Genomic DNA, 120,750 nt, shown 5'->3' on the forward strand with positions numbered 1-120,750 from the left:
TACCTTGCTTATTTTTTAAATCTCCTCTGCTGGCCTATGAGCAATGGTTGGCTGCTTTGGCCCAAATTGGCTGGAAGATGCATATATAGGCAGTCATTGAGGGAGACTTGGCTAGAATTGCCCAAAAGTTTGCATCTGGTATCGGGTTATGTCTCTCTGCCCTGGTGAACAATGGTACAAGACAAGCAAGGCTGCATGTGCAGAACAGTGTTGTAGATCAAAGAGCATGCATGGTATAGATGGGTCTGGGACGCAGTCGGTGCTACAAGTTTCATCTGTGGTGATTTTAAGAGATTTGGGGATATATATGTCTGGCTGAGAGCGCCACAAAATGGGGCTGCAAAGGGGCCTATGATGTGTATAATAATGTTTAAGCTTAGGCTGCCCTTACTGGGGGGGGGGGAATCTTATGTAGTGGTGTATGTAACTAGTGAATTAGAATACAGGCATACATTCAAAATGACTGCAGTTTTATGCCTTAGTTATCAGTAATTTTGAAGGAACATCCTTAATTCCTTCCACAGCAATCCAAACTATGGGTGTTTAGTTCCCATTTGTCACCAGCATTTCTCTGATCTCTGCCTAGCTACGCTCATAAAGTGCCTCCAAGTATGTTTACAAAGATGTTTACTCTCCAAACAGTTCAGGCTGGTCATTCTGAAACTACTTAAGGAATGTACCTGACAACTTGGGTGGAAAAATATTTGCTTGATGCAAAAGACTTGAAGAACTGCTATATAACACTGGTCACAGTGTTTGCCAAAATTCTGAGTCTGGACTGAAATATTTCTTTCAACTCATATTTTTATTTGTGTAATACTTTGTATATTATATAGAAACATTAAGTTAAAGCCATGACACTAAATATTAAAAACTCAGACTTAAAGACTTTAAACCTGGAATATCACGTCAAATTCTAAACGACTTGTCTACAGAGGTAAAATATTTTTACTTTGCAAGCCAGTAAAGAATGGCAGAATGATGTCTATAGTTGTTTTGGACATCAAAGAGAAAAAGAAAAGCTATAAGAACATAGCAACATCTTCATCTGGAACTGTAGTTAATCTGATTATTTAAATATAGCAACAAGTAAAAAAGCTGCATCTTAGGAATCTTTCCAAAAAGATAGAGATTGAGATGTTCTTCATTCAGTTATAAATTGTATAAATATGACGAGTGTCAGTTCTGTATAATTCGGAATACCAAGTGTGTAAATACAACTGTTTTAACGTTCTGGTTTCTAGACTGTTCAGAGCAAAACATCTTGCTTACACGGTATTGAGCAGTTTGTCTTCCTTATCTCTGTAAGCACCTTTGTCTCCTGTGCTGCTGTTTGCTAGTCCTAATGTCATTGTTAACAGAGCACCAAGAACAGCCATAAAGGATATACTAGGAAAAATAGCCTGATAGCCCAGCTGCATAACAATTCAACTGTTATTGTAGCTGTTGAGATGCATCTGTTCAATAAATGTAAGTAATTTGGAGAACATGCAGTTCTAAAAATGGTATGGGTATTGCATTCAGGAGAAACCATCCAGAATCTACTAGATCCAGGCTACTAACACTTAAAACTAGTTTATGTTTCTGAACTGAAACAACTGTATAGCTTTAGAACTTGCATGGTGAACCAAACCCTTTTGGCCTGTATAATTTTTTCATCTGGAGTTACATCAATTATAAAATCAAGCCCTTTTTTTTAATGAAATGGGAAGGGGATGTTTACGTATTTTGGCTTTTCAGGACCATTTGATGTGTTGCATTAGAGCTGCACAGCTGAGTACCCACAAGTTCTATATTTCTTTGCGTAGTATGTTTTGTTCATATAAATGATAAAAGTTCAGAAATGTAAAGCATTGTGCCTTGCCTTCCTTCTAGGGAAAGCCTAAAATGTCTTGCCAAGCTCTAGCTTTTCCATCCCACCTCTTCTGTTTTCCAGAAATTATTTTTTTTCCTTTGTAATTAACTACAAGAGTTGTACGGAGGAGGAAAGTATTACTGGCACTAAGGCTTGCTCAATATGTAAACACAGCAGGCAAACACCTTGTAGCCCTTTGGCTGAGTATCAACACATCATTAATAAGCAGACAGCTTGAAAACTCGGCCATAGCAGAGCATTTGTGACAAAAAAGAGAGACAGCTTTGATCTGGCCATTGCCTTTCTTAGAATCGCCCCGTTATTATGCATAGCAGAGTGCTCACGTTTAATTGGTCATCATACCTAATCTTTATACAGGGATGGTACAAAAGAGGAATTCCTGGAGTATGTGTTAGTTATAGATAACCCACAGCATGTTTGTTTTGGAGGAAGAGCAAAGGAAGGAAACTGACAATTTTTTTTAAGACTTTTTTTTTTTTCTCTCATCTAGAGCAAATGAAAATAGTACAAAATGATGGGAGACCAACCAACCTAACTGCTCCACCCTGTATATGGTCTATTTTTGTTGTTCCTGCTGTGGTCACTTGAGACAGGTTTTAATATAACTATGTCTTGGAATGCTTGTTACTGCATCTGGAGATGAGAAAACTCTGTCTCCCCTCAGCAGCCTCTGTGGATAACAACAAACAGGTACAACGTGCCCAGGCAGCGCTGGTGGGAGGAAGGGAGGGAGAGGGAGAAGTCAGAAGAACCTGCATGCCAGTATCATTCAGATGGCTCTGGATGAAAGTATTTCTGTGACTCCTTACACAAGTTATTGAGTACAAGCATTACTTAAAAAGTAACTATAGTTACTATAAGAGTATTATGAGCATGCAAGTTTAAATGGTCCCAAAGGGCAAACTGCTAAGACTTTGGTACAGACCTCAACGCTATTTTAAAAGACTTGTTTTCAAATCTTTACTAATTACTGTGAAATACGTGGATTGTAGTAAGCCTGCTTTCTTGTAATTAGTCTGGGACCCTTCCCTTTTATGGTCCTTTAGTGAAACCGTAGGGCAGCGTTTATGCCAGTATAGTTTTCTGCCATGGCAGTGACTGTGAAGTGATTGAACACTGGATTAAGACTTTGAATGAGTTGGGCATGAAGAGCAAGCAGGGAAGGACTCTGCTAGCAATAAATGTCTGGGAGCCTAATTTAACAAAATGTTTTGTTTCCACATTAGATGCACATTTCTGGTGTGCTTTCTCTTCTCTTTTGATCGAGGGATTTTTGGACTTGAGCCAAAGACATGTCTATACATGGAGTTATCCTAGAATAATTACTCTGGAAAAAGTAGCCTGGATTAACTCCATAGGAGCAGAGTATTGTTCCAGAATAAGTTATCTGGAGTATCAACACATTTGAGTGCTCTGTCTCCATTGCTCTTTTCTCACTTTTTCTGGAATCTCTTGTGCGAGAAGAGAAGCTTCTCTCTTTGTGTATTGGATATTGGTAGAAAAGAAGAACAGAGTATTGTCACACTGCTTGGCACTCATGAGCTTTTAAAACCTTGCATCCACTTCCCTAAACCGGAGCACTGAACCAAGACTCTGTTACGAACAGACTGAAACCTCTCTCTCTCGGGTGGATGAAGTGCGTTAAGGTATGCTTGCAAATACCCTTTTGGAGTTACGGGTGAAAGTATGAGATACAATGATCTGGGATCCAAACCCACATATTGTTTTCAAACAATTAACAGGTAGGGGTAAGAAATTCTCAGATCTGTTCAGAGATACGAGGTGCTGGAGGAAAGAGGTTTAAAGATGACTTGCATATAGTCTTGAGTCTCTGTCCTCATGTGCTGTCTGAAGAGTCTGGAAAACAGATACATATGCACTGATTTTTTTTTCCCTTCCTTTTTCTCCTGGCTGTGTTGTTTGGGGAATACGGACGGAATACGAGAAGCACCTGTGTACTGGGGTCCTGCGGTCCGTAGCTCTGTTGCAACCTTAGAGCATTTCAGAAAGGTGTTATGTACCTTGGTGTGCCGCCGAGCACCACCCCGAGCTCTTACCGTGCCCCGCGGGGGGGTCTCTGCCCTTCCTACCGCCGGTGCCCGCGGCCCGGCCCTCCCCTACGGCCGTGACCCGCCCGCCGGCGCGGCTTTCTTTTCGCTTGTGAAGAGCAGACAGCCGGGGCTGGGGGCGCGGGAGGCGGGGTCCCGCTGCGGGCCCCGGGGGGCGGCCGGCCGGCTCCCCGCGGGCTGGCGGCGCCCTGGGCTGCCCTTCCCGGGGAAGGGGGCCAGGCCCCGAGGGACATTTCGTGCCGCGCCGTGCCCGCCGCCCCTGCGGCGGGGGCGCGGGGCTCCTCGGCGGGGAGCGGCCGCTCGGGGGCCGGGCAGCCCGCGGCGGCGGAGGGCGGGGCGGGGCGGGCTCCGTCACGGCGCGCGGAGCCGGCGGGGCACAACGGGCGCCCTCAGCGCGGGGAGCGGCGGCGGCGGCGCTCGGCAGCAGGTTCCCGTGGCCGGCAGGAGCAGATGGCGGCCGCGCTCCTCTTCTACCTGCCCCTCCTGCCGGGGCTGGCCGGCGCCTTCAACCTGGACGCGGACAACGTGATCAGCCGGCGCGGGGAGCCGGGCAGCCTCTTCGGCTTCTCCCTGGCCATGCACTGGCAGCTGCAGCCGCAGGAGAAACGGCTGTAAGTGCTCCCGCGCCCCGCCCGGCCCCTTCCCGGGCCGCCCGCGGGGACTCTCCTCCCTTCCAGCGCCGGGAAACTTCCTCTGGCGGCGGGCCGGGCCCGCCAGCCCCCACCTGGTGGCCGGCCGCCCGCTGGCGACGGGGAGCGGAGCGGGGCCGGGCGACGGGGCGCCCCGCGGGGAGGGGGCCGAGGGGAGCCCCCGCCAAGGGACGGGGCGGCACCTGCCGCGGCCCGTGGGGTGCTGCGGCGCCGCAGGCCGCCCGGCGGCAGCGTGCGCCCGGGCGGAGCGGCGGGGACGTGCCGGGGAGCGAGGTGCCGCCCCGCCCTTCCCGGTGGCCTGCGGGGAGCTGGGGCGAGAAGGGGGGAAGCGAGCAACAGCCCCCGCTGGGAAACCTTCCCGCCTCAGCCGCGACAGCGGTCTCCTGCGGGGGCCCCCCCGGCGGTGTCCCGCGGCGGCTGTGGCTGTGTCCGCGGGGCCCGGCCGGAGCGGGGCGCCGGGAGGCTGGAGCCCGCGGCGGGCTCCCGGGCCAGCGCCGACCTGCTCCGCCGGTGCCCGGGGCTGCGGGTGCCTGTCCGGGCTCTCGAGTTTGTTCTTACGGGTGCCCGGCCTCGGGTAACGGAGGGGCTGCTGTTCAAGACGGAACCTGCCCGGGAGTGCAGGTGGGAGGTGGTACGAGGAAGTCAGGAAGAATAAATCAATGTTGGTGGCGTATGGGTGAAAGCTAGGAACTTCTTTTGGGCAATTCAGAAAGCAAAGTAAGGCTCCTTTGCCTCTTCGTGACCTTATCTGAGCAGTGCCTGACCCCACCCTATCCAGTAGCGCTGGATGGAGTGTGTCTTGTATAAGGTATTGTTATTAAATAAATGTCCCTTCCCCAAATACTTAGCTTTAATTCAAGGGAAGACAAGCCCATGATCCATATAGAGTTAATGGGAGAAGGAAGCTGGAAAGAAATCGTATCCTTCATAAATAAGTTAAGATAGTTACTTAAAAGTTCTGTGGGCCCATTTTGCTCACGCTTGCGTTCTGTGTGATTTCATAAAAATTACAGTGTGTAAAGGAATATAAATCACAAATACCCACATTCCGTCTTCCATCTAGTAGACAAAATGACTCATGGTATCCTGAAGAATGAAATAGAAATCTGTGAGCTCCTTTTCAGAGTCCTTTATCTTAATTCTTGGCAGGATTACTCTTGCATTGATCTCGGTTCTACTAAGAAAGCAGTGCCTGAAGCTTGTTAGTTTCCTGTTCTATTGTCAGTACTGGTAGAATGAGTGTGTCACAATATGCAGAGACAGAAAGCCAATTACTGAGAAGTCAGTAGAAACACAAGAGCGGTCACAGTATTCAAGCTAGCCTGTAATATTTGGCTGAAATTCTTCAGAGATTATTAGCATGAAAGTTCTGTATTGTATGTATAGTAAGTGCTTCCTCAGGCAATCCAAATCTGGGGACAGAGCAGAGCCAGATGCTATCTGCCTTGACATGGCTTTCTGAATCCGGGCTTTCATGAGAAGCAAGGGTTTCTAATAGAGACAAAACCAGACTAGAGAAACGGCAGTTTATGGCGATGGGCAGTTCTGAGTATGAGATGTCTTGGCTATCTCTAAAATCTGTTCATGAGTTTTAGCATAAAGAATTTGAGTGCTACTCTGGGTAGCTGCTGGGTAGTACTCTTGATGAAATGAAACCTGTTACATCACACAGGCATGTTATAGTCGCTTTGAGCATCATTTTTATGTCTGTAAGAATAGCGGTATGTGGCTGTAAGAGAACAAGACATTAAATATGCTAAACTGTAACTGTCTTTCGTAGGGACAGAGGTGTGTTTAGCTTGCTTTGTGTAAGTTCTGTCTCATGAAACAGATGGGCGTTTTGGTGGGGAAACCGGAATTGAAGCCTCCCTGTTAGGCTGTGTATTTATATCAGATAAAAATGAGCAACACTGAACTAATACCGAACGATTCGTGTGGCCTCTTCCACGGAAACCACATGCAGTTTCTAAATAGCTTGACTCTTTATAGGTGGAACAAATGGTGTCTGCTGTCCAGATACTCGTTGAAGGTGGAAAGTTATGGGAATGGAGGTCAGACTGAGGTCTCCTACTGAGAAGCAAGTATGTCCAAGGCCTGTATGCTGCCCATTATCTGTAACAGCACGAATTTTAGTAGTTTGTTCTCAGGGGTGCAATGCCTCTGCATTCCCAACTGCATTTTGGTCTGTGTCTTACCTCTACTTGTGCTGGTTTTGGCTGGGATAGAGTTAATTTTCTTTATAGTAGCTAGTATGGGGCTATGTTTTGGATTTGTGCTGAAAACAATGTTGATAACACAGGGATGTTTTAGTTGTTGCTAAGTAGAGCTTATACTAAGTCAAGGACTTTTCAGCTTCCCATGCTCTGCCAGGTGCACAAGAAGCTGGGAGGGGACACAGCCAAGACAGCTGACCCAAACTGGCCAAAGGGCTATTCCATGCCATATGGCCTCATGCTCAGCACGTAAAGCTGGGGAAGAAGAAGGAAGGGGGGACGTTCGGAGTGATGGCGTTTGTCTTCCCAAGTAACCGTTACACGTGATGGAGCCCTGCTTTCCTGGAGATGGCTGAACACCTGCCTGCCCATGGGAAGCAGTGAATGAATTCCTTGTTTTGCTTTGCTTGCATGTGCGGCTTTTGCTTTACCTATTGAACTGTCTGTATCTCAACCCACAAGTTTTCTCACTTTTGATTCTCTCCCCCATCCCACCAGGGGGGAGGGTGAGCGAGTGGCTCTGTGGTACTTAACTGCCGAGTGGGGCTAAACCACAACACTACTGCAAAAGTGGTTTTACGTGCAGCTATGTCTTATTTTACCTCTTCTTCTCGAATGGATGCTAACTTCAAAGCTCAGTTACAGTTTGAGTGTGAACACTGTTAAGTAGTTGCCAAAAATACACAAAATCCATTTCATCATTGAAACTTCATTAAAAGTGACACTTGGGTTCTCATCTGGCAGGGACCCCCATTCCAAAAAAACCTGCCAACCCGAGCACCTCCCTGCCCCTCCAATTTTACAAAATTAGAAACGCGTCGCAACAGACTTGCAAGATCAGTCAATCTTTGGAAAAACAAGCAAATGAGAGAAGGTGAAATACATGAATTCTATTCAAGCACTGTTTTAGTCTGTGGCTTGGAGCAAGGCTTGGTAAAACAAACTAAAGGATGTGCAATTTTTCTCTTGCCTCACTTAAGTGAAATGGTTCCTTCTTCCTCAATGCCAGATAATTCAGTATTAAATGTTATGAAAATCCTCTGTAAAGATGAGGGTGGAGAATGTCTAGGAAGTGTGACAAATGAAAGGTACGGCTGAAATAGCCTTTAATGAGACATGGTATTTGCTTTTGTTCACCTTTTTTCTTAGTCACAGGTTACTATGGATTATATATTAGCTTTGAATGGCAATCTTTTCATTTATTAGTGTTAGCTACTAGTGCCGTGTTTGCTAATGAGGACTTACTTAACTCCCAACAGTATGGGTGGATGACCGGTCAAGAGCTGCTTTGACTTTAGCTGTAAATGGTACTGAGTATAAGGCTACGGACTAGCAACAGGATTTTGGTTTTTGTGAATATGTTCGGATGAGAAAAGTCGGAAAGTTTGTCAGTTTGAGAGGAGAAAAACTTTATTAATTCACAGTGACTGAAAGTGGACTGCTAATAGCATGTGGGTGTGAAAGACAGCCAAATGCAATCTTAATGTGCATCAGGGGAGCATTAACATTGGAGGTACTAAGGGCAGCCTGCCTGGATTTCTGTGTACAGTTCTGATTCGTTATCAAGCACAGTGAACCAGGTAGCAGGAAAGGGCTAATGGAGCTCTAAGAGAGCTGGGCTTGTTGCCCTGTATAAGATTGTTCTGTTTTTAATCTGTCAATATGACGAAAATAAGGGAGTTCTGGTTCTGCGAGGGGGGTGGTGGCATAACAGCAGCGTGTTTTGTCTGCAAACTGGAGGAAGATTTGTAACTTGGAGGGGCCTGAGGCTCAGGGACAGCATAGCTATAGGAGTAATGTGGTTAAAGTGTAAGTAGTCTTGTGATGGAGAACGTGAGCGTATCTAGCATCTGTAAATGGGGACTACACTTGCTATGTATGTATTAGCTACTATATATTACAAATACGTTACTGTTATAATAAATATATTATTACTAGCGACTCAGTATATATATAGTGAGTGTAGTCACATATGTGTAATTTTATGATATAGAATATATATATATGTAAATGATATGTATGTATACGTACTCCATGTAAGATGTCCAGCAGGTCTGTTCCAGTCCTTTTTGGTTATAATTCACAATGATTTAAGCAAATATCTTGAATTAGAACACAAGCCCCAAGAATACCTAAATTTGTGTCTAACTTTACTTGCAAGTAATTGTTATATTTTCTGTAGAGGTATGGAGCTGAATTTATGTAGGCTTCTTATTACTGTTTAAGGCAAAAAAGGATGAGATTATAGTAATCAACATTCAAGATCTCATCAGCTGAAAAGCTGTGTGGTTGAAAGCTGTGGATAGGCACTTTATGTCAAGACTGTACTGACCATTAGCAGCTGTAAAATCCTAAAAATTGCAGTATCTTATTGAAATTTTTACTTGTGACAGGTTTTGCTGATACTGCGTATCTCTACTGTGAGCTGTTATACTGATACATAACAAAGTTGCTTGTGGTCAGCAGGGCTGCTGACATTGCTGTGCTGCTGCAGTGCATCCTCAGTGGCATTTAGCCAGTACTTCTGTGTTGACTGAGGGCTTGTGCTCATAGACACTTCGCTCCAGCAACAAAAGAGCTGGATTATGCTGGTCTGCAGTGGCAAATGACAATTTCTGCTTGCAGAGGTGGTATAGTGTAATTCAAGCTTCAGGTGGACTGAGTTAATAGCAGTGCATGTTTACATCTTCAGGATTTAAATGCTTTAATAATGCTGGTCTTTGGTGCTTCTGTCAATTAAAAAAAAAAGGATTTATTATTAATTTTCCTTGGTGTGTTTTTTTTTTTTAAAGACTGTGTCCGTACTGTCTCATTGCACTTAGTACTTTTTTTTTCTTGAGTGTGTCTCTGTTTTTGTCTATGCAACCTATTCTTGGATAACCTGCTTAGCATGCTTGATTACTGTCTTAATTAGCGGTAGTAGAGGAGTTTGTCTGTGTTGGAGATAGATGTCCTGTGGCAAAGGGCAGGATCAAATGAAGTTGGGAAGGAGGAGGGAGGAGTAGTTTTAGGAGTTTCCCTGTGGTGGTAAGGGAAAGATTTTTAAAAAGAAGATCCATCATACTAATATCATGGGTGAAATAAGTGAGAAGATAAATTTACATTGCATAAGGGCGAAGAAATGTGGAATTGCTATAGGTGGAGTCAAACTGCAGAAGGCAAGTTTTTTCCTGGTGCTAAGTTTGAGTTTTGCTGTGGGTTGTCTGTGGCAGAGACACAGCTGACGGGTTTACAGGTCAGGTATACAAAAGATTGGAAACTCTATCATGTAATTGTCATTATCTGACTCCTGTTCTTGCAGGTGGAAAAGAAGAAGTCAACGTCTTTTGTTGTTGTTGTTTTCCTCAAAGGAACAGGAAAGAATTATGCACTCAGTCCTGTAGAACTCTACTAAGGCAAGAAGGATGAAACGGAGCATTGAGCTGATATACACTAGGAAGTTGCACTAGTGTAACCACTTCTGTCAATGTAGAAAAAGAGTAGACCCTGCAAAGTACTAGTGAAGTCACAGGTCATACAGCAAAACTGTGCTTCTACCAGGACAGTTTATTCCAGGTGGCTCTAAAAAGGCTATGTCAGGAAAGATATGGTACAGTACAGTTCTTTGTTGTTAGCTTCAACCTCACTGCAGTGTTAACTGCTGTGACAGACGTTCATAGTGTAAAGCCAGCCTTCCCACATGGTAAGTGGCAAACCTCTTACCCCTGTCCTCCATCCCCTAGAGAAACTTGTTTTTCAAGAGGTCATATACTTTTCAGACAACATTTTTTTCTATGGTCACCTGTAAGCGTGTAAGAATCTTAAGTAACCCTGTGGTAGAGGTGTTATTTTTGTTACATTGGTGTTAGTAAGAATTAACAAAATTCATTGCTGTGCTAGTGGGAGCCTTCCACAAGTAAAGACTGTAGCATATGCCTTTTGTCAGCAGTGATGATGAATGGCCTCGTGTGCAGACTCCAGCTTTGAGAAACAGCCTACGCTATCAGCTTCAATTACAGCTCACAAAATTGTTATGCTCTTACTGGAGGATGCTTGTACCTGATGCAACTCCTTGGTTTCATAGCTTTTTATTTTTATCTGTGCTGAGCCTGATAGATGAATCAGTTTCCAATGTAAGAGGTACCATGTCTTTGGTGGGGTTGCTAGAGCATAACATTACAGGGTAGAGGTGATGACAGGTTTAGAAGCATTTTGGCTTATGCTTTCTTATTTTTAAATGTCTCAGTAGATATGAATGGAAATTTGCGGAGGCACAAATTCCTCTCTCTTCAGGCTGTATGTTTGGAAAGGGAAGGGTGTTCTGTAAGCTGTTACTCTGTAAAGTACGGACCTGCCAAGCCATTCCAAGAGCATTAAAATATAAGTGATGGCTCAATTAACAAAAATTGCTTTAAGTTCCTCTGGTCCAAGTCTGTTGTACACTCTAAAAGGATGGAATTTATACCAGGTAGTTCTTACTAAATAATATTAGGATATAAATCAACCCTGATGAACACAGCATATGCTTGCTCAGCGAGCTCTATTGCAGCCAATATTAGACACGTCTCGGAAAACAGATCAAAAACTTAATCTTTCATCCTCTAAAACTAGCAAGGTTAAAATAGTGTAATGGAACAAAATTAACACAATGCAGGCAAGGACAGACCTTGATCTCAGGAAGGAGGAGAAAGGCTTTCCTCTTTACTAAAGTGAATGAAAACTAATGAACTGCACAACATATGAGTTAAGGACAAAGGAAAACATCCTCCTTGACAAGTTGTTGTATTCTTGAGCAGGGGCTGTGGGTCCGCTCTGCTTGATGGTGCTGGAAGGCTGGGCAGAACAGTGTTGGGGGGAGGGCTCACAGTTGGAAAGACCAGCAGCTGTTCTCTTGCTTTTCAAACTCAGCCGATGTAGACACATACAGATGGGCAAAGTAGACATGTCTCTGTGCATGTCTGACATAAAGCTTTCAGTGAAGCTGTCCATGAGGTATTCCACTGTGAAAAGGAGTTGTAGTCCTTAACAGTGTTTGCTCTAAATATTAGGGGGGGAGAAGTCATCCTATACCCTCTTAGTCTGATGTATAGGTTGGTTTGAGAACTGTAGTTGTAAGTTGGATGGGCTAAAATGTGTTTAAAGAGCATAACCGCTTACCATCTAAAACCTGAGGTGGGAGTGAGCTGCAGTTCCCTTCATGCAATGAGAGGTGAGGTGCTGGGGTGCTGACTGGGGTGTGCGTGCTGCGTGCATGCTCTGCCCCGGTTTTCAGCTGTGTGGGCTGGAGCTGAGCAAAGAATCAAGGCTCTCTGTGGCACTGGCATCCTGGAAGCTTCGGCTGGCAGACAGCTGCTTGATGCTCATTGCTGACCCGATCTTACGGACTGACTGGCACAAGAAGCTTTATGGTGCTCTTTGCACTTAAAATGTGACCCTGTCAGCTACGGAAAGGTAGAAAGTGAGGGAGACGGAGAGAATATTGATCAAGATGCAGGGGTGTGGAGTGAACCATTTAAGTATCTGAAGAATGTAGCATGCACAACATGAGGCCTGCTTTCTGTGTGCTGCTCTGTTCCAAAGCAACAGGATTTGGGACAGATGTTCCAGGAGTCCTTCTGCAACAGGGACATTAAAGGGAGCACTTATATCATTAAATTATCTATGAGCTGGAATCTTAAAATTTAGCATTTTTAGTTTAGGACATATTTTTCCTTTGGTTTCTGTTTTCATATCTGGAGAGCAGCAAAGAACTTTCAAACAGATGTACAGAGAGATGAGATGTACTGGTAGTGTTGGGCACAGAGGCACAGCTGTAGCATGTCTTCCAGTAATAGTTCTGACACAATTTCTGTATCAGTTTCACTCTTGTGCTGGCTACCTCGGTCGTGAATAAGACTCTTTAAGCTGGCGTATACTTTTAAGAATAAACCATAAGGCAGCCCTGCCATCAGGTATGGATCTGTCTTCATCCAGGTGTGGAGTTGTATGTACTGCATTGTCTTCTCTTAAGAAATACCATTCACCTGTGTAGTGAGTCCTAATTCATCCCTTTTTTTGTTACAATCTAGTAGAAAAATGTCTTGTACCATGGCAGGAAATAATAAATAGTCTGTGTATCTTCTTCAGAAATACTGGCTGACCCCATCGCTCTGCACCTAGACTATTTGATGGACCCAATCTGTAACTGTACGAGACAAATGTAAATCTTTGTGGTATGACTGTCAAATTAAGTATTTTTATTTAATTAAACAATTTTTATTTAAGTTTCAGAGAAGTCTCTTTACCATTGACTGCCTGTTAATAAATATTCTGCAGTTGTATAGGCTCTTTTGTCCAAAAATCTCTATGTAATTTATAGTGATATTATTTCTTTAACTGTAAAATAGGAATGCAGAGGAGCACAAAATCACTGTTGTGGTGCTAGCTGAGTGCAATTTTTTGTGTAGTATATGTTACTAATGCTGATAATATTTGTAAATAACAAAGAAAAATGCAGAAGCAGGGTAGGTAGGTTGGATTCTCATAAACGCTTTTTCTTGAAGGATAACAAGCAGAGAAGAATGGTTTACTGATCTAATTTGTTGCTGTCTGGATTCTCCACAAAATAAAACAGAACATTTCCCAAATTAGTATATGGGGTTGCCTGGCATGTTACTGCAGTAAATTATTCACCAGTCAGTGTGGGCCATTCTTTTCTCCTCTGTGAAACTCTACGCAAAACCCTTTCCACGTGTGACAGAGCAACTGTCAGTTTTGTAAGGAATGCAATCTGGTAAGTTTTCATAGGAGATACCTCATTCATTTCAGAAGAACTGCTGTTTAAAATCAGCTGTTGTTTAAATGTTTCAGAACCAGCCTGGGGCCGGATGAATCATTCTAGCCATAACTGTAAAAATGCCGTGTTTTGGGGATATATTCTGCAGAAAGAACAAGGCTGAGATTAGGGTATTGGGCAAATGGGTATTTAAAAACAAGTAAGCAAAAATCCATATTATTGAATGAGCAGATGGTGGTCTGTACTGTGAAATGTTAGCTAGAAAATTAATACCTCATAGTGGTATTTAGCAAGGGTAGGTACAGTAAGAGGCACAGGAATATTTGAAGAAAGAAGTATACAAAATGATCTGGAAAACACTGAATAATTCATTTATTAGTATTGGATATTGTTGATTGTGATATATAAGCAAGTTGCTGCTTTGAAATAAAGGCATTTATTTATATTTGAAAATAAAGGCAAAGAATATAGCCTAGGAAAGCAAATGTGAATGTGGAAAAAAAAGTCTTATTTCCATTTTTAAGGGAATTATTCAGTATATTAAAAATAAATGAACTGAACCATAGGTTTATAAAGCTCCCTTCACAACTTTAGCATCAGATGTACTATATTCATGGTAAGATGCACTTCCCTTGGGTTTAAGGTATCGAAAGTATCACATGTTCTAAGACTATTTTGAGAATTCCCTAACTAATGCTTTGAAAAAGAGAATTGCAGTTATGTTGTTTTAGTTTAAAGAACAGGCCAGATGTATTCTGCTGTGAAGTACCTGAGATTAGATTTAGTATCAAAATGATAGTAAAAGGTAAAAAGTACTGGTTCTTGCATTGTGGTTTTTGGAGCATTTGCTGGTATGGGCTGACTGTTTTTGGCTCTGTTGGAGTTTTGGCTGTTTTTCTCGTTTCCTCTTACAGAACTGCATCTAAAAATACGTAATTTCCTAATATTGATTTCCGAAGCAGTTGTACTAATGTGAGGATGTTTTGACTGGAAGTGAGAAGTTCTGCAGGATCAAGAACAGAAGTGAGAGGGGTTTGTGGGATGCTCACTGTCTACATGCTGTCTACAGCATGGGTCCCTCCAGGGTAACACATGTGGATCCTGCACTGGATTTCACTGTCGAGCTTCTAGGTTAGAAGCTGTCGAGCTCGACAGCTGTCGAGCTTCTAGGTTACTTTTCAGCTGTCAGAAGGAGTTTGTCAGAAGCAAGGAACAGCAAATAGGAATGATCAGCACTGTTGTTAATAGAGTCTGCTGATAGCGTCCATAGGAATGGCAGACTTTCTTACAGAGACTGAGCGTCGTTTCCTTTTTAGTGAAGATGACAAAGGCCATTTTTCAAATGGAGCTAAATGTGCTTAGCTTCTGCCTGCTTCAGCTGGCATTGATACCCTCCTCAAAAGTAGGTCTATAAAATATATCTTTAAAAAACAAAGCAAAACAAGGTTGCAGATATGCTGAGAATAACTCACTCCTGTAGTGCCTGAGGTTGTTTGCTCAGCAGCACATGCGTGGGTCAAAGGTCTGAGGGAAATGCATGTTTATCCGGGAAGTGCTCAAAAGTGGCAACCAGCAGTTGCTGATAGCAAGCACATTATCATCGTTTCTAGTTGCATTTTCTGCGTCCCTCTTTTCTCACAGCTCTTTTCGCATTGCCCTTGTATGGGAATTGTAAAGATTGGTTAGCCTTGCACTTTGTCATTGGTGCTGCTGAAGCTGCATAGTGGTTAGATCTGCTGGCTTTTAGCCTTTAGCCGTGTCTAGCAGAGTGTGTGAAAAGACGTCACGGCTCATACTTAATTATCCATGTTTCTTTAGCGTGAAACAAACCTTAAGTGAAAATGACGTTATTTTCTTGGCCAAAGATGCTAAAATAAATTTAGTATATTTTTTTCTTATATAGCCAACTCTTGTAGCTGCTACTAAAAATATGGCATAATTGTGCAAATCCCTGTAAACTTTTCATCCACTTAACTTATTTTTTTGCTAGAGAAATATTTGATCATTACGTAGCGTGGTGCCAGAATATTGCTTGAAGAGGTAGGTTTCTTCTCTCTTCTAAGTCAAGCTATATTCTTGCATATAGTGGAAGAATACTCTGTTGCTGTTGTGTTAGATCCAGTCATAGTAATAGCTGCAATAGTTTGCACAACTTTGAGCCTGCAGGAACACAAGGTGTTAAAAATACTTGAAAACAAATAATTAATTCCAGGTTCTGCTCAAGTGAGAATGTGGGGAGTGGTGAAAGATGGAAAAAAAGTATGTGTGAGGGGAGGCATATAAAAATTAAGTGTGTGTGCATGTGGAGGGGGAGAGAATGCAGTGGGTTTCTTGGCGTAGTCTCAAATAGAAGTTATTTTGCAAACAGAAAAATCTTGTTCTTAGGTTTTGCAAGCTTGTTGAAATTCTCAGAGTTTGTACATTCCAACTCATAGTAAAACATAATTGCTGCTTCTTCCACAGATATGTATATGGAGAAGTTCCATATGAATATATGATTTATTTCTGTTGATCTATTTGGTCAGTGTTTCAGTATCTGCATGGAAGATAAAAAAAGGCTCCTTAAGTGTCCCGACTGCATGGACATTTGTACGACTTGGTTCTCTTACAAAAATACCTTATTGGAGTGATGTTCTTCCAAGTGATTTGAATGCCTGTGTTTTCAGTTAATTTGAAGGAGTGGGGGGGACTATGTGTCAGTACGTGCACCCAGTGACACATCTGCTTTTGTGATTAAGTTCATGACTTGAAGAAAAGCCTTACTCAAACTGTGGATCTTGTTATAGACATTTAACCCAGGGCTTTGACGGTTTTAAGACTGAAGGCATAAATTGAAATCTGTGCTTTCGCGTTGCTGTTGAAACGTGTGTTTGCTGGCTATTTGTGTACTCGTTCTCTGAAACGTTTGTTAGGGATTATGTATTGGGAAGGTACGTGCCTTTTCTACACACGCAGAGCTCTTTAGCCCGCTCCCGCAGAGTGCCTCTCTATGGTCCATGGGCTTATGTTGGCAGCTGGGAGGGCACAGCTTAGCTCAGAGTACCAGCGTTGGTCTGGTGCGGGTGGGTGAGCTTCCCACTGGGGCTCTGGTTGGTATGTTTTAGCTGAATGTGGTGAACTTCTTTTGTTCCGAGGGTGAATCTGCCAAGTTGCATATTACCGTTTCTGTGGTTGTGTATCTAGTGCAAGAGGTTTCTACCTGTCTTCTTTTTCCTCCCTACAGTCCAGAGGGGGAAGGTGGTAAGTCTGGAAGAGGAGGAGCAGCAGGGGTCTCGTAAATTGTATGTACAGGTGAAGGAACCACAGCTTGGGTTAGCCTGGGGAGCAGTTGCTCTTCAAATACTGCAGGGCTGTGGGATTAGTAGCTGTAGCATGTTATATTGCCTGTTGATTCTCGTGTGAAATGTCCGTCCCTCTTACTGTACTTCTTTCATGCCTTTTAATAGTTTAATCATGGTCATAAATGAAACTGATGTACTTCCTTCCGTGAAGGAAATAGAGGAATGCCATTTCAACCCAAATACTTGTTCTGTGCTGTATTAAAACTCCTGTTTTTTTTTAAACTGCAGGTTTTTAAAAAAATGTCTTTTGGCATGTCGATGAACAGTATTTGCCTGTTATGGTTGTTACCTCTCTAACAAGTAGTGCTTCAAATAGTGACTGGAGCACTGCGCTTTCAGATTGCTTTTGGGGGTGGGGGGGAAATCTGAGCAACTGTTTCCATATTTTGATTACTTCCATGTTCGTTTTCTAAAACGTGTACCTAGTAGATGATGTGATACTCCTTTCATTTTTCATGAAGTTCAAATGGAGGTGGCATGTGTAGGGCAGGTACAAAGACAAGCTCTGCAAACACAGAGAAGTTTAAATCGGAATTCAGAGGTTTTCTGTGGCATGAATGGCCAGCAGCCCAAGTGCAGAAGACGGTAATTCCCGATTTCTGTCATGCACTTGCTTGCTTGAGCCTGTAGAGCGAGCACGGCCACAAAACACTGGTGGCAGCGCTAACTCAGCGCTTTACATAGCAGCGGCAGCAGCCGCTTCCTTGCCAGCCTGTTTTCCCGCAGGAGCTGGGGCAGCGCTGGGTGAGGAGGCGGGCCAGGGCCCTGGTGCGGGGGGGCTGTTGGCATGAGAGCAGGACTGCGGTGTGGGGGCGGCGGGGACGGACCATTCGCTCTTTCTGTGCTTGCAGGTAGCTGGGGACTGCTGGGTCGCCCCTGCTCGCTCGCCCTGCTGCCGTCGGGGCCTGCGCCTCAGCGCACCGTCGCTGCCGGCAGCGCGGAGTAGCTGCGGCTACAGCGCGGAATAGCTGCGCCCAGGTGGCTGCGGTGGGACCCGCGTGGATTCAGTGGGCCTGATGCAGGCGAGGCGGCCGTGGGCAGGGGCTGGGCTAGGCGCGCTAGGGCCTCGGCTCCCAGGTTTTGTTTCTGGAAATGGTGCGCTTGTCACTTCTTCAGTTAAACCCCATGTTGTTATAAGAGGATTTCATGCGGTAATAGGCACTGCCGTGTTAGAAAATCTGAGTGAAAATCCCTTTAACGTTATTTCTTCCATAAGTTTGTCATGCCTTAGGCGGTTTTGTAATTAATCTATGTTTTACGGTATCACTTCGTGCTCAGGTCTGTTCCTGGCACAGGTGGTGTTGTTTCTTTTAAATCTGAAGAAATGCATAGCTTGTAAGGGAGAAATTAAAGCTGTAAGTATTATACATGTTTCACTTGCTATTTGACAGTATGAAGGACGTGAGGTATCTCCTGGTTAAAGCCAGAGAGCGATGTCTGAAATGGAGAACTGTATTTTGAAACGGGATTTTGGAGCAGGCTGGACTGTTTCTTGTAGGAAAAATGCTTTCTACCAATGAAAATGAGACCTGCAAAATCTATTTCAAATCCATACAGCCTGGGCTCTGGACTGTGAGGGGAAAGGGTTTATTATTCCATGTGACTTTCAGAAAGTCAATAATAAGTGGCCTTTCTAGAACAACAGGTATCTTTGTAGTTCCATTTTTGCTTTGTAGTAGCTTGCCCTCATCCTTATGCTGCTTTTGGCTTCTTTTCCCAGCCTCTATCATAATCTGCTTCCTAAAAAAGGCTGAATGAATAAAATGAAAATTGCAGTCCTTCAAGTGCCAAGCCTCCGGGCAACAGAGATTAATGCTGTACTTGGCCATGGCTTTGCATTGGTAGTTGGAAAAATGTAACTGTGGAGTAGCAGATTAGGAGAATCGTCAGTCACTTAAAATAGCTATTAGTAACACACTGCCAGTGATGGGTATCTCTGTAAAAAGCATCACAAACAAGTTCCCCGCTGACATAGTTACTGGCTGTATTTTGCCAGGAGAGGGGTTTTTTTGAAGAAGCCCAGTCCCATGGTTCAGCTCCGGTTCCCATTAGCAGCCCGCGTGTATGGAGGGACAATCTCTGTGCTAATTAGTCCGTGATGCTCCTGTCCTGTGACTTGTTTCTGTTGCTAGAAGCCAGATCCAGGCACAAAGCAGAGAAGGTGCCACCGGTATTCAAACACAGTGTCTGTCCCATTGACCGACTTTAGTTATGTTGAAATATTGTGGGGGTTAAGATGTTCCCATCCTCCCCTTTCATCAAGTCAAAAAAACTGTTGAGACCAAAGCAGTGCAGAGGACTGCAAGTACATCTTCAGTGGAGGGCTCTAGATGTCCACATTGAGATCAGGGGTCTCTGCCTGGAGGTTTTAAACATTTCATACACAACTAGTGACTGACTGGTGACTTGGTAGTAAAATTTAATCTAAATATGAGTTGGCAGTAGTTACTGTAATTTCTTCATTTTGTTCAAGCCAGTGAAACTCTTTGCAAGCAAGTGCTGGGAGCGTGAGAGGAAAAGGATGCAGGAGTCTATCTGTCTAGTCAGGGATGGAAGAAGTTTCACAGCGTTTAGCTTCATCACTTTCCAAATTTGCCCCCCTTGTGTGTATGGAGTCTTTCTGAAAACACAATGAAGTGCAAAGTCTGCAGCAGCAGCATTGTTATCTGAGAACAGCAACCTTAAATTGGACGTTTGTGCTCAATGAAGGTTGCAAAATTGGAAATTACTTACACCACTGACTATTTTATTCCGCCTATATGTGGAAATGGCTAATGGTTTGTTACCCAGGAAACACTTTCAGTGATTTCTACTCCAGTCTGTTAAAGCTCAGAGCTGGCACTATTGATGAGTTGCTGTTACTTTTAAAGAAAGGGTGGCAAAGATGTTTGGGGCAGAAGATACCACAGAAAAGGAAAGAATTTAAGGAATGAAGAAAGCTTTGGGAGATAGCAGAGTATCTGAGCTTAGTGCAGACTGTGGTATTTTTTTTATTTGTTTAAATCAAAATGTAATTTACTCAATGGAAGCCTCTTACTTTGACAAACAGGATTTGCTTTCAAAAAATGTTGAAGATGTTCTCCCTCCTGTGACTTGGTTTCTTTTGAGTATGTTTATTCCAAGATAGAACTGTAATGAATCGCTGACAATTTTTCTTCTCTGAATTACGTTGAGGAAGTCGAACATTGGGGAAGTCATACGTTGTCCTTAAACAGTTCCAGGCTGTAAGTGAGGAAAAGAATTTCACTGCAGAGTGAGGGAACACTTCCAGGAGCTTGGAGGTTTTCTGGATTTCCTTTGTTATGGTTTTCTCATCTTAACTGCAGCTTTCCTTTTGGAAGGGACCAGGGTAGTTTCATGAGCAATATTGGAGGGAGTTCAGATAGCTGTGAGCAGAAACTACTCCCAGTTCCCACTGTTGTTTTCATTAGTCGAGAAGGAGCACCAGCCACCTACTAAACTTCTCAAGAATTACCAATGAAAGCAGGGAGGGTTTTAAAATCTTCACCCCGCTGCTTAGTGCTCTGTAACATCTGTTAAAATGGGAAGTTACTTCTGGTGTATTTTGCTTTGGATTTTAATAACTCTGATGGGCTACTTCTGATTAAATTAAGTTACAGCCTTTCATCTTGATGTTCACCCGACTGTTCTTGCTGAATACTGGTCAACAGCAGTTGACAAACTGAGGCCTGGTGCCTGCCTGGCTGTGGCAGTGAGTTCACACCTCCTTTCACTTCTTTGAAATGTGTGGGTTTATAAAGTATGTTTTCGTTATACAGTTATCCGAAGGGGTTTGGCTCTAGATCAAATCAGTAAGGTGTCTTGATGCCTTTTCTGAGGCTTGAGCAGTGCTCAGCATAACTGATGAAATGGAGGTTTTCTTGCCTCAGCTGTTTTGTTCAGGTGTAATGTAATACTGCAGTGAGGTAGCTGTGCCCTAGGGTTACGCAGGGGGACGTGGTGCTACGCTGGTCCCTCTCTTGTGAGGGGGCTCGTGCCCGTCCTTGTTGCACATTGTGGCTGCACCTCGCACGTGCAGGTACAGCTGGGGTCACCAGCGTCTGCGCAATGCAGGCACCATCCACCTGAGCCAAAATTGCGTCTCAGTGAGGTCAGTTAGTTAAACTGGCATTACATGCCAATCCTGGAGCTCTAATCCTATAGGATTATCTCAAGTTTGGCCATGAGTCCGGGATTGTAAGGGAGTAAATCTGGCCCTGGAAGCCAGCAGATGCTCATAATTGGCAGTGGGACTTCAGTCATTATCACATATCTCCAAGAAGTAATTAAGAGAAAGCAATAATTAATTTAATTCTAACCAATAGAGCAACAGGACTGATTTATTTGGTTTGAAATTAAAATTTTAGTTTGAAATTGGAAGGCACATGTTTTAATTATGGGGTATAACTGGAGCTAAAGAGCATTGTAGCTTTGTGCCAGAGTATGAGAGAATTCTGATTTTTTTCCAACATTGTCACTTGATAGACACTTCTTTTAATCTATAGAAATGTAATGTAACAAACTATTAATAGGAGTTCATTTAACACCTGTGCAGTGTGATTGGCTCAGGGAAAGCCTAATAAGTTTATAGTATATATTTAAGCAAGATGAATGGGGAAAATCAGGATTCAAGTAGTACGAAGCATCTGATTCTGTAATTTACATGAGGAATAGTAGTTTTTTTTGTGTCTGACTTTTAGCTCATATGGTAAGCATTTGATACTAAGTAATCATAAATCATAAAAAGCTAAGGCTCCAAAAGGAACTGATGCTCTAGACATGTTTATGTTCAGTGTATTGTATGGCTGAGCTTCTGTTCTCTGCATAGTAATGTCAAATTTGCCATGGGATAGAAAATCTGTAAAATGTCCACATGTTGGAGTCTCTGGGGTTTTCATCTTTGAGTCTGCAGTCTTGACAGTTGGGACATTATTTTGGTTATCTAAATATGGATTCTGGAGCCTGACTTTGGGCATTCAGACCTGAATTGAAAGTAGTGACTGTAGCCTTCGTATACCTTCTGGGAGAAGTCCTAGTGAATAAAATGAATCCTACTGTGATCATGGGGGGAGAGAAATTAATAACTTATTTTTGTCAGTCTTCGTTTGCAGAGGAAGTTCTTTGGTTTTAATCTCAGTGTTTCATGTGCCAATGTAAGGAGATAGCAGCTAGGAGAGCACCTCCTCACCCTCCCTTACCTCTTTCCTTTTGCAGAAAGAGGTTTTGCTTGCCACTGGGAAAGCTAAAATGGAACATGCATAGCTGCAGAAAAACCTAACCCGTTTTCGGCATAATGAGCTCAAACTTGATTAAAATTCTTTTATTAAAACACAGCTGAATAAGTAGCCATACAGTAATGACTGGAATGTGTCTGCAGTCTGGAAGGACTCTGCTGAGCACGTAGCACAGCTCAGTGTACAAGCTGATTCATTTGAACTGCTGCAGTCACGCTGAAATTCACACTGGTGCATGGTCCATGTCATATTTCCTTAGTTTCATGCACACTTTTGTTTTTAAATGAAGTGATCTGGTTTCTGTAGTAGAATTCTGATTTTTCCAACATACCTCTTGAACAGTAGGCAAGGTGAATAGCAGCTCTGTTGATCACAAGACACAATGTGCTTGACAAGGGATTTTTATGTTTTGCTTGATTTATTCAGCCAAAGATTAGACGCACGTGACTTTCGTACTTACATTCCTAATAATGTTGATAATCCTCATAACGTTTATAATCCTCATCATCTTTAGTAACCTGTCTTGCAGAACCTGTAAGCATGGGTTTAGTTTTCTCTGCTGTGGTCTTTGGGGAAGATAAATAGTGAAGAAGCGCAAAGGAGTTACACCACTTTTTAATACGTCTTTGGCTGCTACTTGAAAATACATTTCAGTATTTACCATAGTATCTACCTGAACTGATCTAATCCTTTGCAAGTGCCTGTTCATAGTGTGTGCTACTGTTGAACTGTGTTGTGAATAAGGACTTGCAGTGATATACCTAACAGGATTCAAGATTTTTATGTTTGATGAGCCTTGAAGACTAGTGACAGGATTCCTGACAAAAGGTCTTTGAAGTCTGGAGGGTTTTAAATAAGTCTGCTTTGAAATACTTCGTTTACAGTGGAAAGTAACTTGGGCAAAATTAGGGGAAAATAAATTATGCAAGATTTGGACAAGGGGGTATGGGCGCTGGGAAAAATCTAAGGTCGCCTGTTTCCTTTGAGATCATGTTGGACTGACACTTTTTTTTAAGAAGGCTGAACAGGTGCATTTTTCATCTACTGATCTTAACAGGTGTCTGTTTGAGATGCCATTGAATGTTTGGGGCATTTTATGTCAGGTGGCACATCTTTCCACTTTATCTTCCGTTGGCTACGCTCTTTATTCCCTGATGCCTCAGTAGGTCTTCCCTCCGGCTGAATTGCAATCAAGATTATGGTCACATCATGGTATGTTGTAAAAAGGTATCATTTAGCTAGGGAGAGGATATAGTCTAGCTATAGAAAAGAACAGGGTCGTAATTTTCTTGGTCTAGCACCAGTGCTGTCAGTAGTATGCAGATGGGTGAATTAAACCAAATAAAGTATTTCAATTCCAGAGGCTTTTAGTTGTGTTCACAATGTTGAAACAAAAGGTTTCTGATCAAATTTCTGTGTGAGATTCCATACACTATTTTTACCCCCCCAAGCTTTGAATGAAAAAGTAGAAATAATAAAAATTCCTGTAATTTAGGAAATCTGTGTCTCTACTTTCTTAAATTTATGGCTGTTAATGTAAAAAACAAACAAACAACCAAACAAACAACCAAACTCATCTGTCTTTCCCTGGGGGATAACAGAACCGAGGAGAAAATGTATCTATTCCCATGTTAGGAATAGCTCAGAAGCAGATGCTTTGCAAAAGAATTACTCTGAGAGATTAGAGTTAAATGCACTGTTGCCAAGATTAGAAAATGAAGTTATTAATGGCCTTTGTAAAAGCGTGGTTGTTTAGATTACGAACTCTTGTGATGACTGCTACGTTTCTGAAAAAATCTTTGAAAAAGATGCCAGACATATCTAGGGGGAAAAGAAGGAAACACTTTAAACCAAACCCCACCCACACCGTGTGTCCTGATTTTGTATGTGTATCAGTCAAAAGCAAATATTTTACCTGAAGGTTTCACCATTCAGGGGGTTACCTTCATGAGGGCAAATTATGGATTGTGGGAGAATTTATTTCTATAAAAGTGGTGAAAACTTGGCTGTTTCGCTATAGAGATGTAATTTTCTGTTTTTAAAAAAAGTGTGTTTTCTTATAATACGTCAATTTCGTTTTGTCTCATTACTTTAGTGACGTCAAATAAATGTTTTCTTAATAACAAAAATTATGTATTGATCTTAACTGATGCAGTCTTAACTGTTAGAGATGAATAAAAGTGAGTCTTGTTTTTATTAAGAAAAGCATTCTGAGGGACAGCAGTGTGCTTTGTCCCACTGCCACTATAAAGCATGCAGAAAAGCTTTTCTCTCAAGAGCAAAACTCTATAGCTGAAGCCTTAAAGATGGTCTGAGTTCCTCTTTGAGCCTTGTGGATCCAGCTATAGTCCCAGCTTTGCCCTCCTTGACACTGTAATGTCAGGGGTCTCTTCTTTCAGATGTTTTGTACCAGGGTGAGGAAGCACATGGAGTCTGGTTCAGCATCCATCCATCGTACCGGCTGTGTTGCACCTATCAATACACTGTTCTCTTGGTCTCGGTTTTTCAGCTGAGCCTGATGTTTCTTGTTTCTTCCACAAAGTATTGCACACTGGTTGTTACTAGTTTCAGTTAGCAGCTTGAGAGGTGGATGTGCTTTGTGTGTGTGACACTTCAAAGAAAACTAGACAATGTAAGAATTTTTTTGGCTGAAACCCCTTATTTTGCAAGTAAATATGTCTGCTGGTGATTTTGTGATAATACTTGTGGGGGACAGTTGATACAGGAAAAAAATTTGCTTTATTCAGTTTTTAAAATAAGAACCTTCATTCACATTTGGGTACCAGAACAGTGTCAAAGGAGGGCTTGTTAGAGTGGCCTTTTTATAGGAGAAGTAAGTCCTTTGTGAAGATGGCCAGTTCTTGATGGGAGATTTATGGGAGAAAAACATTTTCAGCTTCAAAAGTATCTGGCCACAGGAGTGGAGAGGGGGAGTGCATATTTGCACAGAGCCTGGAGTAGTTCAGTGAACACTTGCTTGGGCCAGGAGGGATCTTGCCTTGCTTCACAGGTTGGAGATACTAAGGTGCCTGTAAATTCAGCCAAACAGTGGTACGGGACTGCCATAAAACTAGACATCCTGAAAGCACTTGCATTCACTATTTTGGGGGTTTGTGGTCATTTTAGTAATGATACTTTTCCCACCCTTATCAACAATTTCTAGTAAGGTAAAAAATACCCCACTTGTCTCCCTGATAGAAGGACGTTTTTTGCAAAACTGCCAGACACCTACTTTTTTTTTTTTAATCAACCACTCTCAGTGAACTTTGCAACAATAATAGCAGTAATAACAATACATTTACTGGTTTGCAGGTCTGATAACTGCAGAACTATTACTGCTTTACAGGCCTCCCCCCCCCTTTTTTTTTAAGGAACAGTGGTGTGATGTAGCTTTTCATCCGTCTTCAAATGTTTGCATGTCAAACCTCTAGCAACATGGTGACAACACTTTCTGATTCTGTTGCCTTCCTCTTTTCTAATATTACCTCTGCAGATCCCTTGAAATTATTTCTCTTTCCTTGCAGATTGCTGGTTGGAGCTCCTCGGGAAAAGGCCTTTCCATCCCAACAAGCCAACAGAACAGGAGGGTTGTACAGCTGTGACATCACATCTCCAAATACACGCTGCACACGTGTCATATTTGATGAGGACAGTAAGTTCTTTAGCACTTTTGTTTTGAATTGAAACAGCTGTCTGATTTTTCTTATTTGATGTGGTCCTTTCCAAAGGCAGCATATCAGACAGTTGCTTCTATGGATTTATACATAACTTTTTTTTTGCATCAGAATAAGCTGTATCTGAATTGCTAAGGTAGCATGAGATGCTTAAATCTTGGTAGATTTGGATGTTCTTATTCTCTCGGATATTGATGTGACATGAAGTAATATGCTACAAGTGTTTAATAAAATGGATGTTGTCAGTGATAAAATGTACAGACACTGCCACCTGCAGACTGTCTCGTGTACTGTATGAAGTGCCTGTCCTGACAGGGACTTTTTTTTTTTTTTTTTTTTTGGGGGGGGGGGGAGGGAGGGGAAGTAGTTAACTCTTAATATTTGAAGTTGTATTATGATACTCTGCAGCTGACCCGAAGATGGAAAGTAAAGAAGACCAATGGATGGGTGTAACTGTCCAAAGTCAGGGGCCAGGAGGAAATGTGGTGGTAAGTCTAAAGGACTAACTTATAAAAACATTTTGGGTCTACGGTAGATGTTCTGAATGGTCTGCGTTTCTGTGTAGCTTTCTGAAAGGTAACTTTCCTATGTTTACTCCTGTGGTTTCTTGCAAGTAAGGACTTACATGTCTCCCTAGCAAAGTAAGACACTTGAGATCGTAAAATTATTTTTCTAACTGTGAGTTAGCTTTTCTTTATAACTTTTGTAACAATCTAGGATGGACAGTTCATTTTCAGGGTGTCCCCTTATTTTTTTTGTGATATACACGTTGCTTCTTTTAAATACCACTGGCTACAGAAACAGGGAAAAATAGTGTGATAAGGTTGTAAAAGTAGTAGGCTATCATCAGCCTTGTTTTCCAAGATGATCAGCCTCACTTTAACTTTCATCAGGGACTTTGGCTGAGTTGCTCCTATGAATTAATGTGGCCATTGCACTGCAGTAAGACTACTAGCTATTCTTTATTTTATATAATAGAGATACTCTTTATTTTATACAATACAGAGAGAAAAAGCTTTCAAGAGTTACCAGAGAATGTTACTTTTTTAGCTCTTTCTCTGTTAAATAAACCTCTCATGGTGCTGCAGGATACCAGCTACATCATAAAATGGGTGTGCAGTGAAGCTTCCCCATCTAATTATATTCTTGCAGGTTAATGTCACTGCTTCCAAAACTGGAGGCAGGCAACATCAGGGTGACTCTGGAGCTACTTACGGATATAGAGGCAGTAATAGCTTGCTTCAGTCTGCCTCAGAACCCAAAGGGGGGAAGAGCAGACGGAAACAGTCCTGCTCATTTAATAATTAATCATCAACTAATGTTGTCTTGTCTTTTCTGATAAGGAACTCTTTGTAAGTGCTAAGTGGGAAATGCACTTATTAGATCAGCTGTGGGCAGCCTGAAGGTCACTGTGCAGCAGGGCAGCACTGCAGTGCTCTAAGTGTGGAGCAGCTGGGTGTTTGCTTAATATTTAAGCCTTGACAGGAACCATAGAAAAGGTATTAGGTCAGCTGAGAAACCTGGCTTGCTTGTGCTCTTCACACACCTACTACCTCTGGTTCTGCAAAAAACACTGCTGGCAAAGGGGTTTGATTGTTCCACCTCTTTTTACAATGGTTTGGTGGTTACACCACTTAACCCAGTGGCTATTCATCCTTTGTGTTAAATATTTGATTAGAATTCTGTTCCCAGGTGAACAGTCTAAAAGGTTAAGGAACAGGCTGTCCTCAATGCTGCTGCTCTGTCCCAATGACAGTTATCACATAAGTGGAACATCCAACGTAGGAAGTAGGAACAACTTCCCTCCCCTTCACTGAAAAAACTTTCAGCCTCTGCTTTGTGACAGTCTTCTGGAAGAGGTGAGTTCTGAATAGTCTCAGGTAGATGGTAGGTGAACCAGCTTCTCATGTCCTGCACAAGTGTGTAAGTTGTTTACCTCTGAGAGCTGTGGGGAAACACAGCCACTTCTTTCTTTATGAGAGAGAGGGTGATTCTCTCCTCACCTCTTGAAAGAGAGGGATTAGGTATCAGGGAAGGCTTTAGGGCTAAAAACCCTAAATCCCACCGAGAAGAGGGATTTAACCACGTGGCCTTCCTTGACCATGAAACTGGTTGCTCTGACTTGCATGCATTGATACCCAACTTGTCCCATACGTTGCCCATAGGGAACAGTGGACTCTCTCTGCATTGCAACATGGATGTGTCTACAAGGTGAGGTACAGCGTTGCTAGCATGAAGTATTGCTAAAGGAGACCAGCCTTCTTTGATGACTTGCATACCAACATACAGAAAGCATCACTTACTATTTCTTCTATCTTGCAGACATGTGCACATCGCTATGAGAAAAGGCAGTATGTAAACACAGTGCAGGAAACCCGGGATATCATTGGAAGGTGCTACGTGCTGAGCCAGGATCTCACTATTAAGGATGATATGGATAATGGAGTATGGAGTTTTTGTGATGGTCGTTTAAGAGGCCATGAGAAGTTTGGTTCCTGTCAGCAAGGTGTTGCTGCTACTTTCACTAGAGACTATCATTATATTGTGTTTGGTGCCCCAGGCACTTACAATTGGAAAGGTACGACCTGGCTTCCTTCCTGCCTACCCTTCCCATTTCCTCTGAGATTGCTCACAAGGGTTGCATCCTAAGTTTTGATTTTTTTTTTTTTTAGAGGGGGGAGGGGATAATAGGGATCTAATGATTTTACCCTGTTTTCACAAAATGCTATGCTCCTGTATCAAAAGTATTTACTGAAGTTCCTTTAAATATCTTTGAGGGAGTACTTATGAATGGATAATGGAACTTTGCATATATGTACAGCAAATTTTTCCCTTGTTAGTCTTAATCTTATGGTGGGATTGAGTGCTTGCTTTGAGACTTCCATACTGGAACAAATTACTAAATTATTTTAAAGTTATTTGACCAACCTTTTTTCCTGCATTTGAGCAAATGTTAGATAGCTGCACTGAGATATTTGTTTATTCTGCAGTATTCTCCACTTTATTCTTTGTGAAGTCTGTGGAAAGTAGTACTTCCCAAATTAAATACTGGAGGATTGCAGGAAGATAACTGAACAGAGCAATACTACATGTATTCATAGCTAAATCGATGGATATCCATGTAAAATTCCACGGATAACCTGTCTGTCTAAGAGCCAAGTACTCTATATCATCTAGGAGATACTCCAAAACTTAACGGAAAAAACCCATACGTTTTCTCTGTTATTTTATATTGAGAAGCATTTAAATGGCCAGCTCTGTCTCTTTTTCTTAAAGTGATTTTTCCCTCGCACTTCATCACACCAACAGCTGTAAATACTTCCCTCTTTAGAACATCTGATCCTTGAGCCATTACATTTTTTTTCCTCGTACACCTGTGCCTGCTATATGAACCATGCAAAATCTTTGAGTTAAGCTCTGGCACAAGGTGTACTTTAGTGAAAACTTAATCTTCCACGTATCTGTCAACAAAATCTGACCAAGCTGAAACAGCATATTGAGTTCAGACACTGGCTTACTTTAATTGCAGAGAATGCTATGACAGTGTATCAGTCATAAGAGTACTCTTTTGTATCATGGAAAAACATGTTTGTGCCTGCCAAAATGTTAAATATGCCTGTTGATAAAAGGGAAGCACACGTTTTATCGAACAATAGCTCTTTTCCCCTTAAATAATGTTTTCTAAATATATCACCAGTGTTTGTCATAGCTGAACGGTAATTTTTTTTTTTTTTGGTATTCCTGTGTGCTTACCTCCCTTCTAAGAGAGGCTTTATGAGGTTAAGAACTGTGGGATGAGGGTGGTTCCTGACCAAGTTGGTCCCATGTTTTTGTTGAGAATTTCCTTCATACCCCACGTTTTCCAGATCATTGCATGGCCTCTCTGGAGAGCAGCGTAAGATTCTGGCACACAGATAGAACTTAGAAATTCATTGCCTTTTGAAAACGCTTGCACCCAGTGCACTATTCTGTGTTTGTCCCATTTAAACAGCAGTCACTATCTCATTCATCGTAATTAATGTTAGTTGGGAACCATTTATCTGTTATTTTTCTCCTTTACCATTCATTTGCTTTTATTTTATCATTTCATTTCTTCAGGGGTGGTTCGTGCAGAGCAAAAGAATCAGACATTTTATGATCTGGGTATCTTTGATGATGGGCCTTACGAAGTTGGTGATGAGAGCCGCCAAGATAAGAATCTAGTTCCTGTTCCAGCTAACAGTTACTTAGGTAGGATGAAGTACATCTGGTAAATCTCTTTAGGCTTCTTAAACATTTGTGATCCCAGCCTGGTGCAATGATACAAAATGGGAGCAGAAAATCCTTCATTTGTGGACCCTGTAACATGTTAACCAGTTTGGGTAATTCACATCTCCTTCCACATTTATGGGCCAGTTTTAAGTGTAAGGTGATACTCTGCTGAGGTACCTAGAAGAGCTGCTAAAGTAATGAGACATTTAAGAGCTGTGATGAGGACCTACCGATTCTCAGGAAGTAATGATAATCGCTCTAATGGTTAAGTACAGTGCATGGATCTGTAGTCCTTAGTCACAAGGTCTCTGCCATGTGGTGTTAGAAGGTTTATCAAAATTTGAGTTTCTGGATGTAACTGCTAAGACTGCAGTTTCTCTCTCCTGGCAGGTGAGTGCAGTATTTTTATTCTTCCACGTTTTTAAAACTCCAGTGGCCTTTTTACAGGCCTTTAAAATATCATAATATGAGTAGTGTTTATATTTTAAGCGTGTGTGTGTGTGTTGCAGGAGGTGAGTCTCTTGTACTTTGTGCACACACGAAAGCAGAAATATGTCCTTAGGCCAGTGGATGTTACTGTACACCAGTGAGGTACGTTGGTGCAGAGAAAAGGCTGCGCTGCATTTTTGGAAAGGCCTCAAGTGCAAAGAACCTTTCTGCTCTAGTGCAGGTTTCTGTGGTGTATTGATCCACTGCTGTTGGCATATGCAACAAATACAATTTTGGTAACTTGAAACTGGAATGTCTGTGTGAGTGGTGGAAAGCTGAACACGTGGGAAGGGCATTGCTAATATAAAAAGTAAAAGCAAGTGAAGAAAAGAGCCAACTTAAAGCTACATATCTGTTAGAAGAAATAGAACATAAACTTCCCTTAAATATCAGCAGTGATTGCTGGGGGGTGGTGGTGGTGGGGGCATCGTAAGAGGTTACATTAGAAAGACAAGCTGATAGCTTCTTCTGGTGAAATAAGAATTGGTAAGGTGAGGAGTGCTGTGGAGGTTCACACTTCTGCTGTGAGCAGAGTAACACTGACTTCTTGCAGCTTCATAACAAATGCATTTATCTCCTAAATGTAAGTGCTGCCTTTGGTTTGTCACAATCAAAACCACTTCCAGGCAAGCCTGCTGTTTGCTGGCATTGCTGTTCCCTCTGTTTAGCCAGTAAACAAACGTGGTTATAGCTGCTTTGCCTAACTGCTATTTTTTTCTCTTCAATCTTTCACTCGTGTTTACAGGTCTTCTGTTTTTGACAGCTGTATCTGATACTCATCCAGATCAGTTTGTATACAAAACATTGCCTCCTGGCATACAGCTGGACAAATCGGTGGATGTAATGATGAATAGCTACTTAGGTTTGTGGTGGCAGCATCTGGTCGGATGTAATCTCCAGACCTTTGATGTGATCCTCTCCCCTCCATCCCCCCTCATCTCAAATACATTGCAAGTAAAAGCATGTAAAAACAGGGATTCAGATGAAGAGTAGCTTGCAAAATAATGTGGCTTCAGAGAAACACTGATTTGTCATGCATTTCTCCAAACCCTCTCATCCCTCCCCCAGATGGGACTCCCTGAATTTTTCTGAAACTGTCTCATTGTGAATTGCTGTAATTGAGAATTTTCATAGTGGTGGTGAAGTGTTTCAGAAGGGAGATTTCTATCTGCTGGCTAGTATCTTTCTTCCTTGCAATGTGCGTAATTTTCTACTTTGGCCTACTGGATATGTTGGTATATGCAGTATATTCTTTTAACTCAGGTTCTCATGTTTTCTAAAATGCATTGACTTTTATAAAGCATACGTAAGACTAAATTCATTCGAACGTGTCCTTCAGGGTTGCATTAAATCAAAATTGCCAATTTCGCCATTACTGTGTAAGGTGATTCTCAAATACCGTATACATCATTCACGTGCAACACTGTGCTTGTGCAGTACATTTTGCATGTTTGCAACAGAATGGTATTGACTTGTACTTAGGAGGTTTTAGAATGATTTTGCCAGAGGTGAAATACTCGAGCTATATTCAAGTGGTAAGCTGTAGTCAGTTCTAAGCTGGTATGTTTAAAAATGATCTTGCATTTGGTGTCTGTGAAAAGCAGATCTGAGTGAGCAATGAAATAATACGTTTTGTGGGGGAAATACTTAAATGTAATGTATGGAGAAACGTAGACTTGTAAACGTGCATTCACCAGTTCAAAGAGAAATGGAGAATTCCCAGTATATCATACTCTGCTTTAGACAAAACTTGTATTCAATATACCACTTTAATATAGTAGGGGGATTTATTTTTCCTATTAACAATACAAGCTGTTAGTTTGTTTGTTTATATTTTCTTTCTTTCTCTGTTAAAGGTTTCTCTTTGGACTCTGGTAAAGGAATTGTCTCCCAAGATGAGATGACTTTTGTGTCTGGTGCCCCAAGAGCCAACCACAGCGGAGCAGTTGTTTTACTGAAAAAAGAGAAGAATCAGAGAGCCCTTTCACTCGAGCACATGTTTGAAGGAGAAGGGCTGGCCTCTTCCTTTGGCTATGATGTTGCTGTTGTGGATCTCAACAGCGATGGGTATGGCCTTGGTTAACTCCTGCTGCCTGTATAATGAAGGATGGCAATCTGCTTTAATTCTGCTTTGGTTTTTCACATTAGAAATGCAAGGAACGCCAAATCCCATCTTCCATATTTTGCTGCAGGAAATGGCAACCATCTCAGTCAGGACACTGTCTACATTTCTAATTATAGAAAAGAGTTTATTTAAATTTAAACAATTAGTGTAAACAAAGAAGAAACAAATCTCGTAGGGAAGTGGTTGAGTCACCATGCCTGAAGGTATTTAAAAGACGTGTAGATGTGGTGCTTAGGGACATGGTTTAGTGGTGGACTTGGCAGTGCTAGGTTAGTGGTTGCACTCGATGACCTTAAGGGTCTTTTCCAACCTAAACGATTCTATGGTTCTGCACCCAAAGCAGGCCCTAGAAGATCCTTGTACGTCACAAAGGAAATACAGTCAGCTTGTAGTATCAGTGGAGCTGTTGTTGCTCAACCAGTTTAATGGACTTTTCAGTCTTTGTTCAGCAGCTCTTTGGCTAGCTGCCCTTGAGACCGCAGTCTGATCAGTTATTTTTCACCGTTCTTCTGTAAAAGCACTGCTTTTTTTTTCTTTAAGATGGCAAGACATTGTTGTTGGAGCCCCGCAGTATTTTGACAGAAGTGGAGATATCGGTGGTGCTGTGTACATCTACATTAACCGGCAAGGCAAATGGGAAGGAGTAAAACCTATTCGCTTAAATGGAAGTGCTGACTCCATGTTTGGTCTTGCAGTTGAAAATGTTGGGGACATTAATTGGGATGGATATCCAGGTGAGCGAAAAGCAATTACAATAAAAATGTATGTGACTTTTTTGCTAATGCCAGAGTTGGAACATCTTACCCTTACCATGATTGCAAGCTGCAGAAAGAGTAAGAATGATTTTAGATGTTGCAACTTATTTTCAACAGATATTGCAGTAGGGGCTCCATATGATGGTTTTGGCAAAGTATACATTTATCATGGATCCAAGAATGGAATAAATACAAAACCAGCACAGGTAATGAAATAACCTTTACTATATATAATTAGTCTTGCACAAAATTAAAGGAATGACAGGGCTATCCATCTTCTCCCTTTCTGTTACTGTTAGTGGGGTGGTGGGTATGCAGAAAAGTCACAGGACCCTTCAAGATTGCACTGCTGACCAGAAGGATTAGGAAATTCTTGATTTTAATACACATTTTTCTTTCCGGGGCAGTACTTTCGCACCAATAATATGTAGAGAAGGAAAAAGGCATGTAGATGTGTAAGTTTTGGGTTTTTGAAAGAAATTTGGGGATTTGAAAATAATTAGTTTCTTCATTTTCTCTTTCACTACTATTACTACACTTTCTTTTTTAATAAAAAATGTTTATGCCTTTTTCTTTTTTTCTTGAAGACCACTGTGTTCAGTCTGCAAGGTGAGAACGGAACTTGATTACACTTCCTAAAATACTGTTAGAATACTTTTTCAGTTTCAAGTGCCTATACTGCATAAATACTGTAATTATTATTTAACATTTCTATGCAAAACAGTTATTCCTGGTACTCACTGCTATTGCAAAGTAACTTCTTGGAAGAAAAGCAAATCATCTTGGCACTTCAGTGTCATTTACCTGAACACAGAGGTCCTATTTCCTTGTATCTCTTCTCTCCCCTTTTTTTTTTCCCTGGCCATAAGACACTGATGTTCACTTGTTACTTACTTCACTTTTACAGCTTTTAAATGTCTGAATTCCCTCAATCGGTTTGCTTTTTAGATTCTCGATGGTGAAAAAACAGGCACCAATTTCTTTGGTTACTCTATTGCTGGAAACATGGACCTGGACAAAAATTCCTACCCTGATATTGCTGTCGGTTCCCTTTCAGATTCTGTATCTGTGTTCAGGTATTATATACAGAACTGTAACTAATTACACCAAGGTTTTGGTTTTAGTTTTTTTTAAAAACAAACTCCTTAGAAGTAACAAAAAGCAGTTTGGCCTGGAGGCTATTTTTCCTTCTAGAAGTTGGAAATTTGGGGGCGGGGTGTCCATAAATTGGTTTGTTACTTTATCCCCCTCTTCTCAGTGAGAAGCTGCCTTACTACCACTATAGGGTAAGAAGGTGAATGTTGGCAGTTACTGTGGAGTGCTGATGGGTGTAGTGTATCTGTACCCTAGCTTTGCCCTGTGGTAACTTACTTGGATGCTCGTGTCCTTTGATGGCATTAAGGGTGATAAGTAATTCTTTGGCCTTAAGAAAGGAGAAGTTAACTGGTAGACTTGCTAGAGCTTTTGTTTGCTGCTGTTACATAAATCTAATCCTGCTTTACTGAAGATAGAGCAAACCAGACCAAACCCCCTCTTTTGTAGCTGAGGATCACAAAAGCAGTGAGGCATACGGCCTTGCCGAGGTCGTAGTGGGGTCCATGGAACAGCTGTGAGGAAGCCCCGCAGATAGGATCCTTTTGGATTTCTGTAGCACATGCCTTAATTAGGGATGGGGTCACGGTCTTTTACAGACCTCTGCTTTTTTTCCAGTTTAATGTACTGTTAAGTTGAATCACTGGTAATAAGCAGGAAGAGGACTGTCTCCTCATCAGAGCGGTGAATGCTGCATCAAGTTCAGGTCTTTGGTGGTTGCTGTCAGGTCCCAAAGGAGGAGGAGGAGCAGAAACTCCAAAACTGGTTATCTCAATTTTGGGGATGAAAACAACTCTACTTTTCAGACAGAACGACCTTTCCTACAATTTTTTGATGATCCCATCTCTAAGGTGTATAGTATCTGTGTACATAATTGGGATGTTCTTAAATACACTGAACAGCACCCAACAGAAGCAACTCCTATTGCTTGTGGAATGGAAGTTGCTTAGATTATTAAGTGTTCTGCTTACTCGAAAGGAGCTTTAATCATTTGCTGATAAGGGCAGTACAAAAACTTTTACAAAGATGAGAACAAAAACCTTTATGGTGACGAACAGTGAAAGGGGTGGCCCAGTTAAAAGAAATTTGCTAGAAAAGGAGGAAGTGGCTTACTGGCCATTTTAAACAACCCTTAGATGCTTCCATGAGAGCGGGATCAGTTCACTCATTTGTTTGTGTGAACTGTCTTTTCTTGTCTCTTCCAAAAAGGAAGAGAAAGGAAAAGTTGTCAGGCTGAATTACGGTTACAGCCTACATGCAGAGGAGTCAGGAAATGAAAACATCGTTTCCCACAGCCACCCAGGCTCCGCATTAAAGCTGTTGTGAACATTAATCTGAATGAACTTTAGTACCTACAGTTGGTCACAAGGGCTGAATTACCATTCGGGTGGGAACCATGACTTTGAATTTTGTGGTTTTTATATATATATAAGATGACAACCATAACATCACATTAATGTACCCTGCTCCCCTGTCAGGCATTTAATACAACTGTAGTCATTTCTTGTGACTTGCTTTGCTTAGCTTTAAATAGTTTTATTTTGTTTCTAACCATTATCAAAGCCAAACTCTGTGTTTCTTGGGGTGTCTTTATTGCAAATCAGTGCAGGCATGGAGGGCATCTGGGATTCACATGAATGGATTAATTAATCTTAACAGAAACTTTTCCTTCTTTTTTTACTCCTCCTTTTCATTCCCCATTTTTCCCCCAAATGAAGATCTCGGCCTGTGATAAGCATTAGAAGAAGCATTACAGTACAGCCTGACAGAATTGATCTAAAGAAAAAGAACCCTGAGGATCCTAGTGAAATATGGTAAATTAAAAAAAAATTACGTCGGAAGCCTTGGTGTATTGAGTTTTCTGTTGTCAAAATTCGTTCAGTCAGTGATGATGTTAAAGTGAAGGGATATGGCAGTCATGCAGGTTAAGCAAATGTACCTACATGAGATCATTTTGACTTCCTGAATTTGCTGTGACTGCTGTGCTAAAGACAAGGGGTGGAGTGTGTTCTGTTCATAATGCCCATTTCTGAAAATGAATGTCGCTTTGCCACTTAAGACTTTTACCACTTAACAAGTATCTTAACTTCAACAGTTTTCTCACGAGTAGGGATGTAAGAGCAAATACCAGAAAATATTTGTTTCTAATTGCTTACTAACCACATTTTCTTGCTTTGTAATTCAGTTTAGTAAGCAGCAAATTACTGTTTGAGCATGAAAACCACAGTCATAAGACTGATAATATCAGTCAATGGACTATTAAAACTTTTCAGTCTGTCGGACCATGCCTTATTAAAGTTAATATTAATTTCTTGGCACTTTTTACAGGATGGACGTGAAAGCATGTTTTCAATATACTGCAAACCCCAGTGATTTAAATCCAAGAATAAGTAAGTTTTGAAGATAAATATTTTTTGATCTGTTTGTCACATGGTTTGTTCTTTGTTTTTTCTTTATAGCGTATCATGGAAGAATAGTACTCAAATTATAGTGACTCATCTCAGACTGTGACTGTCAAATTTAAAATGTGACTCAATACTAAGGTCAATCAGCTATTGCACTATCTGTGTTTGGAGTGACATGTATTTAGAGTCATGCTGGTATGTTAGGCAGTTCTGTGGATGACAGACTGAACCGAAGCTTTCTAGGTAATATAACTGCCAGTGAGCACATGGCTGCCGTCCAGACCAAAACCAGTTTGCCCCTCTAGCTTACTGCTGCTTTAGAAAATAGTTTTAAAAGCCCATTTTATACATCATTAGTAAGCATTATTTCTTATTGGAGACTTGCCCTATAAAACAGTGTTCTCTATTCATGAAAGTGGTTTTGTGGAAATCAGTAACAGAAGCGAAAAACCTTTGTATTAATAGGAGCCTGGAAGACTGTGCCATATGTACAGTTAACAATGTAAAGCATTAGTTTCTCACGTCTCCCGTTTTTTCTCTTGTTACAATGCTGCTGTTACTACACCTCAAAAAACTGCACAGGATTTTGAGAGGAAATGAGAAGAATTTTAAGCTCAAACCTCCTTCTCCGCCTGTGTTGTCTTGAGTTTCTCAGTTACCTGTAAAATCCATAGGATGTGCTTGAATAAGGTCCTGGTCCTTCAACAGGTCAAGTGCTTCCAGCTCTCCGAGGCGGCTCACATGTGCCCCATCTGCATGCTCCCGAGGCTTGGCACGCTGGGTCTTGTTCCCAGCCTCGCAACATGGAATTAGCTCCGTGAATACAGAGATGATTAAAAGATGCAGAGAGTTCAGATCTATCAAAACTTGCCTCAGCATACAACTAGGAAGCTCTAGTCACACTTTTGCTTTCAGTGTTACAATTAACAGTGTACCTTGACCTCAAAATCCTGCTGGCTGTTTAGGTGCTATTTGGGACAAAACAGATCAAGGACAGCAGAGTCCAGAGCATTTACAAAGTTTTGTGTCTCAGCCCTCTACTGGCTCCACAGCAGCAATGACAGCTCCTCCAGCCAGCTCTGCACGCTGGTACAGTCATGAGGTACTTTTGGAATAAAAGGATTTGGTTTAGAAGTTTCCTTTAGATACACACACAGGGTACCTGGCCCTCAACTGGAGAGGGACAAAACTGACAGATGGAGAAAGTTTTGTAAATAACTGAAAACAGTTTGTGAAGCCCAGCACTGGCTGAAACAGTCTTCTAGAATAATGTTGTAAGATCATACCTGGAGAAATTAAAGTTCTTTTTAGTAAGGCAAGGGTTCTTTTTTATAGTGACCTATTTTATTTCTTCATATAGAGATCAACTACACATTTGAAGCAGAAAACGAGAGGAGGCAGTTAGGCCTGCCGTCTAGGGTACGGTTTAAAGACCACCTCTCTGATCAGTTTACTGCAAGTACAACCCTACGGGGGCAGAATTCAAAAGAGTGTGTGACAACCAAGCTTGTACTGCAGGTAAGGCAGAGTATTTTGTTTTTATTTCATTTAGATCCATTTAAAACAAAAGTATGCTCTTTTTTCAGCCTCATGGTACCTTTGTATATAATTTAAGTCACATGCAATATAAAGCTTCAAAACTAGAAAACCACCATAGTTAAGTAGTACCTTACTATTCCGTGCACACATGCTGCTTCCTCCTGTTGCCTTTCTTCCAACGTATGAATAAAAGTTGTAGCCACTGCAGCATGCTCTGGAGGTCAACAGAACTAATTTAGAACAATAGAGAGGGAATAAATGCCAAAAAATTGGAGAGCAATTTCCAACAGAAGTAACTGTTATAGAATTTAACGGTGTGACTGGCTAGGAAAAGAATTTTAACCCACGGGTTTTGGAGGGGATGAACGGGCAGGACAAGAAAGCTTGGTGTGTGCTCTCTGCCTTGGCTGCTACACTGGCCCTTAAAGGTGGCATTGCTCCAGAAGCTGAACAAATTCACTGTCTGTGGCTCAGCAGTAATGAGCCAGCCTCCAAGGTTGCTTTTGACCACAGCAAATTAAAGAGCTTGAACTTATGCAATAGGGAGAAAGTGTATTATTTTACTGTTGTAGTGTGAATTTCACTTGCCTGAGTTACCATCTGTTGTTCCTAGGAATTCTTAATGGTGAGAGAAATAATCTGATTGGGAAGCCAGAAAAAAAAAAGACAGTAGGGCTAGGCTCCTTGTGTTCTTGCACATTTTTAGAAAATGCTGGGTTTCTGTATAGTGAATAGTTTTAATACTGCACAATGTAGCAGAAAAGATTTTGCTGTACTGCTTGTTCTAAAATGTGTATCAAAAGCTAGTCTTTGTGTTGTTTTTTTTTCTTCTCTGCACTGTACACTAACTATGCCATTTAAAATATTTTAACAGGAAAAAATTAAAGATAAGCTACGCCCCATTCCAATATCAGTAAGTGTTAAAATTGCTGGCCTGGAGTCTAGCTCACCATCCACAAGAAGAGAGAGAGCACTTCCGGATCTTATACCAATTCTAAATTCAAATGAATCTGAAACAAAGACTGCAAAAGTAAGCCTTTGATATCACATTTTCCCGTAAATCTGCACTTTGATAAATCACTGAGTTTTAAAGACTGCAGAAAGCTAAATTATGACCAAAGGAAATAACTGGGGTGGCACTGGACTTGTAACTACTGGCTTATATTTTATATTTTGTTATTAACTTGTTACGAAATGTTTTGAACTAGATCCTGTGTTTCTTTTGCAACAAAAGTAAAGCTGGTTTAGCTGCTAGGTTTTTTTTTTTCTCTCCCCAACAAGTTTAGGAGGAAACGTACTTTTGACTAAAAATGGAAATGCATCGTCTCCTGCTGTGAACACTTGTCCCACACCACAAAATAATGTACAGTCTAATTCTTCCATGGTTAGGATGCTGTACCAGCATTAGAGCTCTGCAGCAGTGATGTAAAAGAGAGGGAATATCTTGGGTAAAAGATCTCATTTCCTCAACACTCATTGAAGAATCAGACTTAAGGATGTTTTTCCTCATTAGAAGTGTACCCCTCACTTACAATTATCTAACTCTGCCTTTTAGTCACATTTAAAGTTTTAAATTATCAGCATCAAGGGCTATGTCTCACAAAGAAAAACTGTCTTGACAGTCAAGAAGTAAGAGTCAGCTTAAAATCTTACTCTGTCCAGGAAAATGTCTCTGAGTTCCCTGTAGATTCTTTATGCAGTGCATATCAGAAATCTTGTTTTAAGCTAGTATTGTGTGGCATGCAGTAAAAGTGCTTTGGTTTTATTTAGGTGGAGTTCTTAAAAGAAGGATGTGGAGAAGACAATGAATGTCACAGCAATCTGAAACTTCAGTACCGGTTTTGCACTAGAGAAGGAAATGAAGACAGGTTTACTTACTTACCGATGTAAGCCTTGATTAATGCATTGCTGAAATTCAAATTATTAACAAGTGCTTAAAAGAACTTTTAGGAGAGGGTTTTGGGAGATAGAGCAGCTTTGTTCTGTTAGTCTGGCAAACCCAGCCCTGTGTAGTAGTACTGGTCTGACAGGGTGAGGAAGGTGGGGGAGTGGGAATGAGCTTTAGAAGAAGAGAGGTGGTACAGAGTCAAAGGGATACAAAGTGGCCACAGCTGTCCAGGTGTGGGCTAAAAGTTAGGAAAAAAAAGTTTCTAACCCCTGGAGAAATGAGATTCTAAATCAGCCTTGCAGGAGTTTATTGTGTGTGCTACTGTTAACTATTTTTGAGATTAAATTTGATGGGCGAGTATGACGACATGATATACTATTGTCTAGTAGCCTAAGACAAGCAGTTACAGGGAAGTGAACAGAGAAATCATTTCACCATAACATGCACCTAACACCCTGCTGCATCCCTCCTCCCTGGCGAGCCACTGAATTTAGAAAAGAGTTGTAAAACAAACAAAAGGAAGTATGCTTACTCACTGTCAACAGTCAAGTCACCTTTAGCAGTGAGTGCCTCAATCAGACTGGGAAGCCAAAAGCATTTATACTTTACAAGAAAAAAGTAGGTCAGTAGATTTATTCAGAGAAAATTCATCACTATGAAACATGAGCCAGATGCAAGTGCTGGTTCAGAAATACTATGAACTCTTGATTACTTGAGGGGTGTATCAGTCTGTTCTATCCTGTTACCTGCTGGCCACTTTCAGAGACAAAATACTGGTCTGGGAAAAAACAACTACGACCATTCACGTGTTTATGGTCTTACACTGATTCTTCCCTAATAGAGGGAATTATATTTGGGTAAACCACAGTAAGAAGCAAACTTCCATACACATTTGCTCTCCTAATGCACACAACCCTGTATACTCTGTTTCTGTAGTGAAAATGGCATGCCAGTGCTTGTTCTGAAAGATCAGAAAGATATTGCCCTGGAAATAACAGTGACAAACAATCCATCTGATGCAAAAAATCTACAAAGAGATGGTGAAGATGCGTATGAAGCTAAACTAATTGCAACTTTTCCAGACAGTCTGACATATTCTGCATTCAGGGAGATGCGGGGTTATCCTGTAAGTATTTTTTTGAGAAAAGATATTAAAATTTTTAAATATTTTCAGCATATTTTTACTTTTACATGTATTCTGTTTAATCAGGAAAAACAGCTAACATGCGGTGCTAACCAAAATGGTTCTCAAGCAGAGTGTGAACTTGGAAATCCTTTCAAAAGAAATTCCAATGTAAGTTGCACCTGTTTTACTCAAGTTATAAAATCTGATTCCTGACTGCAGTCATCCAAAGTTTCTGTGTGTCATAACTGGCAATTTGATTGGGACCTGCCTTTTTAACTCTAGAACTTAATGGTGTATTTCTGTAATACTGCATATATTAATATATTTTATAAAATGTTTACCTATCTATCTCATGGATCTTCTTTCTTGTCTAGGTAACCTTTTATCTGATCTTGAGTACCACAAAAGTTAATGTTGATACAACAGACTTGGACATTAATCTGAAGCTGGAAACGTAAGTTTTCTTTGTGTGCACGCACTATGTTTTTATATACAGTTGTAAAACATACTGAATTAATTTGTTTGATTCACAAAAGCAATTTAATAGTAAAGTGAAAACCGCTAAATTTATAAAATAAACAGCATTGTTTCCTTTTCGTTGTAGAACAAGCACTCAAGTTAATTTGACTCCAATTACAGCTAGTGCTAAAGTGGTTCTTGAATTGCTTTTATCACTCACTGGGTAAGTGTTGATAGCATAACAAGTGGGGGGGGGGGGGGCTGGGGAACGACAGTTTTGCTGCAGACTTCATTAAAATCTGATTATTCTCCTTCCCCACTCCCATCTGAACAGAGTCGCCAAGCCTTCTCAGGTATATTTTGGAGGTAACATCGTTGGTGAGAGTGCTATGAAATCTGAAGATCATATTGGAAACCTCATAGAGTATGAATTCAGAGTGAGTAATTTAGATTAATGCCAACAGCTGCTTTTAATCAAATGAATGGCTTTTCTCTTTATGGGTATGAACACTTGGAAAAGTTGGTGGATTTAAAATTGGCTTTTCGTGTCCCAAAATCCTGACTTCCTGATCAGAACATGCAGTCTGACTGCAGACTACAGCTTCTTCAGGCCTCGATATTTTACGATCATGTTTTGAGGAAGTGGCCTGAGGCTGGCTGTACACTTGTTTTTCAGAGCAGTTCATGCATGTTCAGTTGTACAGCATAAAACCCCATGCAGGTAGGGAACAGAAGTTAAACCCAGAACCCTAATTGTGGCGTGCCCAGGTGTTACGTTAGCCAATGCACACAGACAGCGAGTACGTGTACTTACTGCATGCAGGATTGAGCAGGCACAAGACGACACGGCGGAAGCCACTTTGAACCTGTGGGTCTATTTCACTCTTTTGGTCTTCTGCCTCATTAATAAATCAAGGAGAAGGCTGAGAGAGACTATTTTGGTTCTGTAAAGTCTCAGTTTATCAGAAAGAGCATTGCTTTTTCTACATCATTAATGCAAGCCCCGCTGTCTTTGTACATAGTAGTTTGTCAGGATTAAAGTCCACCTCTGTCAATCCTTTACTTCCTTCTGTACCTGCATGCACGTATTAAAGTAGACGCAGTTAGAATATCTCTCTTAGAATTTGCTATCATGAACAGTAACACTAAGAAAGCAAAAAATAGGTTGGGAAACAACTTCCAGACTTGCAAGAGCTGGTTATCTTTGTGTGTCAGAGTTCCTTATAAACTTGCAATTTGCCTCAGTTATGTAACCGAATGATTTGTTAATTCTAAATTGGAGTTGTTGTTGTTTCACATGTGAAGACAGAGTTCTAAAAATCAACAACTTAAAGTCCATGTTAGGGAATGTTAATCCTTGTATGTTTAAGCTCTGTATTTACTTGCTATCCAAGTGTGCTAGTTTCAGTATATGCTTTGTCTGTATACTCTGTTTCGACTGTCTTTCATCTGCTTTTAAATTTCCTGTTAGCTGCATGCTTAAAACTTGCCCAAGTCAATAACACTTTCAATAGAGGAGAAAATCCCTTTAAAACGTATTTCACAGTTTAAAGAATGTTTGTTTTAACAGGTAACTAACTTGGGCAGACCACTGAAAACATTTGGTACTGCTTCCCTGGACATCCAATGGCCGAAAGAAATTAGTAATGGGAAATGGCTGCTTTACTTGATGAAAATAGATGCCAAAGGCTTGGAAAAAGTCTCCTGTCAACCTGAGAATGAAATCAATAGTTTGCATGTTGCGGTATGTTACTATCTTCTGTTCATGAATTAGTACAACACGAAAGCACCGCAGCATGTGATAGTAGGGCATAAGAGCTTGCCTCCAGAAGGATTTTTTTTTTGTCTTAAGCAGCTCGAATGCACAATACATGAACAATGTATCAAGGGTTAAGCTTATTAGGAGACTTCATAACAGCTAATGAGGATAACATGCTAAAGGATAGATGCTATGTCGTGGTGACCGGTTTTGCAATGCGCACTGTTGTCATGTGCTCTTACAAGATGAAATTGCTGTTTGCTTTAACACATTTCACCAGCATTATTGATATCTGACGGAGTTCTTACAGAGAAAACAATAAACAACAGTAAACATCTCCCCAGCCAGGGGGAATTCCATGTAATTTTTTTAAAGAGAAAGGGCTTGCACTTAAATTTACTTATTTACAACAAATATGATAAAAATAATTTCTCAAGCAAGGGTTTCATAACCCTTCACTGTGCCTATCTAACAAGATTTTTTCCCTAGACCTTAAGCCTTCATTTTAATAATTTTCTTTCATATAATCTTAAGATCATTTGGGAGGAGTTTTAATTTTCACCATTAAAACTGCATGCACATAAACCCATTCTTGTCAGATCACTACATTAGTTAATAAAACTTTCAGTGAGTGTAATTAGTATACAGTTAAAAAGAAATGCATCTACTGACTTTAGTGCAATCTTATTCTTTTAGCATAGTAACATTAATATCCTTTATATAGAACAAAAATGGGAATAGCATTGAAAGATTTATAAATCTGAAACCCCCTTGACTTATTAAAGAAAGTAGTCAGTTGACCTTTCTTTTGGTAATCTCAAATTCTAGTAATTGTCCTAACTCTACTATTAGCAATAAATGTGGATAAGTAGGGATATATAATGACATCACTCATGTGCTGATCTTGGAACAAGAAAACACTCACTGAACTCTTGTTTCTCTGCTTGTATGGCATCAGAATTAAGAGATACTTAGGGTAAACTACTAAAACGCTTCTTACTCTTTTTTTTTCTTAGGAATCCCATAACTCAAGAAGGAAACGTGAGGTTGCAGAGAAGCAGATTGCAGACAGCAAGACATTTTCTTTATTCTCAGAAAGAAAATACAAGACCTTGGTAAGCATATTGCACCAACTGTAGTCTGGTCAGATACCTCCCCCTGCACTCGTGAGAGGGCTTTTCTGAGTTTGGCAGGGTGAAAGAAGGTATCTCTCTGCTTTGTTTTTATCTTAAATCCAAGTATCGATGCCTTTAGAATTTGACCATTTAGATTATCTACCGATGAGAGAGAAATAGCAAAGAATTTCTGCATAGTTATCTACAGGAAAATAAACAGGTAATAGCATCTTCATTATACTTTCAGTACAAACAGATTTTGGTTCTTGCACATAAATATGATGCATATAATCCAATTTTTAATTGGGGCAGGGGGGTGTTTAAACAATTTGTGAGGATGTATTTTTATTTACATGTAGAAGTTTATTAATTGCAGGACTGCAATGTGAATGCACGCTGTGTGGACATAAAATGTCCCTTGAAGGGTTTAGACAGCAAGGCATCTATTGTGCTGCGTTCCAGACTGTGGAACAGTACTTTCTTAGAAGTAAGTCCTCTTTACCTGCCATTTTGGGAAGGTCAGAGTTCTTTCCTGTTCTGTGTCTAATGTCCGTATTTTATTTTGGAACAGGAATACTCCAAAATGAACTACCTGGACATTCTTGTTAGGGCTTCAATCAGTGTTCCTGCTGCAGCTAAGAATGTTAAACTCACAAACGAAGTTGCTCAGGTAGGCTCAACGTTTAATGCTAACCATATGTTATGGTTGTGATGTTTCCAGCTTACCTCAAAGACTGGGAAAAAAAAATTTAAGACAAAAGTAGCTAAAAGTTTAGCTTTTTAACTGAGTTATCAATAACTGAATTATTGGCCATTTTTACCTTTTAATCAGGTTGGAAAAATTCACTACCATACTGAAGTGATACCAGTAGGAACAACTTCTTTAAAAACATTTTGTAGATGAGAGAAAGAAGACATCTTGTTAGAGAAGAGATAAGACTGTATAAATGTAGCTTTATATTAAACATGGATGCTTTTGAAATGCTCTTTCCATCTTAACATATTTTCTCTCCTTTAGGTGCGTGTTACTGTCTTTCCTGCAAAACCAGTAGCGCTTTATACAGGAGTACCTTGGTGGATCATCTCAGTGGCTATTTTTGCTGGAATACTGATGCTTGCACTGTTGGTATTCTTACTATGGAAGGTGAGTTTTCATTCATCCGGTTATTTTACATTTCCTGGTCTACAACTGACAAGACAGCAAATAATTAAGCAAATGATTAAGTATTTTGGTTTGTATTTGGGACTCAGAATAGAGCAAAACTGCCCAAACCATAAATTACCTTTATCAGTTTCTCTGTTTTGCAACATTTGGAATGAAAATGGTTACACAGGAAGTCTTGTTATGAAATTTTTCTGTTTCCACATCCTCAAATGCAGGAAGTATTTTGAGCTCTGGGCAAAACTTGAGACAAACATTTAGAGGTCATAGTTACTTTAATACGGATGGATACAGCTAATTGGGGCTTCTGCAGTTAAGTGTAAAACTTCATGTGAACTACCTATAAATGTTTTAGCAGGTCTTTGTACTCTTGACATTAGAAATACCATTAAACTTAAAGTAGATGAAAATAACCAAAAGGTACAGAAATAATCCACAGCCAGGCGTGTTGGTGAATTTCTGTAGTATTGGCTTTTTATCTTAGAAACTGTAAAGGAGTAAATAAGTGTGTAAAACAAAAGGTTAACAATTTGCAAAAGAAAAAATCACATATCTATTTTTCTAACTACCTTTGGCATTTTTACAACTAACTGTGATTCCAAGTCCTTTTATTCTTAGTTTTTAGAGGCATAGGCAGTTAGTATTTGCTGTTATGGGATAGCAGAAGGTTATTAAGGAAGAAGAGGCGAAGAAGAATGTCCTGTCTGTCACTTACTTTCTCCTGGAGAAACTGCAGCAATCAGCTTTGCTGAGGAGCAATTACTATTTGCTGCAGGTTACTTCTCACAGGATAGTTCTGACTCCCCTATTTTCTAATAAATGCCCAGCACCTGCTGCAATTCTTCCTGACAAATTAATACTTTGGCTGGGCTCTTAGGTTATACTAGTGTTTTACTACACAAGAAAATACACACATTTTTACACACGCACACACAGCATAAAATGCTTCTTTTGATGACAAAAACTGTGCCATCTTATGAAGGACAAACATGGTACTTCAAAGACAGTTATGTGATTGGTTTAAGACAAATGCTTGTATTGTACAGGTCAAGACAGTACTCATTTTTGTTCTACCCTATGTTTTTGTCTAGCCTGTGCACTAGTCCACAAACAGGTTTCTGTATAGTCTTCTTTCTGCTCTTCACAGCCAGCTTTAGTTGCTATGGACATACTTTATAGTAGCTTTTCTTTAAAAAAAAAAAAAAACAAAACACAAAACACCACCAAAACCAAACAAAAAACCAAAACCGGATGCATTACAAATTCATCAAAATGCCTCTAAAATAATATTCTTTACCTCAGGTTATTCTATTATTTTACAGATGGAGTTAGTCCAAGAAGTTCTCAGATCTAGAAACAGCTGAGTTCTTGTGATTTTTTTTTTTTTTTTTAAGGCCTGCGAAGGGATAATGGGAAGATAGTTCAGAGTTAATTTAAGTAAGTTTTAATAGGTTTGACTTCTTCCAGTCCACAAAAATTGACTAAATACCTTGCTTCCTTGTAGTGTGGTTTCTTCAAGAGAAATAAGAAAGATCATTACGATGCCACATATCACAAGGCTGAGATCCATGCTCAGCCATCTGATAAAGAGAGGCTTACTTCTGATGCATAGTATTGATCTACTTCTGTAATTGGTAATTGATGATATTTTTTTTAATTTTTAGCTGTGACATGCTATGGTTGCGGTGGCTAACTATGAAGCTTTTACTGCATATATTCTATTAACTTCTGGATTTCAAACTATTGTACTTGCTTGCTCATTCTGTCGATCGATTTTTCAGCTTTTGGTGCACGTGAACACACACAGGTGTTTACCTTGGTCTAAAAAGCTTCTTGTTTATTTCTTTAGAAAACATCTTGATCTGTTGCAATGGTTTTTAGTTTGTTTTTTTTTTTTTAATTTATGTTTTAACAGTACAAGTAAGTTTTTAAGCTTGGGAGATGGTAGTCAACACTGCAGAGTTAAGATTTAAAGCTAAGATTACATGGACGATATATAAACTTGCTTTACTAACCTTTAGTGCATGCTAAAAGATACCTGTTGCTCATAATGAAAGGGGTTTTCATAATGAGAATTTAATTGCTGTGGAAACACCTGTTTTCCTTCAATTCTAAGGTATACTTTTCTAGGAACACACTTTCCTCTGCTGAAGCTACTAGATGCACGATGATTTATGCTTCTAGCAACCTTTATTCAATTTAAAATATTACATGCATGTACATTATATTAATAAGTGATGCTTGGGATCAGGGGATGGGGAGGAATTCTTAACTAAAATATGTCAAAACAATGTTTAATGAAATCTTAACTAAGAGATGGCTAAAGATTTGGCCTATGCCTAGATGTGTTTTTTTTTTTTTTAAATTCAGTTCCACGTAAGTTCTAATATTATTTAAAAAAAATCCCAAAGAAACAAAACCAAAACACCCACCACCCCAAACACTATGAACAAAACCTTGCCACTTTAATCTTTTTTTTTTCTAGCAGTATCTAATGACAGCTGGATGGCACAATGTCTCTTAACCTTAATCTTGACATCAGCGACCCATAAGCATGTGAAGTTGAGTGTCTGCCAATCATCATCTTTGTAACATTGTGGCCATAACTCCATTTTGTTTTGAAAATTAATTTCAGTCCATTCCTCAATAGTTAAAATCAGTTTTTACAGTGGCTTTGAATAAAAAATTGCAGGGCACAAATAAGCTGTACTAGATTTCATCTGGGGAGACTTGTGTCATTGCACATTACAAAACTTTCAAGTTATGTCTGTTTTTTATCCTATGGCAAACTAAGCAAGACTCATGTTCTCATACTGCATATGTGTATAGTTGGTTCAGGTGACTATAGTTGAGATAGTGCTTTGAAAAACAAGGCTCTAGTGTAGCTTTTCTTGAAGGCCCTGGAAATTTTTCTGTAGGTAAATCATGTTACCCTACAGGAAGCCTTCCTGAACTGTATCTACTTCTTTGTGTAGCATTGAAGTCTCTCATTATATGAATGAATAGCTTTATAAGAAGACTTAAAAGACTTGTAAAACAAATTTAGAAAGTTAGTGGAGGGAACATTTTTAAGGTATTAGATTACTGGATTGTCAGACTATGCCATTTGTCTTCAACTGCTGCTGAACAGCTAATGTAGATCTGCTGTCTCACATTTTTATAGCTACGTACAGGACATTTTTGGCCTACATATTTTTGTTTTCAATTTTCTTACCTGTATGTCTGTGCAAAGGAAGAATTTATTGCCTCTATAACTGTAGTACTTTGGCAGCAACTTAAACCTAAACTGTTCTTTTTCTTCTCTGCCCCAGTGCGGGTTCTTCCAGCGTTCTAGGTACGAAGACAGTGTCCCCCGATATCATGCTGTAAGAATTCGAAAAGAAGAGCGACAGATCAAAGACGGGAAGTGCAAAGACCTTGAGACAAAACAGTGGTTCACAAAATGGAATGAAAATGGAAGTTACTCTTAGGGAAAAATTCTTTTCATCCACAAAGTTCAGCTAGAGATTCAGGTTTTCATTAATGGAATACTGATTGAGTTAGACCTATGAACACTGTGGACATTCACCATTTGATTGTAGATATTACTACTTATATTGAGGCTTTTGTTTGCACAGTTAAAATTGCTTCAACAGACTTTATTTGCATTATTTAATTTCCAGACTGCCTCTTTTCCCCTTCAGATCTCACACTTTAGAAGATACTGTGTTGATTTGGGGTCTTTTCTGCAAAATATGCAAAACCACTATGGCAGACCTTTTCCTGTGATCCTAACCTTCTTCCTAGGTATGCATGGTTAAGGTCAAGACAGGTTCTCCATCATTCCCTCAATGTGTAGTCCATTATAAACACACGGTGGCCTTAACACACTTTGTTCAAGTATAATCTGAAGACCTGCAAATCTACTTTAGTCATAAACTTTGCCTGCTGCAGTAGTTAGGGCTTAACAAAAAGCATCATCTTAAACTACATGTGCAATAGTAATGTTGCTCGATTATTATTTTTTTTCTTTTTTAAGATCAGATTTTGTGATTCTTGCTCACAACAAATATACATAGGTTTTTTTTAAAAGAGAGGCTTGAATATTAGATGTACTTTTTGTATATATATATTTTAGTCATTTTTGTATTTATTTTTGTTATAAATTGTTGTCTTTGACTGTTAGGCCAAAGACTTAACTGAACCTTCAAATCCACTGTGTTTTTGAACTTCAGATTATGAGACCTGAGGCTTTCACTGCATTTTAATAAATCACTGAAGGTGCCAATGCTTTCTAAAAATGTAAATATTTATTCCAATGATGTGTATGGGGGCTTTTTTTCCCTGATACTTGTAACTTTATGTAATAGAAATTATTGGGTCTTGTAACATGATTTGTATACTACTTCAGACTATTTAACGATTTGGACACCAAGCAGAAGTAGGGTTTTTAGATACAGTTTTATACTTGCTGCAAGAAGTGAGAGGTTCTCTGGAAACCGCTTTCCAGCTTCATAAGGACTTCCTGTTTAGCAAAAGGCGCTGACTACTGCAACTGTTATACAGCACTTGAAGGAGGCTATAAATGCCTAACTTCCCTTAACTATGGGGATCTGAGCTGATCCATGTTGCGACTACTGAATTGTCTTGAATAGCTGAATGTTGATAAAAGTAGAACCACAATGTGTTTATCAGTAATCTAGTTATTGTAACATAACTGATAAAACTATTTAAAGAGTTTACTTTTTTACCCATGTTCTAAAGCATTGGTACTATTTAAGAACAAAGATTTAGTTCACAATTGTTTATTCCATGTGAAACAAAATTCTGCTCAAAAAGTATGCATGTTAATTGCTAGTAATTTGAACTATGCAAAAACCTGCTAGGAGGGCAGTTGTCAAGTGTCTTATTTTACTACTAACTTTGAACATACCTTTTTGGAAGGTCTGGTCACCTGAAAAGTTATCATTATATAAACTGCATTAATTTAATAGACTCTTCTTCCTCTCACTAAATAATGTCAGTATGTTGTGACCCTGATTTTATGAACACTTACTTACATGTGTATTTAGCTGTTAGCCAGCTTTTGAGCTTTTAAAATTCTAGCTTAAAGGCTCAGCAGCATCAGAAGCCAGCCTAATCAGAGGCTAAGAAGCATGAGAAATAGCCTTGGATTTGAAAGCAGCTTGTGGCCCTTGCCTAAGAACATGAATGTCTTAGCAGTGTTAAACTGAAAGTTCTTGAAAAATAAGTCATGTCACTGGTATACTTTTATCTCAAACTTTTTTTACACCAGCTAGCAATACTACATCATTCCATGATTAGAAATTACCTGTGGATATTTGTATAGAAGTGTGAAATAAAATTTTTTTAAATTAACCATTGTTTTGGTAATAGTGATTTCTTATTGTAATTATTGGAGGTAGCTATAGCTAAGTTCACTAGAAGAGCTAGCTGAAAGTTGCAAGCTTTAACAGATTGTCTCATTCTCAATAGTAACTTTCAGTGCCCTCCCCCATGCAAAGGGGCAGATAAGGCAGCTGCAGGTGATAACACACAATCTCACGCTCACAAGCTGTCTGCTGCTTGCTGCAGTTTCCAGCATTGGTAAGAGTCAGGCACGGAGTCTGGCAGAGCAGGCCCTGGCAAAGCACCAAGTGTCAGCTCCCAGGGGGCAGAGCTACCCTCTCCCTCCACACTTCACTCACCCTGCCCAAGGTACTGTCAATGCAAGCAGTCTTCTAAAAGCTCCCCTCCCAGACAGGTGTTTCTGTAACTAGGGGAGATGGATGCATCCCCCACCCCCCACATACCTATCTGTATTTAGCAGTGGACGTTTGATACTGACAGTCAATTACACGACTGCAGGGTACAGCTTCAACTCCACCAAAAAAACCCAAAAAACCAACAGAAAAGCCAAAAAGATGCGGGGGGGCGAGGGGACGGGGATGGACAGGGAGACACGACCAAACAAACCCCAGAGAAAACCTATGTTTTATCTCAATTTCTAAGATGTTAACCCTCACAGGATCCTTTGCTCGCCTTTGCTGAAAGGAGAGACCTTTTGATGCATCAAAGCCTGAAGATAAGGGTTAGCTAGGTACATGCTAGACCAGTGTTTGTTGTTGAAGCTAAGAAACTTCTAGAGCTAGAACCAGAAGATGCTGCTAGATCGTTCAGAGCACATCAAAGATGTGGACTCAACCTGCTTTTATTAAACAGTTATTCTCTTTTAAATAACCACACCCACAAACATTTGTCCACAACAAGACAAAATGGACTGGGAGAACAGTTAAGTAGCTGATCATAGGAAGTATAGCACAAATAAAGTATATTAGGTTTTATATATGCTCATATATACTATACACATATAGTACTAGATGTATATACTATATACACAGTAGTACAGTACTATACATAATACTGTATGTGTATAGTATATATGTATATACACACATATGTAAAATCTAATATAGTTTGATAGAGTTTGTGTGCAGTATGTTTGTGTGTATATATATATATATATATGACACACACAACTATATAGCCTAAGGTACATAAACAGAATGCTAGTAAACTGCAATACCTTCACATATGTTTAACTGTCACTGCACAGGAGACATATCTTATGAGAGAAGCTTTCGATACAAGGGACCATCACAGCATAGTTTCAATAACCAAAAAAACTTACTTGCATCCAGAAGTAAGTTAGTCTTAATGTTAGTTAAAACTTACTTTTAACTTGGATGCAAATCGGGCATCGGCACGTAAGATGAAGGGAAGCTTTTGAGAGCAGTGCTAAAATTCCAGTCCCCATTCGGGGTACCCACATTACAATGCTAACTAACACTGCAGCAGTGCGTCTTAACTAAAATAAACAGACTGCACAGAACCAGAACACTCCTTCTGTACACATAACTGAAATAGCTTCTCCCAGCACAGAGTAGGTGAGAGTCTCAGCAGTTGGTTTGCAAAACCCAGGAGAACAAACTGTGACGAAACAAATAGGCAACTGCAGCCAGTGCTCCGAGCCAAAGGAGACACATGGACACTCTTCAGCTGGCTTGCCAGACAACACACTTGTGTGACAAGAGGAATGCAAGCAGTCTATTTCCCTGTGGTGGCTGTGTAAGCAGTTGCTTCAGTTTTTATCCCAGTCCTCAGACATCTTTCAATGTCCCATTTGTCTTCCCAGGCCATGGATTCATAATTAATACTATATACCTTTTATAACCTCATAAGCCTTGCTGGAGTCCTAACCATGATCCTCATGAGAAAAACACAGCAACTCCTTACCCTGAGAGACTGCCACAGACATCAGCCTTAATCCCCAGCCAGGGTGTGATATTGTCACTGTACAGGGGTGGGGGACCTGCAGATTGTGTTTTCCATAATCAAAGACCTTTCCCCCTTCATTTTCTAGCTCTGCAAAATGGTTGTTTGCAAGCAGCAGCTTTTCAGGGCCACACCTGCCTCAAAGATCCTAGAAGACAGAGGCAAAGAACTGAATTTTTAACAAGCAGAAGTGTCCTTGCTGCTGCTTACCTAACTATCGCAGAACAACATATACCCCCCCTCGCCATCAAAATACAGTGCTAACTATTTATTTCCTGTTATCTCTCAATCTCAGTGTGTTCAGGGGATAGAGGAGGAAGGGACAGAAAAGTCAAATACTTTTGCCAGGAGTGTATGAAATAATGCAACTGCTAAGTTGGTTAAAAGAAATGTTTGAGGGATACTGCTTGGTTTCTTGAAGTGGAAGGGACCAACAGTTAACATCACAGAGCTGAGAAGCATATCATTGCCAGCCAGCTTATGAGACAGCCTGTGATTGAGCAACATAACCTTAGCAAGGAGGAGCAACATAAAAATAGCCATCCTGGACTAGACCACAGATCACCTGAATCAGCATCTTGCTTCTGACAATAGCCAATAGTTAAGCACCACAATGGTGATACTTTGCTGTTCCTGTTCCTACAAAAAGTTAGTGCTCAACTTCAGTAACTATGTAGTACATTTTTCCCATGGAAGAAAAAGCCATCCATGATAATCAGGTATAAAATTTCTCCAACTGCCTTCTGATGGAGTCACAAAGTTGTACATGGCAAAAATTCACAAACTCCAAAGTTTAATTATACACCGGATAAAAATAAATAAGCTCATCTGTATGTTCTTCTTGAACCTGCTACAATTTGATAACTCGTACAGAAACCCCTCTATATTTTTGATCAACTTGGTTGCCATTTTTATATCTTATGCAAAAGAGAGACCAAAGGCACATCAAACCAATGTAACCCCAAGAAAATTTTCTAGCATAGCGAAAGCACCTGAACTTACTGACAAAAACCTAAGAACAACAACAAGCCTTTGAGTGCCAAGTAAGTACACAAGCTGCAGAGAGACACGGATAGATGGACCAGATAACTCTGCAGGCATCACAGCAAAGCTTATAAACCATTGAAAGGAAAGAAAGAGATATTCTATGGATATCCATACCTGGCAACTTCAGTTTTTTTCTTAATCTATGATGCACCTATTTTGGAAGAAAGGGAGGAAAAGAAAGGAAGAAAAACAAACAAACAAAAGTACCGGTACATGCAGGAACCAAGAACAGTGACTTCCAGTAAGGGGTTATTTATAGTATCACCTTAACAAACCAAGAACTCATTCTATGGAACACCCTGCAAGAATGCTATGCTTCCAATTATCTTATTAAACCTTAAATGTCATGTTAAATTTTAAACTGAAAACAAAAATGAAAATGTAATTGCTTAGGTTAAAACTAAATGCTATGTTTTCAATTATCTTGAAGTCTGATTTGTTCTGTCCCATTTAAATTATGCATCCAGATGTATTAATTTCAGGAACACCAATAACCAGGAATATGAGTAGAAAAATGCCAAATTACAAAAATAATACACTTTTCTTTTTTGGTTTGCATAAGAATTTACAAAAATTGGCACATCAGAACTCCAGCTAGCATCACACTGGTTCAGATCAGAGTAAGCCCCCAGAAGACCATCAATGAGAGAAACAGGATTTAAAAAGGGATGGGGGTGGGGCAGAGACAATTCAAAATATTCTCCAATATTTTAACAGAACATGTTTACAGGGATCAGTATCTGATCAGTAGTTTAAACAAGACCAAGAAAACACCTTTACGTAAACAGAGAGGGTTTGTTCTGGTCTGAACACAGCATTTAAAGAATTATCCACAACTCTTCATCCACAGTTACTTCTGTGACTGTTCATCCTGCATGAGAAAGTCCTCACTGTTTACATTATTGAGAACGGGCTCCAGCTTACAAAGTGCAATGATTTATTTAGCCTCTGACAGCCTTTGCCACATCTTCTGGCTGGGGACCGCTGTCCAAAGACAACTTTAGGCAGTAGGCCCGTTTTTAAGGCATGCCTGTAAGTTGAAACATCGGGCATCAGGACAGTAACACATAGGCATAAAAGATTAAGCCAATCCAGAGGCATCATAAGAAATTGCAACAACTTAACAAATACCCAACTTACTGCTTGTAGGCATTGCTTTAAACTAGTGCTGGCTCACAACTGAGAGGCCATTATAAAATGGTTTTAAGCACAGCAATTCATAAGTAGGAGTCCCAAACTCTTACAAACTTGAGTAGCATGAGCTACTATTTGGTGCTTCTGGGGGTGGCCTACAAGCAGCGCTAAAGTAAAAACTGTCAGTAACCTGTATTTGTCGATGACTTGCAGAGACAGACAAGCTGTTAGTTCGCCCCATTAGCCACCACTCCCGGGCCAGAACAGAACAAGCCATTCATTTTTCGGCACAAGATGGAGGTCCAGTCTGATTATAAATCAGATGAAGCAATCTAATCCTGAACTACTGTTTCATTCTCACTACTATTGGTGCAGTTACTGCTCAGAAAATTGCCTCTGGAGGCAGACTGAATCAATGTTTTCTGTATTTCAATGCAACATCAAAAAAAAAAAAAAGCCCTTAATTCATTATGATATCTTCAACTCTCTAATGGGAGGCTCCAAGCAATCCAACACAGCACTGAACAGATTAATGTGACAGAAACAGCAAAACAATTCCTGCTCTAGCAGAGGCCATTGGATATCCATCCCCGCTATCAGGTCACAGACAAGTCACAGGTACAAGGCACATTTAAAGGAAAACAAGCAATATTTAGGAGTCAATTTCATAAGATAAATTTATGGGCAAATACAAGTATCCACAATAAAAGAAGCAAATGATGTAAGGCCAGATCCCCTATTGTACTGTATTGTATACAATTTTGAATTACAGGATTTGATATCTACACCACAGTAAGTTTATCAGACATGCTTATAATCACTCTTAACTGCCTTTTTTGTTAATGTTCTGGACATGTCTACCTAAGTAGGACAAGAAACTATTAAATACCAATGTTTGGTACCTCACATGTTGCATTAGTATCCTAACAGCTGGGAAAGTGATTTCACATGACATATGGTTCAAGTATTTTTTAACCAATAAAGACATGTATGGTGTTCATTGTTGACCGATTGGGAGTATACCTGTAAAGACAGAAGCCCTATTTTTCCTCTGTATTTTTTTCTTTCTCTTTTTCCTAATAACTGAAACAAAAGTTATCCCTCCTCTCGTTTTTCTCTTTGCACACTGTAACACAGTGCAGGGCACGAAGAGGTGGTAGTGCCCCTTCCCATACCATCATGCAGCCAAGCAGACACAAGGTGCACTAGTAGTAAGAAAACACATGGCTGTTAAATCACGGTCTAAACCCCTCAGGTGAGGTCAGTCACGGTTTAAACCCCTCAGGTGAGGCTCTGCCCTCACGCCGGCCGGCAGCGGTGCGAATAAAGCCAGTGCTTTTGTGGGTTTCTGCTGCCTCCCGTTTCAGCCCCGCGGGTAACCGACACCGGGAGCCGAGTCCCCGCCGCGATCGAGGCGCCCCCGCCCCCCACAGGCCTCCGCCCGCCGGGCCCGGCCCGCGGCGAGGGGAAGCGGCAGCACGGCTGAGCGCCGTTCAGCACGGGCCAACCTCTCCGATAACCCTTCCGCGGCAGTGCCGGCACTGATGCGTGGGCACCTTTCGGCCTCCCTACGGGAGCGCACACGCCGCGACCCCGCCGCAAAGCCCCCGCGGTCCCGGCCACCGCCGCCCGCTCCCTCACACCCTCCGCCCGGGGGGGGGGCGATGCCTCCGGTCCCCTCACGGCTTCCCGCCCCGGGGGCTGGTGAGCACCCCGCAGCCCTTCGCCGGGAAGGCGACGGCACCCGCCCCCGTGAGTAACACCACCGTACCTGTCCGAAGCTGGGCTCCTCCGGGAAGCGAGCACTGTCTTCTCCCGGCGGGCAGCCGAGGCACAGGGGCAGCACAGCGGCCGCCTCAGGGGCTGCGACCCTGCCTGTGGGGGCCGGGCTGCTCCAGGCGCCCCCCGCCCCGCTCCCTCGGAGCCGCCCTCTCCTCCGCCCCAGCGCCGCTGCGTGGGGCTGGGCCGGGAGGAGACACCCACCCCTTCGGGCACCTCCTCCCGGCCGCGCGGCGGAGGAGGCCGCGGCCTGGGCAGGGGCCGGGGGAGCTGGCGTGGCGGGAAATGGCGGCCGGGCCGGGCTGAGGGGGGACGAGACGGCGCCATGAGGCTGCTGCGCGCCCTGCTGCGCGGCTCCTCTGCGGGCAGCATCCCGCAGCAGGTGGACTTCTACTCGCGCTTCTCCCCCTCACCGCTCTCCATGAAGCAGTTCCTGGACTTCGGTGAGTCCCCGCCGGGCTGCCCTCCGGCCCGCCGCCCCCGCCTCTCCGCCGCGTTGCCCGCAGGTGCCGGTGGGGAGCGGAGTGGGGCGGGGCGGCTCCAGCGCGGCCACGAGCTCCCCCCTCCCCCGTGTTAGCGCTGCCGCGTTCCCCTGCTGTTGCTTATGACTTCTTAATACTGTCCTTTTTGGCAGAAGAAGAGTCTGCTTCCTTCCGGGAGACGGGAGCCCAGTTGGCTCCTTCCCCGGAGACTGGAACTGTGGCAAGGTTGAAATTCAGCTGAACGCTCCAGTTTTTGGCATTACAAAAGTAGTTTGGCTTTTTTCTGCAAAAGCTGCAGTGTTGGGGAGAGGGTGGGGACAGTTTTGATAAGTGGTACTGTTAGAACAGTGACTCAGAAAGGTGAGACTTGTTAAGCCCTTTGCAAGCTAGCAGCATGCAATCTTTTAAGGTATACCAAACACAAGAAACGTTTAACCTCAGCTGGCGCCGAGGAGCTGAAACAATCCTCGCTTCTCCTCGGTCACATGTCTGTGCCCTACGAAACCACCTTACCCAAATGTTGTTGTTTTAGAAGATGTGTGAGAGAAGGAGCAGGATGCAAACACCACGGACACATCCTGGAGGACTGGGAATCTAGCCTTGAAAATGAGTAAATTGGTAACAGGATACTCAGTCTTACACTCCGCACTACAACCATTGGTAGTGCTCCCAGGTTTGACTGCTTGGAAATAAAAAGGATCACAGGAATTGTTCTGTTCTGCTTCAAAGCAAGGGCTACACAGAGAATGGTCTTGTAAGTCACAATGAGAAACCTTTTCAAAGCCTGGGGATGGAGCCATATTATAATACATTCTGTTTCTGTACCCAAGGCACTCTCATGTGCATAAATGTTGTATATAAACATTTAACTAGCTGATAGTTGTATTGCTTTTTACGATTTTGTAAGTAAAACATAACAGAACTAATCCTAGAACCCCAGACTTTGTATAAGTAGGAAGACTTACAAAGAAGTTTTTCTCTTAAGTACCCACTGTCACTTTATCCATCTATTCAACGTTCCATACATTGCAATAAAATGTATCCAATATTTAAAACTCCAGATTTGTACAGGAACCCCACCATATATTCTGTTGCCACCATACTTTTAAGCAAAGAATCTTGCAATTCAGAGTTTGCTTTGACCTGTATTATTTTACTACTAAAATACCAATTAAAATAATGCTTACCCTAAAATAAGTGTTTATTTTCAAGGCACAGTATTTCCTCATCTCAAAAGTTAGGCTACTTTTTTGCTGTTAGTACCTGAACATAAGGTAAAGATAATCTTGAAAACTTTTAAAATTTTTTTTCCTCTCTTTTGCTTAAGGATTTAAAAACAGTAAAAACTAATAACAAAGGCAAAAAAAAGAGTAAGAGTGCAACACTGAGATGGTATTTGTCTTTAAGACATTCTGTAGCTATTACAATCTGATGGTGTTTTCATTGGGAACTTTTTGGCTCCTTTTGCTAGAATGAGAGTGGTCAAAGAGGAAATCATAAAATCTGGTAATGTTAACTTAAAAAAAGTCTGCTTCTAGTTCCTCCAGGTTTCGATCTAGCAAATGAAATAGTCCATAAACAAATTTAGGTCTGGATCATATACATCAGCCATATCTTGGGTTATAAGTGCATAGTATTTTCTGCAGGAGTCTTATCCATTCTTTGCCTAGATAGACCATAGCTGCACAGGGAAACAAAGTCATTTGCCCATTCACTGAAGTCTTGCTTACCCTAAGCTGTCTTCCATATTTGACCCAGGATTGCAAAGATACGGTCTCCAGATACAAAACTAATTTGTGGAATGCCATTTGCTGAGTATATGAGGCATTTGAAGATTATCTTTACATTCTAATACCTTCAATCTGACTTGTTAATGGAATTTTACCTGAGAAAAGGGAAAGGCCAGTAACAGTCATGCCTGAAATGCAATCTGACTAGGGAGAAGAATGAAAGGTTTCTGGGCAGAGGTCATATGTAGACAACGCATAATACTGGTAAGTGTCACTGGGGAGGAATTTCTTGTAAGCCATTCACTTTTTTATTAAGTTAACTGACATTCTCTCATCCGTGTAGTTCATGACGTATCTGAGTCTGGATGCATTAAACTGAACTACTCCATTTCAATTTGGTGAAGATTTTTCCTGTTTAAGACACTCCCACCTTCCTCTTTTTCCATGTCCGTTCCTTTAATCTTCTTCCCCAAGTCCCCCTTGCTAAATGGAAGGAGTGAACTGAGCAGAAACACCAGAGTTAATTTTTAGGAGTTACCTGTTGTGAAACACCAAGCCTGAGGTATGTACGTCACTGCAGCAGATGAACAGGTTCGTAAGTTCACATGCTGTTTACTTGACACTCTTGAAGTCTAGAAAGAAGTCTGGCTGAGAATAAAGTACAGCATTTCTTACCCTGTCTCCCATTCCACACCCTCCTTTCTTACCTAGTAAAACAAGCATTGTGGGAGTAAGTTTAGGTCTTGATCTTAATAACCACATTTAATTGCCACCCACACAGATGAGACCTGTCTTTATAAAAGGACAGGTCAGTTATCAACAGGTGCAGTAATTTAGCTTCCAGCTTTTAAAAATGTAAAAAATCTAAAAAGTAAATGTATGGGAGAACTACTATTGTAATGACTAAGCACAGCTGCCCTACTTTCATTTCTCTCTCAGTATTCATGTGAATTCATTCATCTGTCTTCTGTTCCTGTAAGACAGTGAATTTAAACTACAACAGATCTAGCTGAAAATGAGATAAATATTACAGAATTTATTTTCTGAAAGTGTTCCAGTATGAGTTATAGTAATTCAGTAAGATCAGTGATCAAGCAGGGTGTATGGGACCATGATACTTTCTCAAGCATCCTTCCCATAAATAGTTTCCTCTGCTAGTTTCATTTGCCTCTCTAATGCGATCAGAATGACATACTGTTTGATCACTGCTAGTTACAGTCAAGGTTTGCTGCAAATAAAATGAGCAATTTACATGGATAGATGCGATATTTAAAGTTGAATAGTATGGGTCTGCAACTATGGCACTAGTTAACTCTTTATATATTGAAGATTCTCATTACCACAACAGGGCTGGTAGGTTTCAATATGAGGTTACATTTTGAAATATAAATGGGCTGCTGCCATGAAAGAAACATTGGCTTACCAGACTGGCGAGTCAACTTTAAAACCAAACCACAGACCTCTTATGCAAGAAATTAAGAGTTTCTGTATTTCTCTGCCATAAGTACTGACTTGATTCTGATGTTGTCAAACATTTATTTTGGTCTTAGGATCTGAAAATGCTTGTGAAAAGACTTCATTTATGTTTCTGCGACAAGAGTTGCCTGTGAGATTGGCAAACATAATGAAGGAAATAAGCCTGCTTCCAGACAACCTCCTGAGAACACCTTCAGTTCAGCTGGTGCAGAGCTGGTAAGAATAGCACCATTTCATACCTTTAAGGATGACCTTCTGCATATACACAAGTTGGAGGAACTCATTCTCTTCTATAGAAAGAACATTTCATGTGCTTGTTACATGAACATCACTTATTTAGACTGAGTAAATACCCCAATGTGACATAAATCAGAAACTAAATTAACAGACCTGGAAAAACACCTTTAGGAGCAATTAAAGAACCCACAAGGGAATTAAAAATCATTAAGTATTGCAGAGAGTCATGTATGAGAATTCAGGAAAAACAAAATCCACCAGAACAATGTTTAATAGGGGACTTACCTAAAATGAATGAGCTAGTTGAAGAAACCAACAGAAGCAGGCTAATGCACAAAATGCTTGCAAAAGATAGTAGAAACCATTGAAAAGACCGGTTATTGCAGATTGAGAGTAAAGGTGTAGGAAATACAAAAGAAAGAGCAATAGGAAGCTCCCAAAGCCAAAATATGTAAAACAACAGAAAAAATATGAGGCTATTAAAAAAAAAAAAAGACATCCTTTGAAAAGTAAAATTTGCTTTCAAGTAAGGAACGTACACATAAGCATAAACTTTTGTAAGATGAAAGAAAAACAAAGAGATTGCTTGGCAACTGCTGAAGGCACATGGCTATCTGGAAAGCCTTTTAAAGTTAAAAGAACAGAAAATCTGCCAGTGAATAAGTGGGATTGATTAGATGACTGAATATGAAAAGAGTGATCAATGAAGATGAAGGCTCTTAATGAAACATGAATGCTTAAATTCTCATGATACTAAATGACATTGATCAAATGGGAAATTAATTCCACTTGGACAAATGCAAAGTAGAGCACAGAGAGGAACCTCCTCTCCCTGTACACTTGCTTGCTTACAATGGAAAAAGAAATTTTGATGCTACTGGGGATATTTTTCTGAATATGTCAGTTGATGGGCAAGAAGGCAAATAGTGTTAGGAACTAAGTAATAAATGGGGAGGAATATAATTGTACCACTGTGTTAGCCCATTATTCCTCTGAATTGCGTGCAGCTTTAGTCACTCCATCCTGAACAGAAAAGACCGAGAGGGATAATCAGAGGGCTGGAACAATTTCTACGTGAGGAGAAACCAAATAGAATTCTTCAGCTTGGAAAATACACATCTAAGGAAAGAGATGGCAGAAATACTTAAATCTTGAACAAGCTGGGAAGATTTTCTAATAACAGGAACTCGCTGGCGCTGCAAATAAGTGATCACCTACTGGGTTTAAAACACAAGGAAGATCTTTTATGCATTCTAATTAAATTGTGGAATTCATTGCTCTGGAAATTTTGGAAGAAAACATAATGAATAGATTGAAGGATCTAACAAAATTCACAGGGGATAGGTCAATGGGATATATCAAAGACAATCATTTGGAAACAAGCAACCTTGGAAGACCATAAATTGCTAACCAAAGGGATCTGGGGAGGCATATTAGAATTGGTTTTTGTCATATTTCTTTCATTTAAAGGTATGTCCAGAGTCTTCAGGAGATCCTTGACTTTAAGGACAAAAGCTCAGAAGATTCAGGGGCTATTCATAGGTAAGGATTTGCTGTCACATATGTTAATATTATGTAGAAGGACTGGCAAGAAAGCAATAGCTTACGAAAAATTTCAGCCATCTCCAATCTTTTGATGTTACTCTAAGAACTGCAGTAACGTCACCCCCTGTCCCTAAAAGGAGGCTACATTAAAACATGAAACAAAACACTTTTATGCCATATCATTCTGGTCAGGCCTTTTTTTTTTTTGTTAGACTGAAGAAGCTATGAATATGTTAAACTTGACCAAATGTTTACCAGTTCCTTACTTGTAATGTTGGAACTGATGTATGGAACTTTTCACCTGTAGAGTAGGTTTGGTCATCGTTGGCTGACCATAACTGCATTTGACAGGCATGGGAAGATCTGCATGAAAATGGTTGGCACAGTTTTCTCTTTTTCTTGGCAGTAATCAAGGTAATAAATAAATAATAATGTTATAAATAATCAGTAATGATTGATTACTGATTGTTTCAATGCTAGTCACTTGAAATACGCTGTAAAGACTGACCTGTCTTCTTATTGCTGTAGGCAGACCTGTGATATTTCTGTACATAACGGTCTTCATTTTTGTAGGCAGGTACTTTGTTTGCCAGAGTATGAAATTCACTTGAAAGTGAAATACTAACAATGTATTAATTTTAGTTTTACAGATACTGTGATAAAAATCCGGAATCGACACAATGATGTAATTCCCACGATGGCTCAAGGAGTAATAGAGTACAAGGAAAGCTTTGGCATCGATCCAGTGACCTCACAGAATGTGCAGTATTTTTTAGACCGTTTCTACATGAGTCGCATTTCAATTAGAATGCTCCTTAATCAACACTGTAAGTGCCATTGTTGAAAGGAGGGGAAATGATACCTGTACTGTGTCAGTATATTTTCCTTTCATTTTTAAGTGCTTAATATGTACTTAAATGCTTCTTAGGAGTACACTATTGGCCTTGCTATTTATAAACTCATACTTAATACAATTCTTAAAATATTTACTAATAGTAGGCTTTCAAGTATGGTGAAGATTGGAATTATAGATTGCCTATAAATTTCTATTTAGCAAAACTGAAGACAAACTAAAGGTATAAAATTATATTGGGTATTAAATAACATTTTCTTTTTTGGCAGCTTTACTGTTTGGTGGGAAAATTAATCCAGCTCATCCAAAACACATTGGAAGCATTGATCCTAGCTGCAATGTTGTTGAAGTTATTAGAGGTAAATTCAGCAGATAAGAACAAGAATCCTGAAAACTTACATGAACGTCTATACTGAGAGCCAGTACACATCTTGATATTCATAAACTGTTTAGTTCTGTCTTACCTGGAGGAGAAGTTTCATTTAAAGTGTAATACAGTTTTGTCACTTTTCCCTATAAACCCAGTTTTTGTGAGAAAATAAAAATCTCCCTGACAGTGCACAGTGTTCAATTTTTGTTTTCCTTTTTGGCAAACTGTAAAGAAGGAAAAAAAAAGTGGAGGGGGAAATGTAACTTTCTGTGTTTTTATTATAGATGGCTATGAAAGTGCCAAGAGACTTTGTGATTTATATTACATGAGCTCTCCAGAACTCATCCTTGAAGAGTTGAATGGTAAGTGAATATGGGACGAGGCACTCTCCTGAACATAGTGATGGCTTTTTCTAAAGTAGCTGGTAGTGAAATGTTGTCCTTGCACTTCTCATATAGTTAATGTGTTCTCTATATCTACTGTCATATGTAGTTTGGGGGTTTTGTTTTTGTTTTTTAATCTGGCAGACGGCTTTTCCTGTTCCTCCCTTTGATTAGAAAACTGGAATTGGTAGAAAAGTTTTTGACACTACAGCTGTTGATCTAACAGATTTTAGCAGCCTCCTTCCCTCCCTAAGGTTTCTTGTCTGTCTTCACCCTAACTCACCCTCTCTGCATTTCTTGTGACACTTTTAACATTTCTGCTAAACATTCCATTCTAATTTCTTTTGCTTATTCAGCTAGCATGTTCTTCTAGTTGTAATTAGATACAGTACACTCAAGTCATGTTAAAAATTATCTGAACCCATTGGCTGTGACTTGAAAAAACAGTTTACACCTGTGCTGCTATGAACTCAGAGGTCAGCTATTGTCCTCATAGTCCTGCTGAATGCTAAAGAGCCTTTCTGACACTATTCACTAGAGTACTTTTCATGATACTAAATGCCAAGTTCGGACAGACCTACAAAAACAAGCAATCAATCAAAATTGCTTCTACAAGTAATTGCGAAATCCAAAGTGCAACCACAGTAACTTGGCCTATGAAGCTACAGACAAATAAAGTGTGGCCTTGACTACACGTTCCAGATCTTTTCTTCCTACTGTACAAAACCTGTCATTATCTAGGTTAAAGGGTTTAGCTCGCTCTATCTTTGGAGCATGATACTAAAAACATTTGTAGGAAACTGTCAGTCACACTAGCTAATTCTCTGTACTGAAGGCTCATTTAATGGTGCACGTGCTCCAGAACAAATAGTTCAGTTTTTATAAAAGGAGTGACCTTTTGCTCAATGAATTGTGAAGGTGAGTTAAACCTGGCCAAGGCCAAATGCACATTCCTTGCCCACAGCTGAGAGTGGAGACCAAACCTTAGACATGGGATCTGGGGGTGGAGGCATGGAGGGAAGCTGTTAATTTGAGGACAGAAACCTGACATATTTCCAAGTGTGGTTGTCCCCCCGTCCTCTCCCCCCCCCTTATATTTTTGCTGGGTACACAGTTTGTTCTAGATCTTTTGACATAGCTAGTCTTCAACATTTATGTTTATAAAGCACTGGTCACTAACACAGTCTGGTGAGAAATTATTAATTTGTTGAACTGAAAGAACCTTAAGACCCAGCAGAATTTTCTGAGCAATGTTTCCTTAATTTTTGATATAACGAACATGTTCCAATGATATATTTTCTAGAATTGATTCTTTAAAAAAAGTTTGAAAACTGTACCAGTTTTATAGACAGATTGTCTATATAATTTTTGTTAAGGTTTCTTATTAGAAATCAGCTAATTTCTAAGTGAATCCAAGAAGGGGCTGTGCTGTAGTTACTATTTGGTGCATTATAGGACCATAAGATAATTCAGGTTGGGAGCGACCTCAGGAGGTTTCTAGTCTGACCTCCTGCTCAAAGGAGGGACAGCTACGAGGTCAGACCAGGTTGCTCAGGGCTTTATCCAGTTTGGTCTTATAAATCCCTCAAGGATGATGACCACATAACATCTCTGGGCAACCTGTTTCAATGCTTAACTGTCATGGAGAAAAAGTTTTTCTCTATATCCAGTTGGAACCTCTGTTATTTCATCTTACACTCACTGTTTCGTGTTCTCCCATCACCTGAAGAGCCTGACTCTATCTTCATGATAACTTTCTCACTGATATTAGAAAGCACCTATTATATGCCCTGTCAGTGATGCCATAGTGGGTTTTAAGATTAATTTCTAAAGCAGCAAGCACATTTGAAAATCTTGAGTATGACTTTTGATTAACATACAACTCTTCAAAAGATTTCTGTTCAAATTCTCCTTCTCTTGTAAATTCTCTCAACAATACAAATATCCATTTTGAATTACTACGGGAATGAATAAAAGATAGCTAGTTTGCTATTTAATTATTTAGACTTTCTTTTCTCCAGCTAAATCACCAGGACAGCCCATGCAAGTGGTGTATGTGCCATCGCATCTCTATCACATGGTTTTTGAACTTTTCAAGGTCTGTGCACTTACCATTACACAATTCTTTTATACATCTTTGTTTAGTGAGATTGTATTTGTTTGACTTTGAACCAATTCTAGATAGCAGTGTGTTTTTGCAAGTGCAAACCTCTCACTATTTGACTGCAGGAAGATACCTAAATTGTACTATTTAGACAAACAGTAACTGCATAGAAAATGAACAGCTTTGGAAGATGCATCTCCTTTGCCTAGCCACCTAATACATCTGACACCTTCTGAGTAGCCAGCTTTGTCAAAAAATCTTAAAATGTACAAAAACATTAATTAATAAAGCAAGTAAGAATAAGGTACACCATTTTTGGGACATCTTCAAATCTGGTATAGTGTGTAACAGGTCCTATAGCACTTTCCTCAAGCAGTTCAGTCCTAGACTTTTCTTGATCTTTGTGTCATATTGCATGTACAATGCATTATAAAGAATTCTACAAATGAAACTGTACATTAAAATATTCGCATGTTTGTTCTAGAAAAATTAAATATTTGAAGTCTGTGTATTCTGATAAACTATACAAATACCAATACTGAATAAACCAGAAATATTAAAAAAACCTATTCTACAACCATATACATTTGTCCTGATTCTGAAATAAGTGATAAAAATAACTTTCCTAAATCCATGTTTTAAGATAATATACAAAGTGGTAAGAACAGGATTTAAGTTGTATTTGAAAATTGCAGAATGCAATGAGAGCCACCATGGAACATAATGCTGATCAATGCATTTATCCTCCAATTCATGTACACGTCACGTTGGGAAATGAGGATTTAACTGTGAAGGTACCTACTTTTTTGATTATTTTGAAGGTTATTTTGATTAGTTTGTTTTCCCTGTCATAGGCACTGTATTACTAACTTTAGCTGGTGGTCTGGTTCCAAGAATAGATTGTATGTGATGATGTAATATGTAAGTAACAAGACCATTATGCAACTTCACTGCATCAGCAGGAAATTCATGAAGAGGTTGCACAGTCACATTGCAGGCTCTGCAATATAATTCTGTGCTTTTGTCATGCTCACATCTTGCTTAGCTTATAAGCAACCATGACTAAAAATGAAGTAGCATCTTTATACAACTGTAATGTCAGCATTTTGTATGTGACAATGACAGAGCTATACAGGTGTGAAACAACTGAAGAAAGGGAAATAAACATTACATATTCCATGCAAGTCAAACCTCCCTGAGGCACAGTTTGCAGAATAATTTCTTCTTTTTCTGTACAACATCCATGTTGGATTTGAAAGACCAACTGCAAGCACTGGCTTTTTCATAGGTCGAACTAAACGGTAGTAAAACAACTCTTCTGACTTACTCCTTCAGTAATAGGTTTTACTAGATTGTATTTAACTGGCAGTATTCCTGAGGAATAAAGATTAAAAATACACAGAACCTGGTATTTGCTAAAAGGTATAGCTACTGACTTCAGACAAAATTGAGTTACGAACAAGATAAAAGCAATGCACAATTTAAGCAGAATTTTCTTGCTTCCAAGAGATTATGAATGCTTCTTATGGTAGTATTTTATTTAAATGGTTTGGATAAGGGATGAAAGGGAAGGAGTCATCTCTCTCTGGTCATTGCTGTAGCTGAGAGATGAGAATTTAAGAAAACCCATAATTTAATAGGGACAGCTTTATATTATGTTTTACCTGAACTTTCTTTGGATCATTGTTTGAGAGAAGCTGTCTTTTGTATAAGTGTATTCAGGGACATAATGCTACATGTTCCTCCTTGTTCCAGATGAGTGATCGTGGTGGAGGTGTTCCTATGAGGAAAATTGACAGACTATTCAACTACATGTATTCAACAGCACCACGTCCACGTGTTGAGACATCACGAGCTACACCTTTGGTATGCAAATCTTTTATACCTTGTCATCTTGGGTATGTTTAATTGTCACAAAAGAAACCATTTAGCCAAAGCTATGAAGTAGTGATTTTATAGACACAATGAGTATCACCATTTGAATGTTATAGCTTAATTCAAGTATTTTTCTGAAAATAACCGGAAAATTGCATGAAATCCTAAAATACTAAAAATTATCTAAACTTGTTCAAGATTCTGTTTTTCTCTACCAAATATAAAGATCAACTACCTCAAGCAGAACACTTAGCTATGCTCCATGTCCTGCAGTAAGGATAGGACTCCGAATTCTTGTTGTGGCCACTGAATGAAAGGAAATATAATTATAGCAATGATTTCAGATCAGGTCCGTAGTTTCATTTGCACTGTATAGTCAGTTGTACCATCCCTCAGCAAGGATGAAGGAACACAGATGTGACAGGGCATATGAAGAATCTACTTTAGTCTCATGTGAACTTAATAGATGCAAAAGAAATAAAGCACTAGCTCTCAGTAAGAAGCTCTGAACAGCTTTCCTCAGTTTATTCTCTCACATTGCATCATTCAAAATGTTTTGTAAATTTATATAGTGTTCTGCATCTAGATGACTGCACAACTCATTAAACACTAGATCTTTACAGAGAAGTGTTGTGTATGTTCATTGAGAGATTACCTCCAAAATTTAGTAGATAAAAAAAAAATTATACTTAACCCTTCAGGGCTATGTCCTGCTACTGCAGACAAAATTCTTGATAGAATTTTAGTATAAGCTACAAATTCATGGACATTGCTTCTTGGACCTTTTTTATATATACTGATGATGAAATTTACCTGACTTAAGTACTCGGTGTTCTTAAGATTAGCAGCTCCATGAGGCATAAGAAAGGCTCAGTACAGTTTTCTCTAATGGTATCATCTCTCCTTGAAAAAGCTACCATAATACAAGAAGTGTTATCTAGCAGCCTTGTCTGACAAAGGAATAAAACAGTTTTCTTATAATCACAATCATCCATGCATTCTCCCGTTTCTGGGGTGTATAATAGTTCTGGGGGGCATAATAGTTAACATTTGAACTCCTTCTCTTACTGTCAAACACCATGCTTAGTTTGTCTATTTACCTATTAAGTTAAAACAGAAAACACCACTGATTGATGCAATTAATGAAAATACACTTTTTATCCTGGATCAGGCTGGGTTTGGTTATGGCTTACCCATATCACGTCTGTATGCACAGTACTTCCAAGGAGACCTGAAACTGTATTCCTTAGAAGGCTATGGCACAGATGCAGTTATTTACATAAAGGTATGATGTAACACTTTACCATTTTAAATTTATCGGCAACTCTCATCTAACTGCTAATGGAACTCCTTGTTCTGTTACTGTAACTGTGATTTAAAAGAATTGTCAGCTACAGTCTTTTCTACTTAACAGGCCTTATCAACAGAATCAATTGAAAGACTCCCTGTATATAACAAAGCAGCCTGGAAACATTATAAAGCAAACCATGAAGCAGATGATTGGTGCGTGCCAAGCAGTGAGCCAAAGGACATGACCACTTTTCGCAGTATATAGCTTTTTCCTCAACAGTTCATAAGAAGTAGGTATGTCTGTAAAGGGAATTTAAAAGACCTGATTTACACCAAGATGCTGAGCCACATTTGATGTGTGAAGGTAATTTTAAGTGGAGTAACAGAAGGTTTAATGTAACTACTCTTTTCTGGAATTAAAAAAATAAAAAAACAAAACCCAAGAAAAACCCCAAACCTGTACATACTTTTAAATTTTAAGTGAGAAGGTCACACTTAATTTGTTCCACTTTCTATTTATGACTACTTTCAGTAGCTAAGTCAAGGGAGCAGTAATTTCGGGTTTTATAGGGACCAATACAATCTGTATCACATCTGGTGGGAACTGTATTAATTCATATAAATTACAAAATTGTTTTAATAGAAGAACTGTTGAAAAAGCTCACTAGAGCATTTTTTCATTATACAATATTACAGATTAATGAAAAACTCGTGTAAGAAATATTGAGGAGTTCATTGCTATACTGTCCCACCTGTATGTAATTTTCTATTCTTTTATCTTAAGCATGCTGAAGCCTAATTTTGCAAAGTTAGATATGTTGTCTACACACCTTGCCTACATGAAGGTTTTTTGTAGCTGTAGAAATCACACATAGGGATAAAAAAAAAATCAGTTCTAGCTGCTACCACCGGTATAATGTATCTCAGGTATGTGGTATCAGTCATATTTCTTTGGTTGTAATGTGAATATTTAATACATGTGAAAAACTTATCTTGCCGTGATCATTGTGAATTAGCAAATAGTGTTGGCTTGTGTACAGTAAAGAAAGATACCCTGTCTTGCATTTGTTTATATTTCTGTAGGTAATAGCAAAACACAGTATCAATGTTCTAGCCCTAGTAAGATCTCAGACTCGGGTATGTCAGGTTACAGCTGTAAATAGAAACTATTTTAATAAACAGATTTTTAAAATTTGCCCTTAATAGGGCATCTCTGTTACTTTGACAATAGAAACTACCTTCTCAGGAGTATTTAAGAAAAAGTGGAAATTAACAGTTTTTGAAAATACCTTTGTATTTTGTGATGTGCTTCTGGCCTCGTTTATGTAGTAACTCAAAGTCACACTATAACATAAATAAGGTAAGCAGAATGTGTTTATCAGTCAAAGGCAAAATGTCAAAACATACTGGGGAAGATAGAGAGGAATGAGTATTACATTTCAGGTACAAAGTCCTTCTTTTAATAAAGGATTCAGCTTCTTTTGATGCCTATTGTGCCAGCTTTGTTCAAGTCATACATGTCTATGTTGCACCTTGATCCCTGTCATTCCTGAACCTTTTAGGAGTGATGCAGTTAAAGACACTGAGAACTAATTCTTTTCTCAGTTAATTCATTACATGTAATTCTGTGATTTTTGTTCTGCAGCAGACATGTTCTGCATGCATAATCCCTCTCAGAAAGAATAAGCCTAAATTTTGCTAGTTTACTAGCTCTGCACAGAGCAGAAGGTGAGATACCACAAGTGAAGGGAATAGCTGGTATGTTAGAAATTGAAATCACGCTATTCTAGTTGTAGCTGAGCCAGATAAAAGATTATCAGCTGCTACCTCCCTAGCCTAGTTCTGCAAAGCAATAAAATGATTTATACCCTGGTCAGGCTAATATAGGTCACTTTAACAGGAGTGATTTACAAAATGGGCTATATACATAGTTAAACTGACACTCTGAGGGAGTATTATGCTAGCTTAATTGCCACCAGAACAGTACAGTTTGTGGGCACTTTGAGAGGTCCCTGTTTTTCTTCTTTACAAGCGTGTGAGGTGTGACTGGCATACTTTTCAATCTGCTTGGCTACAAGTAAGGAGAGTCTATAGCTGTTCTCTTCTTCAAACCTGCAAGAGGATATATGTGAGAAGTTCCACATATTGTAAAATGGGGCCTGTACAAATGTTGGAGGGAATGCTTGCAGCTATTGCCTTTGCTAAACTAAAGCTGAAAGTTACAGCAAGGCATTTTAAAAACTCAACTCTGAAGCTGAACATTCTAGCTTTTACACTGTTTTAAATGTTTAACTAACTTAATTGAACTGATTTTAGTAATCTGAGAACTACAAGAGATGTTTCCGAAGAAAAGCTAACAGTTTGTTTTCTAGAAAGTCTATTAAAGTATTTCATATGGTATTATTGAAATAAAACCTCTTTCATGCTCTCAGCTAGCTACTGATTGAGTTCTGATTATTAGAACAACTTGCCCTGTAATTATATTTGTATCTATCTCCTCACCCATCACCCTGAATGATTGTGGTGAAAACACAAATGCAGTAATATTTTGGTTTACAATGTGTAACCCTACTTACAAGTTTGATCTTTGATTACTTTTGATTTAAAGAGAAGTTCAGAAGATAATTTTTGTGTTGAATATTTTCATTACTGTACTGAAGTCATTGCTAGGACACTGGTTAAGTTGAAGTGAATCACTGTAGAAAGTTAGTATACTAGCTCAGCTATCAAAATGCTGAGATTAATAGTTCTGTATGCAAATGAGCTCAGTCTTGCACTGTAAAATTAATCTTTGTTTGTGTTAACTTAATTTTTTGAAAGAATCACTACATTTATTCATTAAAACTATTTTAAAAATTAAACTTTCAGTTGGGTGATTTTGTGGCTTGGTACTAAGCGAGTTCCATGGAGCCAGCCTTCTTGTTTAGCAGACAGATGTTAAATGCTGTGGCTTGTAATAATCAATGTTCTTATGCTCAGGTACCAGGTGAGTTTATCATCCCTGCTATGGCCCCCGTTTAACTACAGCAGCTCTGCACACAGGCAAACCTTTGAAACCATTACTTCCACTAGTCTCCTTCCTGAGAAACTCTTCACAGGGTGCAACATTCAGTTCAGTAGGCTTAAAGGAAAGACAGGGTTGTATCAATATTCTCTGTTCTAGCTGAAAGTAGTTAACTGAGAAATAAACTTCCTTGACTGAATTAATCAAAGGGTGGTTTGACATGTGTGATCCTAAGCATTTGATCATTCTGTACTTCTCATTCCCTTCTCTTTTATCAGTAGGGCAGCATTCCTCTCTGGCTCAAGGTCTGTAAGTTAGGAGTACAAACTCAAAGCTACTGGAAACAAAGTAAATGAGTTAAATCTTGACCAAAGAATTGTTTCTTAATGCACAAAACTGCAAATTGAACCGCTTTTTAAAAGTAATTATTACCAAGATTTTCCAGCTTTATTTTGGAAATGCATCGTGTGCAGCAGCATTTCCACACAGTCCTTTTGCTGAAATTTGTAAGAAAGACATTTATACAAAAAAATAATAACTGAAACACCAACAGTGAAGTTCATTCATTTAATTAAAATGAAAACCAGTCCATAGATTTAAAGGAGAACTTGGTCCACATAAACAAATTATGTAAGTTTTGTTCTAGTCCATTCTATGGTGGAATTGATATTTAAACTAGTCTATGTTTCTGGAATAATCTAATTAAAGGAAGTGCTGTTGTAGAATCTCTAGAAAATAGTATGTAAATATACAAAACACCAATTCATGTTCTAAACTATTCTGAGAATCAAATCCTCCTTTAAAGAGAAATAATCTGTAGTCTACAATCGAACATTTAAATACAATGCAGAAACCCAGTGCTTCAGTGATAATTTTTCCTACAATTCTTCCCTCAGTGTTTTAAGTTTGAAAAACAGTATAGTTTAAAATTAGAAAATATATAAATTTGGTCCGCAAAAATCTTGTAGCAGGTAGAAAAGAGAAATACATGTATTGCAAATTGATCTTATTCATAGCATAAATCTATAAAACTATGTATTATTTAGGAAAAATAGGTTAAAAAAGATCTTATTTATAGGTTTAAACCTTGTCCCAACACCATATGAGTAGTGTACAGAAAACTTAATATTATGCTTAGTGTATGTAGTTTGTGAGAACTACTTAATATTTCTTATTTTCTCAGTAAATTGCAACACATAGAATTCAAAAACTATGTGCTACTACAGTGAACTTTGAATGAAAATCCCAGAAATACAGGAATTTAAACAAAATAAGCCATAAATTTGAAATACATGCTTTCTTTTTAAATTAATTTGACATCACCGTTTTCTTAAACTTAATTTTTACTATACATCTTTAGTGGCAACAGATAAACAGACTGTCACAGACTGAATTTGTTGGCAGGATTTTTCTATTGTCCCTCTATCAGATTCAACTCTATCAAAAGCTAGTTGACTAATATTGGAATGATTTTTAATACAGTATTCTACTTTTCACAAACATCAATTTCAATGAGAAGGGATATGAGGTCTTAGAAGCACAAATATTACTTAAGGCAGAAAGTTAAATTATTGTCTATTAGTACAAGCAGAGTCAACTAGGAATAAAAATACTGAAAACATTTCATTTTATTGGGTTGCAATAGGGAGGGACCATAATTAAAAGGTAAAAAACCACCTACCATGTTAAACTGTTGCACTTTCCCTCCTCCCTCAACTGTACAATTATATACAAATCTGCTGGACTTCCTCAAGATGAAGAAAGTCTGTGCTAAAATAAAATGGGGTCATTTCAGCAGCTTGATTCAAGAGTGGCTACCACTCTGCCAGTCTTGCGAACTTCTCTCTCCTTCTTTTGAACCTTTTCCTTCTGCTTTTCCAGTTTTTCTTGTGTTTTTCTAATATCCTTAATTTTTTTCTTTATTGTTGATCGGTCATTTTGACTGGAAACTCCCAAAGCCTTTGGGGGGATGGGGGGGGGGAAAGAAAAATACCTCATCATTATTTTTTCCAACAGCACTGTCGCCAGTGCTTGTGCATGAACAGTTTAAGAAAGTGTTATTCACTTTGCTGCAATATAGTCTGTTTATTTGAAAAATAAGGACCTAAGTCCTCAAGAGCATTGTAAATGATCATCTGGGTAACAAGGTAAGTAAGGAAACAAGGGCTTACTCGTTCGGTTGTGAAATAACAGCTTCTCATTGCATTTTACAAACACAGACACCTAAGAATTTCCAGCAAATAGCATAATAAGTAGTAGTCTCAAAATATTTTTCTAGCTTTTTTTATACAAAAGGAATTTATATTCAGTAACTACTCTAATTTTTAATATTAAGGATTTTAAAGTGTATTATTAAAAAGTGTATTTAGTAAGTAAATAGTACACTTTGATTTTTGATCAGCAGGTGGCAGTACCTGATTCCAAGTTACAGGCAGCACTCACACTCTATGGAACTCTGAATGGAATTAGGTGTAAATTAAACTTTAAGCATCAACATCCAAAGTTTCTCAAACAGAGACAGTCATTTGACAGACCAGTAACAGGTATTTCCTCTGTGTCCAAGGAAATATTTATTTAACGAAATACAGGACATTTAGTGTTGCATGTCTATTCTAAAACGCAGGTATATTTTGGAGACTGAAGTTAGACACTTTTTTTCTCCCTAAAACACTCAAATCCTGCTATTTTATCATGAACAATGATTTGCCATATACCAGAATAGACCAATGAACCTCATTTTAGTCACATATCTTGCCTGTCCAAAATGCAGTCTGATAAATCTAATGAAAAAGAAAAATCGAAAGTTTACTAGCACTATAAGGGATACATACCATGCAGCTCCCAGAGGTAAAATGGCAAGAAAAGGCTCAAAAGAAAGATTTAGAATAGATTTTTTCAGCAGGAGTAAAACCCAAAAACATTTAAAATAGGATTTTAGCCTTCCCATTTGAAGAGGAGATGTGGAAGAAACAGATTTCTAAAACTGGAGCCTCCAATTCTATGTATTTGAATTGGCTGGATCTTGTTTTGATATGACCTTATGCCGAGATTGACAGTAGATGTATCAAGCTCCTTTGGGGAATTATGCTTACTTTGATTTCCTCAAGATGCAAACAAGGAAGAAATACTTGGTATTTTTCTGATTAAAAATGGCTTTTTAATTGTACAATCAATTAACTAAATTCTCATCTAACTGTATAGTCTCCAAGTATTTAAAAAGCAAAACTCTATCCCTTAAAAAGCCATGAAAACAGGAAAATAGACTTTGTAGGTTAAAAATATGTCTGAATAAGCAGTGAAATTTATACAGTTACAAATCTATCCTGAGATATTCACATACCTTTAACTTCTCACTGTCGAGCTGCATTAACTGCTGTCCATCTATGTTCATAGCTGTGAACTCTGTAATATACTGCTCCATGTTCATTCCCATTAACCAGTGGCATACTTGCTGGGTGGTCCATTCAGAAATAGGTCTACTGTGCCATTGATTCTGCTTTCCTGTTGTTGTAAATTCATCATCTAGTGCCTAACCAGTTGAGAAAAGTCACCATAAGCAATGTTTTACTTGACTATATGTTGAATTCCAGTTGCCAATTGAGTTTGATTAACAAAATGCATTTTTAAACATATTCTAGCTCCAAAAGGACTTAAGTTCTTGAGATCACAGTTTATAGTCAGTTTGCCTAGGAGTTTGCTATAAACAAAAAGATGCTACAACATTCAACACAAACTAAGTCAGAAATAGAGAACACAAATGGTTTTCTCTAAGAAATTATATAGCAAAGCATTCACTTAAATTTGACGTATCCTAACTGTCCTGGTTTCAGCTGAGATAGAGTTAATTTTCTTTATAGTGGCTGGTGTGGGGCTATGTTTTGGATTTGTGCTGAAAACAGTGTTGATAATACAGAGATGTTTTAGTTGTTGCTGCACTAGCCAAGGACTTCTCAGCTTCCCATGCTCTGCCAGGTGCACAAGAAGCTGGGAGGGGACACAGCCAAGATAGTTGACCCAAACTGACCAAAGGGCTATTCCATACCACATGACGTCATGCTCAGTATATAAAGGTGGGGAAGAAGAAGGAAGGGGGGACATTTGGAGTGATGGCGTTTGTCTTCCCAAGTAACCATTACACGTGATGGAGCCCTGCTTTCCTGGAGATGGCTGAACACCTGCCTGCCCATGGGAAGGAGTGAATGAATTCCTTGCTTTGCTTTGCTTGCGTGTGTGGCTTTTGCTTTACCAATTAAACTGTCTTTATCTCAACCCTCGCGTTTTCTTACTTTTGCTCTTCCGATTCTCTCCCCCATCCCACCAGGGGGGAGTGAGTGAGCGGCTGCGTGGTGCTTAGTTGCCGGCTGGGGCTAAACCACGACACTAACAATGAACAAGCTTCCTCAGTTAGTCGGTTAAGGTAGCTCAATCCTACTGTTAGATACTGCCTTACACAGCATCAAGAAGAATCAAGTAGCACTTCAACTGTATTATTGATTGTTAAGTGAAGGAAATCCAGAATAAAAGCAATTCTAGTAGTCAGTAAATCTGGTGACTGTTCCAGGTATAGTTTTACTAAGTTTGATGCATTTCTAAAAAGATAGGACTCTTCATTCTTTCATCTAATGCCATCACGTCAACATTTTAAAGGGTCTGCCTAGAAGACGACCATTTCAGAAACGTAAGAGCTTGTAGCCTTCCACTGAAAGTACACTTTGCCAGCTCACAGAGCTTTTGAAGCTCCCTGCTTCAATTTCCGTTGGCTTCTGAGTGGGGAACAAGGTACTGGAGTTCGTCCTGAAGTGCTCTATTACTTCATCACAAAAGAAAAGCAACATAAGACAGAGCTCAATGTAAAGAAGAAATTCTAGTGCGATACTTGAATCAGTAACAGAGTTACCTGAAGTTTTATTAACTATCCAAAATGATCTCTGACTAGCTCATGACTGAGTACAGGCTGCATTAAGACCTGCAGACTGCTCCACTAGGCAGCTTCCACTACTTACCGAAGATATTTGCAAAACAGTGGAAAGTATGCCCACTTTTTCCAGCAAGGCTTACACATGTCATTTGTAAACAGAAAACATGGAAATAAGCATCTTTTTAGTGATGGATTTGAGACCTGACCCTATAAGTTTCATGTGAACAACTACAGCTCCCAACTGGAGGGATCTCACAAAATCCAGCTCCCTTGATGGAAAATTTGGGAGAGTTGATTGAATGTAACAAAATAATTCTGGCGATTGCAAGTGAAAGCTAGTGAGATGTAGGCCTGTCACACAATCCGACCATACAGTAAACTGGATCTGAGAGCGCAACATGAACACACGTCTGAGGAGGAACAAATACAATTTTAAATTTCTGATGTATCAGAGGACTACATGTAATTAGAAACGGTTTTGCTTTCCCTGGTCTGTGAAACAAAGGACAGCGGTTACATTAGGAGGTAGTGCAGATAAACAGGAACAAGTTTGTAGAGCGGAACAGTTTGTGCTGAGATATTACAAGCATTTCAAAGGGTTTTCACTTCCGAATAGCTCTAGTCTGGTCACACAGACTCAATGGCTACTAGCAGCTGGAATGCACCAGGAACACTGTTGGAGCACATCTGATTTGATTTCCAAGATAAATCAAAGTAAGGCAGGTGGGGCCAATCAGGAGATTTACTTCAAAAATGAACTCCTAATCCAAATTAAAATGCTTATGTAGATATAACAAGTGTGAACACATCCACCTTCCTGATGTGCAAAAGAATAGCAATTTTCGCAAAGTAACAGCAAAGGGCTCTAGAAGCAGTTTTGCTTGAAGTGCTCTATACAGCATCTGTATCAAGACAACTGGGGCACAGTGAGTTTTCTATCCAAGCTATCAAGCTTGAGATGCTTCATAGAGAGAAAGAAGATTCATTGTATAAATCACTAAAGGAATTTCAAAATGCCTGTTTATTTTAAATCATTTTAGATAACAGTACTCCTCAACCTGATATTGTAATACAAAATATATATTGGTAACTTTTTATTTTGTCTCATACTAGCAAGTGTTCATGAATAATACATTAAAAAGGGGAAACTTTTTCCATTTCATGTTTGACCTGTATCTCAGAGTCGTGTGTGGTCTATCAGCAGCAAGAAATACTAAAATATATATTGCCACATATATATATATATCTCTCTCTCTATATATATCTACTTTTATCCTTTAGGGGGTGTGTGTGTATATCTCCTTTACACTGAGAAATGTGTAAAATATTTTATTCCAGTTGGAACTCACTCACTAGTTTTATTTAATCTGTGCTAGCCATGCAACAACTTCACCTCTGTAATTTCAGAGTATAAGTACTTGAAGAAGGTGTACTCCTGCCAAACAAAGAGGCCCAGATTCATTCATTTCACCAGGGGAATGCGGTCCCCCAACAGAATCTCGGAGGCTCTCTGCACCAGTTACTCCAAGCAGCACGGATTAGAGCAGCTAACAGACTGTACCATGGAGGAGTCCTCCAGACTGAGCTACTAATACCAGTCTAGGCTTTCAGCATCATCAGTTGCTAAAAAACTCCTCCTACTTCATATTGGTAAAGACACAACCCTAAAACCAGAAGAAGTTGTACCAAAAACTGAATCTGTGCTAAAACACTTAGACATCATCTCCTCACAGAAGTGAAGGTGAACAGGAAGATATTTAATCCTGTATAATTTGAATTGTTCACTACTGCACAAGGGAAAAGCACATCTGTAACTATTTTTTCAGAATATCAATAGGAAAGTGAAAAGTGTAGAAGATGAAGAACACTGATTTTTGAGTAATGCTTATTGGTCATTAAATAACACCTCTACAAAATTTTTTTTCCCAATTGTTTACCATCCTTCCAGAGGCAGAGGGACTGTCCCAAGCTGTATGTACATCAGAATTACATCTCCAAAACAGCCACCACACACACACACGATCAGCTGCAAATTCAGAAAGCAGAACTAAAACTACTTATAAGCTATGGAGCATGAGAAAACCATGTGCTCCTGCATAAAAACGCAGGTGATTCAGAACGCAAGTACAGAAATACCGAAGGCTCTAAAGATAAAAATACAAAACCCAAGAACACACCAATGCCATCACACCATTTAACAGATTAAAATCTTTAGAAGCATAGGAGGGATTACCAGCTAGCTTGCTAACCACCTGTGAGTGGAGGTGCTTTTGCTGTTGTTAGCTGGCTGCTAACAACCTCACTCTCACCACAGTCACTTCCCCAAACTGCCTGTGAGTACCTGCCCAGCAGAGGCAGACTCTTCAGTGCTGCTCCCGTCTAGATTTCCAAGAGGTGTTTCCATCTCCTGTCTACCAACAATTCCAGGATCTGTAGGGCAGCATGCAGTAGCCCATTCCTCTGAAAGCAGGGGTTGTTACACTGGCTACCATGATCCCTGCTGGATCTTTATTATGGACCCATCTGAACAACAAGCACCAGGTAGAAATTCTAATTTTTAAGGGCTTCAGTTAAGGATTTGAAATATACAAAATTGCTATAAGATTGGTTACTTATTTTTTCCTAGACCTCAGTGTATTGTACTACTAATTAAAAAAACCCCAAGAACAGAACTACCTATTTTTTTTCCACACATACTGCTTTCCAAAAGAGAAACCAGCTCAGAGTTTATTTATCATTATCCTCAGAACAGACCCCGATAATCAATGTAACCACTGAACAGGTACAAACAACGTTCATTGGTCATAAGCAACATATAAACTGGAGAGAACACTAGAATCAGACTCATCTTTAACAAAAAAAAAGGCTTAATCACTTTACACATGCACAACTAGTAATAGACAACTTTCATTTGAGTTTTAGAACCAGTTTACTGAAAGTTGTAACACTGATCAAAGAACAATATTCAAGAAATTTAGCTTTATAAATCTTACGATTTATACTACTTGGAAGTTTTAGAAACACATATTCCATTCATGAACCATTCCTTTCAAAAAACTGCAGGGAGCACTTGCAATGATAGATATTAACTAGAGTTCCTCTGGTTTTCATTAGATCTACAACTGTCATCTCTGATAAAAATCTGCAAGAATTTAATCCACTACTGAAACCTGTAAACTAGTTACATGATTTTTGATGCCCCAGATTTTTATGTTAGTGATTTCATATTTATAACATTGTTTCTAAGACTGTTCTGACTTTCTACATATTACTGGAATATTTTAAGATTTTCAACAAAGCCTGGTTTAAGATAGCTAATAACAAACCCCCACATTCATGAACCACCATTTAATGTTTTTCTTCAAACATTATCACTACCAGTTTGGCAAGCCCTCTAACTCACTTCTGGAAGATTACTGTGTTCAGCTTTTAATGACTCCTCCTAGTCTATAAAGGATTTAATTTATAAAGACATCCATCAGTCAAACACTGAATGAAACAATATCTCAGAATGTTACCGAAGTGTAGACTTTAGGTTTCAGGTGTAGCCAAAGTAGGTAGTTCTCCAGGGGAACAAACACTGACTTTCAGGTATCTAGTTTCTACCTATATATCAGAACCACTATATTCTGTTTTGTGGGTTTTTTGTTTTTCCCCTCTTCCCCCCCCCCCTTCATTTGTTTGTTTTTATTTAGATGAAATTTTATGGTAAAACAAACCTGCATGGATGTGAAGACAAGGTCAAAAACTCTGCAGTTTTCATTCACCCAGGAAGTTGTTTTAAATTAGTGGAACAGAAAGGTGTTTAAAAATATTGAAAATTAAAAATATTTAAAATTAAAAACTGCTATTTCATCAGAGAGAGTTCATTCCAATTTTTATGATATAACTAGGATCAGAACACAAAGGCTGATATGGCATCTACTAGTCCATGTCCTTAGTTCAGTAACAGCTTATGATTCTTTACAGTGCTCTTCAACATTCAAATACAGAAACAGCCCTCTGGTTCCACATTACACAAATCTGTTCCTATTAAACATGCTCTAGCGTGAAAAACAACATCAACAAGACACATATACACACTTTGAAACTCACCTCATTTGAAGAGAAGGTTAAAGTGTGTGAACGACCTGACAGATTTGGTTCTGTCACTAACCCTGAAAGTTCACAACTTGGCTTGCTATGGTATGTATCATCTATGACAATTCTACTCTGCAAACAAGTGGAAATAACGTTTTATTAACTCACTCCTTGGAAAAGCAAGTCATAAGGTGACATTCTAATAATTTTGATTTTTGGTAAAAAAAATACTTTGACTCAGTTATCTTTAGATCACATATGAAATGCACTTACTAGATCAAGCATCTGACTTGTTTTTGTTAAACTTCTGAATTCAAAAACACAATAACAAATTTAAAGCAATATCCCCAATAAGAGCACCTTGTGTGGAGAATCAGTCATAATCTTAAGTGGTGTTGAAGTACACAAGGAAATACATGCGGTTACTTTTTCAGCAGGCATACCACACTCGGGGAGAAGCAATTTAAGATTCATTGGTGGAATGATTCATGCCAAGTTTGTATTCAACTGAAACCTACACAAGCACCATGGATGTGCTTCAGAAGGTGCTGTTCTGTTGGCAAGATAAAAGTCAGTCCTAACGGTTTATGGTCATTAAGATTCCCATGGCACAGAAGTGCCCTCATAACTTATAAAATTTCTGAAAACAAGAAGTAGGTTTAGACTTCCTAGTTGCCCACTATGGAACCACTGTAGTCAATAGCGAAACAAATAGGCTGTCTTTGCCTGACGTACATTGAGAATTGGAAAAGCAAGGGGCTTTTGGCAGCTGGCAGATCAGGGTTTAAAATCGTTCATGAACAGAGAATACAGAGCTTGCCTAAGGACAAGCTTTCACAAAACTTGAAATTCTGATTTAAGATACTGTATTGTACTGCTGTTCATTTTAACAGCTTCAATGAGGGTGGTGAAACACTGGAACAGGTTGCCCAGAGAGGTGGTAGATGCCCCATCCCTGGAAACATTCAAGGTCAGGCTGGACAGGGCTCTGAGCAACCTGATCTAGTTGAAGATGTCCCTGCTCATTGCAGGGGGGTTGGACTAGATGACCTGTAAAGGTCCCTTCCAACCCAAACTACTCTATGATTCTATGATTCAATTTTGAGGTGGCTGCATTTGAGGCACAGAATCATCTCATCTGAAAATTACCTTGATATGAAAAATACCACATAGATGTAAAATATCTTTAGAAGAATTTTTATAATAAATGGACTGTATCAAGCTATGTAAAATCTTCTTTATAGTTAAAGTACCAAATAATGTAAAAACACCATAATAAAGCTGAACATTTCAGAAGTTAAACAATTACTTGGATGTCTTTACAACAAATGGTTTAACACTGTAAATCTACAGTAATTATGCAGTTTGACAGCCCGAACAAATTATTTTCAAAACAGAAAATTCTTCTGAAATAAAAGATTTTGACAAATTTATTATTTTAATAAATTAAAGTACTATTATTTTTAAAAAGTGTAACATATTTTTAAAATATGTAACAAAGTAAAATTCACGTTAGAAATATGACTAATGCAAGAACTATCATATTGAAAGAATGTAAAATCTTCATAGCATTTACTGTTTACATTCAGTTATTACACTTTGTCTGTGTTTAAAGGAAGCTTGTGGATCTGTACATCTGCCTTAGCATCTAGAAGCAACAGGATCTAGGTTCAAACTAATCCAGAAGCCAGTACTCGTACAACCTCAGGCAGGTTACCTGAGCAGCCTGTGACTCAAGCTGAAGACTATGAAAAGAATCAGATGCTACACCTGAAAACTTCACAGCAGGTTTGGTAAGAGAATCCTTCTAAAGAATACTAATGTTTGTGTTTCCCAGAACATTTTCTAATTTGATTACCTCCATTTCCAACTCAGATCCTGACCTCTACGTTATTTTTCTTTAGTGAGTGAAAAGTAATTCTGCCAAAAGCCTGCCTCTACTTTTGCCTTTCTAAAATTTATTTCTCAGCACTACTCTTTGTTGCCTACAAACAGTAAGCAATTATTTACCATTATTTTCTCTAAGTCTCTAATCAACTAACTAACTATACTTTGTAAGGATGCCACACCATATCCCTATACGCATAAATAATCTGAGATCCTAAATCAAGCTGATGTTAAAGACATTTTTCTTCAGTACCTTATCCTCCTATAAGAGAACTACGTTTTTGCAGTTGTCTTCATTGAGCACTTCTGTATTTGTGTTCTGATTTCAGTTTAACATGAACTCTATATTTTCTAGATTATTCCATTTTTGTTTTGGGGGTAGATACTTGATCTTTGCAATCCCTCTTACACTAAATTACTGATATGCATTTCCAGTCTTAAAAAGCAAAGAAGAAAAAAGTAAACAAAACAAAAAAACAAAAAGAAAGAAAACACCACCACCACAACCCAACAAACAAAAAAAAACCCACCCCAAACCACTTGAGTTTTCCTGCTACGTTTTCATGGAGTGTGGTACTGTACATGACTGAAAAATGGTGTTCTATTTACCATGTAGATTATTTTATTAATTACATTATATTTTAGGGACTTCTTCAGTCTTTTAGATGTAAAAAGTAATACCAGAAACAACAGAATACTTTCTCCATCAACCTATTCTCAAATTAATTTTGACCCAAACTAAAAATCTCTTCAGGAACTTTTCTTTTAGCCACCCTCAGTTCACTCTTTCTACCTTTGCAGAGCAACCGAGAATAATTTAGAAAAAAAAAAGGGGGGGGGGGGAAGACAGGATGATATTTGAGCAAAATATTTAATGAGACCTTAGAAAAAATACAAAGAAAACGTAGCCAAAAGTAAAGCATCTCAGCACCAGTTGTAATGTTTTCTCCTCCCCCTGCTCCTATTCGGTTTAAAGAAGTAGTAATTTTCTTTTAAAGTATTTAGAGCCAGTTGCAAAGATTTTTTATTCTTGAAGAGCAAAGAATTTTGATAGAAGAGGTTTTATAGGTACGTTTCCTAAGATTTAAGGTACTAGGATATAAATAGTTTACACCACAGTGTTCTTCCTTGCAACAAAAATGAAACACTGCATACAAGCTTACAGAAGCTAACTAATGCTCTGGAAAAATAATGAATATGAACAGTATGTATGTGTTTGTATTGTATCAGAGAATGGCACTAAATCAAGGGGCAGATTATGTAAAGGTACTAGTTTAAGAACTGTGTAATTTAGAAATGTCATAAGGCTAAACAGTCTGCAAACACTCAGATCACAGGATTTTAGTTCTTGTGTTTCTAGTTTTCACAACAAGAAGTTGATTCATTACCTTGCCAAATTTTAAGACTAACTTCAGTATCATTTTAGCAAAACAAAATCCTTCTAGGTGCAGTAATTTTGAGGCAAATTTTGCAGAAACAGAAAACAGTTAAATATAATTACATTCCTTACACTATCAATCTTAAAACACAGCTACAGAAATTATACACAATGTGAAAGACTCAGTACAACAGTTAGATTTTTACATGACAAAGTTCTTATTTTAGGGGTTCTACTTTTACCTGCTCTTTAAGAAATGCTTTCACCTGATCATATGGGATACTACAGAAATAAAAGCAACAAATGGAGTTAACATCAACAAAAAAAGAGTATTCTTTCCTTAAATTCTGGGAAGATGATTTTGTCCCTGCTGTTACGTTGTTTTAGTAACAAGACTCACTGCTGAGTGGTCAAGCACATTTCTTTCTCAGTTTTAATGTCTTTTCATAGTGAGGTTTACCAGCCAAAGCCTTGTTATTGTAGTGCAAACTTAATGATCAACTGCAGGTTAAGATCTACAAAGATTAGTCATTCCAAGAAGTAGCTACTGTCACATTACCACCTTTATAAAAGACCCCAAATGTTGCAAAGTAAAAACAGCCTGACTTTGGAGAGGCTGAGTATGATTTTAGGATCAATTAATGTATGAGAATCTGTTCTTTAACAGGGTCAGCTTTCTACCATTTTACAAAGCAGGAGTATAGCTGAAGACTTGTATATTCTTCCAGCTGCTGGTTTGCAACTGGCACTAAGGAAAAGAAAAGAGCAGCAAGCAGCTATTACATACTGGAGCATGAGAAGGAAACAAACAAAAAAACCATTAGGCAAGAAACCAGCTGGAAGGTTAAAGTGATGATCAACTTGGATAAAGTATACAACGATGAGAAGAAAAGACTATTATGGGCAAACGTGGAAAGGAAGACAGCACCCAATCTGGTAAGATCTATACCTTTTTGATTGCCAAAAAAGGTGTCTATATATACACATTAAGGGGTGCTTAAGCACATTACAGGTGCTTACAGTAGAAATGCAGCTGTGGGACTTCTACTATGCTCAGAAAAATTAGAATCAGACAGAAAGGAGGAATGAAGAGGGGACGAATGAAAGCTAAAACACTGAATGTTTATCTATACAGAAAACGTCTCTTGATAGCTTTGCTACAGCCTATGAAGAGATCAACCATGCACTCCTATTTAAACAAAAATTGTACCAAAGTGTATGCATATCCCTTTCAATATGGATCTTGGAGTCCCAAGATCCTTGGGTTATTTACAGAAACATCTTTTGGCCACTACATGCTTCAACAGAAGCAAACAATGCAGGAGCTGTAAATACACAAGACTGACACACACTGGACAGTATTCTGTAAAGTGTCGTTCTACTTCAGAGATTAAAAAGTTCCTACTCTTAAGTTCCTATGTAGTAAGGTATTGTATGGTTCTAAAATCACTTCTGTATTTTTTACAAACTATGTATGCAGACAGCTTACTCCTGTCACAGGGACTGTAAATTCACACTAAGAAAATAGAAGGTAATGAAAAAAAAAAGTATTATAACAGCATTTTAATGCAAATCAGCATCTGGAAACATGGAAAGCCAACTTGTTATCTGCCATCTATGCAAAATATCAGTGACTTCATGGACTACAACCCAGCAAGTTTCTCTTCTAGAGAGAAATGAGTTACAAATCTAATAACACAGAGGAAAAGGAAAAAGTAAAAAGGTATTTTAGACAACCAAAGTGAAGAAAAAGTGTGAAACTCAAAAATAAACCTAGCTTGAGGTTACTTAAATAGCTACAATTTTGAATCTGACAAAATCCAAAGGAAACAATAATGAAGGTAAGTTAGTAAGATTGTTAGCAAGTCTTACATTGAAATAGGCTTTTAAAAAATATTTAGAGAGCACACACATTAAACTTCTTACTTTTTACAGCCATTTCTTTCAAATAGTTTAAACTGTAAAGATGGTAACTTTATGGTTATAGACTGAACTGTGTAGCCTCACTCTTAAGATCTGTTTAAAAGGCTTTAAATTATTAGAACATTATCAGTTACTCAGAAGCAGTTTCCTAGAAGAGAGAGTGTTCTACAGATGTGTCTCTTGGCTTTGAATACTAAATTTGTTAATGAAAACTAGGATGCTATCTTCATCCACCTGTCTGGTACTCCAGCACGGTAAGAACTGGTTGGCCAACTGCCTGGGAAGCTGACCTCTATTTACGTACACTTCCTCCAAGCATTAGACTGTATTAAACAGGGAAACAGAATTGGCTTTTAAAACTATACTGTCCTAAAGCTAGCATTGCTTTTATCATTATAAGCCAGCAAAAAAACATACCCCATGATTGTTCCTTAGATGCTACTTCAGCCTGAATAGTCTCCACTGATGCTTCAACTGAATAGGAGGGAATGGGAACACTCACACAGTTTCTGCTTGTGAAGGCTGTAAAGTCTCAAACTTCTGCAGCAATGTTTGTAGGAGGTGGCGTGTAGGACTAAGTCATCAAGCTTCTACATACTAAGCACTGATGTTTTTACTTTATCGAGATACAACGCTTAAGTATTCAAAGCACAAATTAGTCATCTTTACCTTGCTTCTGTTCTTCTCTTGACTGTGTTCACAACTGTCCTGCCCACTCTGAGTAACATGCAGGCTGCTACTAGAAATCTGAGGCTCTTTGTGGCTGTCTCCAAACCAAGAGAAAGGCATGCAAGTAGGAACAGGGGAATCTGAATCTGATGCAGATAGATTGTTGCCAGAGTCATCCAACAGTTCTCTGGAACCTCTGAAATAAGTAAATTAAATTGTGTTTAAACAACAGCAACACCCCCCCAACAACAACAACAAACTCAAAACACACACCACTCATTTTTATGAATACTGATATTTGACTTTAAATATCCATGCAAAATAATTTGAGTTTTTGAACAACACAAATTTAAGAGCTTTTGCAGTATTTCACACAACAATTTAACAATTTCAAATAATTTGTTAATTTAATTTACTCAACATTCACCTTCCTAAGCAAAATATAATTTTTATATTTAAGATAGGGTACAACATGTTAATCTTATGAGCCACTTTAAAATGTAACTCTGCTTTATTGTTTCCTCTATACTATTCTGTGTATTTTTCTTATTTCATGAGATTAGAAGCTCATGTCCACATCATTACATTCATCTTCACAGAATTTTGCTACTGGTATACTTGAATGTACTTTAAGGTCAAACAGTAATGATAGTTTCAAATAAATTCTTAGGTTAAAAATTTTAGGAATGCAGCATGTCTTTATTAAACAAACAAAACAAAAATAACTACCTGCTATCCAGAGAACCTCTTAGATTTTCTTTTTCTTGTTTCTTGCCCTTGCCCCCAGATTTCCGTAATCCACTGAAGTGAAAACACCACAATTTTCATAAAGCATTAACATTTCCACAGTGCAACATTTCTTTTAAATCAGCAAGCTAGCTTTTACATTGATTTCAACAGCTACAAAAAGCCACATTTATGTTGTTACACAGAGCATGATTTTGCAAATTATGCATGCAACTAAAAAAGTAGTCATTCATATTTTATTTAAGAACTATGACAGAATTATGAAATGGTTTTCAGAGACCTATTACCTTTCAAAGACCACATATAATAAAAATAAGCACAGAAAATGCCCAAAGAAACTTAGCATATAGTGGATACAACCAAGAGGAAGAACACAGTTCTATTGCTATATAAATGTTCATATGCAATGCAGAGTGTCTTGAACTAAGTCACTAACTACATTCTCTGTGTGTGAAATAAGTTATCATTTTTTACGGTATATATTATGATTTATTTGTTGCAGTACCAGTCGGAGTCTTCGATGTTCGCTGGCTTCAACAAGCTTTACACCTGGCTCCAAAGAAGCAAGGCTTATTGCAAAATGTAGCAACTCCTCTCAAATCCCAGAGTCCAGTTACCACCCTGCATTTCCAGATAACATGCAGCTTGCACTTTTTTTTAGCCCTGTTCACAATCTCATCTTCTAATTGAAATTCAGAAATCCACTCACCACTGCTGCCTGCCTCCAAGGAACAGTTCAGTAAGCAGCTACTATAGTCAAACCCTATGTAACAACACCTCTACTGTAGAGGGAATTAAGGCAAGACAGGTATCTATTTTAGACTGTAGTGCCAGCAGGACATAACATTAGAGTCTAGGCTCCAACAATATTTTGGAATAAAACTACACATGGATTTGCAATTTAATTCACAGAGAATTGTGTATTCAGATAAAAACTGAAGAACCCCAAGAAATTCTTTGAGGGTAAAAAAGTACAGATAAATAAAATCAAAATGTGGTAGACGCATGAATGCAACATTACAAGTTCAAGATGAAAAAGACTCTATCTGGTGGTGTGGCTATGAAGTAGCATTACTGGATTTCTGCAACTTTTTTTTATTTAGAGAACATAATATTTTCCAAAAGTAACACTGAAAACCATTTATTTCCAAATGAACACAAGTAAAACCTTACCCAAAATCTGGAAATCTCCTTTTGGACTTCCCTGATGATGCTCCTTCATTTGTTTCTACTGTCCTGTCTTCATTTTTCTTTTCTTCTGCTTTTCATAGAGGGGTGAAAAATAAAAATGTTATTCTAAAAATACTTGCAAGTTTCATGTACTTATGATTATGCTTCTAAGTAAATAAGATACTAAAACCTGAGTAACAGTATCAAAATTCACATTCACACATGCAGATACTAGCTGAAAATATTACAGCCATATCAACATAAGTTAATCTCTATGGCATCTTCCCATCATTCTGGCTGTGCTGTACCATTCAAAAATGGCAATGCAACAGTTGCTTACAACTGATCAAAAGTATTGCTTTTGATAAACAGTAATTCTACACTTCTACAGAAAGATAAAACTTACCACAGTATTTTGCTTCAATGAATTACAAACAAGATAGTCTAAGATAGGCTTAGAAAAAAGTACCTTTTTTTTGCAAAACGTCAACTTCAAAATACACCAACTAGATAACCAGTATAAGATGCATGAAAGAGACTCAGTTTTAAAGCAACAGGTGAGCAAGTACAGCACTTAATCGTCCTTTATTCCGCTTGAAATATTGTAAGATGTTCCTTTTGCATTTTTTCTGGTTCAGTAGCTAGTCCAGGCTAGCTACTTGGAACAGGGGCTAATATGCAAGCTGCTAGCTCCAGAAAGTGTGCCTAACCAACATGATAGCCAGTACCTGGAGAGCAGACAGATCCTAAAGAGATGAGTTTCTTGGAAACAGTATACAAACTGTGACTATTCTAAAGAAATAATTGGGACTTTGAAGCTCCTCCAAGACTGTGGTATTTTCAAAACTGGAATACAACCTGCTAGGATCCAATTTTTCACCAGAGGGAGTGTGCTCAATTCCAACTGCTCAATTATTAAGTGAAATTAAGTGACAAACTTAAGCATCACACTACCTCTTCCCAATGGATTGTGACAGATTACTGCAAGTCGTGAACATACTTTATTTTAAATTCTCAGGCTACTAGATTTTTTTAAAATAATTGAAATGTTTCATATTGCAAATCAGGTGTTTCATAACTAAGCAGCCTATGAAAGAGATGCAGCCTGCTTTTTGTGAGGCAAAGTAGGTTTTAAGCTCCTACAAGAAAACTCCTGACAAAGTAATGTACACAGATGCCTTCAAGGATCATAAAAAACAAAAATCATGTTTATTACACAAAACTGACGACAACTCCCCACCACTCCATCAGTTAATAATCCTTCCTGAAACATATAATGGTTATCTCAAAGTTTACATGCTGAATAGTCAGGGGTTTTTATTTTTTTTTTTTTTTTTCCATATCTGATCAGTAGTTTCTGATCAACATCAGAACTTTATCTAATTACTTAACCACTCTTTCTAAACATATAACATCAAATAAATTATAACTACCGGTTAAACTGGTTATTTTTCCTGTCAACTTAAATACAAAACCAGAAGAATTAATTTTAATATTGACATTTGTTTCCACCTCTCTCTCCAGAGGTAATATTTTAAGAAAAGAGGTAATTTCTAAAATGCAGTACAGTAAGTTAAAATACAGACTGATACATGAATGGATGGGAAGGTAATAGAAAGGATTATTTCAATGAAATAATAGGTAGACATTTAAATATGGTTAGAAAGCAACAATCCAGCAGAAAGTAGCATTTAGTGTCATTTTGCCTACAAAGAGTGAGCTTTCAATACTAATCCTCATCTTTGATGTACTGCATTAATTAGCTCTGCCAGTGACTCTGCCAGTTTTAAGAAAATGTTTGCAATGCTTCAGCCATCACAAAAAATTTGTAGAAAAGAAAGCAAAATCACTTATATATTAGGTACTTGGTTTGGTAAGCTGGGTTTTTTTTAAAAAAAAACAAACAAAAGAAACAGAAGCTGGGGTAGACGCTATTTTTAAGACTTTATAGAAACACACAGAGTAAGGAGAATATAAAACAAATCCTGTTTTCAGGGTATTAAAAGAAAGGTTTTGTCCGAGCTGTACAGAAAAGACAGCAAGTATAATCTGCCATTATATATTGTGCTAGCTGACTAAAGGAAATACCAAGCATTTAAAATATTTTCTCTGATCCCTTTTTCAATTATTCATAATAAAAAAAGCCAAATACTTCTATCAAATAATGATTAGTAGTGACTAGGCTGATTATAATACCTTTAACCTTTTCTAGCGAGAAATATCCTAAGAAGGCGAGATGAGTAATGGGTAATTCCCATAACACTCAGAATCCGTATCTTGTTTAAACACCTGGATAACGTCTGGAAGCACAAAGCCAACACTGAATTTTTCTGGGAACCGGGAAATCAGTCAAACTTACTCTCCAATACATTGCCACTTATGAAGCTAGCGTTTTGCAGAAATGTATTAGGAGCTTTACTGATTATCCACAGTCAATGACTTAGCTTCCCTCTAGCTTATGTCAAGGCAACCATTTATACTCTCTAGATTTATAGGTTTGAGCTTTTACCAAACTGACTTAGACCTATTCCTTTCTATAACTGTTTAATTGAAACAGCATTTATTCTGCAGGCACCTTTTAGATCCTTGGTGCTATAATTTATTGTAGAAATGTTGAGTTTTTGTAGAAATTTGGTAACTAACTTGTTGCAGATGAAGGAATAAAAAGATAGATAAGCGTATTTCAGGACATACTACTGTTGTATCAAAGTCTTTCAGTAAGTAAAAATAGAATACAATGGACTTGCATACTTTTTTGCTAACTTCAAACTTTCCTGAAGAGTTAACAAGTGGTTTTAGAACAGGTAACTAGTTTTGTAGTCAATTCATTTTCCCTCGAAGTAGTTTACTGTTCAATATTCACTTATATCTAAAATCTGTAATACTTTAACTCCAAAGAATTAAAATAATAATAAACCCTTAAGTCTTACCCTTGGCCTCTTTCCCTTTCCCTTTTGCTTCTCTTTGCTTAACATTCTTGGGATACCCTTGAGGAGAATTTGGAGCCATCTCTTCAGGAGGAGGTGAACGAGTGGTGGTTGTGCTATTTTCATTGTTTGGTTTGTGTACTGGAGAAGAGTGCGTGGAAGCAGAAGGACTTGACTCTAGAGGACTTTCTGTGCTTTCTGTTTGTTCAAGCTTTTCACTCTTTTGATCTATGTCGTCCAGGCGTGGGAGAGTTAATTTTTCACTTGTTTCTAAGGTCTTGGTTAGGTACACAGTGGAAGGTTCTCTGCTGAGAACAGTATCTTCTGAATCCTCATCCTTCAACAAATTCAAATGTTATTTTGTGATAAGCATGACATATAATAATTCACTATCTGATCTTTTACTAGGATGTAAGGATATGCTATGTGACACAAACTTCCTCAGTTCAGAAAATTTTAATTTAATCACTTGTAGATACCATCTAAATCACATGAAGCTGATTTTATAGGCTTTCCTTTATCCACCCCTATACAGATCTTTCTGCACATCCCAAATCATCTTTCTCTAGCCAAGTCAGAAATGTTCTGGTACATCTTGTCCATTCCAATTCAATGCAACCACTTTTCAGTCTAACTGAAGTAGTTCAATATTCTCCCTCTATGACAGGCTCTCTCATATACCAGTTATATATACCTCAATTCTTCAACTGTTTTCCAGAAACGTGCTAGAATGTTTTACTGGTATACTTTTTGTGGACTTAAATGATTATTTATGGAATAATGAAACATTTCAGATGTGTTTAGTTTTCGAAGAAATTTGGTAACTAACTTGTTTCAGATGAAGGAATTATAAGATAGATAAGCATATTTCACAACCTACCACTGTCACTATATCAAAATCCTTCAGTAAGTCTAAGGAGAATATAACAAGCTTGCATACTTCTTTGCTAACTTCAAATTAACTGTGCCACAAAGAATATGTCAGCGATCACATATGTGGTATGAACCCAAACAGGGGTTTTCATTTGATACAGCATAAAAACATGATGCTTTGGCACAGTTTGAATGAAGCATGGACAACACTTAAAATTGGCAAATACAGATAAAACTGAACATATGTTCAGGCTCCTGAATGCATAATTATCTACCAATATCGGTACCTGTAGGTTTGCAGTCTGTTGTCCAGCCCCAAGAGATTCTTTCAGCTTTGATCGAGAAGGTGGCTGGCGTTTTACTTTCAAAGCAAGCTGAGCTTTTGCTTTGTGGGCACTGGTGTCTAATCTGGGAGTATCCCCAACAAAAGCGTCAAAATCTGCAACAAATATGTACTTCTTTAAAAAAAACAAGCGAACTGGTAGGCAAATTCTCCAACCCACTGTCCAGAAAAATATTCAGAAGTTAAATCAGAAGTATTCTACCTCTTAGTCATTACTATATGAAAAGACTGTTTTATATGATACTACAATATTTTAAAATATTGTGATAGCAATTTCTAATTAATTTGAAATATATTTCTACCCAATTTCTTAAATTAAAAAAGAAATAAAATCCATCAGGATACAACTGTATTATGGCTTGAAAACTGAATTTTATTCTCAGATAGATAAGAATTTGTGCCCAAAATGTACTTTCCTATTCTCGTTCTTTACAAATTCTTTACAAAGTACATAAGCATCTACCAAATCTTTTAAAAATATGCTTCTCATTTGAGCTACCATCTGATATTTTATAACAGTCTGGGCATAAAATTACAAGACAAATAAAAAATATCATAGCAAGCTTTGGTGTAAATCATAGCTTAAAATCAATGGGATTTTAACTGACATATCTCAGTGTTTTAGTCCCACTAACATTACTGATTTCACTAACAGAGAATCTGAGGAACAGTGAAGATGGATCTCTCTTCATCTATCTCCTCTTTCCCACAGCATTTAAGATATAGATTACTACAATACTGAAAATGTCGGGGGACCTAAACAAAAATATCCACACTGGATCAGGTCAAACATTTACCCAGTCAGTAGGAAACAGCAAAACACTTAACTTCTTTTAACAATAAAAAACCACTACATATATAACTCCTCCTAATTTTTGTTAAATGCAAATCAAAGATTCTACAACCTACTTACCAGAAATTAACATAGCTGAAGAATTTAGTCTTTCTTCTATTGATTGTGTTTCTTTTTCATTTTCTTCTCTTATCTTTGACTGTTCATTATATTGGCCTGGACTTTGACAGCCATCTTCCAATAAACTGCCACCTCCAAACATATATGGCATTCTCTCATATACTTTTAATTTACTTTCAAGCTCTGAAATCTGCAAGAATTAAAATTCAAAAGTGAGATACAACTCTCCAAGAATGCAGAAGTTTATTTCAAAATATAATACTGCTTTACTTTTTCCTGATATCTTTTCAGCTGTTCTGCACATTTCTGGTCTCTCTCTTCAAGCAGCCTTGAATGATCCTCCTCTTTTTTCATAAATTCTGTTTCTCTGGTGAAAGAAATATATGCATATATATGAAACAGTAATATATAGATATGTAGAAAAATACATAAAATAGAAAAATGCACAGTTGCATTTACTAAAAAGCATTCTATTAATAAACATTGAAAAAAAAAATCAGTCTATAAGGTATAACTGATTCATTAATCTTGTAACATCACAAAATGACCTGTGTATTTGTATGCTTCTACTGTCTTCAAAAGAAAATACATATGACACTATGATTTACTCTGGGATGAAAAAGGATGTGTTGCAACACTTCTTCTACAAAGTTACAACCAGCTCTCTACCTTTAAAAGTGGCAGGTTGCATATACATTTAAAGTGTGAAACACGTGCACAACCCCTCTTACGTCTTACTTTCTTCCACAAAGATGCATGCACACACAGTATTTTCCTTCCAAAAGCTATGGTAGAATTCTTTGTCGGAAAAGAAATTGCATTTCAAGTTTCTACTTGGTTCATCCTACAGAAATTGCAATGGCTGGGTTTTACAAAAAGAAACAATGATTACAAGAAGAAAATAAAAATAAAAGCTGCTTTTTCCTGCAAGTCAGATGGAATAACACACAAAACCAGAAAATAAGTGTAGAACATCTACACAAAATGCAAAAGCTTCAGGGACAGTCAAAGGAGTAATGGGAATTTGCTAAACAGCGAGGAAATGGAAACCAGCATGGTAGCAGTCATCTTAATGTACTTTTGAAATTCCATGCAGATAAGCTTCAGAGGAGAGGGGAAAGGAGACCTTTAAAAAGCTCACCAAACAGCACAAAAATGCACTGTGAAAAGTTACATTTCTGGATGTGGACTACACAGCAAAAGATCATGCAAACTGCCTTTAAAAATAAGTAGCAAGTAGAGAAATTGGGGACAAAAGAATTATACGCATACAGTAACTATCAAAAGCAACAGTTGTGTTCTGTATTATCAAGACAATTCTACAAGTATTTTGCAATTGGCTCTTGTTTAGCTAAGAGGAAAGAAGGTAGAACAAATAGACACAACTGCATAACAGTGTTCAAGTCTTACACAGGTGTATCTAATAAGCAGTATTACCTCTACTAAGAAACACAAACCTGTTAACAGATTGAAGATACTGTTTTCATGCTGCCATTTTGATGGGCTAAATACAGATCCCAAACTCTTAATTTTCCTCAGCATTCCTTTTATTCCCCCTACAAGATATAACTCCTAACTCAGACAAACACACATATCTGGCTCTTTATTATATATCCTTTGATGCCTACCCTATCTGGAACACTTAAGTTGGTCAAAGCTAGAGGGTTTTTCACAAACAGCAAAAGATATTGTCAAATACCTCATGCCAAATTTCAAGTAGTCCTTCCAAAACTATAGACACATTACAGTTTCTCAACTAAGTTGTTTTAAAAATTTGTTATTGAAATATTAAATCATTTTTCCTAAGCTTAGAATCAAAAGCAGCAGCAAAATTTTTGGAGAAGTCTTCCAGAAGCTGGTGAAGGTATGGAAGAATTCAGCATGTATAGCACACTGCTTCCTCTGACAAATGAAAAGAAACTGTGTTAAGCAAATCCTAACCCTAGGTATTGTTGTCAGTTTTCCCCATAATGTACAAAACATACAAGCAAGAAATAGAGACCTGGTATTTTGGGGTACTTACTTTTGTTGGTAATCTTTAAGCAATTTCTTGGCCTTGTTGTATTTCTTTTCAAGGGCATCACATTGTTCTTGAGTTTCCTTAAGATGCTCATTTACTGTTTTGCATAAACTCTGTGCCTCTAGCCAGTAGGTCTCTAACTTTTTAATTTTCTCTTTGCTTTCATCTAAGTTTTGCTGAAGCTGGGCTCGACTCAGTTTCCATTCATTTTTTTCTGCTTCAACAATTTTTAACTGAAAAGATTAATACTTAAGGAATTAATCTAAACTAAAAGATGAAATAAAAAACACAGTTGTTTATACATGTTTAAATAGAGAATAGCTAATAACAATTAAATACTTATCAGTAATACTAAAACAAGACACTGAACTTCTAAAGAAATAGTATCAACTCTTCCAACCCTTGCTAATCCAAATAAATTTAGAACTCAAACCCAAGAGTCTTTTACTACTTCCTCATTAGTATTGCTTCTTTTTAAAGAGATAAAATGAATAAGACCTTTATTGTTAGCTTATGTTGACTTGTTCAAGATCTCGCCATCTCTTCATACCTCTGGAGAGGCCTATTTTGATTATGTTCAAAGGCAACTGGGGATACAGAATCTTAACCTGTATAAGACAAGCTCCCTGTCCTACTTTGTTACCAACAGCTTTATGAATAAAGCTAATGAGACCAGCTGATCTTCCCTGGTACTGTATAAGATATTGGTCTCCCTAATAAATTATGATATACCCATGGCTTGCTTTCCTGGGGCTAATGTATAAAAACACCAAACATTCCCTCAACAAAGGAAAGGGATGGGGCTCCTCCAGCTTGACAGCAGCCACATTATAAAAAGGAATGTTAACATGAAGTTCTCCAGGCCTTTGAGGAGTGAGCAGGCAGGATACCACTTAGTTTGTCCATGCCTTCTTCTTTGGGGACACCATTTACACTGAGGAAATCGCTGCTTTTGAAGCCAGTTAAGATCACCTGCTGATGGACCAGAGATGTTGAAAGGACCAAGAATTTCTTGAATTGAAAGTCGGGCAGTAAGTTGTACTAACACCAACATTTTAAACAGCTTTTTAGCAATCCGGTTGGGCCAAATTTCAAGAATACTGCAAGGAGGAGGAGCACTATCAGAAATCAAAATCAGAACTGTCATAAGAACACGAAGAAGTTTTGGCTGCCTTGCCTCTCTACACTTGGAGCTCTGAACATTTGCAGACTGCAAGAAAAACCCCAATAGATACTGTTATTCAAAATTATTACAATCTGAAGCACTATCCCCTCCCCACTTGCTACCCACCCTCAGCAATATGCTGCAACTTGGCCTACGGTACACATTTCTCAGCAAGGCAACACAGAAGGGCAATGGAATAAAAGAAGCTGCTCACCTACAACAAGTATTTCCAGAAAAAGGCCATACACAGATCTCCATCAGTGGAAAAAGCAGCAAAAAGAACAAGAAACCCTTTCTCAGAGAAAGCAGTAGTGTTGAACCAATCCTCACCAAAAAAAAAAACCTGGAAAAAATTCTCTCCCCAGAGCAGGTCAGAAATTTGAGGAGGGAAAGAGGGGAAACAAAGTACCAGAAATAACTTTCTGGTAATAGAGAGTCAGCCACAAACCATTGTCTGTAAGTGCCAAATCTATACTCAAATAAGACAAGTTCTAACCACTGAAAATGTTCTCGTAGTTGTTTGGGAGCTTGTTTCATACAGTACTCTACTATATTCAGTTCTACTCTAAGCAGTAATACTGAAGCATTCATTTTATAAGGGCACAGGGGGGATTTGGGGTTGGGGTTTTTTTGTTTCTTTTGTGTTGGTTTTTTTTTTTTGGTTGGTTTTTGGTTTGGTTTTTTTTGTTTTGTTTTGTTTTTAATTTGAGCACAGCTTAGAAATGCCTGTCTAGCATAACACAGAGTGCATAGAGCCTGAGGCCTAAAACAGATTGCTGCCTTCTGCATTCAGCCTTTTCTTGGTAAAATTTGTAGGTAGAAATAAAATTAAAAAAAAAAAAAACACCACCAAGTAATAAGATTCTTTGAAAACTTACTTTCTCCTTCAGTTGATTCACTTCAGCTATTGTTACTGCATGTTTTAATTGCAGCTGAAACAAACAAAAAATAATTGTGTGAGCACACACAAAATGACACTTGAAATTTTAAGTATTTGTCCATGATTCCCTTCTTCCTCAAACCATTTTTATAGTAGAATAAAGTCAACTTAATTATTTGTCAGTTACAGGAGAAGTGGTCATGAGCTTTTATTAAAACAAAAAAGTTTAATTCAAATTAAACCTCAAAAAACTACAATGGTATTCTATTTGCCACAAAAATCAATACATGACCGCCTATAGTTAAAAATCCCACATTGTTGTCTATATATTAAGAAAAGTGAGAAGGTTAAAATAATGTTTCAGTGTGCCAGTAGAATGAAAAGGCAGCAATGCACTTACAATGACAACTGGTACACAGAATCAAGTAAAAATTAAACAGCACTAAATATTTTTACTTATCAGAACTTACAAATAAACATGCTGGCTTTGCTGTAAAATTAAGCCTTGTACTTTACATCACAAATCTTCACAGGATTATCAGAAATGGATAAAGGCTACACCTAAGCCAAACGTAAAGATTATTGTTAACAAGTCTTAAGAAAATAGCACACATACGAGCGCAAAAGCACATTTTTTTGACAACTATTAGTTATTTCTTCTATCTCACTTTCCATCTGTAACCCTGGGGGGATTTTTTTTTTTTTTTTTTACAAGGCATAGTGCACGAAACACACATTAAAACAAATGAATCCATGACTATCCTTTATTTAGATTATGTTAATAACAGCATAGTAATGATTCCAGCTGAGAATTTAATCTTATTCCTTAAGTCTGAGAATTTATCCAAGTAAATATAGTGCTGATGAAAAGATGCTGTAAGCCTGCTGCTGTGCTTCCTAACCTAGAAAAACTGTAAATGTTCTCTAGTGATCAATAGCCTGAAATTTCAACTTCCTCAATGACATCATCAGTGTTATCAAGAGAGCAAACTTAAGAAGGTCTGCAAAATACTGATCCTTTACAAAATAAGCTGATGTATGCACAAATGGCACCTGATGAAACAGTTTCTTTGCAGTATATTTTTCTCCTCCTGAGTGAAAATGACAGGGAATTAAATCTACAAAAGATTTTAGCCCAGACCCCTAAGTGCCAAAGACTGCACCACTTAAATCCTCAACTAGATTCCACAGACCTGAATAAAGCAAATGCTCTGCTTTATAAAAACCTTGGGAAAAGGGAACCCAATTTTCCAACTATGTTAAGTTGGGATTCACAGTCTGGAACACCCTATTGGGTTTACAAATTCGTTACTTCAAAAAAAAATACACCATAAAAAACCCCAAAAGGGATCACCTGAAAAAGCCCTCCAAGCCAAAAACACGCCTATCTACAGAATCAAGTGTTTTTACATATGCAGAGATGTCCCAGAAGACCTCACGGACTAGAGCAAAAGATTAGATGTGTATTTCTTATCTTCCTGAAGAAGATCTAACCACAACACTTGAGACCATTCCGAATGGGCATACTTGTCCCCCGATGCTCCCCCCTGCAGCTAAAGCCATTCTACTACGCAGCAAATAAATGCAAAGTCCAATAGCCCAAAGAAGAACTACGAGAAGCATCATATCATTCAGACACCACAATAAGGAGGGAGGTGGTGTTGGGTTCTAATGCCTGTTTCCAAGGACTTTTTTTTATTTAATTTAAATCGAAGGACCATTTAATATAAATATGTATAGGGAAGCTGGGATCAGAAAATTACAGAAGGACTACATTTCAAGGAACATGTACCAGAGAGTTTTATTGGCAATGCTGGGAAAACAAACCCAAAACCACAATGAGGGTGACATGAAGGAGATTATATCCAAATCTTACAAGGTTCAGATGCCCCCCCAGTGCATCACAAAGAATATTTAAGAAACTGCTACCACACCTCTTTAAATTTAAGAAGAGACTGTGCTGAATCCATATCCAGTGATAAACCAATATCTTCATTTTCAGGAAGATCAAAAACTTCTACAGATTTTCCATGTAAATGTGACTCATATGTATCATCATCATCATCATAGTCATCATCCTGACAAAATGGGGAAATCATGATATTCTGTAACACACACACTTTGCATTATGGTAGCAGCAATAACAAAAGCACACAATCAAGGAATCCAAACAGTTAGTTGCAAAACTTTTCTCAACTAGTTACTATTCCTTTTTAGTTTCTTATACCTATGATAAGTTTTAAAGATGACTTGCAAACACATTCAAAGATCCACAAAAGAAAGCTAAGTAAGCCATGCACAAAACAAGCCACAGCTGATACTTAAAAATATCTTTTGGATTATTGATAAATTGGAAATATAGCAAGTAGTGGTAATCATGTGCCTTGATAATAGTAATGTATGAAGTTTGTATTTTCTGTTTGTAACAAGTTGCCTGTTTTATCCTTTTTTTGCTTCAGTTTGATTCAAAAAAACATTTATGCCATTTGCAGAAGTTACTGCATGTAGTGGTAATGATGTACTTTTAAAAATATGTATGTATGTATGATGTTTTACCTGCTCTGTATCATCATGAACATAGTGCTGCTCATACAGACATCTCTCTTGCTCTAAGGTCTCACTAATGAGGCGGGCTACTTCACTCTGAGTCCCTGGCTTCTCTCTCCCAATCAGAAACCTACAGAAGAAAAACGAATTATCTTGCAGCAAAAAGATTAAGATATGCTTACAAAATTAGTTTGCCATACTGTTGCCTTCAACAACGTCGTTGTAAAACTTTCAGATTATGGTTTTGTATTCTCCATTAATGCAAAAATGACAAAAAGAAAGTACTATTTCATAGAAAACATACATACCTCACTGTGCCTTTGGTGTTTTTTAATACAGTGGCTGCAAAGAACTGAGTAACTCCCACTAGACTTATGCCATCAACCTCAACAATCTGATCATTTACTTGAATTCTGCAAAATAAATAAATGCTTAGCTATCAGTTCAACAAAAATATTTTGGCTTGACAGAGTTTTGACATGACAAGTATCACTTAAAACTCACTAGTATTTATAATGAGAAATTCTGAGTCTTGAGAAATTAATTGCTTAAAAACAATCTGCTGATCCTCAGTTACTACGCAGATCACCAATTAAAATTTACATGGTATTTGCCTTGATATTTTTATACTATTTAAACACTGATTTGTGTCCTGTGGTGTCAACATGATTTTGTGGCACTGTTACACACAAGCACATTCTAAACTTTTCTCATATATGCTGTAAGCAGACCTACGCTTATTTTGCCAAAATGTCTCATAGTAAATAAAAACCCTGTTTTTTTAAAAATTAACATAAAGCAGGAATGTAATATTTATTCAGCTGCATTCAGCTTTTGTACTTTTATTCACAGTATTTAGCATATCCAATGAAAACAACTGGGCTCAGTTAGAAATTTGTAAAAAGCATAATCAATTAAATGAAAAACTCACCGTCCATCTCTTTGAGCAGCTCCACCATCTGTTATTGTTTTTACAAAAATACCTAGTTTTTCCAGTCCCTGATCAGCACCAACTCCCATTCCAATAATACTGATGCCCAGACCACTGTCACCTAAGTGATTCAAAAATCTAACATTAGCCACATAACACAAGACATAACACACAGTAGTAGTGCGCTGTTTCAAAGCATTCCAAGTCCTTCCACACAAAGAATATGAAAATTCACTTTAAAAAAAAGAGAGGACTAGATTTTCTATCTAGATACTACTTAAAGCCTTTTTGTTCTGCAGTTATGACTGCCTGTTAGATTCAAAGGTTCATGGTATCTGGAGGAGATAGCAAGATTTACGAATTGTATGTATTTTGGTGCAGATCTGTCACTCAGTAATGTAGCCTTCCTAACTTCAATGAAATATGACAATTTGAACTTAGTAGAGACCTGTCCAGTTAAAGTTCATGAAATTCAACAGAACTAGCCATAAATGAAAGCCTGAACACACATTCAAAAAGTCAAGACCTAAATTCAGGGAAAACACAGTTTAAAATTGTTTTCTCTTTTGTGCACATAGTATGTCTTGCACTCTTTGAGGTTTGATTTGCACCTTTTTCAATTTCCACAGGAAACACTTCCATTTTTTCCACCCTTTTCTCAAGTTCATACTCAGCTGAGGCTGCCACAGGGTCAACTTCTTCATTACGTCTATCATAGTCTTCATTTGAGTAAGTACTGAAAACCTAAGAAAAAGTAACAGAAAAACTTTTTTTAGTGCTCTCCCAGCCCCTTCCAAACAAGATTATCATTGAAAGAAAATCAGAAAGGAAATTAAAGTGGTATTTTTAGAGATCTCATTTTCTAAACAACCATCAATTTCATAAATATTGCTGCTGTAAGACAGTTTCCAACTTGCACAAAAGTAACATTCTAGAAGTTTCAAAACAATTCCTTAAACATTTTTTGTGTTGTAAATACACCAAATAGTTAAAAGAAATCAGTCAAGGAAAACAGTCATCTCCTCTTTGATACAGTGTTACTTTTTTTTTTTTTTAGGACTACATTCCCCCAAATCCTTCTTCCTCTCTTCCCTCCCCCCACACCATCTGCCAATTGCAGTGCTTCAAACAGATGTAGTTTTCTGATTTTGCAAGGGAATCGCAGTTTCCCAGGAAAAGGAAATGCCTTATTACATACATTACTATTTTTAGTAATCAGTCCAGCTGAATTTCTGAATTGTTAAAAATAAAAGATAAACAAACATACGAATTAAGACAGAAATCTAGAAAGGAAGAATGAGTTACACGTAACAGGGTTCATTTTACTTATCATCATGTTCATTAACTGTATTTAAATTCGTAAGTTAAAAAAGAGAAAAAAATAATACACCAACCCCCATTTATCTGAAAAATAAGGTTTATCTGCTTAAGTTTTCGCAGGCACTGAGTGTTTTACTCAACATCACTGTAAGACAAAAAACAGTTATGAATTGCAGCTGCAGCAGCCATCTCCCTAATCAAGAACGTGCAGTGCTGACACAAAGTTAATTTACACTGGCCTACTAAGTTTTTGCAACTTTTGCATTTTCCCGCTAAGACTACCTAGACAGGTAGCTGCAATCATGTAAATAAGACAGAATTAACTGTAATTAGCTGTAATTAACATTTTCCCAGTGAACTTATATCCGCTAGTATACGGTGTTAGCTCTGCATGGCAGTAGCCTCAGACACAGGAAAGCGGTTATTGAAAGAGATTACAAAAAAGCAACTAGTATAACTCAGTATTTCCCATGAGGACCTTACTGCTTCACCTCCAGACTACAGCTGGAGGACAGTTTCACAAACTCTTCGCCAAATCCTGCAAAACAGCTACTCCAGAAAAATGGCATGGCCATATAGCAGTCCAGAAAGTAAGCAAGATTAGATCCACTTGGCTGAAAGGAAAGGAAGAATCCCACTCTTGGAAGTCTTATGTTTCCCCCAATAAAAGAACCTTCCTGAAAAGTTGTTCTTCCTAAGTCTTGCATAAAGGTAAATAGACTAATAAACTCATTTGGACTATCATACAGACACCAGCAGGCAACAATTGGACACAGAAAGACGACAAGGGCTGCACTTATGGTATCTGTCTTCCATAAACTTTACAGAAAAATCTGCAAAATAGACAAAGAAAACATCCAAAAGGTCTCAAGTATTCTTACTCTAGCTCTGTCAGAAAAAGGGGGCCAAGTTCTTTAATTAAACCCCCTCCTCATCCCCCCAAATCAGTAAGTAGGATATGAAGTAGAAGCTTTAGGGCTTCATGAAGCACTATTCTCCCTTTGGAAAAAAACCCATCTGGTTTGGTTCCTTCCCATTCCAATAGAAAAATCAAGCTCTCAAAAAAATATAGTCAAGTTATAATAAAAAGATGAATTTTAAACTAATAATAAAAAAAGTTCATGGTAGACAAATGATAACTTTTTAACGAGAATATTTGAGTTCTTGAGAACGAATCCAATACTGGGGCATGAAAAAAATCAAGTTTGCTTATTTATAGAAGTGTATGTATGATCTAGTATTAATAATACGACTAAAATGTTAAAGATCACTAACCATCAAATGACTGAATGAGCAAAATGAGAGAACGGTAGTAGCCCATTCTGGAGACACTGACAACTGTATTTGCTTGATTCTTTATAACTCAGTGGTCTAACTCACAAAGAAGACAATGCAAGTAGTCGCTATCTGCTGAAGAATTACATTAGCAAAGGGATGACCAGCTCCTTACACAACCATTTATAAAGCGCTGGAAATCTGGGGGAAGCAAAGTCGCATCATCTTAACACACCACATTACATACACTGCAAGTCTTAGGCTGCCAGCACTAAAGTATCTCTGGAATTTCTAAATATTATTAAATATGTTTACAACTTGAAAGTAATAGCATTGTACTTGGGAGTCTCATGGAATTTGCCCATTTTGACACAAAATTGATCACAGGGATTGATCGTCTGCCAGGAATGGATCACAGAATTAAAATTAATGGGGGGTTAGATTCCAGTGATGTTAATAATTGCTATACATAATATAATAAATAAACATACATATGCAAATGAAGACTACTAATATTTAAGCGCACTAGCTCTTTGAGAAAAAACTATCTTGAAATGAATTCTGACTAATCCACTAAAAGAAAGAATTCATACTTAAAGTTACAGATGGGAAGTGTGTGAGAACATTTATGGTAATATTCTAAAAACCATAATGCCACAATTAGGACAAGATAAAGCTGTTTCAAAATAGTAAGAAAAAACCCACTGACTTCAGAAAAATAATTTTGAGGAAAAACATGAGTTTACAAAGAATAGAGGAAAAGCAAATCCAGTTTTCCTTCTGGTATTTCCAGAAGCCAAACATTGCAATAACAAAGAGAAAAGCAAGAGCACACTAAGAAACCTACAGCCCAAAGAGTCAAGGGCAAAAGGCAGAAGTTTTTATTGTGTACATGTGGAATCACAACATCGTCTTCATCTTTTATGAGACGGAAACAGTAAAATTGTTGATATTAATATAGAAAACACAGAACTGCTCAGCAAGCTTTTCTTGCCAAGTAGCAAAAGTAATATTAAACACAGTTAAAATGTAGATAATAAATAATATAAGCTGCAAGTTACACAGTTTAGAAGATTGATGAGAAAGCTAAACACAGTTCATCCCTGCACTGTGTCTGGTGGGGTTTAGTCACCGAATCAAACACATTAGGGACAAAAGAAATCTTAATCTTCCTATTTAAAAGCCATTGCTAGCCAGAGATCATAAAATTATCAGTGTACAAGTGATATTTTTTAAAGATATGCTTTAGCAAACACAAGTTATTGTCTCAACATAGTAGAAACTAGATGAATTTTACTGTGGCAACCACGTGAATTTTACAAGCCTTTTACCATAGCTTGTTATATATCCAGAAGGTTAACCTAACATTAACAACTTCTGAATCTACTCAAGCTAATAAATGATGAAAAACCCTGCTATCTGAAAAAGGAATTTCTTTTTACACTCAAGACCTCTTTTCTTCAGAATGAATAAAAATAATTTGAATCCAAAAGTTCTGACATAGTGCTGAATTTTTAAGGATTATTTTAATTAAATTGTTAAGATACATAACTGGAAATTTTCAAATATATACTTAGTCCTTGGAGAGCAAATATATTTATTTGGAGACAGACCAAACTGCATTCTCCACACCAGTAAAATGAATTACTTTTTGAATGCAAAACTCAGTTCACCTCCTTCTATGAAGATGCTAATATCAACATCAAGGTCAGCACTCAAAAAAATCCCAATGCAGCCTACTGTCTAAAGGATCCTACCGTTCAGTCCCTGTTACCATACAGAACTAAAAATCTCCATTATATCATCTTAGTGCTATCACAGAAAACAGCATTATCACATTATCACAAAAGAAGTCCTACAAATTCAAACTCTTAGCAGCACACAAAAAGCTCTACTTAAGAACTATGTTAGTTTTAGCAGAATGTTAATTTTGTTAGAGGGTAAACTCTTCAGAAGAGAGATAACTAATTTACCACGTTGTTTGCATGAAACTGCTATGGAGTCACAAAACACAGCCCAAAGACCTTCGCTCCCATATTAATTTCTAATAGATTTGTTTGTGCCTGATCAAAAGCAGAACATTACAAAAGTAATTAAACAGTAAGATTAAGAAATCAATAACTGCCCAGAAGGGCTCCCAACTAATTGGAATGGAAGCAATATCAACATCACTTTAAAATTCTCACGTAATACCACAGTATTTGCTGGAAAGCCTCACACCACCTGCACAGGCAGTTAAAGTAACACTTAACAGCTGAGAGGGGCACTGAAGTGTTCCCCACACCCCTGCCTGGACAGCACGCCCAGCAATGACTGCACCACTTGGTTCGTGTTTCTTCCAAAACACAGTTCTTACTTGTAACATTTGAGTTTACTGACAATCAATAAAGCCGTACATTCAAAACACAAGTTATGTCTGAGGGAAAATTATCTAATAGTGAACAGTTTTAGCTTTTCAAATTGATCACCTGGCAAAATGTGAAGTGCCCAGGCAAACGTGAATAATCATTTGAAACAGCAGCACTGAAGTAGGACTGAAGTATAATGTACACTTTACAGTTTACTCTTACAATCTCCCTCTTCAGTTAAAGTAGACATCTCCTTGTGCTACTCACTCTTCCTTGTTTCCAAAAGCTACACAGTTAGTATTTTATTACCACTGTTTGTTACATTTTAAGTGAAAAGTCACTACATCTGATTTAAAGTCAATTCACACTACCAAATGCTTTAATCAGCAAACAGAAATATCTTGCTTACTTTTTTTTTTTAAACACTTACACTTTTACTCTTCTTCAAAAAGTATTCAGAACAGTTGGTAACTGTTAAACAGGTTAATATTATAAACCATTACATTCAATGTAGCATCTTCTGTTACCAAACAGGCAGACAGACAGGCTGCACACACTTATGCACTTGATCCTGTAGCTCTGCATGACTTAATCAAAAACTCCTGCCAAGCCAGTTTACTTAAAGGTGTAAGTACAACCTTGCTTCAGATCTACAGTACAGGCAATTTCATATAGATAATTTCATCATAAATAAACCAGTTTTTTTTACAAGTCTCACTATTCTCTACTTAATTCTCAATAAAACCAGTAAAATTTATTCTCTAGGTCTGTATTTCACTGCAGTAGCAAAGGCACTAGATCTAGCTAGAGAGCAAGAAAGACAACATGGTATCTGTTTCAGTCAGGTTACACTACCTACTCCAGAAGGAGAAACACTTTCACTTTCAGGTATATCACTTTTAAATGCCAGTGAAATAAATAGTGAAGACAGAAAAAATCCATTCAGATTCGGTGGACTGATTTTATTTCATTTCAAACATTCAGAGCAGAAGTTGAGACACAATCCATGTTCACCCTCCGTGGAAGTGGAGCTCTGTTGTGACCTGGTTGTGCTCCACCACCATCTCAGTTGAGGTGGCATTGCTCTCTGACTGACAAAGAGACTGAAAAGACTCCAAATAAATAGGATATCACCATAAGAGGCAAAAAATACTCACAATACCACATAAAGGGGGGTATTGTGAGTATTTTTTGGGGTACCCCAAAAAAATCTTGGCTCCTGAAAGACTTTGTATACAAAGACAGTGATTCAATTATGAACATCCATAAGCTTCACAGATATCTTGGTACCATCAATTGAAGCCTGGCAATCCAGAATAATTTTAGATATGTGTATTTATTTAGTATTCACCAAAACAAAAATCTTGACCTGACCAAATCTAAATAGCAAGCAAACTGGTAAGAGGAACTTCAAAAGAATAATAGTGAACACAAAAATAGTCCACCTGGCTGTTTTCTAAAGGCTATAAGAAGAAACAACAACAAAATAACCCTGCCATACCAGATCAACTTAATTAACTAATCTGCAGTGCTACTGTCACTAGCAATGATCAATACCCCAGGTCTGAAAAGGAGGATCGTCTCACTATAACAAGATATATCAGAGGGTGATGGAGGAAAATGATTGAGAAATAAACCTAAAGAATTTGCATGTTGCCTTTTGGAATAATACTTTACTACTCAATAAAAATATAAAAACCCTGTAAAAAAACTGCTACACTGCACCTTCATGATCTCAAGATTACAAGATATGTATTCAGATAATAGAGGTGCACTTCTTTTTGCCGATGTCCTTCTGAGTGTTCACCTTCTCTTATGTTAGAATGATATGAAAAGGGATAACTTATTTTTTCCATCTCTCAAAAGGTAAACTACAAACAAGTTTCAGCTACTGCCTGTTCATTCTTTATCAGTCTAGGTCAAGTATTCTCAGGTGCTAGTAACAGCAATCATCATCAAAAAGATGCTGAATCTTTCAGCAGCTTAACTGTTGCAGTAATGAACTTGTCTCCTATAAATTTGCTTATCTTTGCTGACCTTCACCACCTCCTCAGTGTTTCTTCTGACTACATCTCCCATGAAACCCACAGGTGCCTCCTATTCACCCCCTTTCCTCCCTCCTGTTCCTCACAGCTATTCTCAGAGCAAAACACAGCACAGGCTGGACATGCATGATGATCAGCTAACATTAAGTCAAAAAGAACAAGTAACTTGAACTAAAGCTGCAGCCCTGCCATCAGTGAGGGCACGAATCTGCAACGCTGATACAAGTGCTAGTTTTCCCCAAACTGAGCAGTATTTCAAAAATACCTTTAAAAAAATCTCTCCCTCCTGTCAAATCCAGGTGAAACTGCTAGAAAGTTAGAAGTGGGAGGGACTGAAAAAGGAGTGAGGACAGACAGCTGTCATCCTCACTGTCACCTGACCTGACATCCATGACCTCAGCATTCTTTTATTTGTCTATAGTTCTATAGCACCACCAAATACATCAAACAGGGCAGCTAGTATGTCACATAACTGCATTCAGGAATAATTCAGTTAGAAATTCATTGAGATATTAATGTAAAGAGTCAAGCTGCTGCAGCAGTGAGCCCAGATATAAAAAAAAATTATTTGCTTTTTCTGTTCTGGTTTAGATTTCTGCTCTACATCCCCATACCCTGGCACTGGACTCTCATCCAAAAACTCTTGAAATGCCAAATTAATCTACCATTGTAAAACTTACATATCAAATATTTCCTAAAAATCGAAACAGAAGACATATGATAAAAAAAATGCCAAAGAAAGCTTGAGTTGAAAGTGCTTCTTTTCGGAGAGCTGAACAAAGGTCATGGAATCGAAACATAACAAGGACCAGAAAGTCATAAGAAATACTGGATATGGAACTTTCTGAAATGAGGTAAATCTATACGCAGAATTAAATGCATTTAGGCTTAATAAACGTCTAACTTCTTACTGAAATTTCAATTTTTGTAAAATTTAAAGATTATCTTTCCTCAAAATAAAAAAAAACCCAAATAACAAAATTTTCACATGTGTGTGTGAAAATAGGTACCTTCTTCCTCCAGTTAATAGCCATGTTTTTAACATCTCATACTGTTAAGTTAGCCAGCAGGAAATGCCATACTCTCAGATGCAGGCAGAATACAACAGGGTTACTTTTTGTGAAAAGTCACTGAAAAGTACTCTGGAGAGTTTAAGTTTGAGATAAAAACATGAATAAAAGTTATGATGTTAAGTTACAAATGTTGTAGTGATGCAAGTGATAAACAGAGCTTCAAAACAATTAAAATCTATGAGTTACAACAAACAAATTGTGATTGCAAAAGATCCCAAACAAAGCACAATGGAAATACACTTGAATTATTTGTGTCAAGAAAAAAGGCAGATTACTTCCCACATGTAAGTCAGTTCTGTTTAAATCTACTCTAAAATCAAATCTCTGTTTTCCTAGATCAACCTACTTCCATGTCACATACTTGTTTCTTAATGCCACAGAAGTATTTTACTGAAGTGCTTGACCAATGGCTGCCAAACAATCGACCACTTATGCAGTCATCAGTTCTCTAATTACTGAAGAAACTCCAGGGTTCGGGTATCTTCCACCAGTCAGTGTGTTTTGTATCCCTTTCTGTGTAGGACCTCGTTAAGTATAGAAGTTACAGGTCAAAAATCAGAGTATGTATGAAGCTAAAGCACTACTCTGCAACATTTTGTTAAAACAGTGTTTAGGAGACTACACATCGACCTAGAAAAACCATGCATCTCCTAAAAGTGGTAACCATTTACAGATATGCTGTTATACAGAAAATCTAATTCAAATGTGTCTTCATTTACTGCTTCATTAACTTCCACAGTAAACAATTCTGTACTAAAAAGATTGAAGAGTATGCCAGCCTGAACAAGATTACTGTTTGTGTCCCAGCTATACATAAAACAGCTCTATTCAGATATGCAAGACAAATGGCAATATTATGAAGGATTTCCATATTCTCTCAGAAGCAGATGATACTTGGCTAGTTAGGACAACATAAGCTACAAAACTGCTTTGTTTCCTTATTTAAGAAATAAGTTCAAACTTCTGCTCAACTGTGACAAATATAAAAGTAAAGCCTTTATGGAGGTTTGGGTTGTTTGGGTTTGTTTTTTTTTTAATTGTGTTCTTGCCTTAATCTTAAAAGAAAGTATGATTCACAAAAAGCTGGGAACAGACACTCCCATGCAACATAAACTGGGTAACACTGCTAATTAAACAGACTTACAGAAGCAAATAGCAGCTGTACTATCTTTTCAGTTTACCTGAGCTACAGAATTTCTAAGGATCATAAATCATTGCAGAAGTTAGTCACAGTGCTATTAAAGGTTTTGAGGACAAAGTTTGACATAGTCAGAGGTAAAAACACCTCAAGAAGTCAATTTGGAAACAGGCATTTGTTTTCCCAGCAGAAAGTTTCAAAATTACAGATGTCAAACAGCACTCAGTCATTACATTTATGTTAATTAAAGCCTTTCAAGGTAATCACATAATTGAAAGCAAGTTTAATCTCTACATTACAAAAGCAAAGTGAAACATAAAGGGATGACAGCACAGTTACCTGATGTTATTGGCACTGTCTGTAATGCTGATTGTTTATACAGTTTATTCAGAAAACTTCAAGACAAAGACAAATTCAGTTCCCTTGCAAATACCTTGGACAGCTGAGTGTGCTTTACATTCCTTAAAGGCTTCATATGTGGCAACAAGAGACTAAAAATAGCTCATGTACCCCAACACAAACCCACTCTGTGAAGTTCCACTAATAACTGTACGGTACCACTCTCTTCACTACTGTAGGAAAAACAAGCAACAGAGACATAATGTTCCTTAAGGTCTGCAGAGGTCAAACAGCAGCAGGACTTAGAGAGTCAGGTCACCCACAGCAAGTAAGAAATCTTCCCAGATGTCATTTATGACCAGCTTCTACAGAATTGAAACATTTCTTTTAAAAAGTCTCATCTACACTTATTTTCACAGGCACAGGGCAACTCAAAAAATGCATAATTATATGTTCCATCTTTCATGAAATTATCAGATCAAATTATGTTCTTAAACCCTGCTACAGACATCAACAATTATGGATCTCTAGCATGGGTCAGATGCAGTGCTAACAGTGTTAGCTGCCTTATACATCCCCTGGGAGCTCCACAGTCTCCTTCTTTTACTCAAAAGCCTTGACAATTTTACAACCGACTACAAACTTCGAAACAGAGATATTAATCAAGTTCTCTCTGCTGCTGCAGCATAAATACTGTTTTTTAGAGTGGCTGTGTGTACGTTATATCCATTACCTACACACATATCCAACTTCCCTTTTGGGTATATCAAATACAATGGTCAGAGCTCCATCACTGCAGAACCTTGATGATCTGAGAACGTGCTTTTTCTTGCCCAAACACCTTCTGAATGTTTTGAATTCTCCAACTCTATCAGACATCTGCTAAACAGCAACTGCAAAAGACAGAGATGGTTTCTTCGTAATCACTAGAGAGGTGCAGAAGGAAAACAGCAAGAATGCCAAGGCCAGCCTGGTCTCTCTCCGGAGCGTCTAAGAGGAGGAGAAACACAGACCTTCTCCTCTAGTGGCTGTGGATGTCTGGAATGGCACCCACATTTGAGTCAAACTTATTAATCTAAATAAAGCTGAAAAAAGAAGCTACTAGGATACATTTCTCACTATGGCACTGCTCTAAGCTGTGGTGGAGACCAGGAATAACCTTTTGCTACCACTCAGGATTTTTTTTTCCCTCTTCCAATTTAAGATGCACTGAAATCTATGCATAAAGCCAAACAAGAGAGATTTCCTTCTATGAGGTGAAAATGGGATTTTCTAAAAAGTTAGTGAGATATTAAAGATACATTACTAAAAAAGATTTTGGGGAAGTGCAAAAAAAGTTGGAATTCTTCGTTTTACAGAGCACAGAAGCTGAAAACCATATACCAGGGCTCATTCCCGCTAAGTATCATAGACAATATGAAACAAAAGGACAATGGGAAAGAAATCATTGCTTAGGCATGAGGAACAGAGGGGAAAAAGCTATTAAAAATGACATACAGAAAGAGATCCCTATACCCATTATAGGAAAGCTATAGTCAAGTTTCACTGAAAAGGGATAAAGGAAGGCAAGTATCACAAGCTTCAATTTTAGGGCCCTAAAAATAAAGTTCACTGACTATATTGCTATTAAGTACAGTTTATTCTGCCAATCCAAGTGGGGCATTATGGCAAGAACTAGGTTATTTTTAATGGAAACTGCTAACAGTTGCTACTAACCATTCATCTCTCATTTGTGTAATTTATAATATGGTACAGGTTGGTGCCTGTTGCTTTCAGAGAAGCAACTGTAATTGAACAGCATTAGTTACCAAAAACTGAGTTTTGTCCACACAAGAGCTTCCATCACAGTTGGCACAGAGATTTCTACTAATGCTTTGAACTAAGTCTGGCATAGACATAGCAGAGAAGGCAAGAAAAGTCTGTTACAGCCACTGCTTCAGTAGGATTTCAGCAATGATCAGTAAAACCCTGCCTACAGCAGGAATCCAGAAGTCACTCAACGCACACACATTTACAGTAGACTACACGGCACTTTCCTCAGATACTCAGTGCACAAATGTGAGGGGAAATGGACAGATGCCCCTCCGGCTCTCTCACATCCCTCACCAGGCTAATTATGCAGTTTCCAATAGTGGCATTCCCCCCCTTCAGTGCTCCAGGTCACCGTTAAAGCAGCATCAACTAGAAGAAAGCCATATAAAGTCAGCCTTTCTATGGAGAGACTATAAAAAAACCACATGCAACAAAACTCGTATTTTGCCACACCCAAAACGTTTTCTGGGGTACAGCACTGGCATGTGTTTAGCAAACTGGGAAATTACAGCTCTCCACTGCAGGAAGTACAGGAGTCAAAAGAATTTTTGCATCCCTCTGATCAGTGAGTCCTGACTCTGTACGAACAAAGTGTAAAAATTGTTTATTAAAGATGATATTTTGCATTCATGTAATGGTAGAAGAAAAGCATGCCTGAGAAAGCCTGGACAGTTTCCCATTCCATCCTGGTCTGCATCTCCCAATTCTCCTCCCAAACTTTAAGAGGGACTACAATAACTGAAGTCTGCAATGAGACTATGGGTAAACACTGAGCTGTGGAATGACTTATTTTGTGGGTATTTTTGGTGAGGGAAGATCAGACACCTAAATCTTTTTAATTTGTTAGTGTAACTTATACTACTCCTCATTATCCAGTGTGGCCTGTAACTTCTACTTCCACAACTACCTAACTCCAAAATGCTCATGTTAACACTCCTACAGCATGTTCACCAAACCAGTATTAACAACAACAATGGTTATTATTAGAGAGAGTTCTAAAATCTTAAACAGGAACCAGTCATTTTATATTTTCTCACAGTTAATTCTGAAAACAAGTCTGAAGTTGAATCTGAAGGTTTGCTATTCGTTTTTTTGTTGGTTTGTTTGGTTTTTTTCTTTAAAACTTTTGCACAAAAAGTAACACTGAAAAAATCCCTCCTAATATAACGCCTCGATTTAAAAAAAATGAAGGCAAGTATTAAAGGTCACGTGTTTGCATCTATTCCTAAAAGTTTAGTGTTCCTGAAAATGTCCAGTAAGTAAAATCTCACGTTTCACTATGCTATCTTATGAAGCTGCTGTGATTCAGAAATCACTTGTAACTAATTTATAACTTCTCTCTTGTTCAAAAAATTTATAACTTCTTATTCAGTTTTGAATAAAAGCCATAAGCTTACACTTTTTTAAGGGTTTTTAGAGCTCTGAAAAAAAACACCACAAAAATTTATTTCCTGGGTATTTTTTACTCCAAAGCAATAAAAAATTAAGGAAAATTCAGATGTAGTTACCTTGATAGGAGCTGTTGAGAACTTGACTTTTCGGTCTGGCTCAGGATCTTCCTCTTCAGAAAGTCCAGGAAACTCCTCATATTCACTGTCATACATATACTCCTCCTCCTCTCCCTCCCAAATTTCTTTGCCTTCAGGCTCTTGGTTTTCTGGCTCTATATCCCGGTCATCATCAAAAGCTGCATTCTCTATTCCAAAAGCACTGAAGTTCTCGCTCTGCTTTTCCACCACTTGTTCCTCTTCTTCAGTATCCCCTTCCTGCTCTAGAACATCCTGAACTTGTGTAACTGGACCATCTTTCACAGACATCCCATCTCTTTCTTCTTCCTGATTGGTCTTGCTGCCTTCCGTAAACTCTTCTACCACCTCCAAGGAGTAGTCGCTCCTCTTCCCTTCCTGTACTTGGTGTTGGAGCACCTGATCTTCTTGAACAACATGATCTTTCTCCCAAGCTTCTTTTTCATGCCCTGAGGTTTCATTTTGTGCAACCAGCTCTGCGCAAGTCCCCTCCATGGGGGAAACCTGGGAAAGAACACTATCTGATCTCCGCTGGGCCTCCTGACCAGGCATACTGCCCATATCCCACAGGCTTCTCTCAAGTACCAGTTGCTCTCTCTTGCCTTTTCCAAGTGCCTCGCTCAGCTCATCTCCAAGGATCACAGGCACTTTGGTGGACGCAGCCTTCTCTGGACATCCTTCAGCAACAGCAGATGAATCCAAACCATGGTGGCCTCTCAAAGGGTCCTGATTTGGAGGACTATCATTTTTGGAAATTTCTTTGGATTCTTCAGTATCACTGTCACCCAGAAAGCTTTCCAGCCTCCTAGAAATGGGCCCTGCATTCAGGAAGGACGATTTGGAACCACTATTGGGATGTTGCTGCTTCAACTCCTCATTACTTTGATTTTCAACTTTCTCCAGTGCAACTGGAAGACTTGCTTCGGTATTAAAACTGAAGTGGTCCACCACATTGCTGCAATCAGAAGCTGAACCATGTCTCCTCTTATCCTCACTTCTTTCACATTTGCTGGGGGAATATCTGTCCACTGAGCTCTGTTGTTTTATATTTCTCTCAAATAGCTTCCTGGTCTCTGAAAATTTTTCTGCCAGGGCAACTTTGTCCAAGTCCGCCTCATCATTGCTACGGATGACCTTGTCGGCAGCAGAAGACACAGACAATGAATCCACAGGACTGCTGCAGGGGCTGGTACTTGTATTAAGAAGATTATTTTTTTGGACAATGAGGAAAGATGGGCTACCTGGAGAAGGTCCGTACTCTGCTGCTGTGGCCCGGCTGATTAATTTGGTCTCAGCAGGTGGACTGCTTTCACAAGAGGGTGTGGAAGAAGAGCCTCCCATTTGCAGAAACATATTTTTGATCTTGTGTACTCTATTGCCATAAGTGGCAGCTCTACCTCGATTGTGTGAGTCATTTCCCCCTCCATTGGAAGAGGTACTCAGCTTCTGATGCAAGCCTGTTTTGTTGGAAGCATTTTCAGGATTGTTTACACCATCAAAAGAGCATTTGATAGCATGGAAATCGGATTTATAGGCATTTCGGTGTGGAGAAGCACTTCTTAAAGTTCTTTCCCCTTTGCCTTCGGTTTTCATCATTGTCAGAGAGAAAGCTCCCTCAACTCCTGAAGAAGAATGGGAAGGACGACTCCCAGGCACAAAGCTTCCACCCTCCAACACCCGGCAGAGCAGATCCCACAGAAGATCCGAAAAGGTGCCTTTCAGTCGGCCCGCCTCGCCGCTCGCATTGAAATGGAGCGCAGGGGAGTATACGCGGAGAGAAATAAATCACAGCACGTAGATGGCCACTCCGGGTATTATCCCCAGCGCGGGTCGCGGGATCCGGAGAGCCATCTGCAGAGAGACAGAGAGTTTTCATTAACTCGGGGCCTCGCCGGCGTGTGACACGAATCCGAAACTCGGGGTGGGAATCGCGCCCGAGACCTCCCCGCGGGATAAAGCCCATTGTGTCCGCCAGGACGCGCGGACCCAGCTGCTCTCAGCCGCCCTCCCGCCGGGCACCGACCTGCCGGCTCCGGCGGGGGATGCGGCGGCGGCAGCGGGCGGCCCCCGCGCCGCTTCGGGCTGCCCGCCCCTCCCGCCAACGGCCGTCCCGGGCCGGGCCGAGCGGCGGGGGAGGGGGCAGCGCCCGGCCCTTCCTGCCGCCCGGGAAGGCTGGGCCCGAGCCGGACGCCGCCGCACGTACCGCGGCTCGGCGGGGCGGAGGGGCCCGGGCGTCCCCGCGCTGCCCGGAAGGGGGGAAGCCGCAAGTTTCGGCCCCAAGTCAGGGCTTCCCCGTGGCGGCGTCTCTGCGCGGCGAGGCCTGCGGGGCGCGCAGCGGAGCGGCCCCGGCACCTCGCCCCAAACTTTCCGAGCCAGCCTACCTGGGGGCGGGGGTCCCGCCGGCTCCTTCCCCTCAGCGCTCCCGGCCGCCCAGCGGCCGCGCACACCACGCCATCATTACCCGCCGCCGGCAGCCGCCCTCCTTCCTTCCTTCCTTCCTCCCACCGCCCCCCGACCCGCCGCCGCCCCGCGCTCCTCACTCCACCTTCCTCCCGCCCCCGCGGCGGCGCTCCAAACCGCCGCCCGCCCCGCTCGCTGCCTCTCACGCTGCGCGGCGCCCTCCTCCGCGCTGTGTCTCGGGCCCGCCCGCGCGCGCTCCCTCGCTCGCACACAAAGAGAGGGAGCGGCGGGCGCGCCCTTGCTCCTCTCAGCGTGAGGGAAGAGAGGGGCTGGGGGGCGGCGGCGGGCGCGCCCGGCCTGAGGGAAGCGCCTCCCGCGCCGGGATATACCACGCCGTAGCGGGATACGGGTTTCGGGTGATACCATGTCGGGGAGGCGGGCGGGCACAGGGCCGTCCGCCGCTGCCCGGTCCCCCCTGTCGGCCGTGAGCGCGGGGCGGCGCGGCGCAGAGCCCGTGGTGCGGGTCGCTCACCGGCCCCGCCGCCGGGGGAACCGCCGCGGCTGCGACTGGGGACAGCGGTGGGCGCTGAGGGAGGGCCACGGCTCCCTGAAGAAACGCGAACGCCGAGCTGCCGGCGTTGGGGAGCTGCGCGCTATTTTCAAAGCCCAGGCGGCCGCGGCGGCGGGGGTAGCGGCAGCCCCGGCTTCACCGCAGAGCAGCGTAGTTCCCGGGTGGAGGGAAGGTCGCGGCAGCTGCCCCGACCGAGGCTCTGACAGCCGGCAGTAACAGCAATGCCAAACATTCCTCCCCCCGCCCCCTTCCTTTTAAAAATGATGATTTTAACCCCTCCCGAACAGGTGAGTATCAAACCCAAGCAAAGGTGCACGGCCGAGGCAGCTCCGGGGCAGGCGGGGCTGCGGCTGCCCGCGCACACCTGCTGCCCGCTTCCTCTGCGCGGAGGCGCGCAGCGCGGCTTCCTACGCGGCCGGCAAGTTGGCGGGCGCTTTGCCGTGTCTGCTCAGGGCGCTGGGCGAGCCTGCCCCCTCCCTCGCACGCTCCCCGCGCTGGAAGTCACTGCAGCTCCCCAGGACTGAGGAAAGGGTGCCCGTCATCGGTAGCCTTAGGCAGTAATAACTGCAGTTTTGCAAGCGGTGTTGCGTATATCCAGTTCTCTCGTTTGTTAGTCCGAATAAAAGCACTGGCTTCAACGTATCTATCAGTTAAAGACAGAATTTGGTGACTGTCCAGTTTCTAGTGTAGCTACTTCCACAGAGCGTATACAACAATCACACAAAACAATTAGGAGAGCACTAAAGAGCACTGGTAGTTACCAGTTATTTGGTAACTGTTACCAAATTGTGTAACGATTATTTAGAAGTCTAAATACTTAACTCTTTGGAGAGGATTGTTTCACTGGTTTATTACTCAAATCAGTGGTGAAATTTATACATTCTCCCAGACATCCCAATTGACTTTGGCTTAACTGGGAATCACAGTGCCCGGAGTATTTCACAGCTTGATTCAAAATCTATGACACAGTTTCAAATTAGCCTTAATCATGATTTTGCAATAAAAATAAATTATTATTATTGATACATTTGTCTAATGCTTCATTTTTTCTAATACAATGCAGGAGCAAAATTGTTGAGACTTCCTTCTGTGTTTTCAAACATTGCAGGGACAATGGCGTTTCACCAAGACCTGCCACTAGCACTCTTAGATACACTTGGAAACACCATTTTGAATAAAATTTTAATACGGACAGTTTCACTGCAAGAGCAACAAATGTTTCTTATTTTGAGGATACGTAGGTCTTATCTAGAACAAGGAGTGGTGATCTTTCTCCCACATCCTCCTGAGATAGTCCTTTGTACAGTGTTTGTAGGTTGGGTTGAAATGGCAGGACTTAACCACCATCTTTCAATAAACAGGGCAGCAAAAGAATACTAAGCAAATGTTTCTTTCACAAACCAAAGGTAAATACAGGGGTGCTCAGCAGTTTGAACACTGTGAGCAGAGAACGTTCTGCATGCTGCTCGGGGAGCCCAGCAGTACGCAGGAGACTGTTCAAAGAAAACAAAGGCAGAGCTCAGGAACAACGTAATAACGAAGCCCAAAGCAGCTCTAAAGCATGGCCAGGAAGGTCAGAGGCCTTTGTACTGGGTGCTGGCTAAAAGAGGCTGGAGCAGGAAGATACTCTTGTGTTTTGAATTCTCCCATGCTTGAGAAAGCAGGAATTGTAATTACAGATCCTGAAAATAGATTTAATTGCATCAAAGGACTCTTATGTCCTTACAATTTCCTAACTAGGAAAACATAGGTTATTTTGGCTAGCCATGCTGCTTAGGAAGGACAGTATTTATCAGGGTCGATTGGTTTCTAGAGAGGAAAGACTCTGAATTGTCTTCTAGGTGAACTGATGTGAAAGAAATAATAGAATTGTTTACAGAAATAATTATTAAAAAGATCAGAAGAATTCAAGATAAAGACCTCTGGAATTTGAGCAAGAAGTCTGGGAAGGTGACGTAGTTTATGATTTCATCATAGTGAATAACTGCAATAAAACCCGGGAAGGGTATCTTACACATTCAGTCTGCGGTGGTTTCCTTGAAAGGTGGTGAAACAATGGTGAGTAAGCAAATGGTTTGCACTGAGCAAGAAGCAGCTACGTTTTGTCATCTAAGCTTATTAAAAAAATACGAGTTTCAAGGGGGACCTTGGTAGCTCAAAATCTTCTTGGGGAAAAAGGGAATCAGTATTGCAGTATATGAACTCATGAATCTAATGAAGACAGACAGAGAGGAAAGCGTTTCCAAGAAAAAAAAAAGAGGGCACTTTTGCAAACCCAGTTGTTCAAACTGCCACTGAGGTAGAGTTTATTTCAGTATTCACTCTGATTACAGAGGCATATATGCGCAAAAGGAACCCATTCCAGTGGTCATGAGAGTGATTAAGCATCTTCTGACTGGAACAATGTTCCTGTGACTACTCTTGTCTTGGCTTAACTGTTTCAAAATCCCTCTCCTATTGCACACACATGCCTGTGCTTATGGTTTGGTGGCAATGTTGACAGAGGAACAACAGACATTCCCTATGAGTACATCAAAAGAGTGTCTAAAACAGAACTGAGCAAGGAAAAAGACTCTCAGCAAGTCTGGATGAGAGCGATGTTCTGTTATCGTTGTGAAATTATCCTGCAAGAAAGATCCAATAAATACATAAACAGATGAGCTTAGATAAACTGTCATTTCTTAAATGTTCATAATCTTTCAACTTGTAAGGACTACCATCCTTTTAGACTTCAGTTGAATGATTAATGTAGCTAAAATGGGGCATGTATTTAATGGTCTGTGTTAATATTTATTGATACTGGTGGATTCAGTTGCTGCTGTTCCTTCAAGATGAGTGTAAGAAACCATTAAGTACATGTTCTACACCAAACAAGTTTGAAACTGGTATCATCACCCCCTTAACATACTTTAATCAACTCGCAAAAATTTTGG

The 120,750-nt window shown here is 39.1% G+C and overlaps 3 protein-coding genes and 1 long non-coding RNA gene across 19 annotated transcripts; 2 read left to right on the forward strand and 2 right to left on the reverse strand.

The window, feature by feature from the left end:
• The first annotated feature begins 4,305 nt into the window (after positions 1-4,305).
• ITGA6 (integrin subunit alpha 6) lies at positions 4,306-51,328 on the forward strand. Of its 3 annotated transcripts, none has more exons than XM_072874294.1 (26): positions 4,306-4,556; positions 25,662-25,789; positions 26,220-26,299; positions 28,134-28,389; positions 29,910-30,041; positions 32,408-32,618; positions 33,217-33,410; positions 33,549-33,637; positions 34,380-34,507; positions 36,242-36,337; positions 36,852-36,913; positions 38,289-38,446; positions 39,342-39,497; positions 40,238-40,353; positions 41,292-41,481; positions 41,566-41,649; positions 41,856-41,935; positions 42,086-42,163; positions 42,275-42,377; positions 43,511-43,684; positions 44,716-44,814; positions 45,191-45,301; positions 45,386-45,484; positions 45,833-45,958; positions 47,481-47,610; positions 49,288-49,461. In XM_072874294.1, the coding sequence occupies exons 1-25, from the start codon at positions 4,396-4,398 to the stop codon at positions 47,586-47,588; spliced, it is 3,219 nt and encodes a 1,072-aa protein (XP_072730395.1). In that variant the 5' UTR covers positions 4,306-4,395; the 3' UTR covers positions 47,589-47,610; positions 49,288-49,461. The 3 variants fall into 3 exon arrangements, with proteins under 3 accessions (XP_072730395.1, XP_072730397.1, XP_072730396.1); XM_072874295.1 differs by lacking the exon at positions 4,306-4,556 and adding an exon at positions 6,658-6,676; XM_072874296.1 differs by lacking the exon at positions 47,481-47,610 and having other exon boundaries at positions 4,356-4,556; positions 49,288-51,328.
• On the reverse strand, positions 32,607-68,390 carry LOC140657372 (uncharacterized). 3 transcript variants are annotated; one of them, XR_012044301.1, is made up of 3 exons: positions 68,095-68,390; positions 49,191-49,339; positions 32,607-38,697 (listed from the first exon to the last, which is right to left on the reverse strand). It is a non-coding gene; the product is annotated as an uncharacterized lncRNA (long non-coding RNA). The 3 variants fall into 3 exon arrangements; XR_012044300.1 differs by lacking the exon at positions 68,095-68,390 and adding an exon at positions 57,243-57,554 and having other exon boundaries at positions 32,607-38,681; XR_012044299.1 differs by lacking the exon at positions 68,095-68,390 and adding an exon at positions 57,243-57,554.
• On the forward strand, positions 57,562-71,075 carry PDK1 (pyruvate dehydrogenase kinase 1). Of its 3 annotated transcripts, XM_072874299.1 has the most exons (12): positions 57,564-57,693; positions 59,671-59,726; positions 61,013-61,154; positions 62,646-62,717; positions 63,363-63,547; positions 63,843-63,932; positions 64,228-64,305; positions 66,348-66,424; positions 67,126-67,224; positions 68,186-68,296; positions 69,477-69,590; positions 69,720-71,075. In XM_072874299.1, exons 3-12 carry the CDS (start codon positions 61,045-61,047, stop codon positions 69,858-69,860), a joined length of 1,077 nt encoding a protein of 358 aa, XP_072730400.1. In that variant the 5' UTR covers positions 57,564-57,693; positions 59,671-59,726; positions 61,013-61,044; the 3' UTR covers positions 69,861-71,075. The 3 variants fall into 3 exon arrangements, with proteins under 3 accessions (XP_072730398.1, XP_072730399.1, XP_072730400.1); XM_072874297.1 differs by lacking the exon at positions 59,671-59,726 and having other exon boundaries at positions 57,562-57,693; XM_072874298.1 differs by lacking the exon at positions 59,671-59,726 and having other exon boundaries at positions 57,562-57,693; positions 69,522-69,590.
• A 2,077-nt stretch (positions 71,076-73,152) lies between these two features.
• On the reverse strand, positions 73,153-118,139 carry LOC140657369 (neurabin-1-like). 10 transcript variants are annotated; one of them, XM_072874285.1, is made up of 19 exons: positions 118,118-118,139; positions 114,829-116,697; positions 102,582-102,714; positions 101,971-102,091; positions 101,348-101,452; positions 101,049-101,169; positions 100,427-100,597; positions 98,491-98,544; positions 96,451-96,680; positions 94,698-94,794; positions 94,428-94,617; positions 93,459-93,610; positions 92,302-92,635; positions 89,375-89,462; positions 88,184-88,255; positions 87,455-87,650; positions 81,613-81,729; positions 75,940-76,128; positions 73,153-74,558 (listed from the first exon to the last, which is right to left on the reverse strand). In XM_072874285.1, exons 2-19 carry the CDS (start codon positions 116,440-116,442, stop codon positions 74,391-74,393), a joined length of 4,152 nt encoding a protein of 1,383 aa, XP_072730386.1. In that variant the 5' UTR covers positions 116,443-116,697; positions 118,118-118,139; the 3' UTR covers positions 73,153-74,390. The 10 variants fall into 10 exon arrangements, with proteins under 10 accessions (XP_072730386.1, XP_072730388.1, XP_072730391.1 ...); XM_072874287.1 differs by lacking the exon at positions 118,118-118,139 and adding an exon at positions 117,392-117,414; XM_072874290.1 differs by lacking the exon at positions 118,118-118,139 and adding an exon at positions 117,228-117,374 and having other exon boundaries at positions 89,375-89,459; positions 100,427-100,570.
• Between the last annotated feature and the right edge of the window lie 2,611 nt (positions 118,140-120,750).

Source organism: Ciconia boyciana, chromosome 10, assembly GCF_034638445.1.
Source record: "Ciconia boyciana chromosome 10, ASM3463844v1, whole genome shotgun sequence".
Taxonomy (NCBI): Eukaryota; Metazoa; Chordata; class Aves; order Ciconiiformes; family Ciconiidae; genus Ciconia; species Ciconia boyciana.

What these genes read in the sequence shown, in the direction of transcription:
- LOC140657369 (XM_072874285.1), bottom strand. Translation starts at nt 116,442, where the DNA reads ATGATGAAAACCGAAGGCAAAGGGGAAAGAACTTTAAGAAGTGCTTCT. An exon ending in GCTGCTCAAAGAGATGGACG is followed by an intron (nt 101,453 to 101,970) that starts GTGAGTTTTTCA and finishes TTTATTTTGCAG; the next exon opens with AATTCAAGTAAATGATCAGA. An exon ending in AGAGGTTCTCTGGATAGCAG is followed by an intron (nt 87,651 to 88,183) that starts GTAGTTATTTTT and finishes TACTTATTTCAG; the next exon opens with AGGTTCCAGAGAACTGTTGG.
- PDK1 (XM_072874297.1), top strand. Translation starts at nt 57,576, where the DNA reads ATGAGGCTGCTGCGCGCCCTGCTGCGCGGCTCCTCTGCGGGCAGCATC. An exon ending in GAAGCAGTTCCTGGACTTCG is followed by an intron (nt 57,694 to 61,012) that starts GTGAGTCCCCGC and finishes TTTTGGTCTTAG; the next exon opens with GATCTGAAAATGCTTGTGAA. An exon ending in CATCCTTGAAGAGTTGAATG is followed by an intron (nt 64,306 to 66,347) that starts GTAAGTGAATAT and finishes TCTTTTCTCCAG; the next exon opens with CTAAATCACCAGGACAGCCC.
- ITGA6 (XM_072874296.1), top strand. Translation starts at nt 4,396, where the DNA reads ATGGCGGCCGCGCTCCTCTTCTACCTGCCCCTCCTGCCGGGGCTGGCC. An exon ending in TTGCTTTTATCACTCACTGG is followed by an intron (nt 42,164 to 42,274) that starts GTAAGTGTTGAT and finishes CCATCTGAACAG; the next exon opens with AGTCGCCAAGCCTTCTCAGG. An exon ending in TGGTATTCTTACTATGGAAG is followed by an intron (nt 45,959 to 49,287) that starts GTGAGTTTTCAT and finishes TCTCTGCCCCAG; the next exon opens with TGCGGGTTCTTCCAGCGTTC.